At 39.7% G+C, this 109,564-nt stretch overlaps 1 protein-coding gene across 3 annotated transcripts; it reads left to right on the top strand.

The window, feature by feature from the left end:
- Nucleotides 1–3,025: 3,025 nt before the first annotated feature.
- Nucleotides 3,026–96,234, top strand: LOC124155320 (RNA/RNP complex-1-interacting phosphatase). Of its 3 annotated transcripts, XM_046529035.1 has the most exons (11): nt 3,037–3,273; nt 3,349–3,424; nt 13,404–13,435; nt 13,514–13,601; nt 27,198–27,277; nt 48,625–48,671; nt 62,423–62,483; nt 66,363–66,409; nt 87,725–87,846; nt 91,006–91,079; nt 95,572–96,234. In XM_046529035.1, exons 1-11 carry the CDS (start codon nt 3,245–3,247, stop codon nt 95,828–95,830), a joined length of 915 nt encoding a protein of 304 aa, XP_046384991.1. In that variant the 5' UTR covers nt 3,037–3,244; the 3' UTR covers nt 95,831–96,234. The 3 variants fall into 3 exon arrangements, with proteins under 3 accessions (XP_046384993.1, XP_046384992.1, XP_046384991.1); XM_046529037.1 differs by lacking the exons at nt 27,198–27,277; nt 62,423–62,483 and having other exon boundaries at nt 3,026–3,273; XM_046529036.1 differs by lacking the exons at nt 48,625–48,671; nt 62,423–62,483 and having other exon boundaries at nt 3,031–3,273.
- The last annotated feature ends 13,330 nt before the right edge of the window (nt 96,235–109,564 follow it).

Genomic DNA, 109,564 nt, shown 5'->3' with positions numbered 1-109,564 from the left:
TTGATTCTGAAAATTATTCACTTGGGTGTTTTAAAATCATCATTGCCTTATATGCCAGTCCATTTCAAATTAATTGGTGATAATTGAAGTATTCCTACAAATAGGCCTAACACAGATAATGGGTATTTATGCATTCACAATAAGGGATCCAGTTCCTTTCATTAAATTTCCTGCATTATAATATGGCATGATGTAAGTAACCGATAAATGGAGATGTTGCTCCAGATGTTCATGAACTTTACCTAGATTGTTTCCATTAGTGTGGGATCAGAAACATAGCATTCCAAAAAATTTGGTGACAATGCCACTCTTCTATTTATATTGCAAACTTTTACCAATTTACAGCTCCCCACCCCCTGTAATTAAATGATTCATATTCGCTATATCATGAAACCCATTCTACATCCACAGCTCAAGTCTCTTGTAACTACTCTCATCCCATATGCTATGTAAACCCACTCAGAAGCATATTAATAACATGCTTGTGAGCACAAGCTCTTAATCAATTTGAAATGTGTTGGTAACTGATACCACCTCCAGAACTATGGTTGCATTTCGTTATTCTTTATAGTTACTAAATAATTACAGGTAAGCTCAAAGGAAATAAAGTAAGAGAGTATCATTTCTAAGTCATTCCTATTTTATTTAATAGTAATTTGCAAGCATAATTTTTTCCAGATTATCAGTTATGTCGATACATATATGGAATCAATCAGCCATGCATAGGGAAATGAAAGGTTCTTGGGAGATTGGATATCAGTGTTTGTTGATTGGAATAATTTTGGGAAAATAATCATCTGGTACATAATTTAGCATACATTATATGATATTAATAATATATTGGAAGAAATGACCTTCATTTTTTAAAGGTAAGCTCCTCGCATCGAAAAGAAAGAATAATATTTACATCATATATGTATGCTTATGCACCGAATATATTAAAAACAGTGTAATGAATGATAGGAGGATTAGGTAACCCACACCACCACTGACCCCTGACTGGAATACTATGTGGCAGGCCAAGTACCCCTGAAACTTATTAAACTGAAGCCCATGTGCGGGTTATGAAGTCTATTGAGAGGTGCATGGGGGTTCTTAACTCTAGGTTCAGATGATTGCTGAGACATTGAGTGCTGGAGTGTACACCAATAAAATCAGGATTGATAGTGAATTCTTGTGTTGTACTTCATAATATGTGTGTAGGGGCTGGTTTTCCCTTCCCAGATGAGGCTGATTATTATGGAGATCCCAGCTCTTGCAGAGTCCCTAATTAATGGAAGAGGCATATTAAAGAAGGCCAGAACTATTAGACAAGCGATTATTAACAGGTTAACTAATGCATTGGTAAATTACATATAGATACACTAACATTGCTTTTGTTGGTGGTCAAACTACGGTTTTCCGCCTTAAAATTAATCATGGGATCCTTCATAGAAGGTATACCCGGTATTTGCCACCAACCTCATCAGAATGGTCTAAAATGAGAAAAGAAATATTACGAATAGGTCATGTTTCATCCATTATTTTTTTATGCCTTTTTCTGTTACTTGCATGAGACATATAATTTCTTCCACTAGGTAGAAATTTCCCTTACTGTTTGGGTCTCTTAACCTTCTTGATTGTGAGGTACTTCAGGGTAAAAGTAGAAGACTCATCACTATAGTCATTGTGAACATTGAAGTCAGGGCTGCAACGTAATGATAGGCAGTCCGTTGTAAATAGATTCTTATTTTTATCTATTTTGAGGGGTTTAGTTCTTCACCTTATTTTCCGTCTTCTTAGCACCCTGTTACCAGCTCTTATCCCGTAAAGTTATCCTTTCTTATCTACAGTCTTCCAATAATTAAGCAAACTATTCTTAGGACATCGCTGGCTGTTGATAATAATTTTCAAAACATTTTACCACACTCATGAGGACCGTTTACATTACTATTTTCATTGCCTATAACTAATTATCTGGCATATTCTGTGAGAAACGATGTGACGAAACTGACTACATCAATTTAAACACTTGTATTATCATTAAAATAGGTCCATCAAAGCAAAGGCATAAGCAAATCTGGCATGAGCGAAGGCATAATAACGCCAAATTCCTCTCATTTACAAGTTTTTATCCCAATTACTCACTGTAATCTTTGGTTTCAATCGCATACACATTTCCAAAGCACTCACCTTCAACATTAATATAGACGTTGAGCTCTCACTTATATTTAAAAGTGTACAACATACTTTTCATTAATCAATGTTATAATCAAGAACCCTATATATGTAGGGTTCTTGGTTATAATTCACAATAACATTGCACTTACCAGCCGAATCTCGCTCAATTTTTGTTTGTCGAGGACAATTGCATGCCGATTTTCTCTGATTGGCTCGCAGTGACGTATTGCAGGAAAACTTCGGGTATCTTCGTCTTCCCCCACTACCGCGGAGGGGAAGGCACGAAAATGTTTTCGTGAAGCCTACTGAATAGCAAATTACGCGTCTTCGAATGTTTACGCGGCGTAACCACGTAAACGGAATCTTTCGTCTTCGCGACCGCGTAAAGAGTACTGAATAGCCCTGCTGATTGGAGATTGGCCTCGAGAAAATAGAACCCGTTAATCTAGATTGGCCAAGAAATTGTGCCCAATATTGTGAAACGGAGATTGGGCTAGAAATTGGTGTGTGTCAGTGGGTCCACAATCCAATATCCAATGGATTGGCCAATAAATTGGCAAGTGTCATACGGGCTTAAGACTGAGCTTCTTTACATGAATTTCTTAATTAACGATAATATTTTGAGGCCATTTGAATGTTACTTTAATCATCTTCGCGTTGATATGATAAGGATATCATCGACTAGATCAATGCATATTTGTGATAAGCGATAAGCCGCTATAAGCGATGTACCACAATGGAGATTGTAGTTGAAACGAGCGGCAGCAAGCAGCAGCAGATGTCAAGAAGATGTGTCCGATATCAGCGCTACCATGTTGCATGTTAGAAAACTATTGAAAGGCGCCGGTTCTTTCATCAGGAACGTCATATCCTGCGAATGAAAGGGAGATCCAAGCTAAAATCTCTATGCTAAAAATCATTGCGCAGGTGGTTTGCCTCACGTCAGTTGTTTTGATTTAAAGGGGCCAAGAGGCCAAAGTGTAATCGTGCAATTTTTAGTCATTTTGTAAGTGTTCCCGTAAGGATCAAATGTCATCATGAATTACTCAAGTTTTTAAAGAATCTCCTTTTACCTCAGTTAAGAATGGGGGGTCAAAAAGGTGTTCCCGATCGGTGAGTAATTACTTAAACTATGGTGGGAAAGGATGAATTTTCGTTCTTATCAATATGGATTCTTTTTCCCTACAGATGGCTGGATTACTCTCCAATTGGGAAGAAAATACCTGGGACCGTCATAATATGTTTCAAAGTGCCTTTGAAAGAGGTATTTTTGTTGTATCTTCGTATGGGGCAAGGTTTTGCCAATCTAATCCCAATCCTGCCTTGTGGTCACATTCTCCATGTCATGGAATCCCTACGAACATAGATATCAAGGGTTTTCTGGAAGTCTCCGTTTAGAGATAGAAGAGGTTTGGTAGATATCAATACAGGTCGCTTCATTGTTCATCATATGATTTCTGGAGTTGCTGGAGAATTTTAATAAGCATTGACTAGGGTTTCGAGCCCTGTGAGAATCCTCTAATTATCCGCTGAAATCACACTGGGAAATCTATACATTTGATCCCTAATTCTACAATCATATGAAAAGGTTAAAGGTATTACAGAATCTCTGGGTGTTTCGCAACGGTCGAATCGGTGAGGAAATGTACGAGGGTCTTGAATACCTCCGTATAAGTTGTTTGTCTTCCATAGAAAATCCTTCACCCTGAATGAGGTGCTTTGTGCATTGGCAAAAAAGAATTTAACGTAAATATTACGATGGTGAAAGATACATTTTTTTTCAAAATAATTCGTTTCCTAGCATTCATGTGCAAAATATTTTGGGAGAATGTCAATGCAATGATACCGTCAGAAATGTGGAATAAAGATGCATTTAGTCTCGTAGGAGCGTAAAAGTTTCCTTCAGTGTCATCCACAGATTTTTAAGTGGTTCAAAAAATGAAGCATTCTGATGCGCAATTTTTTTTTAGTGGAAATAATTATCCAAGCATGTATGAATTTCATTCTATCACATTCAAGTGTCATATGTGAAAAGCTGCTTGTGTCACTGTAAGGGACAAAGGATTTAGAGCACTGGGAAAACCTCCAAGCCTTAAAGATTAATTAATAAGGAATAGAACTTGATCCTTGGTTAAAAACCATATGGCAGAAATACACGTAGGATACATCTCTGAGACTTCTCAAATGTCACATGTGATGTCACAGAGATATTCTTAAGACATCTATGAGACTTCTCCAAGATGTCAACTTGTCAAAAAAATGGTCTCTGAGATGTCTTATGCTTTCTCTGCATGTTTCTGCATAGAGGAAACTTTGTGGCAGCAGTTAGCATTACCCTAAAATCTGATGCCATAGGTGAGGTGTGGGTATATTTTGGCATGATAGACTTGTCTTGAAATTAGCAGTGGCAGATTTGTAAATTTAGACAAAGATTTACTTTCACATTCATTAAGATGGAATTGGAATTCAAGAAGATCTCTGAGGCATCTGTCTCTTGAGGCAAATTTAGAAATGCATCCGAGGAGGGGATCGAGTGCACAACTACCAACTCTCAGAATAAAAACAAACTTTGTACTGCTTTAATCCAACGGGAGCTTTCCACAAATCACCCCTCCCCCCCCCCCCACGTACATGGGGTTATATAACAAATAGAGTAAACAAAAAATTCAGTTAAACATTCACAGGTCTAATATATGTATTCCCATAGATAAATGAGTTTTCTTCAAGAAAGAGTGGTAGCCTGGTTGTAATGGTGTTCAACTCCTCTATCTTTGCCAGCCTTGGTAGTGGTGGGGTAATGTCCTCGCCTACCAAACAAGAGGTCGCAGGTTTGAGTCCTGCCCGGGTAGGTTTCTTCGGTTAAGGGCATGGCTGTTTGTGAATGTGTACATGTTAAATTTGTTGAAAACCCCAGTATAAAATGGCCAATGAGAGCTGTATCCGGTGATATGAGAATAAAATAAAAAATAAATGAAGTAAAATCTAGAGGTCTCAGGTTCAATTCTTGTGTGTTGCACTTTTATTTCATAATTTTTTTCCATCTTTGATTCTACAAAAGCCTGCTAATCATCATTATTTCCTTGATTTTCACTGAAAATTTTATTTTTCTGCATGGAAATCTTTTTCTGCAGTGCATCTGCATTTTCCCATTTTTTTCATGCGGAAGCCTAGTTTCAATTACGTTATTTCCATATCGCATAGCAAAGCATTTTTAAATATAACATGTACTTGGTTCCCATTTATGTTGCAATGTGGACTCATATTCTTACAATTCAAGCCTGATTTTTGGATTTGGATTGCTTAATTAGTTGAAGTTTCAGCACTGTATGGATTTGAATTTTGGAAAATGGCAACCACAAAGCAATATGTTTTTCACGTAAGAATTGTTCTCTTCCTGGGAGGAGTAAAAGAGCACTTTACCTACAAGATGCTTCTGCGTAGCTTCTAGTTGCAGATGCTTTGTAAACAGTTGAGCGACCCCTTGCTGCAAAATTGGATGACTGCCCGGAACTCCGAAAGAAGGCGTACGTTTCCCTCCCTAGCAGTGTTAGTTGCAGTCTTTTCAATCGTGCTCAGATTTTTAAGTTTTTAGCTTCCAGGGTAGGTAGTTCCAGTGTGTTCCATAATTGGAGTCGTACATTTGCAACTAGTAATATATGTACATTTCCTCAAGTAATTATACTTCATATAACTAATAACTTCAGGCTTTACTTTGTGAAACCTCTCCATATTGGAATTAAGGAAATAAAACTTTGTAAGGTTCACTGATTGTTTAATTAAGGGCACGACCCGGGTTTCGTAACTTAGTTACATCGTCAGGTGACTAAACCTGCATGCATCATACATTTATACCCAAAGTACACAAGTGACTGTGAGGACATCTGTCGGAAAGGAAAAGGACTAGTTGGGAGGCGGGGGTGAGGGTTAAACACGGACTGAAATAGGGAAAAGGGGGGGAAGGGAGGAGAGGGGAGAAGGAGGAGAGGGTCCCCAGTGACCCATGTCCTTCCACAGCTGGACTCAACGACCTTCCACAGACTATTGTCATTTAGAAAACTCAATGTACCCCGCTAACCCTCTCTTCTTCCCCAACACCGCCACCTTCTATAGCTCTCGTCTCCTCATCCACTTTAACCCCGCCCTCCCCTGGCTGGTAAAAAACCCTCGTCCCAAACCAAGGCTGCCCCTTCTCCCCTCTCCTCCCTTCCCCCCCTTTTCCCTATTTCAGTCCGTGTTTAACCCTCACCCCCCGCCTCCCAACTAGTCCTTTTCCTTTCCGACAGATGTCCTCACAGTCACTTGTGTACTTTGGGTATAAATGTATGATGCATGCAGGTTTAGTCACCTGACGATGTAACTAAGTTATGAAACCCGGGTCGTGCCCTTAATTAAACAATCAGTGAACCTTACAAAGTTTTATTTCCTTAATTCCAATTATACTTCAGGTACAGTCATGTAATTAAAATTTAGACTGTGAACATAGGTTTTCGAAGCCATTAGCAACGATAAAATTTAGACTATCCAAACATGTGTATTGCAAAAATACTTGGTTTTGCAACATGGAAATAACGTAATTGAAACTAGGCTTCGTGTGAAAAAAATGGGAAAACACTGCTGCATTGCCGATAAAGATTCCCACGCAGAAAAATGAAATTTTCAGTGGAAACCAAGGAAATAATGATGAATAGCAGGTCTTGTAAAATGAAAAGAAGCAAATTATGAAAAAAAGTGCGACACACAAGAATTGAACCTGAGACCTCTAGATAGGAGTTGAACACTATTACTACAGGGCTACCACTCTTTCTTGAAGAAAGCTCATTTATCTATGGGAATGCATATATTAGACCTGTGAATGTTTAACTGAATTTTTTGTTTACTCTATTTGTTATATAACCCCATGTACATGGGGGGGGGGGGTGATTTGTGGAAAGCTCCCGTTGGATTACAGCAGTACAAAGTTTGTTTTTTATTCTGAGAGTTGGTTGTTGTGCACTCCCTTAGCATGTTAGTTCATGGCCTTCTTATATAGATATGGAGGGTCTGTCCACCCTACTTTTCTCAATAATTATTCTAAATTTGTAATGCATAACAACCTTTTGAAAATAATAATTCCATATTAAATGTCAAGATATTAGTAATCACAACTCCAGAATCTCTCCAAAAAATATTCATGGAAGTAGTTGACGGCCTTTAAATATGTAAAGAATTATTTTCTGAATATCTCATGATTACCTATCTGGGACATTTGTGATTTTCAAGATATTCAAGACTATGGTGATGTGTGTCCGAGACATTCATTGCTATGTGGATTGAAGGATAGTTCTTGTCATAACTGCCAGTGGATCTATGCTCGAAATTTTAGCCCTGTGTGACTTGCGTGCGAGTCACGTGGTATGGAGCTGAGCACTCTGTCCATTTGGTCCAGGACCGATCTCCTTGCAAGCGAATGCAACGATCCCATTTCTTTCTCTGTGTCATCATCTATTGACTAGGTACCTTGACATAAAGATAAGATATTGGTTAATAAACATGAGGTTTGCCACCATATTTTGACTTTCTCTTATTTTTGTCATCACTTTCACTCGCTTGGAATAAGATTTATTTCACTCTATCATCATTTATTTACTCCCTTGACATATACAGTGGAACCTCGATAAAACGACACCCCACGGTGCACCAATAAACACTCGCTACAGCGAATTGTCGCTTTACCGGAGGTGGTGCAATAATAGCCAATATACCTCATATTACTCCTTTATTTTTATTTTCTCGCTTGGACGTGTTTGGTGTTTTTTTGGCCATGGTGTGTTCCATCACATGCTTTCTGTTCATGCAATTCATGGACGTACGGGTATGCTGACGACTGCTTTTTGCCACCTGAGGAACAAAAGAAGATCAAGCATTCGCGAATGCTAATGCCACAATATTTTCACCAAAATTTACTACTTCTTTATCGAACGACTGTTTACCACATAAATTTGAGACTGAGCACTCCATTAATTTCATTTCTAAGAGATTGCTAGCGATTACAGAGATTAAGGAGTCTTGGTGTAAGTTTTTCCGGCGGTGAAACCCTCGCTATGGCGAGAGCCAACACCAAAAGGGCCTTGTAAAAATGAAATTTTTAACATGCTTATTATAGGATCAATTGATGGTGCATCGGCTATCTCTTGTAATAGCGGGGGTCTCGCTATAGCCCGTACTCGCTTTAACGTGGTTCCACTGTATATCTATAAAAGATATATTTGATTAAATATGAGTTTTGCCGCTATGTTATCACTTTATCTCACTCTCAATATGCAACTATTATTTCTCTCAATCATCATTTGGCGTTTCTCTCGGTATCATTTTTTCTCATCTCGGTTTCTTTCATTTGTAATAGGCAACTATATTTCATTTTATCGTCAGCCATTGATTCCCTTGATGATAAAAGAAGATATTTGTTAATAAGTATGAGGTTTGCCACTATATCATCATTTTCTCTCACTTGGAATGCGCAAATTATACATATGTATTTCACCCAATCACAATTTCTTTACTTCCTCGTCATTACACTTCTTTTAATTACACCCAGCTCCATATTTTTATAACAATTTCGTAACTTGTTCCTCTAATATGACATTTACATTTGCTTTTGAATCCTACGTTCACGTTCCATGCTATGTGATTTTCGTCTGCTTCGGTGCCAATGGCATAACCTTCCGTTGATAACATTTAGACGGAACTTACTTAATGATAACTATATTACCAAATCATGAATAAATAGCAATATACGGAACCAATATATAAAAAAAAGAAACTACTATCTCAAGGATAGTTTCAATAATTCATTCCAGCAACAACAATCTCCATCACATACAAACTATATTGTGATGTTGTAATATTGTTTCCTTCGATTCTGTAGGTACAGCATTACTACCACACACTATATAAGCATTGTTAACAACTTATCCAATATTGATTACATATCTTAATCTAGCAATAAGTCGTAATTTCCTCAAATAAAAAGATTAAAAACGACAACACCAAACTGTGCCAATGAGTCTTCACTTGTTTTTACTCTTCTTTCATTGGTGGAGACATGTTAGATGACTTTAACTTCGGATATATTCGGATTTTCCCTGTTTGGAAAGGAGGGGGAACCGTACCGACTGGTTTGAAACCAACGACCTTACAGAATCTCTGATAGTGCCGTCGTCGGTACGGAATGATGTCCAGTCGGTGGGCTTGCAAGGGAAACCGATCGGTGCGGTACCGACGAAATACAGAATACGGCCCCAGCAGAGAATGGGTTTATATAATAAAAGTAACTCTCCTACCTTCGTAAATACCCTTGCAAGCATTCGTTCATGGGCTCAGACAGCACCGCTGCAATTGAAAATGCATCTTGCTACCGCATTTCAAAAGAATGCAAATGACATCACAAAGATCCTCACACTTATTGACGCTGGTACTGGTGCTCACAAATTTTGTTTCAAGCAATGCTGAATTTACTTCACCATACTAACCAAATACTTTACTGGACTTAAAATTAGGTTTCTTAATTATAAGACCACTGAGTATGTGCGTACGTGTGTTCTAATGGAAGAAAGGGGCAAATAAACAGAATGATTGCTCGAACCAAGGAAACATTTAATGAATTATTCATCATAAAACTACATACATTTCATTTCAACGCGGGTAAATCTTCATTCCTTTAGTGGTATATCACAAACTCGCTGCGCTCTGCACGCTCGTTAAGGGGCTGCGCCCCTTAAAAACCCCAGGTACGGCTTCGCCGCCTACATTTGTGGTTGTTCGAAGAATTTTAGTTCGAATAATCTCACCTCAGCTAGAGGCTGGCTTCGCCGGCCAGGGGGTAGGGAAGCACCCCACTCATTCCTCGGAACGGCATCGCTGTTCCTCGTTGAGAGGCAGCTTTGCCGCCCAGGGGTTGAGTGTGCCCCCCCGGGGCTACCCTGCTTAATACTCAGAATGGCGAACCAATCTCCGCTTGACTCTGGGTACCACTCGACATCATAGCTTGCTTCATTGTTGAGCGCTCGGATAAGTCGAGCGGTTTCGAGTATGGACCCCCAGGGCTGCAATTGAAAACCAGATATAAGATGGCTAATCGTTAGCTATTTCTTTGGGCAATCTTAGCTATTTATTGGGCAATGAATGATATTGGTCAGTCCAGATTCAGTTCAAGGAAGGAAACAAGTGCTGTGGCTGCAGTTAGCATTACCCCTAATATGGTGCCATAGGTGAGGTGTGGGTATATTTTGGCATAATGGATCGTCTTGAAATTAGCAATGGCAGATTTGTAAATTTAGACAAAGATTTATGTACATTCATTTTCATTAAGATGGAATTCGAATGCCAAGGGCTCTATCCATGATTTCAGCTCCTATCGACCCATTTCACTTATAAATCAGTTTGGCAAGGTTTTTGAATTAACTTTTTATAGAAGACTGACCTCTTATTTAGAGTCAAACAACTTCCTATCACCTTTTCAATATGGCTTCCGTAAGTACAGATCTACCAGTCATGCTATTGCCCAGGTAGTCGACAAAATTTTAACAGCACTAGACAGCAAAACGGAAGTACTTGGCATATTTTATGACTTCTCCAAGGCTTTCGACAGTGTCAACCACCGTATCTTGCTGAATAAGTTACCCTCTTTTGGCATAAGAGGTATTCCCTATCACTGGGTAGAATCATACCTCTCCAATAGGTCTCAAATTGTCTCAGTGGTGTCGAATGGTCATAAGTTCAATTCTCTTCCGAAATTTCTGACCCAAGGTGTTCCTCAAGGATCTATTCTTGGCCCAATTCTATTTTTATTATACATAAATGACCTCACCAACTTTGTATCCTCTGCAACTGGTATTCATCCAGTATTATATGCTGATGATGCCAATTTTATTATAACGTCCTCAACTGTCAAAGGGTTACATACAGCAGCCAACTTTGTCTCCGATCAGGTTCTTACTTGGTGTAAATTTAATTGTCTTAATCTCAATGTCACAAAATCCCAACTTATTTACTTCTCTAATTTCAACAAAACCCCTAGTTTGCTTAATGTTGACCTAAATGGAACATGTATTCCACAGGTTGACGGCACCATGTTTCTGGGAATGAATATCGATGCGCATCTTTCCTGGGAAAAACTTGTCTCTGACCTAGCTGGTCATCTTAGCTCTAAGTGTTTCCTAATCAGATCAATTAGATCCACTGTATCCATTGATGTTCTTCTAATTATTTACTATGGGGAATTCTACCCCCATTTACTATACACCATTCTACACTGGGGCTCTTCACCCCATGCAGTGACCATTTTTAAAATCCAAAAAAGAGCTATACGTTTGATTGCAAACAAACCATGTAGAACCCCATGTCGCCCTTTGTTTAAATGTCTCCGCGTGCTACCCATTCCCTGTGTCTACATACTTTCTGTTTTATTATATGCCAAGTCAAACTTTAAGGACTTAGCGCTAAACTCCGATATTCATAACCAGGGTACTAGGCAGCAGGGAGACTTGCATATCCCATTTGTACGTACCAAGAAAGCTATCTGTGGCTTTAAAACAATGACTCTAAGGCTTTATAACAAGCTTCCGAAGAACCTAAAAGCTCCCATGAGTTTGTCGACCTTCAAAACTAAGTGTAAAAACTTTTTATTATCCAATTGTTTCTACTCAGTTGATGAATATTTATCTTTGTAACTGCCTTTGTATTTAAACTGCCATTTTGTATATAACTTGATTTTGTATTCATGACGTGCCATATACAATGTATGTACAATACTTGTCGTCTGGCAAATTAATAAATTATTATTATTATTATTCGAATGCCAAGGCTAACCAAATTTCAATATCATAAAAGTGCTTTTGTCATTTTCAAATTTATTTCTTTAACCTTCTGATAGGCAGATATACGAAAAGACATTATCAAGTCAAAGCATGGCTCATAGCTGCAACTTGCAACGTTAATGCACTGATATCAGTGTAGTCTAACACTTAAATGATGTCTTACGTGTAGTATATACACCGAAAGATCTAAGGTTTACCCGTTGAATAGACTGGAGGAGGAGTTCTCAGGTTTCCAGCCGGGTCCAAGGGTTTTTCACCACCGATGCCGTTGAATGCCATCGTCTTCAGGGTGAATGAATGCACCCTGCAGACGATGGCAGACTTAGCCTTTGAAACGTCATCAGTGCTGAAAAACCCAAGGAGCAGGCTGGAAACTCTTCCTCCAGTGCATACAATATAGAAACCTTTTCACCCCTTCGTACAGCTCCAAACCGATCCAGCTAGGTGTGATTTAACGTGCTCTTTAAGTAATTATGTTTCACTAAATGTATTCAAGCATCGAGTATTAAGCATCGTAGATGCATCAAGTGAAAATGCCAAAAAGAAATATTCTGCCTGTCAAAAATATATACCTTTAAAATTGTGATGAGTTTGGGCACAATGAGTTTCTCTGATCCAAACTTTAACAACTTCCCTTGGGGACGGCCGGAGTCAAACTAAGCGAGAAGGCTGCATAAAGCGTTTACAAACAAACAGCTACTATGAATGAGCGTCAAGGGTCTATGCCACCTAATAGTGCAAAGAAATGGAAAAGTACTGCCTGTCAGATCCATAGCACCCAACTGATGATAGTTAATTGATAGCTTTTTTTAAAATGGATTTTTTTTAGCAAAGAATGAAACTTTTTATCATCTTTGATTGTTTTGATTGAATCGGGTAGCTAATTGAAATACTGAATTACAGTAATCTATCCATTGTCTTTCAAAAGTGATTGTTTGTGGAGTATACTATTAAAATTATTAGGATGTTTGGTAAGGTATGTGCTGCAATTTAGATGAGGAGAGCATAAATGAAGGTTACCTATACATATTTAACCAGCACAGTTGTATTTAGCATGTAATTGCATGCAATAGTTAGTAATCTATTGTGGATGAAATACTTATGCCAGATTCGTATGATTTCAACTAACCAAAGACCCTTATTGCTCTTTCCTGGATCCTCAACACTAACTCTCTCTCTTAATATACAATTGGTGGCTGTGTCTTATAGATGACACCATAGTACAGTGAGCTTTGCATGTATTTCAGTGACGAACCCATTGTCTGTCAAGAGAAATGTTTGTTTGTAACATAGCTGAAACTGGCACATTCACAGCATGTGTTATGCCATCTGTATCAATTACTTTTTTGTCTACTAATCAGTCTAATGTTTTTCTTTCTTATTTTTTAGGAAATTTCGCGTAATGTGCCTGAGTCTGATAGGTTAGTTACATGATACATTGTGTGTGGCTCTTGTTAAATATTTTATTTATTACTATATTCTATTGTTTTTTTTTCTAGGTTTACGCCTTCAATGCTGATTCATAAAGTTCCAAATCTTGCTGGTGTGATAGATGTCACAAATACTACACGTTATTACAGCAAGCAGGTAAGTGTAAGTTAAGTTAGTATCTTGGGCATTTGGTTTAAATTTTGTTGCAAACTATTTGTATCATCATCATTATCACTGGTCAACACTTCTAGTATTGGTGTGACACAGCTCTCAACTCAACTGTCATATCAGTTAATCTTTTCAGACTTATATATTTCTTCTCTTTTACATGATTCTTTACCTTGAGATGTGTCCGCTGATATTAAAAAGACTGGCCTATAAACAGATTTATTGCTTAGATATCAGAACAGCACACAGTGGGCTAGAATTGAAAAAAGCTACATATTCTCAAATAAATTGTGCATAGCTTTCCAGATTATTTCTTTCCTGTGTTTTCACGTTAACAGTATATGTTAGGTGAGGTCAAAGTTGAACAAATTTTTGCGAAAAAAGGACCACCCTTGATTTTTTTTCTGAAAATTGCCCACTTTATCCTCTTGCAGTGGTTTCAAGAATAGTTTTATTGACAAAACTGTTATACCATCTTAATTGACACTTCTTTTTCTTCCATTTGAAGGGTTTTCAAAGATTTTGTTTCATCAATAACCATAGATATATAACAAAATGGCGGAGCCTGTATTCAGCCCATTTTTTTTACATAAACGTAGAGAAAAAGTAGATATTACCACAGACTTCCGCCAAGTGACTGATACCACGTCGTTCTATGAAGCTTCTACATTGTGGATCTAAAGTAAAACCTTGCACGAACGTGCAACCCTGATTTTTAAATTGTTTTTTTGAGCGTGCTGTCGACTCCGGTTCTGGTCGGCAGTGGCGGAGAGTACAGCGACGCGGCAAGCATGTGGATCTCATTAACTTTTATATGTGGATAATAGATTAAGTAGTGGTAGAAAATAATCACCAGAAAGTAAAATCAATGAATATTGCTACGAATGACTCTTATTATGCAATCGCTGGGCACTGCAAGAGGTGCACTGTTGAAATGTTTCTTTCTTTGCGTGCATTCCATATACTACTACGAAGAATGGACTTACCTAAATCGTGTATTTGAAGTAGGGAAACGGACTCTTTTATTAAGAAAAAAAATCTATTTCTAGGCAAGTCTGCCCCACGGGTGGAATATTTCCTGTTTACATATGGCTGCAAATATACAGGTAGTGCTTCTAGAATGGAGAATATGCACATTTTTTGGAAATACATAAATAGGGGAAATGGAGGATGACAAATCTTGCACTACAAAAAAAAAACGAGATGGCTGGGAAACGCTTCATTCCTGAGATAAAAAATCTCGAAGTTTTCGAAATGGCACAAAAAACTGTGTTTGAAAGGAGGCGTGGTGATTTAGGGTGGGTGTGGCATCAGCTGTGCCTTTGGGAGGGCTCTGAGGCAGTGGCTGCCACCATTACGGCCACTTCCTCGGGGACAGCATCAACGTGTAAAAGACTGGACTTTGCTGCAACTACACACTGAAAGGGAAGTATCTTAACGATGCTTTTATCTGCGCTGCTTTAACTTCTACAATAGGATGTTCTACTTCGTTGAATGTTGGCACTACAGTAGAAATAATGCATTGTACGTTATTTCCACAATAATGTATGTATATACAATTTACATAAATGGCATTCAATGCTACCACGTCAGTCTCCCTTGGGAGGTTGTGCCGTAGATAAAACAAGGCATACAAGGCATGAAGTAAGGGCCTTTTGGTCATGGGAAAAAGTACACTCATATGAAACACATTTCATTGGCACTTTTAGTCAGCTATAAACGTACTTCACTTCCCTGCATAATCGTTGTTCACTTGTAAGCATTTTTCGTTCTGTTTCGTTCAGCCTCTTTTACCCCTTCTGCATAGGAGTTTGCTGCCTGAGGGTTGAACCAACTGACAAGGGCGAATTAGAATTCCTCCTCAGTTTCAAAACGTTGTCCACTGAGCCACTGTTTCAAGTGCACGGAGAGGAAGTAGTCGTCAGGTGTAACGTCAGGACTACGATGGGTGGTCAAAGAGTTCCCTGCAAAAATTTTTAATTCTCTTAATTGAATTCTTTGAATTATTTTTGGTTTTGACAGCAGTGAGAGGACGTGCGTTATTGTGTAGTCGAGTCATGCCAGATGACAGTTTCCCTCTTTGTTTGTTTTGAATCGCACGTCTCAGTTTGTTTAGTATTTTGCAGTACACATAAGCTGTAATTATTTTCCCACGTTCCATAAAATCCACTGAAAGAATACCATTTATAGCCCAAAAAATAGTAGCCATCAATTTTTAACTTGTGAATAGAGTTTGCTTAAATTTTTTTGGTTTTAGTGAAAATGAGTGTCGCCACAGCATCTATTGCTTTTTTGTTTCTGGATTAATGTAGGATATCCACCTCTTGTCCCTGGTAACTATGCGAGAAAACAAATCATCTCCATCTTGTTGGTAACGGTCCAAAAACTTGTCCAATGGGCATTATTTGACAGTGGTGTGTCCAAATAGAGGAAATTGTTCAGCCAGGCTATTAATCATCAATTGACGATCACATTGTGGTTTTTGTTCGACTTATGAAACAATTTCATTGGTTAGAATTAGAGATGGGTCGAATAGCAGATTTCTCGAATTCGAATATTAAATCATTGCTCATTATTCGAATACCTCGAATTTCGAATACCTCGAATACTAAATGATGAATGCTGGATTGACTCGGTTGCCTATGCAGCAGGCAACACAAGATTTTGGGGAGTAATTTTGATTTCCTTTAAATGATTCCAACAGGAATTTAGCTGATTAATGAATATTTTAATTTTACGGAAACAATTGGGCATATAATTAATTCAACTAATATCGCTTTGCCCCCACTCCTGCTGCCAAGTGCTAGCTGACAATCTGAGGCATTTTGCAAAATACAAGCTCTTTCCCACCGGATTTTCTTCAATTATTTTCAGTCCATCTTTCGGAGTTCTCACGAGATAAGAAGATGAATTGGAATTCCTATCAGGGAGAAACCAAATATTCTGAGAAAATATCCCTTCGTCTGTGACTGTAACAATAAAGATTTAGAGCACCACTCATAAATTGTAACTTGATATATGTTTTCGGAAAAAAATACCTCATCAACTTCAGAGAAGCTCTGCTGCTCATATCGAGTTTCGCCAGAATGCTAAGTCTCCGTCGTATTTTGACATTTATTTCTTTGCATAAAATGTTTAAATAAACTCAGAAATACATCGTGTTAGGCCTTATTCTTTTTGAAATTACGCGCACATTACTAATATTTCAATTCAATAAAGGTGTAAGATCAATTGACGAAAGTCATTCTTAAACACCTTTTGTGCTAATAGATGACTCATGCAGCGGTTGACCTCCACAGAAATGGGGAACTTCGAAGCTGGTAGGAAAAAAAAGGTCAGTGGGGGAGAAAAGGATGGGGCCCGAAAGACGTTTCTATTGTTCTCGTGTAACTTGGTATTTTTTCGAAGCTAAGGTCTTCGTAATATGATCCCTGCGCTAGCTGTGACCTTTTTTTTTATTTCGAAGAAGAGGAAAGCCTCAGAGGGGGGGCTAGCGCTGAATGGAGAGTGATACCGGATCTTGGGAAATGCGCTAATGTAAGTATCCCACGTTACTCACACAGCTGTTGACCTCCAGAAATGGGGAACTTCGAAGCAGGTAGCCAGAAAAAGGTCAGTGGGTGAGAAAAGGGGGGAGGGCGTGAAACACGTTTTTATTGTTCTCGTAACTCGATATTTTTTTCGAAGCAGGGGTCTTCGTAATGCGATCCCTGCGCGATCTGGGACCTTTTGTTTGATTTCGGAGAAGAGGAAAGCGTCAGAGTGGGTGAGGCAAGTGCTGAATGGAGGGGGATAGCGGATCGTGGGAAATGCCCTAAGGTTGCTATCCCACGGCACTGAGGTTCTCCTGGTGGGGGGAATAGGGGATTTTCGGATTTTTTCACCCGACCATTTTCGGTTCCCCTCGTCGAACTCTTTTCACCGCTAAAATCCACGAATTTGATGTAATTCGTCAACTTGCGTAAAACGGCGCTGCGAGCACTAAATGACTACATATCTCTACAATTTTCCGAGTCAACTACCAACGACGTACGTGCGACAGTGTATGACGCGAAATTCAAAGTATTCGAGGTATTCGAGGCGGTACTTTTCGCATAACTATTCGAAACCTCGAATATCGAATACTTTCTAATATTCGAGGTATTCGAGTATTCGCGGATACTATTCGCACATCTCTAGTTAGAATACTCGGCCTGCCACTTTGCTCTTCATCATGGACATTTCCTCATCCATTTTTAAAATCACAGCACCATTGTCTAAACTTTAACATATAATAATAAAATCCAGAAATCAATCTATACAGAAATATGTACATAATTGAATATATTTCCGGATCGATCGGCACTCCCTCTGTCAGTCTTGATATCCCGTCACGCTTGATCTCAAGGAGACATCTTACTAAGATGCTAAAGTTGCACTCCAGACAAAGAGGATTGATAAAATCAAATACACAAAAAAAAATTCTGGAAGTATTCTTTTCTATCTTCTTGAGATTCAAATATGCATCTCATTCCTCAATTTCGTTCACTTTATATAAGCAAGGGTTACGACATTTTCACCTGGGGGTTGTGTTTGAATCGCTCGTAATAATCTTACCCACCCACCATCACGAGCGTGGTCACAAAGGGCAATTGGTGTGTTTGAAACTTTTCATATTGGAGGCTTCGTAATGAGATGGATTACGAGTATTGGATGTGGCAACGTTGTAATTTCCTTCATTTATTTACGAATTCCTCAGTAGCGCGGCTTAAATTAAAGTAAACAAAGATGTAAACATGAAGAAACAGCTGAGCAGAAATATATGCTTCTACAATTCATTGAAGGTACCCTTTATAAAATGAAATGTATTGCAATATTTACATTTATTTCAGTATTAATAAATCATTAAACATTAGTTATTAATATTCACGTTACATTAGCCTCTTATTCTTCCATATCTGATCCATATTTTTCCGTAAATGATCGTTTTCTTGTATAGTCATTATTTTTTACCGAGTGATTAGCTTAAATGAGACGTAAAAATAACTACTTACTCAAAAATAGAAAAAGATGTTGCATTATATATGTTGCTGATAAACTATGTTTTCATAAATTGCCATTTAAGAATCTCATGACACTTGGTGTGATTAATAAATTTTCCCTCGGCATTGGCAAGATTTGAAATCTGCCACTAAATTAGCATGTTACAATCGTGAGGGCACCCAGACTGGGGTGGAGCCCCTAAATTTATGGAGCTTAATCATATTAAAAAACGTGTGATAGCACTGATAGGGAAGAATGGTACACACAGGCATGAAGACTTGCAGAAATCACTAATCATTTTCGATATTGAGGTAATACTGACATAAGCGTGGTAGACCCCAAGTGGAGCTTAGTTGAGAATGTCACAAAATGGAATCATTCGTTATTTCAGCAACAGAATTCATCAGAAAGCCATGTGGATGAAGAAAAAAATAGCCAATCAGTGATCTTTCTTCCTTTGACCCGACCCCATCAAACCCAAAATCTCCTTCCATATCTCCCAAGAGTGTTTTAACTCTTATTCCCACTTCTAATCCACTTTCCACCTTTAGGTATTCAGACGCCCTCAATTTCTAATCCCCCCCTCAAGCGCTCTCACTTTCCCTTCCAGTCAAACTACCACACTGAGCGCCATTGTTTCAATTCACAGGACTAGGCTGAATACTCTGCAAAGTAAAAGTCTGGCATAATATCCCGAAAGGAAATGCTTACACAGCCTGTATGTGTGACTACATAGTATGTGCAGCTGAATGGCACAACTTATGTGGCCATTTATACATAGATTGGTATTCTGAAAAAAATGCACACCAGAATTTAACTGGAGTATTTTCATTGAAATAGTTCATCAACCAAACAACCCCTGAACAGCATCCTTTGGATTAGTATTTTAAATACATATTATGATTAAGTAGGGGGTGTTCAGAGGCCTCACCCAATTTAGAACCTGGGAGACTCTGCTCGAGTTGATCTGAAAAATTAAAAATACAGCAATAACAGAAAAAGAACATATCAAAACCTTTATTTAAAAAAATTGATCAGAAACCATAAAAATGAAAGCAACAGAAGATGAGTCAAAATAATCTTATCCTAAAATGTCTCCCATGCCTAAGCCTATTCATAGCTATTTGAGGATCTATTGCTACGGGGATATATTGCTATAAAACGTTTCAGATATGCATGGTTTCCATTATTATAATCATGGATATATTGTAATTATATTCTATTTCGGAAGACCAGTTAGGTAAGTCAATGTCAGAGGGTCTTAAAGCTACTCATGGACACTAAAATATCATTCAGAAGGTAATGGGTTACAATGTAAATTTCTAAAAAGTAATTGAAACTAGTTGCTTCAAAATAAAATATTATGATATCACATGAACTCACGACTTGCATATTAATAAAATGATATGTCTTACAATTGAAATAATCCCTTTCGTTTAACACTACATGAGTTTTTTGGAGATGCCACCATGGCAATGTGAGTTCCATCTATTACTCTGATTTTCATAGGGAATACATACATCTCATATAACCAGTAAAAAACCAACCACTTAGTGGATGACGCATACATACTTGCCTAAGAAATATAGCATTCAGTTTACTGTGTTCACTATTCACGGATGTTCATAAATTTTTAAAGCAATTAGTCCACTTGAAGAAAAATAGATAGAAAAATAGAAACTTGAAGAAAAATAGATGAACGTATCTTAAAATAGCAAAATACAGTGACGGAAGACATTGCCACTTTTATATGAGTTATTTAGGATGAATGGTATAACATTTTAATTGCACTTATCGAGTGAGAGTAAATAATCACTCCAGCAAGGCACAATTTGCTTCTCAACAACCAGCAGTTCTCCACGTATCCCTCTCAACAGAAATGAACTTGAGAAAACAACGAGTGAATGTATTTACATTGTACGTGCTTTGCATATGGCAGTATTTGGTTTGGGGGCATTCAAATACGTTTTCAATTCAAATACGTTTTCAATTCAAATACGTTCAATGGTGTCAGGCTCAACTTTGTGGAAGTTGAAGTTCACAAATGAAAAAACGACTTCGTTTTCTTCCACTAATTGATTTTCACGGTACGACATGTTTCGACCTTGAGCGGTCATTTACGAGTACAAAAATTTGTCAAAAGTTGGGTAAATTTATACCAGGAAGGGACTTGGGGAGGTTGGAGGGGGAAGAGGGTGTTAGGAGGGGGGGGAGTAATGGGTGGCGATTATGGTGAGGGATGGGAAAACCACTGCGAGGACAGAGGCAGGGATCTCCTCCAGCCAAAAAATACCGATTAGTGTCATTTGACGTAGTGAATCTGTTCACTAGTATCCCAGCATTAGAAGCAGTGAATGTTGCCGAGAAAGTTCTAAGAGATACTGGTACGAACACAAATATTACAATGGATTTTATTTCTCTGCTGAAAGTGTGTGTTGAACAAAACTATTTCAAATTTAATGGTGATTATTATAAACAAAGTGAAGGCTTGGCGATGGGCTCCCCCCTATCTCCCCTTTTGGCCGATCTGTTTATGGACAACTTGGAACAAAACTTGCTTAATTGTGGCTCTGTGTGCACCAACATTTATTGCTGGTTCCGATATGTGGATGATGTGTTTGCCATTTGGACTGGCACGGATAGACAATTGGACAATTTCCTAACAATTCTAAATTCACGACACAAAAACGTGAAATTCACTTGCGAAAAGGAAAAAGACGGAAAACTAAACTTCCTTGATGTGACAGTGTATAAAAAGAACGACAATTTCGAATTTGAAATTTTCCGTAAAGCCACCGCAACCGACCAGGTCATCCCCTCTGACTCCCGACATCACATTTCTCAAAAACTGTCCGTATTTCACTACCTTCTCAACAGGTTATTGAATATCCCCCTATCCAAGGACGCTTACAGCAAAGAGCTTGAAACAATTAAAACAATAGCCATCTCAAACGGGTACAATGTGAACTCAATTGAAAAGATGCTCCTCAAGAAACGTTCCGTCAAAGCTCAACAGTTACTCTTCAATCCAGGGAAAGTGAACAGTGAAAAATTGTGATGGTGTAAATTACCTTATTATGGCTTGATTTCGGAAAAAATAGGAAACCTCTTTCCGAAAGATAAATATAGAGTGGCTTTTTATAACAGTGATAACCTTAAAAAATTCTTAGTGAACACTAAAGACAAAGTACAGCCTCTCGAAAGAAGTGGTATCTACAAATTAAAATGCAACGACTGTGAAGCGGCTTATGTGGGACAGACCGGACGCGCATTCGAGAGCAGAATTAAAGAACATGAAAGATGTTACCGGTACTGCAATATTTCACAGTCCCACTTCGCAAAACACCTTTGGGAAGAAAAACATGTAAGCAACTTCATACCGGAGATTCTTCACTTCGAGAACCAAGGAAAAAAGATGGACAAGAAAGAAGAGCTTGAAATAAGGAAGAATATGGGAAAATGTCCCTTACTCAACGATATCCTATTTGAAAGGTTTTCCCCCCTCCTAAAAGTATCTCTAAACTACACTGAAGGACTTAAAAACCCTAACCTCCCACTCAACCCCACACCTACTGATTACCCACATCCACGCTAATCCTTTGCTAATGACACTTGCATATAGTCATCAACACTGTCCTCGCAGTGGTTTTCCCATCCCTCACCATAACCGCCACCCATTACTCCCCCCCCCCTCCTAACACCCTCTCCACCCTCCAACCTCCCCAAGTCCCTTCCTGGTATAAATTTACCCGACTTTTGACAAATTTTTGTTCTCGTAAATGACCGCTCAAGGTCGAAACATGTCGTACCGTGAAAATAAATTAGTGGAAGAAAACGAAGTCATTTTTTCATTTGTCACCAATTCAAAATTAATGTTATGATGCCAGCCACGTGCTTTTTGAATTTCCTCATTCTCCTTCTCTACACGAAACATGATCTCGTTTGATGATTTCTTAAAACTTTCGCACTCCAACTTAGCAGAATAATGTCCTTAATTTATCAAGATATTGCAAGTTGGAACAGCGGTTACAAAGTGAGACTTCTTCGTGCTTCACATCTTATTTAACGTTGGATCACAACCAGAAATCGGTGTAAAATTTCTATGAATAAAAACAATAAATATGGCAAGCTGTAAGTAATGTAAACAAAGCTTCCGTGAGTCCGTGAAGCTTCGGAGATGTATGGCATCAATCAGATTTTGGGTTCAGCATTCATTGAGGCGAAAAAGGCTTTTGATTTCCTTTTCACTCAGTTCAAAGGCGTCTCCTCTTCTCCTGAAATCACGCTGTGCTCTCTCCGCTATTAAATCCTCGTCTTCAAAATTCTCATGTGCGTACTTTAACATCATGAAGTCCGCCATGTTGTTTACTAGGTATCCATCGTAGTCAATCCTTAGCAGTCATCTTGGCTGATAGCTGCCGAGTCAGATAATCACGAAGGGTTTTTCCGAGTGTAATTTTTACGAGTGATTCAATCACACCAAAATTCCGAATCGCTCGTAATTGTACCACGTGACTCCTTGGTTACGTGCTCGGAATAATCACGAGCGATTCAAACTGAACCCCACTGGATTCCACTAGGCATCTTTAGGCCAAAGTGCCGCTATTAGCTGAATTCTGAATCTCCTTTGCACCATGGTTTCTGACAGAAAAATCATTTGCACGTTTTCTTATTTACATGTGCAAAAATTTATGTTTTTTGATATTCCAGGAAATTTGTTTCATTTTTACATTAATGTGTTTACACTGTTCCCCCCAAATACATGGGTGAATGTAATCAGAAAATTTGCAAAACGTGCTCACAAGTGTAAAGAAATACATCCCTTGCGATCGAATTTGTAGTGCTTCATATAAATGCTGTATTTTTTTATTATTTTTACTCTTAATTATGTTTTTAACCAAGAAAATGACTACAAATATCTTGTTTTGAAATGCTGCTTGTGTTTTAAAACACAGGACATAATATATGACATTTTTATTCTGCAATAAAATTTTTTTAGGTGTAATCAAAATTTTTAGCTGTGTTAAGTTTTTTCTAACACTATACCTAGCCGTAAAACATATTCAGAACACTTCTACACTCGTTAGGTAAAAATATGAAGGGAAAACGAACGAAAGAGTGCAAGAAAAATGCGAATGGTCAATTGACCTCTGGCTGTCGTTATAGGTATGCAGCTTACCCCAGTCATTTAGTGTTAAAATACTTTAACAAAATAAAACAAGTAGATGAGCTGTACAAAGTTTTTCTTTAATCAAAATTAGTCATTACTAGGAACATGCAAAAGTCGCAAATGCGATAACGCAAATTCGGGGTTTTCCCGCAAATACGCGAATTTCGTGTTAATAGCGATTTTCTCCAATTCATGGGTGATTTTCACCAACTCAGACACAAATTTCATCAGCTCAGACGCAATTGTTTTCTTCTGCTCATGCTTCTCCCACGAAATTGTTTTTCAGGGATTATATTTAAGCCGTAATTTTTTCACGGCATTGGCCGCTTTCCGACGTGACGAAATTCCACGGGCCGCTGTTCACGGCACAGCACCGTGAACTCCAAAGAGATGTCTCGTTTATAAGCTGCCTGAATTTCACCGTGCCGCACCGTGAACGGCGGCTGGTGGAAAGTCGTCTGAAAGTAGCCTTAAGGTAGGACTTAATGTATTTCACGTCATAGATAGTGCACCCCCAGGCTGGATTGAAATGGGTGCCTTGCTGACCGTCGCCAATGCTGTGCCGTCAACTGCGCCATTCGACTCGTTTGAGACATCCATTGAGATCGATGGTTATTGGAAAGCACGGTGCCATGCCGTTGACAACTGCTGGAGTTATGCCGGCTCTGAAAGTGGCAAAAAGCGGCAGTGCGTCACCTATGCCATGAAATATAATTACTGCTACGTAGAGGTAGCTTTCAGCCAAAACGACTTATCACCGGCTGCCGTTCCCGGCACAGCGCAGCCTAAAAAGTGGCCAAAATGCCATGGTAATCTGATGGTTGACTCACTCAAATTACTGGAGGGTTCAAACTATCCTAATGCACATACATTCTATGAAGATTTAACCCTTCCGCTATTAACGACGAAAATATGCGGCAGGACAGGAGATGAAAGCCAAAAAGTTTTGTCTGATATTTTCCTACTCAGGCAAACGAATGCCAAAAATACACGTTTCCTTGCTCTCCTCCTTTTATGACATTCATGGGTCTGCAAAGCCTTAGTTTCCGGACCCAACACAGTGGAACACGGGCCGTACCGCCGAAATCCAGGGGCAGATACCCGTACCTCTCATCTTATATTACCCCTCTTTGTTTAAGGGACCGCAGTTATACAATTGTTCATTCAGTTAGTTTGCGAAATAAATATATGCTTCTTTCTCAAAAAAAATAAACTAAGAATTGAATTCTTTGTCTTTTTTGCAGCATTTACAAAATTTAAATGAAATTCTACCATAAATATTAACATATATCTCAATTTCGGTATAAAAATCACCATGGACATTGTTAATGCATTAAATCCATTAATGCTGAGAATAGAGCTTTGTTGAAAATTCTGTCGTTGGGGCGACGGTTGCCTTCCTTGCCTCATTTCCTCTAGATTCCATTCCCTGCAAAGTCAGCGGTAACTCCTTTTCTTTCGGTCCCCACCACCCAGCCCCTTCGGCGACAGGAAGTGCTTGCATGGCCACGCAAGGTAAGACATCTTCCTTAAGAACGTGATCATGCTATGCACCCGAGAGAATAACGGAAACGCTGAGCAGAGGAGAGAGTGCGCTGGGCAGTCGGCGTGTGCACACGAATGAAGCAAGAATAAAGTGTGATTGTTGTCGACATGAGTTCTTTCCTTTTTCTGTGCGATTTTCCCGATCATTGCCCATCCCCCGGTGACGACGACGAGAGGGTCTTGTCCACCTACAATTCTCAGAATAAAACGAGGAATTCAATTGGAAGGCTGCAACTTACGTGCAAGCAACAATCATCCATATAACTAATTCGTATAAACAAAGCATGAGTTGACAGGGAACCAGTGCCACTGGTAGGGTTATAAACCGCAAAAGGAGGGAGACCAACTACCCTTGGAGTCCAAGATAATGCGAAGTCCCCACTAGGAAGGATTGAAAAAGGTTGGTGTTGAGAGTGTGTGATTATCCGCAATACCATTCTTAACAAATGTCCAGCATAAATGCTCCATACAGAGGGGACTGAAGAGTCTCATAAAACTCAGTCCTCAATTCATGCTCAAGAGAGAACTCCACCGTTTTGAAAGGGTTAAGGAAGTTAGAAATGAGCCTTGAGAATATTTATAAGAGTTCTTTTTTCTATAAAACCACTTATTACATTTGCGAAACATGACAAGCTCTAAAGCAGTTGCTGTAAAGTCAATACCAGTGCAGACGGCTTAAAAGGCATCAACCAAACTTAGTTCTCTTATGGCAGAAGACCTAAGCAGAAAATTAGGTACTTGAAAAGATCTCAGTTTTTGATCCCCTAGAAGTTCTGACTACAGACGTGAACCCTGACTTGAAGACAAAAAATTCATGGCCTGAAATCAATGGAGACAAGAAGTTGATGTTGGGGTATTACTTGGAGCATTACAGAAACTACTACAAAAGCAAAATTCCTGGGGTTCAGTGGATATAATTAAAGCAATCAAGGAGCTCAAACTGTCTGAGACATCGTTTGCATCTAAGTGCCTTTAAGCAATTTGGATCTCCTCAGCAAACATGCACTCAGAAAGATTTCTTGCCTGCTAAAGCACTGTGTAAACAGATGAGAGAACATATCTAAAAGAAGACAATTTGGTGAAAATAGCAATATTTCATTTGAAATTACAGACATTTAAAAGTAATTTCTCTATCTAAGCTGGGATATATGGATACGCGAAGGATAAAATATATAAAATAGGTGAAGTTCAGTCAATACTCCATGTGTTCATATTATTGCTTAAATTATTCCCGGCCCATAATATCCTAAATTTAGGGCAATGGGTGGGCCACTGTAATCATGGTTGTTAATCAACATAAAATATTTTGCCGTTAAAATAACACTGATTTCAGGGAAAAATCATCGCTTTTGTAAAAATATATCACCACTTTTGGCTATAAAATAACCCCAACTTTTGCATATCCCTAGTCATTACAATAGTTCATGTAACCCTTGGCCAAAATTAATTCCTTTTAGAGTTCATAAGGAATAGCACCCCATTAAGATGAATTTATAAATCCTACAAATGAATGTGGCATTCTTTGAGTGATTTCCCCCCCCCCAGAAATTTTCCTATAGACGCCATTTGAACTCACTGCAGGGCTTTCCTGCCAAGGATCTTTCATGCTAAGGATTTTCTGAGACTCTTAAGTCTCAGATTCCTAATGCCTCCGTTCCTGCCTCCAGTTCCCCACTTCCATTCCCTACCAAACCAAGCAGTCAAGAGTTTGAAAGCAGTCCTGCGGATGAATACATTCGTTTTTGGAAATCATCTGTGGTAGAGGGTTGGTGCTGAGGTGTAGATGGCAGTTGTGTCAAGGCTAACGTTGAAAACTGAAGTGTCTCTTCATTTTTATTTCACCACAGGTGTTTGTGGACAAGGGAATTCTTCATGAGAAAATCCTTTGTCCTGGCCATGTGGTGCCTCCAGCCAGAGTCGTTCAATCGTAAGTATGTTTGTGCTTCCAAAATGCCTTCAACTGTATGTCATTTCTAAAGGTTTATAGCACTTTCATTTTAATTTTATAGTGCTCACAATTTCTGTTTATAGTCTTAATTTTTAGTATCCATTTTTTTATTTATTTTCATAACATGTCATTAGTAGATGGTAACAAAATGTGGTGAAACACGTCAGTTATTTGACAAAATATGGAATACGTTAAACTCTAGACCTATGACCTGGGTGAGCCTCATACCTATAATGTAACGCAATTCACTGCAATTCTCCTTTTCATTCATTTGCTGCACTCGTTCATTTGTTTTCCCTCCATATTTTTAACCGACAAGTGTAGAAGTGTTCTGATTATGTTTTACAGTTAGATGTGGAGTCAGGAAAAAATTGAACTTTGCAAAAAAATTAGAGATGGGTCGAATAGTAGATTTCTCGAATTCGAATATTAAATCATTGCTCGAATATTCGAATACCTCGAATTTTGAATACCTCGAATTTTGAATACCTCGAATACTAAATGATGAATGCTGGTATATTTGACTCGGTTGCCTATGCAGCAGGCAACACAAGATTTTGGGGAGTAATTTTGATTTCCTTTAAATGATTCGAACAGGAATTTAGCTGATTAATGGATATTTTAATTTTATGGAAACAATTGGGCATATAATTAATTCAACTAACATCGCTTTACCCTCACTCCTGCTGCCAAGTGCTAGCTGACAATCTGAGGCATTTTGCAAAATACAAGCTCTTTTCCTCCGGATTTTCTTCAATTATTTTGTTAGTTATTATTATTAGTCCATCTTTGGGAGTTCTCACGAGATAAGAAGATGAATTGGAATTGCTATCAGGGAGAAACCAAATATTCTGAGAAAATATCCCTTTGTCTGGGACTGTAACAAATAAAGATAAGATTTATAGCACCACTCATAAATTGTGACTTGATATATGTTTTCGGAAAAAAATACGGCATCAACTCCCGAGAAGCTCTGCTGCTCATATCGAGTTTCGCCAGAATGCTAAGTCTCCGTCGTATTTTGACTTTTATTTCTTTGCGTAAAATGCTTAAATAAACTCAGAAATACGTCGTGTTTGGTCTTATTCTTTTTGAAATTACGCGCACATTACTAATATTTCAATTCAATAAAGGTGTAACATCAATTGACGAAAGTCATTATTAGACACCTTTTGTGCTAATAGATGAATCATGCAGCGGTTGACCTCCACAGAAATGGGGAACTTCGAAGCTGGTAGGAAAAAAAAGGTCAGTGGGGGAGAAAAGGGTGGGGCCCGAAAGACGTTTCTATTGTTCTCGTGTAACTTGGTATTTTTTCGAAGCTAAGGTCTTCGTAATATGATCCCTGCGCTAGCTGTGACCTTTTTTTTTATTTCGAAGAGGAGGAAAGCCTCAGAGGGGGGGCTAGCGCTGAATGGAGAGTGATACCGGATCTTGGGAAATGCGCTAATGTAAGTATCCCACGTTACTCACACAGCTGTTGACCTCCAGAAATGGGGAACTTCGAAGCAGGTAGCCAGAAAAAGGTCAGTGGGTGAGAAAAGGGGGGAGGGCGTGAAACACGTTTTTATTGTTCTCGTAACTCGATATTTTTTTCGAAGCAGGGGTCTTCGTAATGCGATCCCTGCGCGATCTGGAGGGCAAGTCTGTAACTCTGTTCTCTCCCGAAAATGGGAGAAAGGAGATTCGTGAAGCGCCTGCGCGAGAGTTGTCGCCCGCCCCAAGTCTCTAGGGCGCCCCGCCGGAGAAAGGAGACTATTTGTCGCCTGGGAGAGTACTAAGTCTCTCGACCCAAGTCCGTAAGCCCCCTCAAGCGCCTTTGGCGCCCCAGACGGGCGCTTCAGTTACGTCCCCCTCAAGAGCCCGACGTATCTCTTTCTCCCATGGAGAAAGTGCGTATCTCGACAGTGTTTTGTTGTATTTTCTCAATATGGCGCGTTTTCTTTCAAACCATAGAATATTATTGCTCGTATACGAGGTGCATTTAAGAGAAGTGGGGCAATTAACACCAGTGAGAAATTGTTGCGGGATATTAATAAACCGTTTGAGGCGAGGGAGGAAGATTTCCGGCCGCATTAGCGGAGAAGGTTGTCCTATCCGTCCTTCGATGGTCCGATTCTCTTCCTGCTGAAAATCCATCACCCTCAATAGCAGACAAAAACACCGCAATCCTATGAAATAACAATTATCTGTAGCTCTGAATTCTTTTCGTGTAAGTAGCGGGGTTTAGAAAGCTAATACTAATTCAGAGAGCGCAAGAAAAGCACTTTAAATAATGGAAAATAACTTCTAAACAGTTACCTATGAAAAGCAACAGATAGTTAATGAAACACAAGACATGCCCTTATTGTTAAAAGAACTTATTCCACGACAATGTAATAGAGTTTCACCATTTCATTGGTTTCACGAATACGACTGCTCAGCATAACCGTGTGCACACAACATGAGATCGCGAATCGGTTCCGCTGTCAACACATACAGAAGCTATAAATGTACTTCAATAATAAATGAATATCCACAAACTAAGTACTAGCACACACCGTAAATATAAAGTGAGACTTAGGCAAATAAAATATTAAAAAACTGGAAATCACTTCCACTCTTTTATTCATCACGAACAACTTACAATCACTAAGCTCGTTATGATAAAAACAACTATTAATTCACTGATTTAAAGCCAGAAATTAGCCCACGAAAGAGGCACAGGTGACTTTTCTCACTATTATTCGTTAATATACTAGAAAAAGAAACTTCACACACAGCTTTGATCTTGATAGCTTGATCGTGAAATGTCAATGTACCTATACGATGAACAACGGAGGTGAACACGCCACTGACAATGTTTACATTGCTGTCAGACATTAATCGATATGGTAATAACACTGCTTACAATTCAATCACGATGGAGCACTGATAATTACAACTCTTAGCCGATATTTTTGTACATTGCAACCACTGGCACTGTGATTATCAGCAGAAGATTTACGGGAGTTGTCACATTGACAATAACACAATTTTGGCACAAAAGATGTTTGCACAAATCTGCAAGCAGCGAGCAAAAGCTGTATTCACATTAGAAATATACTCTTAATTTTCAACTTTGGTGAGGTTGTAATTGATACGAAATGAAGAATTTACATGGTGACAAGCAAAATATACCGGCACTTGGATTTAGCCTAGCAGCCGCTTGCAAGCGAGGAATCACTGCGCGCAATCAAAAAAGTAGTCCCGACTTTAGTAAGTCATAATGAGGTTATTATGCATTTAATTTAGAAAATATTTGCATGGATGAGTTTGACATAAAATTAAAAACATTTTTAAATTGCATACGGTTAATTTTTCGATAAATCAAGCTCCAATATCAGATTCGCCTTAGAAATTTTTCATACTACCCATCGGAGCGAGTTTTCTCCCATCCGAACGGGAGAAACAGTTCTCTCTACCGAGTTACGGACTTGGGTGGGGAGACAATTTTGGGCGACAACTCTCTCTCCCAAACGAGGCGCCCCAAGTTACCGACTTGCCCTCCTGGGACCTTTTGTTTGATTTCGGAGAAGAGGAAAGCGTCAGAGTGGGTGAGGCAAGTGCTGAATGGAGGGGGATAGCGGATCGTGGGAAATGCCCTAAGGTTGCTATCCCACGGCACTGAGGTTCTCCTGGTGGGGGGAATAGGGGATTTTCGGATTTTTTCACCCGACCATTTTCGGTTCCCCTCGTCGAACTCTTTTCACCGCTAAAATCCACGAATTTGATGTAATTCGTCAACTTGCGTAAAACGGCGCTGCGAGCACTAAATGACTACATATCTCTACAATTTTCCGAGTCAACTACCAACGACGTACGTGCGACAGTGTATGACGCGAAATTCAAAGTATTCGAGGTATTCGAGGCGGTACTTTTCGCATAACTATTCGAAACCTCGAATATCGAATACTTTCTAATATTCGAGGTATTCGAGTATTCGCGGATACTATTCGCACATCTCTAAAAAAAAAATGTTTATTACACCTAAAAAAATTTAATTGTAAAATAAAATTGTGTCTCGCTTGCATAGTCAAAAAATAATGCGTCATGTGTTTTGAATCACAAATAGCATTTCAAAACACATTTTTTGCTGTAGAGTTTTTTGTTAAAAACATATATCAGAGAAAAAAGAATAAAAAAAGACATCACAAAAATGAAGCACTACAAATTCAGTCTCAAGATATGTATTTCTTTACTCTATTAGCACATTTTCAAATTTTCTGATTGTATTAATGGCATTCACACGTGTATTTGGGAGACACACATCAGTGTTAAAATTGAATAATTTTCCTTGAACATCGAAAAACAAAAAAAATGTAGGATTTTTCTGGGTAAGAAACTGTGGTGCAAAAAAGATGCAAAATGCCGATATCGGAGCTTCTGAAGATGCCTAGTGGAATCCAAGTGAAACTTTTCCCCCTACGACAAAAAATGTGGTGAAAACCTGCAAGAATCAATGAATCAATAATACCACGGCAGACTACGAGACGACAAAAGAGACGGTGCTTAGATAAAGTGAGCAAAATTGTGGAATGAGATGCATGTATGAATCTCTAGGAGATATAAAAGAACGCTTTTGGAATGTGTCGTTATGTAATTCATTTTGTCGTTCCTCTGAGTTTGTGATTAAACTTTATCGTCTTTTTGGTGAGATGTCTCCTAGAAACCAAGCGGGGCAGGACAATGAGACAGAGGGAGTGCCGATCAATCTAGAAATATATTCAAACACGTTCAATGAGCGTATTGTAGAAAATATCTATGGAACGTGGGGAACAGAGGAATATTGAAGGAAACCGTCTGAAGGAGCGACGATCACGGGAAAGTGAGACTGTGTGAAAGTGAACAAGTTGAGGGGGAGATGGTTGAAAATGTCCGTGATCTTTTACATGACACTGGTAACGGTCACCAGAAATACCTCTGAGCATCAGACTGCATCAATTTCAGGGAAGAAAAAACAGTACTCACCTTCGTGCCTCAATCGATGAAAATTTCAACTGCTGTAATCTATGAAAAATGTTTATGCTTTGTGGAGAAGGGGGGGGGGGAGGTGTGGCGGCCCCAGGCTTGGTTGGCACCAGCTACGCATGAATGCAGCAATGACTTTCAGCTAAATGGATGTTCATCATGCCCATACAACGCTTGGTAGGCTTAGTAGCGACTCTTCACAACTCAACATACCTTGGTTTTGCCTGTGTCTCTCCTTCAAATAAACTATGAAGTAACAAATAAAAACTGTTTAAAGATATGAGAGTCAAACTTGAGTAGTATTCGTGTGTGGTAAGATGCACACTCTGATATTTGACGAAATTGACTCCAAGGATCGGCAAAGAGATCTAAATTAGAGTATAAAATACAAAAACAGTCAATTGACTGCTCACAGTCATTCTACGTAGTTTTGTCCCCCAAAAAAAACTTCATTTACAGGTTATTTGTTCAAAAATATTGAAAGTCAAAAAATCTCAGCATTATTGATTGGAAAATAATGAAATGGTGCACGAAAGAAAAATGAGAATGCTCAATTGACCACCCCTGGTCATTCTAGTGTTAAATAAATATGGGGTGGAGAAATAATAAATTAAGGAATTAGGTAAATAGTAAATACAGTAAAGCCTCTATGTAGTGAACCTCTTTACATCGTAAACCTCCATACTTCGTACCAGCCCTCTGGTCCCATCAGATTTACATGTAAATTTGTAGGCAAACCTCTATATAGTGAACCTCTTTATCTCGTAAAACCTCCATATATCGTACCAACAAGACAGCCCCGAGACGGCCTAACTACCTCCGCAAATCGTACCGAGACAACTAAAGACCATTAATGCAGCCGCGATTACCTACATGGAATGACAATTTCAGCGATAAATGTTTCACGCTTATTTTTTTGTTATACACCTTTAATAATTTTCACGTTAACCATTAGATAGGGCATCCAACTATCCTAATCATATTAAGTGCCAGTAAATGAAGACAGAATGAGAGATCATTTTCTCTCGAATCATGGTCATGGTCACGCGATAGCACTCGCTTTCTTTTACTGATGGCTTTATTTTCTTGTAAGTGCCTACATACTATGTTCATTTAATAAAATAGGCAACCAGCGCAGCCTATAATCACTTGCTGACGGAAATATTTTAACTAACTTCACTCCCATCCATGGAGACAGAATTACTCGACCGCTTTGCTACTTCCGCTTCTAAAATGAAAATATTTTATGAATTTTCTGCGACTTGAAATAAATCAAATACAGTTTCGCAATTATTTTATTCCCATATTTCCCGGTGTAGCACTTTCTTACTACCGCCTTGGTAATTTTTTCGATGCTTTCGTGAACGATTATAGTTAAAAATTTATTGCGCTTAGCGACAGTCATTGTCTTGTACATACAGTCTTGCCTGCGTATTTATGCCGCGAAATCCGGCTCTTCCATCGGTAGTCCGGGTATCGGAATTGGTTCTATTAATACTGAACGAACATCAATCCATGCGCGACAGTGTTAGGTTAAGGAGACAGCTAATAAGCTGATACGCGGTAGGGCATTGAAATTTTTTACCATCACCACCGCATTCTGAAGTAGTTCGCCCAGCATTCTCACGGGGAAATCATGTCCTTTCGCAGACCTAGCGTTTCTATGTACCCTCGACTGAGTTTTTCTTCGGAACGCTACGTGAATTGTATTTTGGAGAGAGGGAATTCAACAAAATTTTCAAAATTACGCTCAATTTTTTGTCTATTTTTTGCAGTAGTCACGTGTTTATTTATTCTTTTATAATCTTAAACAAGTCACATGTTATAATAATTATAAATCAATTCTCTAAAAAATATAATAAGGAGTATTTTCAATTATTTGCCATAAAATATTAAAAAATATGAAAATTACTTAATTAATCATAGGGCTGATGATGAATTCGAGAAATATAAGAAGGCGACTGCTTGATGTTACCGCATAATTAGCAATTTTCCTAGCCATCAACAAGGACAGGCAGAAGGCAGTGACCTTTGGAATACCATCATTCACCCTCACATCTATTTTAACCCTCGGCCTCCACCTGCTCAATACTTACGTGAACTCCACCTGGGGTCTTTTTTGACCCCATGCCGTAAATTTATAAGCAAATACGTATTTCTCAGGATATTTTGAATTATACACTTTTAAACCATAATAAAGACATAAATAAGTAATTTAATTGCTTTATCAAGTAATATTAACATCTTGAACTGCAATAACATTTATCCTAGAAAACTCAACAAATTATAGTTCATCCAGAAAATTTCTCCTATAATTTTTCCGTTACAGTCCAAGGCAAATACAAATATTTTTATAAAATTATGTATTGAAATAGTAACTAATCTATCTTGCAATACTTCACATTTTCTGCAGGATATAATGATATTTGCATGATCATTACAAACATAGACTCCACATTTTTCACCTCCGATTCATTTTCCTACCGGATTATCTCGGACAAAATGAACAGCGTCCACGCTTTTTTCTACGTAGTTGCAAATCCCTTCTATGCTGCAGTGGAATAAATGTTCAAATCCTGCAGAGGTAACTGCTTCCCTAATTACTTGCATTCGTGTCCGAGGATTTTTCAATCGTCTTCTTATCTCTGGTTCTACTAGCTCCTTTTCTAGTTCAATAAGAAATTTTCTCCTTGCTCCCTTTCCTGTTTCCCCGTTGAACCTCTTTGAATTAAAAACAAAAGAAACTCTTGCTGTAATATCAATAAAATAAAAATAGAGCAAGAGGTCATATTCTTGTCCTACGCTTTACTGAGTAATGTATTGCCTTTAGATCTAGTGTCGACGCCGGATTTTGTATGATAATAAAATAAAATTACTTTTTTATGTTTACCGCGACTAATATCAAATGACTGGCGTTGAGTTTAATGTAGACTAACTGCTTTTCTTGGGTTTGGGATACATGAAACCATTAGCGTATTCTTTGCATAAGAAAAATACTTGAATGCTCTTCTCAATGCTTGGCGGGTAATATCACCCTCGGAATTCCTTATGATACGCGATTTGATCTTATGTTAGTGTACCTATAAGTGTTAATTTCCTTTTTAGGAGTTCCTGACCCAGTTCATTGCTTGTGAAGAAATTATCCGTAGTTGTATTGCTTCTACTGCCATGCAAGTGGCAAACCAAATCTAGCACTATGCGTTTTCCTTGATTCACTTCCCGGGATTCTTCAATTTTTCCAGTGTATATTTGTGCATTTACAATATACTGAGTTTCAAGTCAACGGCTGCCCATATCTACTTTTATTCCATATTCCTCAGCTTTGATGGCATGCGCACTTTGAATATAAATCTACCTCTAAATTTGCACAAATGCTCATCAACTGTAATATTTGAGGATCGTTTATACGATAAAATGCAGGCCTCCGTAAACATTTCAAACACAGTTCTTATTGCCTTCACTTTATTTTTTTATATCTCTTGCCTAGCCAACGAGTCTCATTGTCAAATCGGAGACACCCAATAATATCTTGAAACCGGTGACAAGACGTTGTAGCTCTAAATATTGGTAAGCCATAGTCTGCAGACCAAAACTCTGGTAGCGGCTTTCCTCGTCCTTTCTAAACACCAGGCATAATCAGAAGACTACGGAAAGAATTTAGCTCGATTATATTCAGATCCACCCATTTAGATAGCTGAAAGTAACATATTTATATTTTTATTAATTTTTTGGATATCACTTGAAAAATATCAATGAAATATAATGGCAAAATATCAATCAAAATGAAAATATATACATATTTACTACAACGTTTTGAAGGTACAATTTTTTACTAATCCCACAAAATCGCTTGCGATATGGACCATGCACCTACGGAGCTGAAACGAAAATAAGGCCTGTCCTCCTTGACATGAGAGTTGTGTGAAAGACAGCGGTAGATAGTTTGAAAATGAGGAGGAAGGGGAAATCCTGCGACAAAGGAAAGGTGATGAATCACCGTCACAGTTGAGGCAAATTGTCCCATAGAGTATTTTCTTTTCCTTCTCTCAATGCACCCACTGATGACATAGGGTTATGATGCTCGAAGAGGCCAAATAGTGCCTTAGACATAGGCGTTAAATGCTTTCAGCATAGGCGTTACATGTTGTTATTATTTCATGAGTGTAAATGATAAGTCTTTGACATAGAATAATATGAGAATAATACATCAACATGATACCCTCCGAGAGAACTCAGGCAGGCGGTGGCTATTTTCACTCAATCTTCACTGGGCCCACGTTAAAATATCTGTGATACTTTATATTCAAAACATAGCTCCAAACGGAGGAAAAGATATTGGATAGTACACACATCTTCGGCAGGAAAGACGGGAACCAGGTACCCAACTCATGGAAAATAGTACACGTTGAGTAAATCATACTCACCCCCTGCCTAAAACCTTAGAGGTGGCTAGAAGTTTATCATGTAGATTTAGATGTTGAACAGAATGCTCCAACAAAATACGGAAAAAAATTATAGGGAAAAAAGGAAAACACGAGGAAGGATTGACCAATGAGATGAGCCCAGTCTTGAACGAATGATACAAAAGACGTTCTCTACCACCACTCTGCACTTCAGTGACCTAAAGATGCTAGCTGCAATTCCGGCGAAACTGTTGTATAAAGAAAGACACACGCGGTGTAAAACCCGGAAACTTTGCATCTGAATCTTCATCCCACCATGAAAACCTACATAAAGATTATCTACCTTTCAACACGTTTTATCAATTATATTTCCATAGATATACGGTTCAAAATTTAATACCTACACAGTCTCCACCTGGGGTCAAATTTGACCCCACCCAGGAAAAAAATTCCCATCCATGAATAACTCAAAATTTTAATTTAAAATTTTTATGAATTTAAAGGCAAAACATGCGGGGAGGCATATCTGTAACATGGAAAGATTATCTGAATTGAGTCAAAAATTGCAGGCATTTTATCAACCCTGGGGTCAAAAAAGACCCCAGGTGGAGTCGGAGGGTTAAACAACCGAGGTAAAATAGAAGAAACTGTATATCTAGGCTGCACAAATAAAAAAACTCAGGCAGTTAAATACAAGGATGAAGAAATTATGTTTAGAAATATAAAACTATTGTTCTTTCCTGCTAACACTATTAGTAAATTACAACCCTTAGACCAGGGAATTATTTCTTAGGTCAAACTGCATTAACAAAAACAGCTAGTGATTTATTTATTGTGAAAATGACATTAAAAAGTGCTAAAAAGTGAAAACATTATTTTGAAAGAGTTGGAAAAAATTTTTAAGCAAACCCACTAACTAATATATTTTCTAAAAAGGCCTCTTGAACAATTTACTTTTCCCTTTGTGTAATCATTAAATTGTAAATATAAGTTCACTTATGCATACGTATATGTTTAAATATATTAATATAATGGTTTAAAAGACAGTAGTGCACTTCATTTCCAAAGGATATGAAAAAATGGTGCCTACCACTAAAACCTCTCTAAGGTGAACCTCCATACATCAAATTGCCCAAATTTTGGTCCCCTCCATTACGATGTGAAGAGGTTTTACTGTAATTAAATATGACATTAGTTGCCTGAATATCATTAACACTAGTTTAACATCAACGTAGAACAAGTGTCAACACTTTCTTCCTTTTACCGGTTGCATATGTCAGATGCAACTACATTGTACTCGCTGAAAAACTCTTCTGCAATCATGTCCAGCAGGTGTTGCTCGGATTTTGTGGAGTACAGCATTTCCAAACTCAGTATTTTCTTGGTAGATAGCAAGAAATATTTGCCTAAAATCACAGAAGCCACTAGGGTTTTCTCTCAAGTACCTCTCTAGTAACTGCCGATGAAAATGTATGTAGTGTTATACTATGAAGGGGAGAATCCGTTGCTGCGAGGGGGGAGGGGGGGTCCGGACTCACCACTCCTTGAAATATAAAAACAAAAATGACTTTGCTTCTTCGTATAATGAAACAAAGTCGAGGTGGGCGAATAGTATCCGGGAATACTATAAAGTATTTGATATTCGAGATGTCGAATAATTATGCTAAAGGTACGATCTCAAATACCTTGAATACTTTGAATTTCATGCCATACACTGTCGCACGCATGTTGGTAGTTGACTCGGAAAAATGTAGAGAACTCTAAGTCGTTAAGTGCATGCAGCACCGTTTTAGGCAAGTTGTCGAACTACATAAAATTCGCGGGTTAGAGCGGTGAGAAGAGTTCGACGTGGGGAACCGAAAATGATCGGGTGAAAAAATACGAAAATCCCCAGTTTCCCCCACGAGGAGAACCTCTGTGATGTAGGAAAGTAACTAAGTACAGTAAACTCTCGATTATACGAAGCAGGATTTTACAAAGTTTTCGATTATACGAAGTGATATTGCGGTCCCGGCGAAAAGCCTGTGCTAAATACATGGTGCTATTCGATTATATGAAGTTCCCAGGAGCGAAAGGCATTCGTTTACACGAACTATGGCGAAATATTTGTCAATAAAACTAGTTATGCGGCGTAAGTAGCTAAAAAAATCAGCACTTCTGACTGTGGTCCATCAAAAGTGTGAAATCGTAAATGATAGTGAAATTTTGGAGAGGAAGGGTTCGCCTAAAACCTCACGGTGGGAAATTAGGGGAAGTAGGAGTTCAGTAAAAATATCGCGACTGACATAATGCCCCTATTTATGTGTCTATTCATAAACATTGCATCAACAATACTTCGTAGTTTAACATGTCAGGGAGGTCGCGCGGGGTATTTTGTACACTCCTAATTAACCCTTTGCACTGCTGTGAACGTACCTGATACATTTGCAAGGCAGGCTGCTGTGAACGTACTTCGAAGACTACTTTTCGCCGAAGCACTTCGAAGGGTCCCTAATCCGGTGTCCTTTCCTCGACGAGCTCACCCCCCGCCAGCCCCTCTCTTCGGCCCTCCGAGCGGGGGGCCTCCCTCCCCAAAAGTGACCGCTCTGACTGCATTTTGAAAATCTATCAATCAATGCCATCATCAAAAAATGATTGTTTGCATCGCACTCCTGCCAATCAGGCATTCAAGTACATCTCTGAACCATGTTTCTGCAATGAGAAATAAAGATTTTGTTAACTTTGCCAAAATGGCCAAGTAAATAAAATTGTTATTTTTCATCGCAGAAATACGGTTCAGAGACGTACTTGATTTCCTCCACTACAATCGGAAATTGCTGGTAATCGGACGGATTTCCTTTCATAGCGCATCATGAGGATGTTCTCGTGGTTGGTTATCGATACAACTAGCCTACTAGAAATTCTACTGCTACAATATCACGGCTATGGCTGATTCGTTACGTTATACCTTCAGAAAGCTGCAGCGGATGAAATCACGGAGGAGATTAGAGGATTTAAAGATGATTTTGAAAAATACTTAGAAAAAGCAGGAGCACAGAGTGCAACATCAAACGATTATATTGCCCTAGACGATGATCTCCAGGCTTGCGACAATGCGACGCCGGTACCTATGTCGGAAGAAGCAGTGGCCGGGACTAGTCATGATAGCAGTGACGACGAAGATGAAAGTGAGGAAGTAATTTCACCTAATAAAAAAGAAGTATACACTGCCCTCCAAACATTAAGATATTTTGATCTGGCTAACGATTTGGACCCCCAATTTAATTCCCATTTATGCAAGTTAGAAACCATGTTGGAAGCGGCGATGGAGAAGGGCAAAAAGGCAAAAACAACAGATTTTTTTTGGGCAATATCTTTTCGTGTATCTATTAGCCTCCCTGAATAAACAACTTAAACATCTTAAGCATTAGGCTCTATTTACCACCAACTTATTTTCCAGGCTACTCGTAATGAAGACGCACTTCTAACTCAAACCATGAACTTTCTTCTCGCGCACCTCCCCGTTCTCCCATGCCGAGAGATCTTTCTTTCCAAAGTCTTTGTTTACTCCCTCCTGCGACCTTTTGCTGATCATGCTGACATCCACCTTACGTATCCCAAACCCCTCCTTCCCCAGCATTTCCCATTCACTCCCTCCCTAAGGTGACGGAGCTTGAGAGCGTCATAAAAAAATACGGCCCCCAAACGTAGACTGAGGCAGAGCCAAAGGCCCTTTCCCCACCCTTCTTTCTCCTGCCCCCTTCATCACTCGTTGTGCTGACCACACTTCTTTCCTCAGGCAATCCCCATCCCACTCTTATTCACCCCACCCACTGGGAACTTTCTCCAAACTGGGGCTGTATTCTGTAACTCCAAACCGATCGGTGCGGCACCAATTCGTCGGGTGCGACGTCACACCGACTCCCGGATTCTGTACGAACCCAATCGGTGCGGCACCGACATGAGGACGGGAGATCGTCAGTAGCCGTACCGACAGCAAAAAGGTGTCGGTACGGCCACCGACTAGTAGGTTTCATGAACTCCCCGGTGCGCATTGTACGTTTTATTTTGTTTTTACCTCATCACCAAGTAAATAATGAGGTTTGCTGCAATGTTATCTTTTTCTGCCCCTTCGAATACGCCTCTATAATTCACTGTGTCATCAGCTATATTGATTACCTTGACAAGAATATAAGATATTGGTTAATAAACATGAGGTTTGCTAACATATAATGACTTTCTCTCATTTATGTTACCACTTTCACTCGCTTGTAATAGGCTTTATTTCTCTCTGTCATTATTTATTTGCTCCTTTGACATAAAAAATATATTTTTGATTAAATATGAGTTTTGCCACAATGTTATCACTTTATCTCACTCTGAATAGGCAACTATTATTTCACTCAATCATCATTTGGCGTTTCTCTCGGCATAGAAATAAGATCTTTTTATTTGAGTATGTAGTTTGCCACGACGGTATCAGTTTCTTTAATTTATAATAAGCAACTATATTTTATTTTATTTTCAGCCATTGATTCCCTTGATGATAAAAGAAGATATTTGTTAATAAGTATGAGGTTTGCCGCTATATCATCATTTTCTCTCACTTGGAATGCGCAAATTATACATATGTATTTCACCCAATCACAATTTCTTTACTTTCTCGTCATTACACTTCTTTTAATTACACCCAGCTCCATATTTTTATAACAATTTCGTAACTTGTTCCTCTAATATGACATTTACATTTGCTTTTGAATCCTACGTTCACGTTCCATGCTATGTGATTTTCGTCTGCTTCGGTGCCAATGGCATAACCTTCCGTTGATAACATTTAGACGGAACTTACTTAATGATAACTATATTACCAAATCATGAATAAATAGCAATATACGGAACCAATATATAAAAAAAAGAAACTACTATCTCAAGGATAGTTTCAATAATTCATTCCAGCAACAACAATCTCCATCACATACAAACTATATTGTGATGTTGTAATATTGTTTCCTTCGATTCTGTAGGTACAGCATTACTACCACACACTATATAAGCATTGTTAACAACTTATCCAATATTGATTACATATCTTAATCTAGCAATAAGTCGTAATTTCCTCAAATAAAAAGATTAAAAACGACAACACCAAACTGTGCCAATGAGTCTTCACTTGTTTTTACCCTTCTTTCATTGGCGGAGACATGTTAGATGACTTCTAACTTCGGATATATTCGGATTTTCCCTGTTTGAGAAGGTGGGGGAACCATACCGACTGGTTTGATACCGACGACCATACTGAATCGCTGAATTTGCCGTTGTCGGTATGGAAACCGTCGTCGGTACGGAATGATGTTCTGTCGGTGGGCTGGGAAGGGAAACCGACCGGTGCGGTACCAACGAAATACAGAATACGGCCCCTGTGGAGAAGGGCATGGTTGATCTTTACCGGCAACGGTGGTAAGTTTTTAACCGGAGAGAGGCTGGAGAAGTATCTTCCTCTATCGGGGAAACGGTGCCGTGCTTATAATTGTTTCTCTTCTTCTCTGCTGACTTTTCAATTTAAATTATTTTCTTTGCTCTTTCCACACTATTTACGACTATGGCGCGCCTATTTTTTAGTGCTAAAACTAAGAAAATCTTTTCTCTATTTCAATGATCCTTTGCGTAACTTTCAATACGGCGGAGAAAGGGACACGAAAACTAAGTGAGGTGAAGGTACAGGCTTTTGCATGTCATTTTTGGGAATTCATGCAAGTGAACCAATACTTAACCCAGGTTGAGAAATTATGAAACGTCTCTTGTAGGAAAACAATCAATAAGTCCAATGAAGAATATGGTCCTGATGAAGAATAAAGTCTTTCTTAGCAATGTCTGCTAAGATGACGGAGCACAGTATCCGGACGGAGAACTCAAACAGAATTTACTTCAAATATTCGCCAGAAGATAATAATATCCTACGTAATTTATGATCGTAACTGAATCTCAATGAAAATAACTAATGGAGAAGATAGCACATTCAACTGAAAATACGGAGTAACTCGAAATATTAACTTATGAAGGCTATTTTGGAAATGGGTTGAGGCCCTTGTTTTTCTTTTTTTCTCATCACTGAGCGATAGAGGGCGGCATAAATGGCGGTTAGGCTCTTAAAGAATGGTTAGGCCGGCTGGCGCTAAAATTCTGTGGGTGTTGGAAACAAATATCTATCTTACGCATACTTAATAGATGCTATTCGCTCCTAACCACAAATTTATTACATTAAATTCTTGTAATAAACTTTGCAATTCATTATTTGATTACGTTTTCTAAACTGGTCGGGAATTTCTTAAGCGATCGTTGATGTTGAAGTATGTACAAGAAATGGGAATTTTATGGTGGTATAGTTATTTAACTATCGTTCACAGCATAAATCGATTACAGAAAGCCTTTTCTGAGAATTCTACCATGAATAACTACCTAAAACACTTAAATAAGGCCACCAAAGACAGAAAACGGCGGAGGAAACAAAAACGAACATTTTTTTGTGACTTATGAAAAAGGTTTGAAATTACTAAACTTGATTTTACAAAGTGCCAATTTTCTGGTCCCACTGACTTCGTATAATCGAGAGTTTACTGTAGCACAATTCGCAAAATCCACTACCCCCTCCATCCATCAGCCCTCGGCCACTTCTCGGATGCTTTCCTCTTCTCCGAAATCAAACAAAAGGCCCCAGCTCACGCAGGGTTGTTAATACGAAGACCATAAATCAAAAGCTTCAAAAGAAAAATATCAAGTTACATGAGAATAATAGAATCGTGTTTCACCCTTCCCTCTTTCTCCCCCACTGACCTTTTTCTGCCTACCTGCTTCGATGTTCCCAATGTCTGGAAGTCAACTGCCGCATGAGTCATCTATTAGCTCAATAGATGTCTATCAATGACTTTCTGCAATTGATATTATACCTTTATTTGATTGAAATCTTAGTAATGTGCGCGTTATTTGAAATAAAAAGACCAAACACAACGCGTTTTTGACTTTATTAAAGCATTTTACGCTGGAAATAAATGTCAAAATACGACAGAGACTTAGCATTCTGGCGAAACTCGATATCCTCGCCGCTGAGCTTCTTGGAAGTTGATGTGGTATTTTTTTCTGAAAACATGTGTCAAGTTACAATTTATTAGTTATGCTATAAATCTGTATTGTCACAGTCACAGGCGAAGGGATATTTTCGCAGGATTCAGGCATCCCCCGAGTTACGTAAGAGATGCGTTCCGGCAGACTATGCGTAAGTCGAAATTTACGTAAGTCGAACCTTTGCGTTGGCGCTTCAGAGATTGCTGTATAACAAGTTGTATCGTAAAGAAATGAGCGCAACCACATACACCACCACATCCATCGCTAAAACTGCAAATTTTCACGTTGATTGCTGACTTGGGATTTATAAGCGATTTTTCTACAGAAATTAATGAAATTTCCTTCGAGGAATGACAAAAATGGGTCACTTTGTTATTTTTAGCACGTAAAAAACTCTATAACTATTCGATATTTTTTCTACCATAGGTTGTACGTGCGAATATCTACTTCTTCATGCTCGCATTCGAAAATTAACGTAATCATTTGAAATACGGTTATCGCTTACGTAAGTACGGATTTACGTAAGTCGAGACATACGTAACTCGAGGGATGCCTGTTTTTGGTTTCTCCCTGTTAGCAATTCGAATTCATCTTCTTATCTCGTGAGAACTCCAAAGATGGACTTAAAATAATTGAAGAAGAAGAAGAAAATCCGGTGGAGAAGCACGTGTATTTTGTAAAATGCCTCAGATTGTCCGCTAGCATTTGACAGCAGGAGTGAGGGTAGAGCAAGCTACCTGTTGAAAATAAGAAGTTGGATGAAGCCGAGGATCAAATGGGCGTGCCGCTGAAATGGCGTTTGGTAGATAAGAATGTATACATCAGACAGAAATCCATAGTAGTAGTGTAAATGCGAAAACGGTATGGAATCATTTTTTCGTGAGTTGGTGTGTCCCCTTAGGATATTTGAAAAAGATGTTAGTTGAATCAAATTTATGCCCAAATTGTTTCCATAAAATTAAAATATTCCATTAATCAGCTAAATTCTGGTTTGAATCCTTTAAAGGATATCTCAATTACTCGCCAAAATCCTGGGTTTCCTGCTGCATAGGCAACCTAGTCAAGCATTCCCGCATTCATCGTTTTTTTTTTCGTCCATCCCCTTGAAAAACGATAGATCAAGGTTCCACTGTATACCTTTTTATTTATACATTCATTGACTGAAATAGAAGAAGAAACGTATGTTTTATATGCTTTGTGCAATTCTAGTATTCAAAATTCGAGGTATTCAAATATTCAAGCAATGATTTACTATTCGAATTCGATATTCGAGTTTGAGAAATCGGCTATTCGACCCATCTCTAAAACAAAGTATCGTATGCGGTGAGCTTATTAGGAAGCACCAGGTTGGTAAGATGATGAGTCGGACATCTGGTTCAACAGCAGGCAATTCACAAAGCACAGGTGGATTGTTTTTCTCAGACACACAGCACAAGACTATGTGGGAAAAGGCTGCCGGATTTCGCATTAACTGCACCTTTCCATGATGACCACGTCCCAGGCCAAGATATGTCAAAGGGCGTGGGGTATTAGAGGCATACCTGAGTGCAGAGACCAGTCCCACGCTGTAGGGTTGCAAAGAATAAGGGGTGTCATATATTAGATCCACACCTGAACGTGACATGGCATCCAGCTCTACTGTCACCCTGAGAGTGAAACCGAACTGACACGAGAACGGCACTCATCACACTACTTCCCTCCAAAAGTGAATCGCTGAATGCATTTTATATTCAGGAACTACATTTTATATTCAGCAATCCAATTATATCCAATTGCAAATCAGCTAACAAAATTTAAAGATAAAAATCAGTGATAAATAAAACTATTATGTTGCTAGTGTAGGTCGCCAAGACCCTCTCTTCGTTGTCGCCCGGGGATTGATTGATCGGGAAAATCGCACAAAAAAGGAAAGAACTCATGGGGGCAGCAATCACATATGTATTAATCTTCCTTCATTCGTGCACACACGCCGACTGCCCAGCGTACTCTCCGCCCTCTCTCGTCAGCTCTTTTTCCGCTCTTAGGTCAAGTGCATCTCATTCACAGGTTGGGTGGTTGGGAACAAGAGGAATTGCTGACATTAGAGAGGAAAGACAAAGTGAGACAAGGAATATGGCAGGCGCCTCTTACACTACCCACAATATACTCCGATCAAAAAATGCATGGTTATTGTATAAGCACGTGTAAGAGATGCACCCCTATTTTGAGCATCAGAGCTAAAGAAAAACATTTTGTGGCATTTATTTTAATCCTTTAGTGCAATGTTGCAGAGTAGTGCCTGGTTGTTCGACAGTTATCAAAATTTCTTCTTTCAATACTAAAAATTTGTGGCATTTTTTCAGCTAAATTTACACAATACGTATGGTGCTCGGAGATGAGTAGGTAGGTATTCACTTGTTGTCTTAACCTTATGATGCTTACTAGGGACGGTCGGATCGGATACCTCGTATCCAAATATCCACTGATAATGCCCTTCACCTTATACTTGGGATCCAAATTCGTTGAAGAAATAGAATCTGGATCTGAAATTTTCAATCAATGCTTTTGTGATTGTAAGGTCCCATTAGAATGAGTAGAAAGAGTTCTGGTCCTCTCTCCGCATACGCCATTGCTCTACGTTGCTTGTCCTCCTCACGAAAAATGTTGTCCAAAAGCTCCTGTAGGAGTGCAATAAGATTGCAGCCATGGATAATTTTAAGGCAAAACATGACGGGCACATAGCGTGAATCTTACCAAGAGATTAAACAACAATCAGGGGAATATCAGCCCCATAGAATAATAACCACATCGTAGATTTCACAGAACCACACTCGTCCCTCCATCAGCCAATGCTTCTGCCGTTTTTTTTTTCCTTTCCGAGACCCCACAGACCATAAATCACTTGCCTCAAAGGAAAATATCAAGTTACGTGGAAACAATGGAAACTTCAGGCAACTTAAACTGCATATATATCACATTGCTGCACCTTCGCCCCTTCGCTTTGAAGGCAATGACGTCACATACAAGATCGGACGTGTTCTTCCCTTGCTCCTTCGCTCGTAGCTTCGTTGCGTGAAAGATGCGGAGGGAGTGCACTCCTTCCCCTCTACCTCTCCCTCAGCGCCCGTCACTTATGAACATTTCGATTTCTTCTACCCACCATTATACTCTAATCCCAACCATGTACACACGCGTTTGAATTTTTAAAACCTCAGGTTTTGTTACCAATATAATTTTCAGTTGCAACAATCCTCATAATAGTGACTGAAGATGAATTTTGAGAAATCAGGTCCTCAGCGTAATGGAAATAACTCAGCAAGACAGATGTTGACTATTAACCAGGTGTTGTCCTTCATAACTATGCATTTCCATGTTTACCTCTGAGGTACTTACCGACGTGATGACGCGATGTTTACGAGTAAGACACCCAAACAGGAGCATTGTAAAAATATGTCACTAAGGGAGAAACTCCCCTGCCTGCCGCTTGTTTTCACCTAGGATTACAGATGACCGACTCACGATGAAAACCGAACTCAGTTCCGATTCGACTTACAACCCGTAAAGGGGAGGGGAGGGGGGGAAGATAAGAAGTTTGTGCGAGAGACACAGCCCCATTTTCAGCTGCAATTTCTGGGGAAAAAGATGTGCCTCTTACACGTGCTTGTATGGTAATTTACATTTAAATTTTTTAAATAATTTTCTGCAAATTTATCATAAATCCTAATTGGGTGATTTCTCCTCAATTGTACAAGAGGTTGACCCTTGACAGTGGTTTTAATCTCCTGTGTGGGTGTGTATAATCACTTCAAACTAAATGCCCCAAAATAGGTCTTTTTTTGCATACTTACCTGAATAATATGCCTCGAATCATGTAATATCTCTCCACATGTGTTATGAGTGTGTGGACATGTGGTTAACATGACATATGTTGGGTTCGTTTTTGAAGCTGAGAAGCTGCACAAGACATTTAATGCTGCTAAAATAGATTTTATTCCTTTACATATGATTTTTAAATTTTAACATTTAGAAAGTTGTAAATGAACCCTTGTCTAATACCCTAACTTAAAATTATTTATTTTTTATTTTAATAAAGAGATGCATGTACAGCAGTACTGCCAATTTAAAGTGCACAACAAATATTAAATAATTAAAGAATAATTATTTGTTACAAATTTAAATAGAATAAAAAAGAAAACAAACATTTATCCGGCTATTTTGTCATTTATGCGATAAATATGTTAATGCCCGATAAAAGAATATAGCCAGCATAAAAGATCCTGAAGTGAAAGTCCAGTTGCAAGGGATGGAGGAGGTGGGTGGGTGGAAGGTGAGATGGAATGCATCCGTCTGGAAAGAGAGAGAGCGTGCGTGCAAGGAGGGCTCTGGAGGCCACATGCATGCATGCCTCCTCCTTCGCCAGCTGTTCACGGTAATAAAGAAGTCAATGTTGATCAACCTTTTTGCATATAGATATTGATGGCATGAGAAACTCGAGACAATTGTGTCAGCCGCCCCTCTCTCCCTTACAAAGGCCGTTGTGGTTTGTTGCATTGGCAGTGACCAATTCCTTCTTTCAGTGGGCGATTCTCCCTGAACTGAGTCAGTGGGTAGCGTTCTCTCATTTTAAGCCTATTAGAAATGGCTGATAGGAGAAGAAATCATTATCATGGGTAAACTTATCTTCCCATTTCATCTTACAATTATGTATCTTAACAAATTGCAATTTTGAGTGAGCCTGTCTCGTCTGTTCCCCGATTGTCTTTGCCTGCCTCTCTCTCTCTCTCTCTCTCTGCTGCTTCTGACCACCACCATCTACGTACGTATGCTCACACTCTGCACCTCTCTGTTTCTTTGCAGCTTCCAGAGGACCATGCAAAGGATGTCCCATGCTGCAACTACCGGAGGTACTAAGAAATTATTCTGTATTTTCTGTATCTGTAGTGTAGAATTACAGATTAAGGATCTTCTACTGTCTCTTTATTTCACTTGTCGATAATGATGCAATGACAAGGATTTTTTGGGGAATCATACATATTCATATAATTTTAGACATGCTATAGTCAGTGCATGTCACTCTTATACATGGAATAAGTAGAGGCAAAGATTATCGGTGAATAAAAACTGTGAATTTCGTCATAAAAATTTGTCAATTTCGGTTTAAAATTCCATCATAAAATTTCAATTTCGTCACAAAAAATAGTTTCGTCATAAAAATTCACTCGTCATAAATATTCCTTTTTTATCCCCAAAATAATAATTTTAACAATAAAAATGCTTATTACCATATTAAATATATTTTTAATGGTAAAAACCTTGATAAAGAAGGGTCAAAGCAAATGCTAAAGGAATAAGTTAAGATACACATACCATAAACACACTTTGCTATGTATGTACATACATATTTCAACCTCATAACGGTAGAGAAATGTTGTACAGATGGGGAATATTTTTGGTCTGAATTTCACTGTCTCATTGGCCTGCATGATGTAAAAAACGTATACTTTTCACGTAACACATAAATAACAAAAGTATTTAAGGTCTTACACAAAAATATAATATCAACACTCGCAAATATGTATTTATATACTAATAGGTTGCTTCTATCTATAAAAGTTTTTTTTTTTGGGATATGCCATTTGCATTATTCACTATCTGGAATTTAAAATTAGCTGAATCCTTCTTTTACTGGAATTGAGATCCATTGGTCAAACTTGACTTTAATTCTGCATTTTTTTTAAGTTCAGTGGTTCTTTTATTTATATTTCCATACATGGAAAAACCTCTTTCTGCATCTACATTTGCCACAGGTATCCACAGGGTTTTCACACTATTTTCTACAAAATGGGGAAAATCATTTTAAAGGGCAAGAATTAGTGGGAGTACAGGCGGTCCTCGACTTTCATACACTCGACGTTCATACAATTTGCACTTTCGTACGTTCAACATTGACACCTTTTACTTGACTTTCGTACGCTAAATTCGGACTTTCGGACGTTGGTCTGTAACTTTTTTTGAATTCCCGCGATGTTTATTGCACATCCCAACATTCAATTGTTTCAAATGGCAGTATATGCGAACAATGCGAACGTATATAATGAAGGGAATTGTTGGTAGTTGAATCTAATCTGGGTGATTTATTTGGGAGAGAGATTGCCTGCTATAGGCTCCTTTATCAAGAGAAGAAGAAGGCCTTCATTGAAGATATTTTTCAAAAGAAGTTGACTAGACATCATCAAGTAGCTTTCAATAAAACTAGTAAGATCTTCTTTCTAATTGTGTTTTTTTGTTTGAGTGCTGTTTAATTCATGTACACCTTCAGCAACGATATTGCACGAAATATCACCCGAATTCCATTTGTCTTTTGTCTTTTTTGAATAACATGCGAAATATACGCGTTCACGAATGTCACCTGCCAAATGTCGAATTTTGGTGTACAAATTAAAAGGTATCTAGAGTGCGGGTTCAACAACTACATTTTGTTATGCTTCTTGATATGTCTTTTTATTTATAGTGGACGTAATAAGTGGAATATCAACTTAAACGCCTAGAGGAAGTTTCACTCGATAGCCAACGGAGTTCTTGTTTTTAAAACTTTTATTTGCATTTTCTGCGTATTTTCGAAAAAAATTAGATGATTTGAGGAGTTTTAATAACATATTATTAAAATTAAGTAAATTGAAATGAATTCCTTGGAAAAAAAGAGGTTTTAGTACGTATATTCCGCTCTTTAGGAACGTAACCCTTAAATAGTATGGAAGTCCATGGTTCGACTTTCGTACATTCGACTTTCGTACAAGTTTTCGGGAACGCATTGTGTACGAAAGTCGGGGACCGCCTGTACTGAAAATTCTTTTCCTTCTTCCTGAACTCATCTATCAGAATCCTTCAAAGCAGAATAGCCAAAAAGTTCTTGAGTTTCTGTTAATGATAATATGAGGACATTAGCTACAATTGTTCTTAAGTCCTTCACATCAGTTGTCAATATACACCTTGTGTTGAATAATCTTTCCATGGCTGTAATAATGTTCCTCCCTGGGTCAATGTTTGCAAGGAATGAGAACTTCATATTAGTCTTTACACCTATTTGCTTAAGGACCTCACACATGGAAAGTTGCACAGATATTTTGAGACTATTAAAAGAAGATTCATTTTCTTTTCCAAACTGTGCATTGCTGACTAGGGTAAGGGAATTCAATAAATTAAGGTTGAGTCGGTTCTTAAATTTTTTTGGTTATCGATAGATACTGGTCTGGTTCTCCCCCACCGGTTCTCAATACATACTCAGTTCCAAGGATGAAATCTAATTATCTGAATTAATGGCAAATTTAAATGAACAACCACAAGAAGTGAATGAAAAAAAATTCACGAAAGATGTTAATCAGCAGGAAAGCTCTGTAAAAAAATGACTCCATAATTTTATTTGCCAAGTAAAAAAGTTAAATAACATGTTGTTAAGAATGCATAATCGACCAATATGTCTCATTACATCAGGCAGCCACGGGTTCTTTCACCAGGTTTTTTGTTGTAACTTGTATGTCAGATCAAAATACACTCTGTGATGTAGCTAGCTTAAATTGTTGCTTTAATTGACAACTTATTTGCATGCTTCTTTGTCACAGTTCTTCTAACCTCAAGAGTAAACTGCTCAACACGCCGGTACAGCGACACTGGATAAACTGAGCAGCCATGAATTAACACAAAATTGTAATGCGGTGTTGCATTTTGTAGGATAACCACCCTTTTCCATGCCTTGCATAGGTTTATCAAGTTACGAATAGGCTCTCGAAACGCATTTTGCTCGTATGTCGAAGAATTACTGTATATATACATGAATCAATCTTAAGACCACTCTCAGACGAAACGATTTTCCACGGGCGCCGTCCACGGCACGGCACACGGCGTTGCAGAGAGTCGTCTCGTCAGAAAGCCACCTGGATTTCACGTGAACGGCAACCAGCGAAAATCGTTTCGTCTGAAAGCGGCCTCAATGTGGCGTAGTGTATATTGCGTTCAACGGACCGCACCCCCCGTAGACGGCGCATCGCCGGGCCGGATTGAAATGGGCGCCGTGCCGTCAACAGCACGATTCGACTCGTTTGAAGACATCCATAGAGACCTATAGTCAATTGAGCGAACGTCACCATGATGTGGACGGTGGCAGACGAAAAGTCAGCTCGTTTGAAAGCGGCCTATGTGGCCGCGGCCATGGAAGAAGGAGTTTATATCCTCCTCCTTCTTCCATGCCCACGGCTACAGAATATTACAATGTTGGCGATAGCAACAAACTGATGAACCCTTTAATGCGCGAGTTAGCAAGCAACTCTCAAAAGAAAAAAACATGGTCGCCATGCAATGGGAAAGTAATATATGCATTTTTTTTACTTTTTTCACTTTTTGGCCATGAATACGCTGCAGACCATTTCGGCTTTGGGTGCCAAATTCAAATCCTCGCCACAGTTCCGAGCCGTTTGCAAAGCACCGTCTACATGCGATTGGTTCTTAATAGCGGTTTTTAAATAGACTTTAAGTGATGGGGTGTTTATTAACGGTAATGGTAGAAAATATCGCGCCAAGTTCGCAGAAAAAGTGCTTAAACGTGAAATTTCGCGGAACCAAGTGAATTTCGCGTTATAATTCGTGTTTCGCGGTTCATGAAAATTCGGTGTCCCTGGGAATAAGTTGTTTTTAATTCATCGAGACCACTGAAAAATGATTAAAAATTGAATCAAGTTCACAGTAATATTCTTCATGGGAATGCTTTTAAGTTAATGTATAGTGTAACCTCGATCAAATGAGGCCACACGAGGTGCTCAAATAAACACTCGCTATAGCGAATTGTCGCTTTACCGGAGGTGGAGCAAATAATAGCCAATATTGCAAACACTTATACAGAAACAGGAGTGGTGCGGTGACATAAATTTATATCCGATAAACGTAAGCATATATCCAGAAGAAAGGCGATGTTTTTTTGCATCACTAAATTTCCTTACTTAAGCAACAACCATCCATTCAAACAATTCATAAGCGCCGTACTGAGTAAAAATCGTGCAAAGAATTGCTTTGTCAATCATTATGCCAATGCACAAATGACGAAGACATTTTTCTATGTACTTAATTAGTGCAATTACGTATCATTCTGTTATTTTCGTATTTTCCCCTGAAAATTCAATGAATAACTGATAAAACTGTATCGCGGTTATTTAATGCCTCAAATGCTTCCATTGGTGTATGTTTATTGTTCCTGTACGTTAAGCGGCAGTTAAGTGAAATAACTTATCGCATTTGTTTCTGCAGACAAAAATGGCGGAAGGTTGTATAACGATCCTGCCTCGGAAGACTTTTTCTATCATATAATGTAATACCTTCATTATCTACGCTAAAAATTTTGCTAAGCAACCAAAGTGGTGTGATTAAAATTGCTGTTGTTAAAAAAAGTTCCTAAAGAGTGTTCCGCGAGCGACGTATTTGAAATAATAAACTGAGTTCACTACGGCACTGCAATATAAACGATTTGTATTAAAATTGGTAGTATAAGAAAAGATATGTACGTGATATTATTTCACGAAAAAATATAACGCAGATGTTATGATGGTGTCACTAAGTAAAACACAAACAAGATGCAAGAAACAGCAACAAATACAGTGGAACCCCGATTTATCGTTCCCGCATTCATCGTTTTTCCGCATTCATCGTTCGCCGCTCCTGGTCCCAAATTAAGTGCCATAAGGACAATGTAATTTTTTCCCGCATGTATCGTTCCCCGAAGTATCGTTTCCCGCATTTATCGTTTGAAGATCGCGGTCCCGTCGTATAATTTTCCCGCATTTATCGTTCGACGAAAATGAGACGAAGTGTTTACAATGTGTTATTTATGGCTAATAACGACAGACACATAGTTTGAATCTTCCCCAGGAGATTGAAATACGATAGGGAGAAGCTGAGTGTCGTGGGATAGTCACATTATCGCATTTCCCAAGATCCGGTATCCCCTCCATTCAGCACTCGCCTCTCCCCGTCTGAAGCTTTCCTCTTCTCCGAAACAAAAAAAAAAGGTCCCAGCTCGAGTAGGGATCGTATTACGAAGACTTAAGCTGCGAAAGAAAATATCAAGTTACTCGAGAACCAAAGAAACCTTTTTCACGCTTCCCCCTTTCTCGACGGCTGACTTTTTTGTAGCTGACTCGCTTCAAGTATCCCCACCTCTGGATGTCGCAACTGCTGCATGAATCACCTATTAGCCCAAAAGGTGTGTAAAAATGAATTTCGGCAATTGGTATTATACTTCTATTATATTGAGATATTAGTGATGTGCACGTAATTCAAAAAAGAATGATACCAAACACGACGTATTTCTAACGTTATTTAACCATTTTAAGCAAGAAAATAGTTGGTATAATAAGATGGTGATTTCTGTCGAATATCGATATCCTCGCAGCTGATAGTGAGCTTCACGGCAGTTGAAGCGGATTTTTTTTTTCGAAAACAGGGCGTCTGGTTACAATTTATGAGTTATGCTACAAGTCTCACCTGTCTGAGGTGCTAACGAAGTGATGTCTTCTCAGGATATTTTGTTTCTCCCTACTAGCAATCTGAATTCATCTGCTGATCTAGAGCTGCGCTACTTATTGTTAGAAAGGAGTGGGTAAGTTGCCTTCTCTACAGGATAAAAAATTTAATTGCGCTGTCATATGGTCATGCTTCACCCTCTGCAGTAAGCTCTGCTTACGCCGTACGCGATAGCATTAGTGCTGAACTTCACCTCTGTGGCGAGTCAAACAGGAAGTGCAACGCACCGACGCTGATCAGCGCGGGCAACCAGGCGAGCCCGATCAACGCGGCGAGGCTGCCGCATCAAACCCAAAGCAGTATAGCCAGCGTATATAAGACCAGCGGAGAAGCCACCGCGAGGGCAGAAATATAAGAGAAGGTGCTAGCAGAACGCTGTGCGAGAGAGAACTGTGAACCTCAAGTGTAACCGATTTTTGTACATAATAAAAATCGTACATTGGAGGAGTATTGTTTGCTTGCAACATAGCCTGGTAGCCGACCACTACATTGGTGACCCCGACGTGATGCCGGACCCTGGGACTGCTATTGGAGCCGAATCAGCCCCCGCAGGAAGCATGCTGGACCGAGTCGCCGTTCGAGTCCCACCTTTTTGGCCTGAAAAACCAGCCCTGTGGTTTGCGCAACTGGAGGGACAATTCCGACTGCACGGGATCACGCAAGACGACACGAAATTCTGGTATGTTGTCTCACACCTAGAGAATAGATACGCCCTAGAAGTGGAGGACATCATTACCGATCCGCCCTCCGAGGGAAAGTACGATAGGGTAAAATCTGAACTCATTCGAAGACTTTCGGCCTCGCAAGAGCAAAGAATCCGACAATTGTTAGAGCGCGAGGAGATGGGGGACCGGACACCTTCACAATTTTTGAGGCAATTACGGACCACTGCCGGCCCTGCAGTGCCAAATACTTTTTTAAAGACCCTCTGGTTAGGTCGCTTACCAGCATCCATGCAAGCAATACTGGCAACCCAAGGTGACGAAGAACTTGAAAAGATAGCTCTGTTGGCAGACAAGGTACATGAGGTCACCCCTAAGCACCATATCGCTAGCCTACAAGACGGGCCCCGTATCGCAACGCTTGAGAAGAAAATTGACGACCTGGCGAAGCAACTGGCAGCCCTGACGACCGACACCAGGAAGCCACGCCGAAGCAGATCGCGTTCTCTTTCCCGAAGACGAGACCCGGAGGAGAGGAACAAGGGCCTCTGTTGGTACCACTGGCGTTTTGGTCCGAAGGCTAGGAAATGCTCATCTCCTTGTTCGTATTCTCAGGAAAACGACCAGGGCCCTCGTTTATAGCGGCTAGCGAGCACAGCCCCATTAAAGGCCGCCTCTTCATGACCGACGCAAGAACAAAGGAACAATTCTTGATTGACACAGGTGCCGATCTCTGCGTCTATCCGCGGAGGCGCATTAAGGGTCCCCGTTTTAAGACTTCGTACGAGCTAAGTGCGGCCAATGGGTCACGGATTGCAACTTACGGTTTTGTGACGCTTAACTTAGATTTTGGCCTTAGGCGCGTTTTTGTGTGGAATTTTGTTATTGCAGACGTCGACAGACCTATAATCGGAGCAGACTTCTTAAGTTTTTACGGTCTAATCGTCGACATTAAAAATAGGCGACTTTTGGATAACATTACCTCTCTTTCTACTCCCGGTCACCCGGCACAAGGCACGGTGGGGCAGATAAAAGTAGTAACGGGCAACTCTATGTACCACCGATTATTGAGGGAGCTTCCGGAAATTACTCGACCGATAGGAGTTTTTTCGGCACCCAAGCACACCACGGAGCATTATATAAGGACAACGCCAGGCCCACCCGTGTGCTCCAAGCCTAGACGACTAGCACCCGACCGTTTGAAAGCAGCCAAAAAGGAGTTCGAAGCAATGATAAAGATGGGAGTCGCACGCCCATCGCAAAGCAACTGGAGTTCGCCCTTGCATATGGTGCCAAAGAGAGGGGTGGAATGGCGGCCATGTGGAGATTATAGAGCCCTCAACGCCAGGACTATTCCGGACCGCTACCCAGTCCCGCACATAGAGGACGTAGCCAACTCCCTTTTTGGAAAGGCAGTATTCTCAAAAATTGACTTGGTACGTGCCTACAATCAAATTCCGGTCGCTCAAGAGGACATCGCGAAGACAGCAATAACAACCCCATTTGGCTAGTACGAGTTTCCTTTCATGGGTTTTGGTTTAAGGAATGCTGCACAAACCTTCCAGCGCTTTATGGACGAAACAATCCGCGGTTTGAACTTCTGCTACGTCTACATCGATGATATTTTGGTAGCATCCGATTCGGAGCAGCAGCATGAAGAACACCTGAGGGAATTGTTCGAGCGATTGAAGAAGGAAGGCATTCTGATTAACCCCGCCAAATGTATTTTCGGAAAGCCTGCTATTAATTTTTTAGGCTATGCCATTTCCAAGGAAGGCATCCAGCCAATGGAAGACAAAGTAAAAGCGCTATCATCTTTTCCGTTGCCTGGAACAGCGAAGCAACTTCGGCGATTCTTGGGGATGATCAATTTTTATCGCCGATTTATTCCAAACGCAGCAGCCATCCAAGCGCCAATGACTGAGCTACTGAAAAGGCCAAATTTAAAAGGGCAGGCACCAATTGAGTGGACTACGGAAGCACAGCAGGCATTTGATGCATGCAAGACCAGTCTGACTCGGGCAGCGTTGCTGGCGCATCCCGACCCCGAAGCTATTTTAGCGATTGTGACGGATGCATCTGATTGTACCCTCGGCGCCGCCCTACAGCAGCGGAACTCCAACGGATGGCAGCCACTTGCTTTCTTTTCGAAGAAAATGAGCCCGGCGCAGAGAAAGTACAGCGCTTACGACAGAGAATTGCTCGCAGTCTACGAATCCGTAAAATATTTTCGTCACATGGTCGAGGGGCGTCATTTCGTTATTTTTACGGATCATAAACCTCTCATTTTTGCTTTCCGCCAGAACACTGATAAAGTTACTCCGCGACAATTTCGTCATTTGGATTTTATCAGCCAGTTCACCACCGACATACGTCACGTGACAGGAAAGGAGAACGTGGTGGCAGATCCTTTGTCCAGAATCGACGAGGTGTCTGCAGCAATAGATTATCAAGCGCTCTCCCGATCCCAGGCGGAAGACCAAGAGCTACAACAATTACTAGCGTCCAAAACTTCGCTCCAGCTGAAGCGAGTTCAGATTCCAGATTGCGATGAGAGCATTTTCTGCGACATTTCCACGCAGACTGCTCGACCCTACGTCACAGAAGAATTCCGCCGCCAAGCTTTCAACACCGTCCACGGCCTCGCACATCCAGGTATCAAGTCAACAACGAAGCTTGTTACGCAGCGATTTGTGTGGCCAGGAGTCAAGAGAGATTGCAGAGTATGGGCGCGGAGTTGCATCGCCTGTCAGCGTTCAAAAATTACGAGGCACGTGAATTCACCTCTAGGCGAATTTAAGTTGCCTTCTTCGCGATTTGAGCATATTCACATAGATCTCATTGGCCCCCTGCCGGTTTCCCGTGGTTTTCGCTACTGTTTAACTTGCATAGATCGTTTTTCCAGATGGCCCGATGCTTTTCCTATTGAAGACATCAAAGCAGACACAGTGACCATGGCATTTTTCGGCGGTTAGATTTCCAGGTTCGATATGCCTTTGAGAGTCACAACGGACCGGGGAAGTCAATTCGAGTCATGCCTTTTCAAATCTTTAACCCGTCTGACAGGAACTCAGCACCTCAGAACAACGGCGTTTCATCCCGCAGCTAATGGACTCGTCGAGCGACTGCACCGCCAGTTGAAAGCAGCAATTAAGTGCCATGCGGATCAATGGTGGGTGGAGTCACTTCCAGCGGTTCTCCTGGGAATGCGTGCGGCGTGGAAGGACGACATCGGTGGAACGGCGGCTGAACTGGTCTACGGCGAGACCTTGCGCCTACCTGGCGAATTCCTATCACCGCAGCCGCAGACCGTCGAAACCTCCACGTTCGTCGACATCCTCAGACGGCAAATGCAGAAATTGAGGTCAATGAAATTGATACGACATGGGGAAAGGCAAACCTTCGTTTTTAAAGACTTGGTCCGAGTGTTTTCGTGAGAAGCGGCTCGGCGAAGGGCATACAAGAGCCACCGTACGATGGGCCTTTTAAAGTTATAAGGAGATACCCTAAGTATTTCATAGTCCGCTGTAAGGGGAAGGATAGCTCGATCAGCATCGAACGGTTGAAGCCGGCATATGTTTTCGCCGACGACGCGGACCCCAAGACGTCACCTTCAGCGGGCGAAGGTAGCAAGGGCAGCAAGGACGATCGTATACAAAGGCAACCAGAGACAACAACACGTTACGGGAGAAGAGTCCACTTCCCTGACCGCTATCAAGTCCATTAAACTACTTTTTTATTTTTTTATTTACGAGTGGTTCCGTACTTTCCAGGGTGGGTTGACTTAAAACCGGCGAGTGTTTTCCGTGTGGGTTAAATAGAGTCCGGTTTCATTTTTATTAGTTTTATTCTTTTTCGTCTTCGGACCATGGCCATTCCGAAGACAAGTGAGAACTTTAAAAGATAGACTGAAAATAATTGAAGACGAAGAAAATCCGGGCTAGAAATGCGTGAATATTACAGCACGCCTCAGTATGTCCGCTAGTACATGACGGCAGGGGTGGGGGTAGAGCGAGATCCTTGATGAAAACAAGAAGTGGGATGAAGCCGAGGATCAGGTGGGCGTGCCGCTGACGATTAACGCCACATTGCCTCAATCATATTAAAAATTTAATTGCTAGAAAGGAACATTTCAAATAAAAAAACTATTTTTGGCCTTCTTGATACATCCTATAGCCAATCACTGCGACGGCGAAATCAGTTGTTTGAGGCATAACACGCACATTTCTCTCGTAAATACGTGTACTTGAAATGGCATTTGATGGATAAGAAATTTTACGTCGAACAGAAATGCATGATAGCAGTAAAAATTCCGAGTGGAGTGAAACGTTTTTTTTAGCAAGGCTTCAGGATATTTGAAAGAGATATAATCCGAATCAACAATATGACCTAAGTGTTTCCATAAAGTAATAATATTCCTGTAATCAGCTGAAATCTTTTTTGAATCCATTAATGAATGTCATAATTTGCAAAAATCCAGCGTTTCCTGGGACATAGGCAACCCGGACAAACAATCCCGCATTGATCGTTTTCCCGCATTCATCGTTTTTTTCATCCATCCCCCTGAAAAACGATAAATCGAGGTTCCACTGTATAACTCACATGGGTAATATTTGAGGCAAAGAAACGGAAAGGCATACGCATCTAATGGACCCCAAGGCCAAAAAAAACTTACGTGTATGAATTTATTGATTTAAAATTCTCAATAATGACTGAGAAACATGAAAAAGGAATGCAGAATTTTTTTAAATTAAATAAACAAAAAGCACAGCATCAGCTCTTCACATATGCCCTCTGTGGCGGCGCCGAATGCATACAACGTGGTGCCAAACTAGAGTTAGTTGTTGCGTGAGTTATTCCAGCGTCCACCAGGGGATGCTAGGCCGCCCGGGTGACGGAAGAGAGCACCGGTACGACGTCGACCACTGATGCGAATAGTTCAACATTGTGAATGGTGCATTGTGATCGTGACTATTACTTGTAACTGCAACGGAGAATAAATGCATCTATCCGGACAATTCACGCTGAGTATCATTGTATCGTACATCCTACACCATCGCTAAGGCACACTACCTACCTCTAGAAGCATCATTGCAAGAAATACCTCGTACTGCAAGGGTTTTGTCAGGGATTAGGTTGTTAAAGAGTTCCATTTTGTCTATGTTATAACACGCGGGGAATACCTCTTAAGATACTTAGGATCAGAGTTCTTTCTTCCATGACTTCAGGTTTACACCGCAGGCATCACCAGCAATTATGACGGGAGGTAACCCTTCGGTGCTTTGAATCAGTATAACCAACCTTCCGAACTCTTGAAGTTCTCGATTTGCAATCTATCCCTGAAATACTCCGCTTTAGGCTTAGGCATATCCCCTTTCTCAGGAGTTCCCACAGATTGAAGTGGGAAAAACCACCCAAACAAAGCTCCTTCTTACTCTTCATGGTCAGCATTCCATGGGCGCTTTTGTTTTTTATTGCGAAGGTCAAATAGGAAGATAAATTAATCATGCCACTCTCATATTATTCTATTATTTTTATTTTCTTGCTTCGAGGTGTTTGGTGTTTTTTGGCCATTGTGTCTACCATCAAATGCTTTCTATTTAAGCAACTCATGGATGTGCGGGTATGCTGCCGACTGCTTTCTGCCGCCCGAGGAACAAAAGAAGATCAAACATTCGGGAATGTTGATGCCACAATATTTTCACCAAAATGAACTACTTATTTATCGAACGACAGATTACTGCATGAATTTGAGACTGAGCACTCCATGTTAATTTCATTTCTAACAGATCGCAAGAAATTAGAGAGATTAGGAACTCTTGGTGAAGGTTTTCCGGAGATGGAAACCCTCGCGTTGGTGAGTGCCGACACCAAGAGGGCCTCGTAAAAACAAATTTTTTTTACATGCTTATTATAGGGTCAATTAACGGTGCCTTGGCTGCCTCTCATAATGGTGGGGGTCTTGCAATAGCCCATACTCACTTTAACGAGTTTCCACTGTATATCATAATTTTCTTTAAATGCAATCCACTCATTGCTTTATTTAACTTCCCAATTTTTTTTAGCTCTTTCCTGAAAATTGTTATGAAACTTTTTTAGTGGGATAAGAGCATTTAATAAATGAATTTTTTGTCGCACATAGCACTAGTGGCATAGCAAGGGGGTGGGGTCTAGAATTCCTCCCTCCCAACTTTGAAAACTCAATTACTTTGCTTCTTCATTAAAGAAAACAAAATGTTGAAAGTTCATTATTTTACAAAAGATTTCTTTGAAAAATGAAGTTGTTTCGATTATAAAAAGTGTTAAAATTATTTTAAAACCCTCCGTTTTCTAACCTTTTTAATTCCCCCCCCCCCCTTTAACCCCACCCCTCTTATCCTGGAACAACTACTACCTGTCGTTTTTTGCCTAAAAATTTTCCTCAGCTGTAATTCTGTTTCATAACCCTTACGAGAGCTTTTGAACAAAATGGTTCATGAGTAGGACAAGCATCGCAGTGTGTATGAAGAGAGAATCAGGACCCTTGCCACTCCCTCTTGCTGCATTCACTGTAACATTTATTCTAAATATGTATTGGGTCCAGATTCCATTTCTTCAGTGAATTTTGATCTGGTTTCATTATCTGGTGAAGGGCATAAGCTGTGGATATTTAGATCTGACAGTGAGGTATCTCATCCGACCATCCCTAATTTAATCACAATATTATGATCAACGTCGATATCTGCCCCTGGTGGTTTTCGTAGTCCTTTATCAGGTTCCTAAACCTCTGCTTTACCATAATATATTATCTTGTTATAATCTTGTACACATGAGATTCTAAAACATTGTGTTAGCAACCACTAATTTCTGCTCTCTGCACAATTCCAGGAGTCTTTCTTTCTCCTCTTTCATTTTGATATTCTAATCCACATTTTCCAGTTATTCACCATCACCCATGATAGTGTGTTCCAATCACCTAAAACAATAAAGTTTTCTTATTCTTCGTAGTGTGTCACTGAAATGTAAGCCTGTACCACTACAGTAGCTACCTCGTTAAGGATATCCTACGTACATGTACAGATGTGCGTAAGGGCATTTACAGATGTGTTGGCATTTTTTTTATCGTGATACATCAATCTCTTTAAGAATTTCATTATTCTTGCCTTTGGAATATTTTTGTACCGTATTTGTCTGAATATAGTCCCCCCCTTTTTTTCCTAAAATGCCAATGGTAAAAGTAAAGAGGGGACTATATTCAGAAACATTTTTATAATTTTTCCCAAAACTGAAGCCTCGAAATTGGGGTGGGGGATTATATTCGGAGAAATACGGTAATTTCATGCTGAGGGAGGAGAAAATAGCCCAAAACAGATGTTGGGGAGCAGGATAATGAAATACCTATTTAAATTGGTGGTGTCCCGCTGATTGCTTAATTTCTTTAATTGCAGGCAAATTGGTTGGCGTTCACTGCACACACGGAATCAACAGGACGGGATACTTAGTATGCAGGTGAGACGAGTAATATGCTGTCTAGAGCCATTTGAGAGGATACGTACACACTCCACTCTCCCACTTTTCAAATCTCTTTCTGGAAAGGAATGCATGTACACATATGAATTTTTTGTGTTACTGCGAAAACCGAATCGTCCAAAATGTTGGTGGACTTGCTACACTGAAACTGTTATTCCTTTGAATGGGCTGTGAGGGCTTTGTGGAGCTATAGTGCTCGCTGCAGAGTTTCTGTGCACGAGAGACTTTCCCCAAGCCTAGTTGCCCTTGGTAGAGTACCGTATAGGCACGTGTAAGAGGCAAACCCCTATTTTGAGCGTCGGATCTAAAGGAAAAAACTTTTCGGCATTTTTTAAATACTATCCCGCGGTGTTGCAGACTTATGCCAGGACTTTTGACAGTTAACAAATTGGCCTCTTTCAACTCTAAAAATTTACGTGGCATTTTTTCAGCTAAATTTAAACAAAATGTATGGTGCTTGGAGATAAGTAGGTATTCACTTGTTGTCTCAACCTTATGATGCTTACTAGGTATGGAAAGATCGGATACTTCGGATCCAAATATCCACGGATAATGCCCTTCACCTTATACTTCGGATCCAAATTCGTTGAAGAAATAGAATCTGAATCCAAAATTTAAAATCAATGCTTTCGTGAATGCAACGTCCCATTAGAATGAGTAGAAATAGTTCCGTTCCTCTCTCCGCATACGCCATTGCTTTACAATGCTTGTCCTACTCACGAAAAATTTTGTTTAATGGCTCTTGTAGGAGTATTGCAATAGAATTTCAGCCGTGGAAAATTTTAAAGCAAAACACGACTGGCACATATCGTGAATCTTCCCAAGAGAGGACAACAATTGGGGGAATCTCAGCGCCGTAAGATAATAACCACGGCATAGATTTCACAAAATCACCCCCGGCCCCCAATCAGCCCATGCCTCTGTTGTTTTTTTTTCCTTTCCGAGACCCCACAGGCCATAAATCACTTGCCTCAAAGGAAAATATCAAGTTACGCGGGAACAATGGAAACGTGTTTCATCCCAACCCCGTCTCACCAACTGACCTTATTAGGTCTCCCAGTTTCAATTCTCTCAGTTTCTGGAGCCCAAATGCTAGGTGAGTCACCTACGGAGCCCGAAGATATCTCGATAGCTTTCAATAATTGTATGATACGCACGAGGTTCAAAAAAAGAAAGAGATCTAATGCGACGCATATCTGACAGAATTTAAGTTTTATAAGCTCTATTAGTTTGACACAAAGAATTATAGTTACAACAAGGCTACTAATATGCAAAATAGTCCAAACAGCACAATTTCGGAAGAAACAAGCGTAGCATGAGCACATTCAAACAAGGCAAGAGGGACTGGAATCTTCAGGCAACTTAAACTGCATATATTTATATCATATTGCTGCACCTTAGCCCCTTCGCTTTGAAGGCAACGACGTCACATGCAAGATCGGACCTGTTCTTCCCTTTCTCCTTCGCCCATAGCCTCATTGTGTGTAAGACGCGGAGGGAGCGCGCTCCTTCCCCTCCACCTCTCCTTCAGCACTCTTCACTTGCAAGAATTTCCGATTTCTACTATCCGCTGGAAAATCAAAAGCTCTCTACACCAAACTTTTTTGATCCTTCCTAGTGGGGATTTTGCATTATCTTGGGCTCCGAGGGTAGTTGGTCTCCCTCCTTTCATTACCAGTGGCAATGGTTCCCTACCAGTGGCTAACCCTACCAGTGGCATTGGCTCGCTGTCAACTCATGCTTTGTTTACTTGAGTTAGCTCTATGGATAATTGTTGCTTGCAGGTAAATTGCAGACTTCAATTGAATTCCTCGTTTTATTCTGAGAATTTTCAAATTTTGAACGAAGCTCTATTGCTGGTAATAACAAATTTAATGCATTAACAATTTCCATGTTGATTTTTTATACTGAAATCAAGCTATATGCCAATATTTATGGTAGATTTACATTTAAAACTTGTAAATGCTGCACAAAATACAAAGAATTTCATTCTTAGTTTATATTTTTTGAGAAGGAAGCAAATACTTATTTCGAAAACTAACTGAATAAACAATTGTATGACTGCGGTTCCTTGCCATAAAGAGGGGTAATATGAGACGAGGGGTCTACGCTCATGCTCCCGGGTTTTTGGCAGTACGGCCTGTGTTCCACTGTGTTGGGAAGACTATGCGAACCCATGAATGTCATATGTCATAAAAGGAGGAGAGCAAGGAAACATGTATTTTTCACATTCGTCTGCCTGCGTACAAAAATCTCAGACGAAATTTTTCGGCTTTCTCCTCCTGGGTCAAAAAATGTCCTGCCGCATATTTTTGTCGTTAGTAGCGAAAGGTTAACTCTCTATGGAAGGTGTGTGCAAATCAAGCGTTAGACAATTGGTTAACAAACCGCTCGACAACAATGGCGAGTTTTTTTTGGTGTCATATCCTCATTGTTGCGTGAAAATGTCCGAGTTTGTGCCAGGTGACCGTCATTTGCCGGGAGTTTTTATTTTCTTCTTTCATTTGAAGAAAACAGAGGCTGAAGTGTATCAAGAGCTCCAAAAAGTTTACGGAGATGGTGCTCAAAGTAAAACAACATGCTGTTATTGCTTCCGTCGCTTCAAAGACGGTCATTCTAATGCTAGCGTGAAGGAAGACCAAAAATCTTCCAAGACGCTGAATTTGGAGGCATTGCTCGATGAAGATCAGTACCAAACGCAAGGAGAGCTTGCGTATGCATTGCCCACCAATCCATTTCCTAGCGATTGGATGCGTTGGAATTTATGCAAAAGCAAAGAACTTGGATTCCTTATGATTGTACAGCGTGACAACGCTCGACCCCACGTTGCCAAACTCGTTAAAACCTACCTGTAAACGCTCAAATGGGAAGTCCTGCCCCTCCCGCTGTATTCCCCAGGTATTATGCCGTCCGATTATTACTTTTTATTCTCTATGGATCATGGTCTGGCTGATCTGCAAATGTGCTCATACGAAGGAAGACACCAAAAAGTGGAATGATTCGTGGGTAGCCTCATAAAATGAACACTTTTACCGTTATGGTATCTGCCTCTGTCACATTGACAGGGAAAAGTTGTAGCTAGTGATGGAAAATACTTTGAATGATTCATTCATGACCATTTTTTCAATATAAAGTTGTATTTTCGTTCAAAAAACAGCGGAAACTTAGTTGCGCACCTAATACGTTCATTATGAATATATCGGATCAGTTACCAGTTTCTTTCGTTATTAATGCTTCATCCTCTCCAGGAATATTTTTAATGCGCTGAATTAGAGCCGCTTAAAATTTTGTACTAATGATGAAAACATTACTCCGTGTTTTCTTGCTGATGAATCATTTACGATCATCAATTTCTATTGCGCAGTACTGCTATTTTACCAGAGTTTGTTGAAAATTAGCTGAGAAAGTATCAAAACATCGGGATTATCGGAACAATTTAGCTTAAATATACTCCTTGAAAAAGAATTTCGTGGGAGAAGCATGAGCAGAAGAAAAAATGATGAAAATCGCGCCTGAGTTGGTGAAAATCATCCTATTGGAGAAAATTGCGATTAACTCTAAATTCGTGTATTTGTGGGAAAACCCCAGAATTCACATTAAAATTTGCGTTATTGCATTTGCAACTTTTGCATGTCCCTACTAATAAGTACATATATGTTTATTGGTAATTAATGATTTAAAAAAATTATTTAAATGCTTGGTGTCTGCCCAATGGATTGATTGGTATTTAGCAAATTTAGCTTCAGGAATGGCTCAAGGTGAGAGTTGCTTGAAGGCATTGCCGATAAAACCGCAGATGCAGTGCAAATCCCTTTCATCATTCAGTGTCATTGATTGTCCCCTTGTGGTTATTTTCAGGTACTTGATTGAGTGCTGTGGTTTCCATCCGGATGATGCCATCAGACGTGAGTACACACACACGCACACCTCTGTTGCAATGACCCCACGCACAGTGCCCTGGTGTTCGTTCATAAGTACATATGCACTAGTGTCAAACTGTCATGCATCATTAGAATTGTTCTTGCATTTGATAAACTCCTTTATTGTGTGCCTTTATGCAATTGTTAATGTTGAAAGCAAATACGTATGTATGTGCATGATAGCGAGAATTGAGCTTCAGCGTGGGAGTGCAGTGTGGTGGCGGCACACGCTACCACGCACCATCGCTACTTGGCATTTAAATTAATGAGTGCACTCCACATTTCCACTTTGAATGTCTGTCATTCTTAGTCCTTATTTCCATACATGTTCATCCTAGCTGCTATTCATCTGCTATTCATCTGCTATTCATCTGCTGTTCATTCTGCTTACTTTGCCACATTTTATTTAGTTCGCTCTCTTGTTTGCTTGGGTTTGTCCTTCCTGGCAAAATGTCCTTTGCTACCGTAAGTCTCTCTCTCTCTCTCTCGAGGTCCACTGCAGGAGTGGAGCGAAAGTCAAAAGGAAGAATTCACAAGTCAGAGCAATCGTCATGCTTGATTCTCTCTTCATTAGCATACCCACTCCGAGTGACTAATGTGCCATCATCTCCCAGTCATTAGCGCTTCAGTTATTGGCTCAGGTGCATCCAGGGCAAGATCACATGTCTTACCGCACGTGGGGTCGTACAAGTGCTTCGTGTGGCCGACAGGGTTGGGTGTTGGGGAACGTGGGAAGTGAAAGAAAGGGAAGGATAAAATGCCGACTTTGAGTGAGGAAGGAAATGAGGGGAGAAATACAACAGCTGCTGCCCCTTACATCCACTCCCCCCAAAAATTTAAAATTTAAAGACATGGAAATTTTAAACACAATTAGATCAAACAAGTGAGTTCTTTAAACATTAACAAAGAAAATAAAATTCAGAACCAAACACAAGAGAAAAATGAAAGCAAGACAATATTTTGTCCTTTTTGTCATCACTGTTAAATCAAACCCATCCAGACGTATCAAGAAATTATGGATCATGTCTTATCATTGTCATTTTTAGTCCTAACCTATATTACACTGTTACACTCTATCAAAATCACAAAAAATCAAAGAACACAAACATAATTATAATAACAGACTAGATGCATTTTTTTCTGCCATGATCGATGGTTACCCTCGCTTGACCCCAGTGGATTTAATTGATTAGCACAACTACCACCCATATAAATATATCATAGAAAAAAGTTATTCACTACCCTATAATGCAAAGCTCTCCTACTTCAGAGCACACCTATATAAATAAGCATTATTATGTATCCTCACTATCGTTTGCTCCATCATCTTTCTCCTGATAAATCACTACACGCACGTTCCGAGCATCGGTGGTCCTATAGAGCGTTCCACATTTAGTTGACAGTACGGGCCTTATGGATAACAGTGTTGCCAAGCTTCCGCTCCGCCGGCAGGCATCCTAACAGCATATGCAACCACACGTAATATGGCGCCAAAACGGTTTAGTTCAAAAAGGAGTTAGGGATCGCACAAAAGACAGCGTAAATTAAGGAATTTTTTAGCGTATATTACAATACCTTTGCTGCAGTATAAAAGGAAAAGTCTTTTGTTATTTCATGTACGTACTTATTCAATGCACAAACTGAATAATGAATAATCTGTAATGTAAAAAATAACAATAAATTGAAGGATAATAAAAATTATAGCCGCTCCTGAATGAGACAAAATTTCTACTCCTTCCATATTATGCAATATTTTTTGGCTCTAGCTAGTATTACATGAAAGGCGATGTTGTATAACACATCATCAATCTTTAATTTTTCAAAATTTTCCCGTACTTGGTTTATTGTAAATTAAAGATCTCTTTTCAAGCTGACATCTTCAAAGCTAATTTCCTTAATGTTCTCTTTCCTTCACCTTGTAGTAGGCAAGGATTCCAATTTCCTTGAGTAATAAGAGGCATTATCTACCACTATAATTGATCCTTCGGGTAAGTTTGCAAGAAGTGAGTGCTCAAACCATCTCTCGTAACACTCGCCACCCACTTCTTCATGCTCATCCATTGAGTTCTTTTTGTACAGAAACACATGCGATTCTCCTTTTATGAACCCATTTTCCGTTCCTCCGTTTGTAATTGCAAATCGTCCTCCTTGGGAAGTGGGGGCCAAGCCCAGTATTTAGTCCAGCAAGGAAAGCTTGACGCGGATTTTCTAATTGTTTGTTTCGCAAACTAATGTTCACTATTTGTCCAACATTAATCCAACTTTCGCCTGTAAATACACTCGTCCTGTGTTCGCGACGATATTTTTTTAGCTACCTTAGATATTTAATTGTCCCACCAACTAATAATATCATCCCTTTCGATAAGGATGATTCTTTTCCCCCTGCGTTCGTACACGAAGCCTATGTCCAAAATAAGACGATATAGTGTTGTCCTTTTGTAATCTGGGAGAATACTATCCATATTCACCGGGTTTCAAATGGATTTTAAAGTCGGAGGAATAATTTTCACGAAGGATTCATTTACCTTCCTTCTAAATCCCGATCTCACCAAACCGTCGAAAATCACTGCCTTCGAATTTTTGTAAGGCTGTCTTATTTCTTTAGTTTTTGAAGGAGTTACCAATGGACCACGGGAGCTTTCCTTTCTCACTCCGTGAATAGTGAACTCCTAGCATCCAGTAGCCTTCGAAGCTTCTCGGCAGGCCTCACTAATGCTGAGAGATTTCCTTATGTACGAGAAGACTTTGAGCACCAATCGTCTTTCGCGGCTTATGAGCTTCTCACCTTTTCTCCTCTTCTTTGTATCGGACATATTGATTGGGCGTGTTACAGCAAAGATAAGTGTAAAACACACTTCACAATTCTCAAGTTCAATACACTACACAACATTTGTTCACTCCAAAAAAATGCAATGACAAACTGAACGCCTTCGTAAATTCTTCCCTCGGCCTCTTCGGCCTGGGTCGCTTTTGGGGCAGTTTTTATGGTACCCTATGAAAGGAACTCAGATAAAACCCAATCCCCCTTTTGTAAATGCGTGCACTGGATGGGGTAGTGTTTGGTACAGATTATGAGATATTCTCTTTCTTGGTTTCCGTGATGGGACCTAAACACCAAAGGCGAAAGAGTCTTACTTCCAAGCCGCTTGCTTACTTTCGTGTATCAATGTATTCAGATAAAAACACTGCTGTTACGACGTATGAGTAGGTATTCTCTGTTTAGGATATCAAACGAATACATAAATATATTTCATAGTATGCATTGACAAAAAGCTCCTTTTCCGCCCGAGAATTTTCCCTCTGCGCGCAAGAAAAAGCAAGAAGCCCGCCCAGCGGCACCGTAATATTTTTCCTTAACACTTTCAATGCTGACCATGTAAAACTCAAAATCGACCCCCAGTGCGGCTGTCGTTTTTTAATGCAAAACGCATACATGGCGGCCAAAAGAGCTGGGAAAAATAATGAAAAAATTTTCTTGGCCCTAATTTGTTAGCTATGAATTTTTTTATTCATGACGTGATATCACGTCACCCGCACAGCGGGATATTAACGTAATGCGGGTTGCATACTGTCGGATTTTTCCCCACGCCACCGTTTTCTTTCAATTTTTTTTCTGCGCTATGTATCCAAAAAAATACGAGGAAAATGAATTTGTTATGCTCTATTGGTATCGCCATTGGTATTTTGCTACTGCCATAGGGAAATTTTTGGCTTAGATGGATGTAATGCAAGTTATAAGTACAAGGAATCGCCGTGAACAGCTGTTTGATTGTGATGGTAATTCTGCACAAGATATTTCGGCGTATTCCTTGTACTAGTAATCCTAAGTATCGGGGTAGGGTTCGATAATATTGAATAATTTCTACATTTTCTTCTGAAGCCACTATTCTCTTCACAAATTCCTTCACTCGTTTCATGTTTTCAGCTCCAATTCCTTTCTTCCCATACGACCACCCGTAAGCATCAGATATTTAACAAAAATGGTTTTCACATACCATTATGTATTCCCTTCTCTGCAGGTGCTTGAGATGGGTGGCACTCTGCTTTCGAGATTATTTTCCGACGGTGTATTAGGGTGTTTCTTGACGTGCACCACTCCTGCTGGCTGTTCTAAGGTTGGAGGGGGGTACGGAGATGAAGCGAGGGGTGATAGTAAGATTTAGTCGGTCCACTTGTGAGAACTAGGAATAACCTTTTTGGAAGTGCTATCGGCACATCAAAAAGATGGGGAAGGTATGGGGAAATATTTTGCTGATACGTGTCCTTTTAGGGTTATTGGGGTATAGGCTCCGTCGCCGAAATAAAAATGGATGTGGAAACAGAAATAATCAACCTATAACTTCCTCATTACTATCTTCTGAACTCAAGCCAATAACATATTTTTCAATGTGATGTTACCGAGTTAGAAATTAATGCATAAAAACTGGAACTAATAGTATTTGCAAGCAAACATCTTACAAGTAATCTTCATTTAGGCCACGTATCGCGGTTCTTACTAAGAATATTCTGCGAAAATCTGAAAATGATTTAAATTTTTACCGCAATAATATTTTTTCATTTGGTGCATAATAATATCAATTCGAGTAAACCATTCAATAATACGTATTGCTAGGAATAGATTTGCAGCATCCTTATTACTTACCCGATTACCGAAAGCAACGATACGTTTTCTTTCTAATTACACGAGGGAAAGAGTATTTCCATCGCGCTAGGAAATCTCTAGTTACTTCTTATTTATGTAAGAGCCCTAGACTATTGAAAAAAGGAGCACATAACATGAAAAAAATATTTTATTTACCCAAAACAAATTCAATACAATCGAAATGATGACCATTTTTAAATTATATATTAATACCACTACGTACAGTCATGTATGTTTTACCTGTGTAGGAAATACCTCTCTCACAAATTTTATAACAATATAACAACCTACAATACTATTGCAATATAACAAAGCAACTAAACAAGGCAACCTATAATACTATTGCAATATATGATACAAAAATATATAATACTATTTATGCCTTCTTATGAAAGAAAGAAAAAAGCTCGGGACAGAGTAGAGGAGACCTAGCAGCCAATGTAGATATCTGCGGTCTCTTTCCTACGCCCAAGAGTGCTTGCACCGCAATAGTGCAATACTTGCAGCATCGATTTTTCTTTCTGCCACCTTCCTCTTGGATGAGTTCAGGGAAGTGAGATTGATTTATTGATGGTAAAAGTGGCTTGGGATAAGGAATGTGGGATGGAAGAATAAAGGATCTAATGACAGAAAGGCGGAATTTATAAGGGAAATCTTTCCGGCGGGTTCACGATAAATGAAAAAGCGTGCATAGCTTTCGGGAAGGAATTATTAGGGAATCAATGGAGGAGTGAAATGAATCTAAAAGGGACGGAATTTTTTAGAGGAAATACTAAGGCTCTGAATCGTTTGGGCCGGTATTCGCTGAAAAATGTAGGGCTTGAAGAATGCTAAAGAATCCATCACGACTCATGTATATCCGTAAACAAAGCAGGTCAAACAAGATAGCAATGCTCCATAAGTCGGATATATTGGTTATAGGAATACTTACCTTGTGAAATATTAGGCCTATGACGGTAAAACTCTTCATAGGTCAATTGTTTCCAATTCCTAACCTATTCTTTCGAAGATTATGAGAAAGTATGTCTGTATACGAAAGAGGGTGCCTGGGAAAAGGAGACGCAAAAAACACTTGGGTCCTTGGAAGGGGGTGGAATGGTGAGAGCTGGGTTTTCTATGAAAGTGATATTTTGAGGGGTCACTGAACTAAGGGTCCACCGCAAAGGACGGACGGTATTGTTAGAGGGTTCAGGAAAGAATAGGACAAAGGGGATGGGCCAGTGATTGACATAAAGGGATCTGGCGTAGAAGGAGGCAACGCAGTACCTGACTGTGAGGGTTCAACCTCCTCCCCACCCTCCTCCTCTCTAATTTCTAGCTCGGAGTCTTCAGAGAATGCCTGATCCCGCTCTCTTCCAGGAGCTCCCCCTTCTTCGTGTACATTCTTCTAGAGAAGGCAGAGAGCTAAGAAGGAAATTTTTGTGCCCTTGCGGAGGTTTCCTCCCTCGACGTCGATGGCTGCAGGTCCTGATGGAAGGTCGAAGACTACTGATCATCTACAAAAGCTGATGAATAGAGAATTTCACCTCTTTCAGGCGGCATTGACTACCGGCCAGCTGAAACATTTTCCGTTTTACTTCTAGCTTCCGTACCATCTGCAATAAATACATTGTATTTTTTTTAAATTCCGATAAATAACAGGATCAAAGTAAACACTCTCGGTGAAATAGGCCAAAGCAGAAATGCTACAAACAGCTTTACTAATGTAAAACTATGTTTAGGAACTAAATATTCACAATGGCGAGACAAAGAATTGAACGCACCCATAAGCCATTGATTTCACGGTTATCGAGAAAATAAAAGCATTTTTATAAAGTAACTCCTAAGCACTTTTTCGCCAATCCATGGGATAATGTGCAAACAGTTATTTGCAATTATAATAAGAATGTTTATAAGTGCATAATATACATATATCAACAAGAAATATTATAAATAACTTACACTTTTTCCGTAAATAACTTCCTTCACTCTCGTAATATTGCCGCTTGTCGATCCCCTCACTGCTTAGGAGTTGCACTGACAAACAAAGGAAGGGTGCAAAAGTTAGAGATATGTTACGTTGCATAAAAAAATGTAATGGCATTTTCAAATTTACATTAAAGTTTAACTAATCACAGTACTGCATGTATTAATTGAATAAAACTTATTAACATCAGACAATAAAGGTTCGAAAAATGAAAGGCTCGCAAGAAGAAAAAAGGAAGGATGGAAAAAATCTATATTCTCGCTAAACATTATTAAAACAATAAAAAATTAATAAACACACATAAGTAAGTTCCAGTTAGTAAATACTTTTGATTTGTAAAATAAAACTCAAATAAAATTTGTCATACTCACGCATTAATAGAAATAAATAAAAATAATAGCATAAAAAACAGGGGAGAAAATGAATGGAAATTGGCTTACCTTAAGATAAAAGAAAAAATTTCTCCCGATCCTCCCAGGAAAGGTTGCTTGAAACGGCGTCCACAAATGCGCTCCTAGATCCCTGCTGAGCAACTTAGGGGGGTAAAATGTCATAAAAGAACTGAACCGAGGTCTTACGGAGGGCCGGAACCCTCGGGGTACACATGACGTGATATCACGTCATCAGCACCAGGGGATAGCGCACCATGACGTGATATCACGTCATGCCGCACTCAAGGTGTTAAGATAAAAACCTTGTAACTCGCTTCAGAATTGATGTAAGTTAATGATTTTTTCACCAAAAATAACCTTGCAGTTTTTTTCACATTTGGTACGCAGCATATAGGGACCTACGATGTAAGAAACGTAAGTTAGTAAGCGACTACTTTTTACCTTGCAAAAATCAAAATTTTCTTGTCCTAGAGGGTGTTACGTCGGCATAACAACATTAAAACTCAATATTTGTACAATTGGTGAAGACCTTCAAGCAGAAAATTGTGTGAAGAATTTTTTGCAAAAAAATTCAATTCAATATAGACAACGGTCAGGCAAAAATTGCGAGAAGAAGATAAAGTAAAAAAATACACGTTTCTGACAGAAATTTACGGAAATGTTTTTTATAGCTTTTATTATAATTTTTATCGGAAAACTATTGGCGCCAATGAATGCAGCAGCTTTTTCTACATTAGAATAAACTTTTTAATCAGTGCATAACGCAACTTTAATTTTCGTGCTGTTGTTGACAACACCGCGCTCCTGGCCTTATGGAGATAAACATGGGAAACGATTCTCCATAAGAGCCCATACTGTCAACTAAATGTGGAACGCTCAATAGTACATACAAGTGGACTTTTCACTCAACCCATGGCACTTCTCCTTAATCCAAGTAAGTTTCCAATACATATATCAACCCCAAACTGCTATTAACTGTGCCCGTAGGCCAACAGGGAACGATATATGATAGGTATTTCCCGTGGATGAATTTCCTTGTGCCTGCTCAATCAAATCACCCAAAACAACAGTCATTGGCCCCTTCGTAACTTTCGCATCAATTTCCCTTTTTAGCAGACTTAAGCTGTTCATGTCCATGTTTCTCTAGGTTTCCCTTTCTTTCCCAAAAATTTCAATTTGAGGGGAAACAAACTCCATTAGAGTTTGCGACACTTCCGATCTCCCCTGCCAGATTGCTATCATTTTAAAATTCTCATTTTAAAGTGACATTGCAGTGGCTAACATTAGCCAGTAAATCACTTCCCTCCAATCTCAGCAACCTTGGCCCGACTTCTAATATTCCGTCATGACACTAAAACACACGGTGGAGAGTGTAGAAGGAGCAGTAAACATCCATACAATCGGCAGCCGGATACATATATATGTATACAATCATAATAACAGATAGAAATTGAAACAGAGTGACAGAAACATAAATACAGGATGATGACATAGTGTGGCATGGAGATGGAATGAAGGCCGAAAACACATGGAAAAATTTCACCTGAACTGGGAATTGAACCACGGAGTCGAATCTGCTTTGTGGGCGGATGCTGAGAGCAGTGAGCAATCCAGGCGAATCTTATCTAGAGTGTTTTCGGCGGGGGTTTACCCCGAACGCTTAGTTTCCAGTTGTTGGGATCAGCGTTACGCAATACGCATGTGCTACGTTTATCGTACTGTTTGTGTGATTGTGACCATCTTTATTTCCATTTCTTCTTCTGTGTGCATTGAATTCTTCCTTCGTGGTGGGACCTACGCCCAGAGCCATCTCTTGGTCAACTCATAGGGCTAGATCTTGGGGGAATTGGTTCCATAAACCCCCGCCGAAAACACTGGAGATAAGACACACCTCACCTTCCACCTTTTCCAATAACTCACGCCATCATCTAACTATGTAACTCCCACTCTTTTCTCTTCATTCTTCATTCACCCCTGTACGGAACCTGAATTAAGGGTCATAATATCTACATTTGCCGGCACAAACTTCTCAGGCCCTGATGAAATCCCAGGGAAAATATTATTTTCTTATACCTACATAGAAGAACCTCTCTTATTTCATATTAATGAATCCCTCAGGCAAGGCATTTTCCCATGTTCTCTCAAACATTAAAAAATCATCCCTCTATATAAAAATAAGGGATGCTAATATAACTTAAATAATTATGTATAGACCAATTGCACTTCAAAATGTTCTTTCGAAAGTTTAAAAAAAAAAATTTTCTGTAAACAATTAACGTCATTCTTAGAAAAATTTGCCCAAATGTCTTCTAATCAGCATGGGTTTAAAAAATACCATTCCACTTCTACTGCCATACTTCAAGCCACTGACTTCTTATTGTCTTCTCTTGACCACAAACAAGTAACAATGGGAATCTTCTATGACTTTTTGAAGACATTTGATTATCTTAATCACTCATGCCTTCCCAACAAAATTAATAAACTGGGCGTGAGAGGTATAGCTAACAAATAAATGGCTTCACTCCTACCAATGGAACACAAGCTGCATCACTCTCCGTCAAGGGTAATAGATATTGCTCGGAGAGTAGTACCACTTCTGTTGGTGTACCTCAAGGGTATTGATTATATATTATATATCATTATATTTGAAAGAAAATAAATTCCCCAAGGCCGTACTCTTTGATGGGCGGATGGGAGTGAGAGGTGATAATGCTAATACGGGGAGTGATGGACAAGATAAGACACTAACTGAAAATACAAACTTGAAACTAACACACGCACAAGCACTCACTCACTCACTCAACACGCTACCGACAGTGACCCACTCACACAATAGAAAAAGACAAATGATAAAATAAATAAAACACGCTCACACACACGCACCTCGCGGGCTTGCTCCAAGGAACAAAAGGCCGCGTAGGACACACGCACTCACTCACTCAGGTTTGTGAAGCTCTCGCTTACGACAGTGACCCACTCACACAAAAGAAAAAGAAAAATGATATACATAATAAATAAAACACGCTCTCACTCACGCACCTCCCGGGTTTGCTCCAAGGAACAACTAGCCACGTAGGACACACGCACTCACTTGATGATCATTCTCCTTTGAGGAGGCCTGCTTGGCAGGAGAAACACCTGGTGTCAGGAGATACTTCTTGGGCACTTTTACCCTTCTACCCTCCCAATTCCCGTGTGTGTGGCGGTCACTGTCGTAAGCGAGAGCTTCACAAACCTGAGTGAGTGAGTGCGTGTGTTAGTTTCAAGTTTGTATTTTCAGTTATTGTCTTATCTTGTCCATCACTCCCTGTATTAGCATTATCACCTCTCACTCCCATCGGCCCATCAAAGAGTACGGCCTTGGAGAATTAATTTTCTTTCAACTGTTTAACGGCCGTAGTTCGTTCAATCGCTTATAATATCATTATATATTGGGCCCAGTTCTTTTTCTAATCTACATAAATGATTTTCCTGCATCCTTTTCCAATATTCCTAATGTTGAAGTCATAATATACGCTGATGACACAAACATCTTACTTTCTGCCCTATCACAAAATGACCTTATCTTGAGTTCTAAATCTGCAAATGAAATCATTCTTCACTGGTGCGTTGATAATGAACTGAAATTAAACACTGAAAAGTCACATATTGTCCAATTTGTTTGGTAAAGTCATCTGGAAAGTATTTTAATTAAAATTGATAAAAAGTCCAATGAGAATGTTACTTCAACTAAATTTCTAGTTTCATATATAAGTGGTAATATGTCCTGGGTTAAGAATATTGAATCTTTAGCCAATAAACTTGGCTAAGGAACAACCTTCTATTTGCTACCTTTTATGCCACCTCCGAAACTCTGTAAATGTAGATATCTTACTTACTATATACCGTGGTGCTTTTTATGCCCTGATGTCGTATAACATAATTTTTGGGGCTCATCATCTCACGCATCCAAAATATTTACATTACAAAAAAGGCAATTAGAATTCTCTTAGAATTCCGTTAACCATTTGAAAATTCCATGAGAGCCATTGGTGTTTATAAATAAAAGGTAGTTGAAGTATTCCTGCTCTGTGCTAGGATTACTACTCTGTGAATGAATATCTGACAGCCTAGTGCTTCTTTTTATTTATATTTTATTTTTGAAAATATGTTATACATATGTGAATTTAATATATACTTGTACATAACATTTCATCTATATGTTTGTAATTTACTAATTTGTATGAATATCCTCTCCATTTTTTTGACGTGTCTTATATCTTCTTGTAGATTTGTAAGAGGCACATCTTTTTCCCCAGAAATTGCAGCTGAAAATGGGGCTGTGTCTCTCGCACAAACTTCTTATCTTCCCCCCCTCCCCTCCCCTTTACGGGTTGTAAGTCGAATCGGAACTGAGTTCGGTTTTCATCGTGAGTCGGTCATCTGTAATCCTAGGTGAAAACAAGCGGCAGGCAGGGGAGTTTCTCCCTTAGTGACATATTTTTACAATGCTCCTGTTTGCATGTCTTACTCGTAAACATCGCGTCATCACGTCGGTAAGTACCTCAGAGGTAAACATGGAAATGCATAGTTATGAAGGACAACACCTGGTTAATAGTCAACATCTGTCTTGCTGAGTTATTTCCATTACGCTGAGGACCTGATTTCTCAAAATTCATCTTCAGTCACTATTATGAGGATTGTTGCAACTGAAAATTATATTGGTAACAAAACCTGAGGTTTTAAAAATTCAAACGAGTGTGTACACTGGTGGACTAAATGGTTGATAGTAGAAATCGGAAATGCTTTTAGAGCTTTCACGGTGAAACAAAACTCAGTACTATTCCACAAACTTTTATTTTAACAGTATTAGTTTTTGACGTTTACACCGTCATTATCAAGACTAACAGTGCAATAGCGTACAACGTCCATCCTTATATACCCAACAATAGTGTGAGGGAAGGAGGGGGGAACAATAGTGTAAGGGAAGGAGGGGGGGGGAACTAAAAGAGGAGGAGAGGGGGATTGGGCATTGTTGGTTGAATTGGAGGGTCAAAACACAAAGTATAAAAGCTGGGGGGGAGGGGGCAGGCAGATAGAGAGTCAGTTGGTAACGAGGTTAATGGGAAGTGGAGGAGGAAGGATTGTCAAGGAAGAAGTCAGATTTTAAAACAGTAGATAAAAAAATTAGAAAATTTTAATACAGTCATATCATTGAAAATTTTGGTATCATGTGCAAGAGTGCATTTGGTGATTTCAAAAATTTCTCAAATATCCAGTATTTCTATGACAAAAGTGTAAAACTATTGAAACTCTTCTAAAGATCATTAGCGATCTTTATCTAACAGTAGTGACATTTTGTGTTTTGCCTTCCTGCCATTTGCATTTGACATTGAATTGGGTTTCTTCTTGTTCTGTCATCACGCAGAGATTACATCGTCATAAAAAAATCCGTTCCTGGAAAGTATGCAGTTAAATTTTCCCAGATAATTGCCGCATGTGCCGTGGCCGCTGGGTCGGAAGAGAGTAGGTAGCTGCCACTGACCAAAATGTCGTCGGCGCCCATGTCTGTGTCGGCACTCGTGGCATGGCTGTAGTGGTTTTGGGTGGGTACCTGCGCGCAGCAGCAGGCCAGTCGACATCGAGTGAACCGGGACACAGAATGACGCAGTGGAGTGTGGGATGGAGTGTGGGATGGATCAATGCCAATGGGGGAATTTTTTAAAAAAACAGCAGAGGGTTTCAGTCTAATTTAAACACTTTTCACAATCGAAAAAAACTTCATTTTTCAAATAAATCCTTGGTAAATTAATGATTTTTCAACATTTTTTTTGCCTTTCGTGATGAAGCAGGGTGCCTAATTGTCTTTTTCTATTTCTGTGGGAGAAGGGGTCCTCCTCTCGCTACACCACCGGACGATGGGCCTTCGATTGCTTCATAGATGGTTACATACATGCATTTTCATCAGAGGCTAATAGAGTGGTTGAGAGAGAGAGAGAGAGAGAACCCCGTTAGCTTCCGCGATGTTAGGCGAATATTTCATCTTGCCATCGGCCTGGAAAAAACTTTGGAGTTTGGAAATGCTGCACTCCACACAATCTGGGCACCAGTTAACCCATTTCCGTCCAGAAAACTTTTTGCTTGCGATTTTGAATACATTTTATTATTTTAATCCTATGGCCACCTTAAGAACACCTACAAAGTATTTTGGTGATATACCTTACCGTTTTTGAGAAAAGACCCGTAGTCATATGGCTACACTGGGCGGTTATGGGGTCAAAATTTTGTGGGTACCTGCTGTTGGTGCTCATGTTGGAGGAAAACTATATAGACTATTCAAATATAGGTTTGGATTTAAAGGTAATCATAATCTCGAAAGCCTTTAAGAAGTTTTAATTTTTCTTGTAAACCATAACTCAAAATGTTATAAAAACTACAAAAAAATTGATTTGAAAATTATAAATAGCATGAGCTGTGAAAGCATATTTGATGTTGAGGATTACATTTTTGAGTGATAGTCCTTGAAACACATGCAAAGTCCACGAAGGGCATTTCAAACATGATGTTTGAACTTGGCTGCTGCAGTAATCACCGGCACATCTTAACCTCCTGTTGTCAGCGTTTTGAGTAACAAAATGATCCACACCATCAAAGCGGAGAAGATTGTGTGCAGAACTGCTGACCACTAAACTACGACCAAGTCCTATAGTCTTATAGCGCACAAGATAAGTCTGCACAATGGTATGAAGAAATTCAATTTTTGATTCATCACGACCAGCTTTGCGGCTCAAAATCCAGGATTTATGAATACTTGCTTCAATCAGCCAAGAAAAGAATGACCACCGCCATTTATTAGCATGGATGCTGATTCTGTACGTGGCGATGTCTTGGTCCATTAAGTCTGTGCCCTCCATCCCTTCGTTGTACTTTCGTATCAGGTGTGATTGTTTGACCTTGATCCTTTTTTTTCAAAAGTCTTCAATATCAAGTCACCTCTTTCAAGGGTTCTACACCGTATGATGTTGATGCCATCGTGACCATGCTATTGTCTTTCCAGCGTGCAATGAATGTTTTGTTTATTTCGTCAAAGCTGTAGTTATAACATCCCCTTTCTTCCTTTTTCATGTCATTTACAGCACGAATACAGCAATCGTGTAGAATTCTGTTTTTTCTAATACATAGTTCCAATGCTGCCATATCCGCGGACCTTCATGTCAATCAAAAGTTTTATCCCCGTAAAAAGGTTGTCAAAAAGTATTTGGTGTGGCAACTCCTTCCTCTCATCAGGTCAATTGTCAAGCATGACTGGTAAAGGTGCTGCCGCTTTCCCTTGGAGCTCTTCTTCATATCTCTCGTCACAGGTCGGACCCCTCCCATGGTATGGTTTGACGGATACAAGGTATCCAGTTTGTGTGTTCTGGCACCAGAGTTCATACCCAAAGGCAATGGGTTTTCCCCTTATAAATTGTTTGCAAGCATGGCATCCAAAGTTTTTACCATGCTCTCATCATAGTCCAAACACTTCTGGAATGTAGTTCGCCATGGATCGCTGTTGGAGTTTTTTAATTAGTGGTCAAACTTTCTAGAGCTTATCACTATCTGTGATAGGGGAAGCAGAATTGTCGGCGCAGTGCAGAAATCTGCTTATTTCCAAAAATGTATTGTAACGCCATTTGTACCCCTCTAACAACTACCAATGCTAAATCTCAGAACCCAAAAGACGAGGGTAGTACCGCGTTACATAAATTTGCTCGCGACTAGCTAACAGTGGAGAAATCATTTAATTAAAACTAAAAGAACCACGAGGATTCGTCCGGGACACCTCACGCAAGGGATCAATAAACCAAAAAAAAAGAGAATCATTTCTATGAAACAAATCGTACCACAACTTGGGCATTTATTTGACAATTGCACCTTTTGGGTTTTCTACAAAATGACAATTCCATTAAACAAAATAAGATTTTCCCTGATCCACACTAACGACTCCAATCCACTGACCCCCCAAAACATCACAAATACCCCTGCACTCGACGAACCTCACACACATGAATAAATAAATTAGAGACAAATGTTCACTGAATAGTCCCAAATATGGGTGCCCCCAAAATTACAACAATAAATTGATCTTTCCCCTTAAACCAAAATGAAACCAATAGCCACATACCTTACGCTAACACACACACAATCATACAACCCACATACTCCGAAGTCCATGCTTCAGCACTGAGAATTAATTCAAGTCAGGAGAGTTCAAGTTAGGTGCGTCCAGCGGGAAGGTTGCAGGCCGAGAGAGCGGTCTCCTTCGCCACGCTGACTACCTAGCACCCACAGTGTTGCCGTTTTTCCCAACACCGCGTAGCAGACGACACAATTTGTTGTCTGTTCGGCCCGCGGGCGCTCTTCTCCATACGCGCGGGTCTTTAAACTGGCATCGCAGTTGGACCGCTGGCCGCCCGTCGACCAAGTTACTCCGCCGTGGTCAGCCGCGGAAGTAAAGTGGCGATCTTCTTCAAGACTGCCCTCAGAGAGGACCAATCTCTTCGCTGCAGTCCTGCGGCATGCCTGTAAACTTCCAATTCATCTCCCTCTCCTCTCAACATTCATGCTCCACAAACACATAAAAGAAAACAAAGAAAACACATTAACACACATCACACACGTAACGTAAGTGGCTATCTGGCCTCAATGCTCCCCCCTTTTGGGACACGCGAGACGATACTGAAGAACAAAAGAAGCAAAGTTAGTGGATTGAAGTCCCAAAAAGAACATACATATACATAGTTTCATTAATAATCTCTTTACATTATTTCAATACATAATATATACATATATTGTGACGGGTGGTCACGATATTTTTTCTTTTCATCCCATGTCAGCGCGCCTCACGCGGCTACGATCTTCCCCGTGGAAGATTACGTGGATCGGGCGAAGTGACTCTGACCTTCATGTAGTATAAGACGGTAAAATACCATGGTTTTAGTTCCCATTCAATTGTACCCATAGGATGTAAGGCGATCACGCCACTTGTGCAGTGACGTGATTGGCTAAAATTCAAAGTGAGTGACGTGTGTCAGCTTTCCGTAACGGAAAAATCGGGAATAGCGAGGTTACGTGGTAGGAGGAGAAGTGGGGATGAAGGCAGTTGGTGAACGGACACGGTACTGGTCTGTTGGTGGAGAGGGAGACAAGCCTGTCTCGAGGTACCAGCAGAGAGAGAGCACATAATTGGGAGCTGGCAGTCAATGCTCAGCTGTGAGAGGGAAGGAGACCCAAGAAAGGCAACGGCTGTGATTGCAGAGGTGTGTGACGGAGAGCGACCGGGGGAAGTGGAGCAGTTTCTGATTCCGGAGCACGGATAAAGGTGCTGGCCCAGGCGTTTGAGAAGGCGACATTTGTGCCGAAAGTGAGGCCGTCGCTGCGCTTGTGGGCCGTTTTCATCCGGAGCAGCCAAAAAGCTCCCCGAATCGCTGGCGACGGAGTCGTCGGGAACCACAGACTGCCATGCCCATAAGTATCAATCTCCCGTAATTATTCCCGTATTATCACATTCCCAAGTGCTTCAAGCAGTACCAAGAGGGTAAAGATTACCACTCTAAAGTCCGTCTACTTCATCCAAATACCGGTGATTCATGTAAAGACCAATCAAGTCACTTTCGCAAGAGTTCATGCGAGACTGCAAAAAGTCAATAACTGCACCGAGTTTTTAAATAGTTAATTGAACAGAAAAGGACTATTGATTGCACGTCTTACGCCCGTAAATAAGGGCAATTTAATGTATCATAATTTCCCGTCTTTCCAGGAGGCAGACGAGGAACATGTAATGGCTTTTCAATTCTTATTTCTTTGTGTCATCAAGGGTATTTCATCTTTTTTGCTTGTGTTCATTCATCCATCATTAGTCTGTAGATTAGGCTTAGTATTGTTCAAGGGTGATTTTTCATCAGTGCGTTGATGGTTTTTCGTTGTTTTCGCCAAAGTCTCAATAATAAATGGTGATTTTTGTGCATAATGTAAAAGGTCAGTGTTCATTCGTCGGATCCTCAAACCCTTGTCCGTGCGTGAGTCAAACAACCAGTGTCCGCATTGTCATATTGTCCACCCGTATTAACAATTATTTAATCCTGGGAGTTTGGAACGTCCTTGCTTCTACCGGCAAAGCTAGTTCGTGGGCCGCGGTTTTGGGTGGCGCCCTAATAAACGATCTAAGATCGTATTCTTCTGCAATATTTTTCCCAAAATCACATTCTACCGAAACCAGATTTCGGAGTGGCGAGCTGTCGGGGAAGGAAAGAAGGAGGGGGTAACACTCGGGGGCGTGAGGGCTGAGACGGGTCGACGGGCTGGCAGGGAAACGGGCCTGTTTCGTCACAATATATATTTTTTTTTTATACATTAACTTCTCCCACCTGCTCTTCGACTTCCAACCTTCCCGGACGCACTTTACGCATTACAGTATTTCTCCTCATTGCATTGCTGACAAAGATGTTGTGCACATCCAGAGCTTCTTCCCAAAAAGTTATTTTTTCCAGGAGCTGTACGTAACCTGAGAGATTATCTACAAAGCCACTGGCATCTTCATTACCAGAGTCTTCATCAGAAGTTGTGTTTATTTCTGGAGTTTTAATGTAAATGCCGTGTATTTCAGCAGTCTCTGCATCATCCTCCAATATCTCTAAAATATCTCTCACCGTCAGATTCCTGCAGAAAAAAGTGAATTAAGTAGACTTGTTTTCAAGACTAATGAAGTCGTTTCATTATATTTACCCAATACAAACTGTACACATATCGAATAGCGGAGACTTAAAGCTCTCAATTAATTCAAATACATATGCCAAATCTAGGCTGGAACCATAAAAAAACCGAGATGCCGAAGAGCATTGAAACGAAAAAATATATATGTATTTATAAATTACAAATGATAGAAATGGTATAAAAAGCATCAAATATGGTCAGTCCAATCGTAAAAATTATTTTGGTGTTATATTCAGAATGACCCCAGATCCTCCCAGAATAGCCATATGGCTACAGCGACAATTATTAATCTATAAAAGTCTTATTATCCAAGAATTAAAGAAAGTGAAGTAGCTGCATGACGTATAGGTTCATAAGAAAGAATGACAACTAATTTCAACAAAATAATTTGATCATAAGGAAAATATAATATCCACTATATATCACCGGCCGCTGGCCTCCATTTTGCTCTTTGGTCACGACCATCTCTCTTTCCGCTTGTCGGTATCACCACTAACTGCCTTCCAAAGCAAAATAAAACGCAAAATAGATGAGCATAACCCTAAACGACAATGTGTCAACAATTTCACTGCAATTGAGTCGGTAGCTAATCCCTAACATTGTCGTGCACTCACTCAGCGTGGCGGGGTGTAGTCATATGGCGGTGTAAGTACGGTGGGCAGTATAGGGTTAAGCATCGTGGATAAAGACATTAATTGATTAATGATCGCTTATTTTATTATTGTTCCACCCCATAATTATTTAAACTATTCTGTATTTTTTCAACTGTGTAACTGTGATTCACCACACTTTGTCATCATGTACAAATGATACATTATGAAAATAAAGAAAAAATAGATGCTATAAACTGTAATTGAAAGTGATATAATGTTAAAGTGAAAGTGCTATTTTCATGGATCTCTAATAATAAGGTTGAGACTACAAGTGAATACCTACTTACCTCTGAGCGCCATGCGTATCGTGTAAATTTAGCTGAAAAATGCAGCGTAAATTTTTAGTAGTAAATTTTTAGTTGAAAGTGAAAATTTTGATAACTGTCGAAAGTCCAGGCATACGTCTGCAATTCTGTGTGATAAGATAAAAGAAAACTGCCGCAAAATTTTTTTTTTAAGCTCCGATGCTCAACATAGTGGTGTGTCCCTTGTACACAATTATATGTTGTATAAGTGACCTTTCTTATCTTGCCTCAAGCGTCTGTATGTAGGGGTCATCCTCTACCATCTCCAACCCTGTGGATGCACTCACAAGGGGAGACCACAAAACTTGCTCCCCCTTTTTCAATGCCGTATTTTTTATGGCCTTCGGAATGGTGAACACATCCCTGGACCAGTAGTGGTTCCTAACTCTTGGTTAACTTTGTGGTATTCCATTATTTCCTGGATATAGACAGTTACTTATACCACTTATTTTATAAGAGCGCGACCCGGGTTTCAATGAGTAATCATCATCATCAGGCGCTAATTATTTTTTAAAATTCATCAAGTAACTAGGTAACAATAAGATAATCAAATTATAATTAGCGCCTGATGATGATGATGATTACTCATTGAAACCCGGGTCGCGCTCTTATAAAATAAGTGGTATAAGTAACTGTCTATATCCAGGAAGTAGTGGTTCCGTTGAATGGACCTTAGTTTGGCTGTAATTAATTAATTTTCATGCGGTACTTTTAACAAGCCGCGTATATTTCCATGATATCACACTATTCAAAAGGCGGGTCGTGTGGGGTAGTGGTTAGCGTTTACGACTCCCACCCGGGGGACCAGGGCTCGAGGCTTCATTACGGCTGTAAATTTTGTTGTCTTCTTTGTGATCATACAGCGTCAACTTTTTCATTAGTTTTAATTGCGACAAGCATATATAGACATGAGACTATTTTTTTATCATTATAATGGCATTTAGGTAATCACACGAGACCATTCTAGCCCGGAATGTACGTACGATAATGAAATCCTTGGTTTTCGAAAATTAACGTATTTTATACGCCACCACGCCCGGTCCATGGTCATCAACTTTTATTTCATTCTATTAGTTAATGGAAATTATATTTCGGAATGGTTCTTTTAGCACATACGTACTGTGTAAGTAAACTCTCTTTGAAGTAAAGTGAATTACAAGTGTTCGAGAAATATGGCATTTTATAATTGTTTTGTGTTCTTATTAATTATGTCTGTACGCATGTTGTTGATCGCCGCGAGCCTTTAATGGCCTGTGCTCTCGCAAGAATGGTTTCCATTTTTAATGTGTAATTTGATTAGTATTAGCAATGAAAAATTAACATTTTGGTGCACACCAACCCTTGCTAGTGTAGGCGTCGTATCTACGTGTTTGAAATGACACTGCTTAATTACCTAAACGCCATTATAATGATAAAAAAAATAGTCTCATGTCTATATGCTTGTCGCAATTAAAACTAATGAAAAAGTTGACGCTGTATGATCACATTGAAGACAACAAAATTTACAGCCGTAATGAAGCCTCGAACCCTGGTCCCCCGGGTGGGAGCCGTAAACGCTAACCACTACAATGTACTTTGCCTGTCTATGTTGCGAGTTTTCAAAGTTCGAGGTATTGTAGCTAATTTTTTTAGATCAGCAAGAGGAACCCGTCACACGTGGCGTATAAATTACACCGCGCGACCGGCCGTGTACTACCTGTGTACCTTTAAATCTGTATTACCTATAAATGTACAACATTTTACTAATTTCTACAAATAAAGATTTAATTTTTTAAAAATTGAGTGTTATCATATATGCATATATCACGGGCAAAGTACGCAATTCGCCCGGTTGTGTAGAAATAACAGTCGTGCCCGCTAGAGGGTTAAAAGCAACAATTACACCAAATGTGTTTTGTACTCGCTGCTCCCCAAAATCTTCCGTAGCCCTTCCAATATAATAACAAGATATGCACCAACAAATGTCATTTCTTCGAAAAAAGCCGCTGTTTTAGCCCCCCGTTAACCTTTCGGTGTGTTTTTGAGGAGAGTAGAAAGTGGAGCCTTCACTTATCCGCGTTGAAAATGACACTGCTTATATACCTAAATGCCATTATGATAAAAAAATAGTCTCACATCTATGCTTGTCGCAATTAAAACTAATGAAAAAGTTGATGCTGTATGATCACAATGAAGACAAAAAAATTTACAATTATTGCGGAGCCTCGAACCCTGGTCCCCCGGGTGGAAGCCGTATACGCTAACCACTACCCCACCCGACCCACCTGTTTATAGGTGTGATATTATGGAACTATATGCGGCTTGTGAAAAGTACCGCATGAAAATTAATTAATTACAGCCAAACTAAGGCCCATTCAACGGAACCACTACTATGGATGTTCAGGGATGTGTTCACCATTCTATAAAAAATACGGCATTGAAAAAGGCGGAGCAACTTTCGTGGTCTCTCCTTGTAAGTGTTTCAATTAAAAATACAAATCTTGGATGAACACACCACTGCCAATTATACATACGTATGTATTGAGCTGGGGTGTCGAGGACAAAGAAAGCTTCATAGATTGGTTTCTGTTGTAAGCCTTTGCATTTGCTGAACTGTTGGTATGGTTTTTAGTGTTTGCTGAAGGCCGTGGGCACAGCATTGAGAGAGACAACTACCTGAGCGACCTGCGCCGGCTCCAGCCCTCACCTCCGCCACCATCTCGCCATCACGCTCCCGTGCTGCCCTCTGCCAAGGTGTGTCTCCTCCTTGAAATGACCTCTTTTGACCTAACCTTGAAGACACGAACGGGTGGGTAATCCATTATGGCCATGCTCATTGAGTGGCTGCATTAAGCATTCGTTTGCTGTAAAGATCCCTCCCATAATTTTAGCTCCTTTGTTTGATATATTCACTGGCATGGCAATGGCTGCATGTTTGCTGGATGTGAATATAGAGAGTGATTTCTTATATCGTTAATATGAGTATAAACATGCAGTAGTCTCGAAATTATCCGATTGGTAGAGGCAAAGATTATCGGTGAATAAAAACTGTGAATTTCGTCATAAAAATCTGTCAATTTCGGTTTAAAATTTCGTCATATAATTTCAATTTCGTCACAAAAAATACAGTTTCGTCATAAAAATTCACTCGTCATACATATTCCTTTTTTTATCCCCAGAACAATAATTTTAACAATAAAAAGGCTTATTACCATATTAAATATATTTTTAATGGTAAAAACCTTGATAAAGAAGGGTGAAAGCAAATTCTAAAGAAATTAGTTAAGCATTTGTTAGATATACATACCATAAACACTCTTTGCTATGTATGTACATATTTCAACCCCATAACGGTAGAGAAATGTGGGAGTTGTACAGACAGGGAATATTTTTGATTGGTCTAAATTTCACTGTCTCATTGGCCTGCATGATGTAAAAAACGTATAGTTTTCACGTAACACATTGATAACAAAAGTCTTTAAGGTTTTACACAAAAATATAATATCAACACTCGCAAATATGTATGTATTTATCTATTAATAAGTTGCTTCTGTCTATACAAGTTTTTTTTGGAATATGCCATCTGAAATTATTCACACTATGGAATTTAAAATTGGCTGAATCCTTCTTTTACTGGAATTGAGATCCATTGGTCAAACTTGACTTTAATTCTGCATTTTTTTTTTTGAAGTTCAGTGGTTCTTTTATTTATATTTCCACACATAGAAATATCTCTTTCTGCATCTACATTTTCCACAGGTATCTACAGGGTTTTCACTCTATTTTCTACAAAATGGGGAAAATCATTTTAAAGGCAAGAATTAGTGGAAGTACTGAAAATTCCTTTCCTTCTTCCTGAACTGATCTAACAGAATCCTTCAAAGCAAAATAGCCAAGAAGTTCTTGAGTTTCTGTTAATGATAACATGAGGACATAAGCTACAAATGTGCTTAAGTCCTTTACATCAGTTGTCTATATACACCTTGTGAATAATCTTCCCATGGCTGTAATAATGTTCCTCCCTGGGTCACTGTATACAAGGAATGACAACTTCATATTAGTCTTTATTTGCTTCAGGACCTCATACATGGAAAGTTGCACAGATATTTTGAGGATATTAAGAGAAGATTCATTTTCTTTTCCAAACTGTGCATTGCTGACTACGATAAAGGAATTCAATAAATTGAGGTTGAGTTGGTTCTTAAATTTTTTCAGTTACCAGTCTGGTTCTCCCTCACCGGTTCTCAATACTCAGTTCCAAGGATGAACTCTAATTATCTGAATTAATGGCAAATTTAAATGAACAACCACAAGAAGTGAATGAAAATAATTTCATGAAAGATGTTAATCAGCAGGAAAGCTCTGTAAAAAAAATGACTCCATAATTTTATTTGCCAAGTACAAAAGTTAAATAATACGTTGTTAAGAATGCATTATCGACCAATATGTCTCATTACATCAGGCAGCCAAGGGTTCTTTCACCAGGTTTTTTGTTTTAACTTGTAAGTCAGATCAAAATACATTCTGTGATGCAGCTAGCTTAAACTGTTGCTTTAATTGACAACTTATTTGCATGCTTCACTGTCACAGTTCTTATAACCTCAACAATAAACTGCTCAACACGCCGGTACAGCGACACTGGGTAAACTGAGCGGCCATGAATTAACGCAAAATTGCAATGCGGTGTTGCATTCTGCAGGATAACCATCCTTTTCCACCCCTTGCATAGGTTTATCAAATTACGAATCGGCTCTCAAAACGCATTTTGCTCGTATGTCGAAGAATTACAGTATATATGCATGAATCAATCTTAAGACCACTCTCAGACGAAACTATTTTCCACGGGCGCCGTCCACGGAACGGCACACGGCGTTGCAGAGAGTCGTCTCGTCAGAAAATCGCCTGAATTTCACGTGAACGGCGGCCGGCGAAAATCGTTTCATCTGAAAGCGGCCTCAATGTAGCGTAGTCTATATTGCGTTCAACGGTCCGCACCCCCCGTAGACGGCGCATCGCCGGACCGGATTGAAATGGGCACCGTGCCGTCAACGGCGCGATTCGACTCGTTTGAAGACGTCCATAGAGACCTATAGTCAATTGAGCGAACGTCACCGTGATGTGGACGGTAGCAGACGAAAAGTCAGCTCGTTTGAAAGCGGCCTATGTGGCCGTGGCCATGGAAGAAGGAGTTTATATCCTCCTCCTTCTTCCATGCCCGCGGCACAGAATGTTACAATGTTGGCGAGAGCGACCAACTGACGAACCCTTAAACACGCGAGTTAGCTAGCAACTCTCAAAAGGAAAAAACATGGGCGCCATACAATCGGAAAGTAATACGTATATGCGATTTTTTTACTTTGTTTCAGTTTTTGGCCATGAATACGCTGCAGACCATTTCCGCTTTGGGCGCCAAATTCAAATCATCGCCACAGCCGGTTGCAAAGCACCGTCTACATGCGGTCGGTTATTAATAGCGGTTTTTAAATAGACCTTGAAGTGACGGGGTGTTTTTTTATCAGTAATGGTAGAAAATATCGCGCCAAATTTGCAGAAAAAGGGCTTAGTCGCGAAATTTCGCGGAACCAAGTGAATTTCGCGCAGCCTTGGAAATTTCGCGTTATAATTCGCGGTTTGTGAAAATTCGGTGCCTCTACGGATTGGAGAAGTGATCTGATAGTTGGGGATAAGGGTGAGTTGCATTGTGGTGGAATGACCCTTATGTATTGCAATTGAATTGAATTTGAATCACCTATCAGATGTGTCCTGTGACTATTTGCTTTTGCGAGTACGTGCGTAGTTGGGCAGATGAGATGAGAAATGAGCAGAGCAAGGGGATGGGGCTGGGCGAGGAAGGTGTTGGAGGACATCTGGTGGACTCGGACTGAATCATTTGCTCCTCGTCTTGCATTGCAGGAGCGTGGTGCGTGGGCAGCAGGAGGCAAGCAGAGGAGCAGAGAGGCAAGAAGCGGCCGAGACGACGCAAGCAGGTGAGTGCCTGCGCAGACCTTTGTGCACTCTTCACTGTGTGACATGGCTTTGTTTTCCTCTCTCTCTCCTTCCTCTTCAATCCCTCAATCCTGCCCATGAACTCCATTGGCCCAACCCCACTAACCCCACTAGCCCTTGCCACTTAACATTCACTGCTTTTCCAATGCACCTGCATATTGCAGGAGGATGGAGATCCCCTCGCCTTGTCACCACTCTTCAAGTACATTTATGTTTGATCCTTCACTTTCCCCCACCCTTGCCTCGTGGTAACGTCGCTATCTCTAATGTGTAAATTATTTTTTGAAAGTAAAAATATATGTATCTCCTTCTATAGAAAGTTGTTTGTTGTCCCCAATGTCAATGGCGTGAATAGTTGAGATTGAGTAGCGAGGGAGTCGAAATCACTAAGAGTTGACGCTTGCAAAGAAGTTTTTATAAAAGTAGTTGTAAATCAGATTTGGTTGAGTCAAAGGCTTTAGTTAATATCCATAATTAGCGTTTAAATTAGAAGTAACATTGTCTGTTATAGATTTTAAATTTGACAAGATTCTGGTGGTGAGGATGTGATAGTAGGCATTGAATGGGGAACTTGCATGAATTTTTTTTATTCCACAGGCGGACAGAAAATTATTTTCTGAATTCAACAAAGTAAACCGCATGTATATCTGGGTTTTCCTTTGCGAGATATTCAATGATAAATATAACCAATTTTAAAGCGCGGGAAAAACTCCCTCACCCCCAAGCCACTGCCTACGAAGCCTTGATGACGTTAAAGGTGCCTAAACATCACAGGAAGCTATTGTTGTGATTGCTTGTAGTAGTTGCCAGCAGTTGTGAGAGCTTCATTTGTAGACGTGTTGGTTATTTTCTATTTAAAGATAAATATCCGACGATAGAGGCTCAGAAGCCCTCATATTTTGTATTATTTATAATATGATGTAATATCTGAGTAAGGACATAATATAAAACTGGAGCAGTTAAACCAAAAATTTTATAATACCTAAATAACATCGTTGTAGGAGTCTGAGCCACAGCCTTTGGAATGGGATACGTTAATTGTAAGTTGATGTTATCGACGGCATATCATTCATTAAGGTATGTAATTAGAAAGATTTTTATGTTTACTAATGTCCACTTAGCTTTAATATACAATAACTTCATCAGTTTATTCGTAGGTACCGGAGAATTCGTCGTTTAGGACTGCCTGTGCTTGTATTATGAGGTGAATTCCAGAATGCAACTTTTGCTCGCTGATTGGAGACATCTAGGAACATTTTTGTGCCAAAATAGTGTTATTTTCAACGTGACATCTCCCGTTAAGCTACTGTTAATAATCACAGTGCCAGTGGTTGTAATGCACAAAGTTTGACAAGGTTGAAAAATATCGGCCAAGAGTTATCAGAGCTCCATCGTGATTGAATTGTAAAAAGTGCTACTACGCTATCGATAAATGTCTAACAGTAGTGTAAAAATTGTCAGTGGCGTGTTCACCTCCGTTGTTCACCATAGATATGACATTTCACGATCAAACTAACAAGATCAAAACTATGTGTGAAGTTTGTTATTCTATTATTTCAACAAATAGTACTGAGAAAAGTCACCTGTGTCACTTGCATGGGCTAATTCAAGGCTTTAAATCAGTGAATAAATAGTTGTTTACATCATAACTAGCTCTGTAAATGTAAGTTGTACGAGATGAATATAAGAATGGTAGTGACTTGCAGTTTTTGATAGTTGTATTTGCCTATTTCCCACTACATATATTTTTATGGTATAAGCTAGTATATTGTCTATTGATTTACCTATATTATTGAAATAGGTTGTAGCTTGTGTGTGTGTGTTGGCAGCGGAACCGATTCGCGATCTCACATGTGGATTGCATGCAGACTCTTTTGCTGTGAATTCGTACTGTAGGATGGCTAGGACTACCATAAGATTACGCTCATTATCCTCCAGTATTACAAGTTTCTTTTACATCTCGATTTGCCGCCGACGTATAGTAATAATTAGTCATAACAAATTCTATGAGGGTCGTGCCTTTTGGTGTCCTAAAAAAAGGCTGGTGTCCCAACACCCTCTGCCTCATGCCTTTTAGGCGGCTTTAGGTTTATATGTAGATGTAGATGAATTTCAGGTGTACTATTCGAATGAGCAGCAATGTTATCATCCATTTTTCTGATAACTAAAACATATGAAGTGAAACGCTTGTCCTTCATCATCCTGATATCGCATTATTTATATCCCAAGTAATAATCGATGCACAATAGCAATAGGAAAACTTGCCCAAGAGTAACAGAACAGAATAAAGCGACGATGAGCGGCTAAATACTCCCTCAAAACAAATTTAACAGCATGCACTCAGCTTGTTGCTCAGCTCAGTTGTTTAGGCACCTATGACGTCACGCCTGGCCTCGGCAACGCTCGGGTGTCTTCGCGCAGTGGTCGGCTCAGAGAATTTTTTCTCGGATTTTAATGTCAATTTTTTTATTTCTTTTGATGATGAATGGAGAAACTTTAGCTATTTTTGTGAGCTACTGTATCCATTTTACTTATTCAAAATAGTTTTTCAAAGTTCAAAAAGTTCTCCATTATTGGAGTTAAGAATTTAAGATCGCGATGAGTTGTCATGAAGTAGTTACAATTTTCTAGTCATTCCCATACAACGACTATCACTTTAGCTTCAACTTAAAAATTTCACTTCACTTGGAATATGCCCACTGCATTGCATACGTTCAGCCGTTGTTCATTGTCATTCCCTCTCCTTGGGTAAGTCCTGCTCCTCCTGCCACCATTGCCATCGCCACCCACCTAATTGGACAAAATTGAGCACTTACAGTCATACTTTGTCTTATGATTTTATGAGAATACATGGTAAAGGTGGTGACAGGTGTTTTTTTTTAGTTTTTGTTTCTCGTTCAGAAGGAATCTTTGGCAGTGATATAACGAGTGCTTGAAGAGGAGTGAAGTGCAGTGAAGGATGGTTCTGCCCACTGAAGGATGGTGGAAGTGGAGGCAGCTCACTTTGCTCTTTGCACTTGAGGGAGAGAATACCTATGTTGTCAAAGACATTCAACATCATGCATAGTGTGTGGTTGCGTCATGAAAATGACAATATTATGTAGTTAGCCTAGTAATTTTGGCGTTTATATGGGTCAAGACAAAAACAATGATAACATGCTGGTACATATTATAGACCATATATTACAAAAAAGATGAAGATTAGGGTTCAAAGAAGACCTCATACATATTTAGCAAATGAACATTTTAAGTCCAGGGTGAAAATATGTAACCTTCCATTGGATATGAAGGCTTTCCTTGCAATTAGGGGTCATGGATTTTGTCCTCAAGTGTCTGTTCTTTTTTTCTAGTATGAATGTAGTTAGGGATTAAAAATGCGACAGATAAAATGGCTTGTGTAATGTCTCAGTCGCATTGGTGCACCAGCACTACTGCTTCCAGTGTGAAGGCATTTCAATCTCTTTCATCCAGCGTTTGTGCAAAAAGATATCTCAACTAGCAACATGAATGCCTGGAACTCAAATTCATTTTTTAACGTGTTCAGTTGCCATTGTGCATTGGGTGAACTATTTAGTCTTATAAAGAGCATTGAAAATGAGCAAAACCTAATAATGGTGACAATTTATGTTGCTATCTGGCTTTAAAGAGTGCTATAGCAGTCAATATAACACAAAAATGAATAGTTACAGTATGCATTCAGATCATCTGGTCAGCTTCAGGCATAATTTGGCAATGTATAACCCTGATTTTTTTCATCATTGAAAATAGATTGGTTATTAACTACTGGAATATCAACCTCCAGGTGCAAAATTATGTTTTGACTGCTAAAAGTTATGAATATCTGGACATTTTTCACAGTTTTGGCTCTGGGCCATCAGCCCATCATCATCTCATGTGTAGGCTAAATGCTATGTGAGGAATAAGTGCTGACAGAATTAGCTACTTTCTTTGATGCAACTCCCGGCTTGCCATTTGTGCAGTTCAGAACAGTAAAACTTAGCTAGCTTACCTGTGTCGTCCAGTCAGTTGGCATCACCAATATTAGTTGTATGCATTTGCACATATCCCTGAGCAGGGTCTATTCCGTTCAGAGCAGATGGAAAGCAGAAGTCAAACACCACCTCTTGGAATCAATTTTTTCTGTTTTCAACGAAGATGTGTCAGTTCCCTGCTCAGGGTTTTATTTCCAAATGACTGTCTCCACAGATGATGACATTTTTAATTTAGTAGTTGGAACTCTAAGTGTAATTTTAGGTTTATGTATATCCTCTTTGGAAATGGTGATGCAAGCCTGTTATTTCAACCTCGTTTTCTCTCGAATGTGGTGCATTTTTCCTGACTTGGCATAAACTGAATCTCTGCATCCCTCTAGTTGATTCTCAAATTGGCTCAATGTAGTAAAGTGACAGCCTCTGTCTGTCTGTTGTGTCGCTGCCCTTCACTCTTGCTCGCTTGCTGTTGTCTCTTTGGCAGGCGGAGGTTGGCTGGTGCCTATGGCCCCCCACCACCACGGCACCTGCACACGTGGACGAGAGGGGAAATGCGTGGCGGAGGAAATGCCTGGCAGCCGCCGCACCATGGCGAGCCAGAGCGTTGGTGGAGCGGGGAGCGAGGAGGAGGAGGGTGGAGGGGGGGGCAGCAGTACTGTTGGCGTGAGGGTGGGGGGAGCACGTGGGGGGGAGAGAGGGATTGGGAGGAGAGGGCTCGTTGGAACCCCTATCACCATCACTGATTCTGCCCCAATGCTTGCGCTCAAAGGAAGAACCTACTCTCTCTCCCTCTCCCTCTCTCTCTCTCTCTTTCCATACATTTTGTATCTGTCACGGATGGAGGGGGGATGACTCCATCAATATCTTCACCACGTCAAACATTATTATTCTTCCCTTAATAATCATTCAACTGTGTTTGATGTTGAAACTGTTTTATGTACATTGTGTTTTTTTCTCTGTACATGCGGGGCGGCAATCATTGAATGCTCTTTGCTGCCCAATTCCTGCTTCTCTTGTGAGTTGCAGTGCTGTGGAAGCCCTTGACTGCATTTGCTGACACTGGCGAGAATGAACAGAAAATTAACGATTCGATATGCAAAGGGAAAAAATTGACCGATTTTCCTAATTAAATAATATTGAAAAGTTTTGTCGTGTGTGGATTTCAGAAATTTACCTTTACTCCAGCAACATGTAGGTTTTACCTTAAAATTTTTAGTGCAGCTTTAATTTCTGTGGTACATATTAGTACTTGATCTGCAGAATACATATATGAGGATTCAATAATGAAATTTCATGACATGACGTCAAAAAAAGTACAAAAAAAACAGTAAAAAAACAAATGTGTACTGATTTCGATGTTACTTGGTGGAATGAAATAATATTCATTGTTGGACAAAGAAAATGAATTCCTGTTACGCAAATAATTTAATGCGGTGTACTAGTTTCAACAGCTCAGCATCATTATCAATACCAGCAGCTGTAATAGTACATTAAATACTACACCTCTCATTACAGCTGTAGTACTACATTAATTACCACACTTCACACAAGTGGACAGCATTATATTATTTGTGGGAAAGTACCTTGTTTTCTTTGTTCTAATACTAGCAAAAAATCACTTTTTGTTTTTTGTATAAAACTCATGAAAAATCAACTTTTGAGAAAAAAGTGTTTCATTTGAAAATTATGGAACATAGAAAGTTTTAGAGGACCATTTTTTTCTCCTGATTTATTATTCAAGAGCAAAAACTAATTCAAATTTGGTTATCTTTTAATATTTCTGGAGAAATCCAAATTTTCCTCTCTAAAGCTCTTTTGAAATTTGTTATCGAATGCTTCAAGACACTGACAATCTCATAGTCCTCTCTTTATGCCTTATTTGGAACAAGTATTTATGTAAAGAAAAATGAACTTTAATGCAATTGCTTAAAGTAAAAAGCTTAAAATGGAGTCTAACATTGAAAAAATTGATTCAAAGGGACCAGGACTTAATGTCCCATCTGCTGGACAGAGTGGTGCACTGGAAGTGCCCTCCACATTACACTCAAGTGGGGATAGGGCCATCTCTGATAGGTTTCTACCACTGCCAGGACTTGAACCCTGGCCCACAGGGTGTAAAGCCTTTGTGATGTATTAGCAAAATTTTGCTCCCTGTTAATGGGGTTAATTTGGATTACTATCCTCAGATATTTCATTTCTTCAATCCCCAATCTTTGTTTGTTCGCAGGTGGTTAAACGGATTTCCTGAAAACTGCTTTTAATGAGAATATTTTCGAAAATTAGCTTCTCTGCGAGCATTTAGTATCACCATTCCGAAATTTCTCCTGGGTAACAGAAGTAATCTTAGCGCCAGAAATGCTAGCAATTCTACCATGTTATTCAACCATGGGAAACATTGTTCAGGAATGCAACGTTGTTTTTCTCAAGGTAACACGTCATCTGTGGTGTTGCTTGTGAGTAAATAAGATTATTAGGCTTCATTTTCTTGCCCCCAAATGAGTAATTGAATCCAGGAAACATATATCTGATACGACTGAAAAGGATTTCATCCTCAGATATCTCATTTCTTCAATCTCCAAACTTCGTTTGTCTGCAGGTGGTTAAACAGATTTCCTGATAACTGCTTTTAATGAGATTATTTTCGAAAATTAGCTTCTCTGTGAGCATTTAGTATTACCAATCCGAAATTTCTCCTGGGTAACAGAAGTAATCTTAGTGCCAGAAATGCTAGCAATTCAACCATGGGAAACATTGCTCAGGAATGCAATGTTGTTTCTCTTTAGGTAACACGTCATCTGTGGTGTTTCTTGTGAGTAAATAAGATTATTAGGCTTCATTTTCTTGCCTCCAAATGAGTAATTGAATCCGGGAAACATATATCTGACGCGATTGAAAAGGATTTCATGCTCTTTTACTGTAAAACCTCATATATGAGGCTTTTTCTGGTTCCGGTCCTGACTTAAAGCAGAACTATGCAAAATTGTATGACTAAGCGTTCCAAAAATAATGAGCAAGCGTTATCCTGAAAACTATACTTCTCCTCAATACCAACTCTTGATTTTGCACATTTTGATTTTACCCAGTGCCCATATTTCGGTCCCTCCAACTGCGTAAAATCGAAGTTTTACTGTATAAGGTTCGAACATATTCCTATCTGTCGTGATCAAAAAAAAGCAGAACCACTCATTGCATGCAGAAACAGAATATGAACTGATAGTGCCGCAATAAGGATTAAGAGGGGTCAATGCTTTTCCCCACTCCCCCTTGGTATCAGAAAGAAGACATTCATCATATGAGGGACACACTGACCAATGATAATCACCATAAGTTGTCTTCCTCAACCACTGTCACTCATTTATTTTGCAATCCACGAGCTGATGTGATATCGTGAATCTTTGCAATTGCAAATGTATCAACCGGATGTTGCTCTGGCCCTACACCTCTCCTGCCAGGCACTGAACTCCTTCCACAACACCACACCTGGCTATGAGTCACCATCGCAGTGGACTCTAAACTTGCTGTTATCTCTACTCTCGTGGGGGCATTTCCCTTTCTGTCAACTTCCTTTTCCCCCAACCTCTGACTGATCGTGGGGAGACTCTACTGGCTGGACAGGTCGGCTGTTGAGTGGGGGGGATCGGAAAAATTGATTTCTTTCGAATCCATGTGGCCCAATGAAAAAAAGTTGTGGGACTGATCAAAAATAAGGCCTAAAAATTTGAGACCTCTAGGTGAACCCCTGATCCTCGCTCAAATTCAATTTATGGGGGGAGGGTCAAAAATCAAAAAATATAATGTTTTATGGCCATTCCTTATACAGTGGAACCCCGATTTATCGTTCCCGCATTCATCGTTTTCCCGCATTCATCGTTCGCCGCTCCTGGTCCCATATTAAGTTCCATAAAGACAATGTAATTTTTTCCCGCATCTATCGTTCCCCGAAGTATCGTTTTCCCGCATTTATCGTTTGAAGATCGCGGTCCCGTCGAATAATTTTTCCGCATTCATCGTTTGATAAAAATGAGACGAAGTGTTTACAACGTGTTATTTATGGCTAATCACAACAGACACATAGTTTTAATCTTCCCCAGGAGATTGAAATGCGATAGGGAGAAACTGAGTGCCGTGGGATAGTCACATTATCGCATTTCCCAAGATCCGGTATCCTCCTCCATTCAGCACTCGCCTCCCCCCGGTTGAAGCTTTCTTCTTCTCCGAAATAAAAAAAGGTCCCAGCTCGAGCAGGGATCGTATTACGACGACCTTAGCTTCGAAAGAAAATATCAAGTTACTCGAGAACAAAAGAAACCTTTTTCACGCCTCCCCTTGTCTCGACCGCTGACTTTTTTTTAGCCGACTCGCTTCAAAGGTGGAGGTCAACTGCTGCATGAATCACCAATTAGTCCAAAAGGTATCTAAAAATGAATTTCGGCAATTGGTATTATACTTTTATTATATTGAGATATTAGTGATGTGCACGTAATTCAGTAAAGATTGATACCAAACACGACGTATTTCTAACGTTATTTAAGAATTTTAAACAAGGAAATAGTTGGAATAATACGATGGTGATTTCTGGCGAATAACGATATCCTCGCAGCTGATAGTGAGCTTCACGGCAGTTGATGCGATTTTTTTTTCGAAAACAGGTCGTCTGGTTACAATTTACGATTTATGGTACAAGTTTCACTTGTCTGAGTTGCTAACGAAGCGATGTCTTCTCAGGATACCCAGCAAGGAAAAACTGATTTCCATCAGATTTGACACTGATTTCCAACAGGTTTGACGCACTGATTTCCTTTTCCTTTGAATCTGTTTTGAAAATTGAAACAGCTGGAAATCAGTAGGAGGACAGTGGGAAATCAGTTGTGAAGGTCCAACATGGCGGCTGTTTTCCTACTCATTTCCATGAATGTGGTTTGACTCTGGTTTCCACTGTTCAACAGATTTGAATCCGGTTTCCCCGTTTAAGCTATTTCGAATCTGTTTTCCACCTTCATACCTATCTGAATCTTGTTTGCGACTCGATTCTCACCTCCTATGACCTGCTGATGCATAAGTTAACTTCGGATACATAAATTAACTGCTGATACCCGAGGCGGAAATAATTATTTCCGCCAATTCCAAGTTTCGCAGAGCTGCACTCAACCAACGTTTCTAACTTCACATGCTACATCTCTATCATCAATCTGGATGTAGACTCAGCTGAAAAAAGTTGACAAAATACAGCCTAACAAAATGAACTTCATGTAAGTCTCCCACCACAACAAAATAATGTGATTTATTGTGGATTCCACGTGGGTAAATTGTAGGATTACCGTGATATTGCAAGTAAAACACACCACTCTTGCTCGGCTGTTTTAATGACCAACTCAGAGAACAGATCACATGGCATGGAACGGCATAGAACCGAAATACACTCGAAGACAAAAGAAGGTCAACAAATTGGAACGATTACCTACACTCAATGATGGCGCCAATTTCAACACTATCCCTTAATCATGACAATTTGTTATCAGTACACATTAACAAACACCCATAGCACAAATACAATTAACATGGTTTTTAAATGCAAGTGCTTTTGTCAACACATCAGCAATCATTTCTTGCGTAGATTTATGACACAATGTCACTTTCCCATTTTGACATAGTTCCCTCACATAATGATACCTAACATCAATATGCTTAGTTCTAGCATGATAACCATTATTTTCAGTCAGTTTCAATGCACTCATATTATCATTGTACAGTAAAACTTCGATTTTACGCACTTTGATTTTGCATCAAGTCTCGTTTTTACGCAGCGACACTCAAGTCCGGCCGGAAAGCATAGGGAATTCCAATGGTGAAACTTCGATTTTACATCTTTTCTTGATTTTACGCAGTTTTTTCGATTTTGCGCAGCATAACCCCAGCCCCAAAGAGGCCGCTAATCTTGATTTTACGCAGTTGTCTTTCGACACGTTTTGAAAATCCCGACTGGAGCAATATGAAGTTAGGTTATTTATTCGTGTACATGAGTTACAAAAATGAATACAAGAACGGTTGAAATGACGTCGCGCTGTTGATCGTGAAACTAAAAACATCGCGAATCTAATTATTGCTTCCCCCTACGACCTCTCAGTAATATTTCAGGCTCCTTCACGAACGCGAATATCGCTCTTGGTTAAAATTTGCCGTAGAAGGATATCGAAACCTAAAATATACGGCAATCGCCGTGTATGCGTGATTAAGACAAATGATCACCAGAGATATTAACATTACCACCTTTCGTTTATTATTCGACTTATTGATCGACGCTTTTTATAACATATATATTGTAATTACAGTAGATGGTCGTTAATCCGGAATTATGAACTATGGAATATCTATCCCTAACGGAAGGTTTTCTAGAATTTTGCGAACGTTATGTTTTCCTTCGCCCCAGCGAAATATGACGGCGAAATTAGCCGTTAAAAATCCTTCCGTGCCAACATTTTGGCTTCCAAGGTGATCCAAAAAAGATAGTCGTACTTCTAGTATGGACGTAAGTCGATGGTGATTCAACACGATGGTAAAAGCATATGTTGTCTCATTCCGCGGGCTAACCCCATATCTGCGGGACGAATGGAGGCGAGGGAAAGTTGATTGCGCAGCGCGCTTATTAGAGCTGATTCAACTTGTATCTCATTCAGTGTCGGCCCTAGCAGGTGCGGGGCTAGGGGCGAACCTTCAGTGCGGGGCCAATATTAAACTCTATACCCCATCTACAAACTCGAGCATTTTGAATCCCTACCACTCTCTGGCTAAGTATGTGTTCATTTTTCATAATTTTATTTTTTGTCTATCACGGACTTAACAATACAGTAATAGTTGAAATTGCGTTTTCAAAACTATCGTATATTTTAATTTTTTTTCACGAACGCGGGGCTCCCCAAAGCGCGGGGCTCGGGGCGGTCGCCCCGCCCTAAGGCCGGCTCTGATCTCATTTTCAGTGGGTTTAAATGAAACATGGTTGGAACTTCAATAGCTATTAGCTTAACTCCGCTAGGTGGCAAGCGTTTATTTTTAACGGAACGGGAGTTAATGCCCTCGGGGAATAACTCGCGTCGTCAATCGTCATGCAATCATTGAAGTCAAATCAAGACGTGGGTGATAAGGCTGTCCCTTTAAACTCAGAATGGCTTAGTACCATTAAATCGAAATACAAAAAGTGTCCGGTGTCGTTATCAGACAAGGGGAAGCAAAATATTACGTTAAGATGAGTCACACGGCTTGTGAGCCGAAGGTCCCGGCGAATTTTGAATTTGCGAAAGAATGCCGACAGAGAAGCTACACCCGGTAGATTCTATCTATTTATGCTAAATTTTCATGGGAAAATGGTTTTTTAATACGTAAAAATTATAAAGAAGGAAGATTGTTCCGGACTATTAATAATTTTTGCGCGGTTATTTAAATAGCTCACTTTAAAAAAGTGATCTAAACACCGGAAAAATCTGATTTTCCGAATATCCCGGGTCCTATGTGCTCCGTATTATTCTTGGTATGCTATTTGGAAGGAGGATACTGATAGCTGGGGTCATTAGTGCCATGAAGTAAGGGCTGGGGGGATAGGAACCCTATATTGGCATTAGCCAGGTTGTAATGATAGGCCTTAAAGGGCTTAACGTCCCATCTGCTGGACAGAGTGGTGCACTGGAAGTGTCCTCCACATTACTCTCAAGTAGGGATAGGGCCATCTCTGATAACAATTTCTCCATGTTTCCGGTGCAACCGCGTAGGTTTGTTGGTGATGACAACAGTTTCGCTGGCACTGTTGCCAGCGTCTTCAGGTCGAAGATGAAGATGCCATCTCTGATAAGTTTCTACTACTGCCAGGACTTGAACGCAGGCCCACAGGGTGTAAAGCCTTTGTGATGTATTAGAAAAATTTTGCTCCCTGTTAATGGGATTAATTTGGATTACTATCCTCAGATATTTCATTTCTTCAATCCCCAATCTTTGTTTGTTCGCAGGTGGTTAAACGGATTTCCTGAAAACTGCTTTTAATGAGAATATTTTCGAAAATTAGCTTCTCTGCGAGCATTTAGTATCACCATTCCGAAATTTCTCCTGGGTAACAGAAGTAATCTTAGCGCCAGAAATGCTAGCAATTCTACCATGTTATTCAACCATGGGAAACATTGTTCAGGAATGCAACGTTGTTTTTCTCAAGGTAACACGTCATCTGTGGTGTTGCTTGTGAGTAAATAAGATTATTAGGCTTCATTTTCTTGCCCCCAAATGAGTAATTGAATCCAGGAAACATATATCTGATACGACTGAAAAGGATTTCATGCTCTTTTACCGTAAAGGCACACATATGAGACTTTTTCTGGATCCGGTTCTGGTTCAAATCAGAACTATACAAGTGTATGACTAAGGGTTCTAAAAATAATGAGCAAGAGTTATCCTGAAAACTATACTTCTCCTCAATACCAACTCTTGATTTTACACACTTTGATTTTACACAGTGCCCATATTTCGGTCCCTCCAACTGCGTAAAATCAAAGTTTTACTGTACATAATCACACTACCTGGCCTATCATACAATTCAAAAAGAAATCCTTTCAAGAACATAGCTTCCTTACAGGCATGGGTTATACTGACGTATTCTGCTTCAGTACTAGACAATGCAGTGATTTCTTGCTTCCTACTTTCCCAACTAATGGATCCACCAGATGACAGGAAAACATATCCTGACACTGATTTTCTTTGATCAAGATCATTTGCGAAAGAAGCATCACAATATCCTACTATCCAACTACCTTCAGTCTCAGAATATACAATACCATAATCCATTGTGCCTCTCAAATATTTAAACACTCTCATTACTGCGTTCCAATGTTCCTTTCCATAGCACTCATTGAATTGACTCAGATAATTTACTACAAATGCTATATCAGGCCTCGTACATACTGACAAATATAGCAACCCACCTATGGCTTTTTGGTACGGAAATTCTTTGGCACACTCTTTAGCTTTGGTCAAAACTAATCCCGCTTCCATGGGAGTCTTACAGCTAACACAGTCCAACATTCCAAACTTAGCCAATAAGTTTTCACAGTAAGCTCTTTGGTCTAACTTTATACTACCATCAACTCTCGTTACTTTCATGCTCAAACATTCAGACACATCACCTAAATCTTTGACAGAAAAATTCTTTGACAATTCAAACTTCAACTTGCTCACTTGTTTCACATCATTAAAGAAAATAAAGAAATCATCCACATATAGTGCTACAATTACAATCATATTTCCCTTCCTATAGATGTACACGCATGGCTCATATTTTGACTGAATAAACCCAACGTTACACAGAACATCATGCACTTTCTCATACCAACATTTGCTTGCTTGCTTTAACCCATATACAGCTCTCTTGAGCCAACACACTTTACCATCTCCCAATGAAAAACCCTCAGGCTGAGTCATGTAAAGCTCTTCCTTCAACTCTCCATTAAGAAATGCTGTGGAAATATCAGCATGGTGAATTTGCAGATCTAGTTTTACAGCCAATGAGAAGAACAACCTTAAAGTACTATATCTCACAACAGGAGCATAAGTTTCTTTATAGTCAATCCCATATTTTTGAGAACACCCAACAGCTACTAGCCTAGCTTTGTACTTAACAATTTCTCCATGGCAATCACGTTTGATCTTAAAAACCCACTTACATCTGACAATAGTTTTCCCACTTGGTTTATCAACAAGCTCCCATACATTATTCTGTACATAAGATTCATATTCCTCTACCATAGCTTGTTTCCAATGTTCAGCATCTCTCCCAGATAAAGCCTCTTTTACAGTCACTGGCTCCACATGATCATCAAAAATAGCATCATCATACAGAGAAGCAGCATACAACACAAAATCAGGATATTCTTTCTGCTTTCTATCCCTCAAGGGATACCTCCTATTAGCATTATTCTCTGGGTTTGGACAATCATTACCTAGATTTTCTCCCTCAAAGTCACCATGTGCATCATCATCATGCATAACAACCTCATCGTTATTAACAGGCACAGTTTCAACATCATTGTCTGCAATTAAATCATGAACAGGACAATAAACAATATCAGCCAAATCAGTAGCAGATTTAGAGCACATTGTAAATTTACGCTCATCAAATTTTACACTATGATGAACAGATACCTTATGAGGATTAGCAGGATCAATCATTCGATATCCTTTACTTTCAGAGTCATAACCAACAAAAAACATACCCTTACTCCGAGCAGATAACTTGTCACCTCTAACTTGTTTTGGTACATGTACGTAGGCATCACAACCAAAAACTTTTAGATTGGCATACTGCACGGGTTTACCAGTATACAGCTCTTCAGGAATTGCATTGTCAACTCCACTGTGAGGCAATTTATTCTGCACATAAACAGCTGTGTTTACAGCTTCAGCCCACAGTTTCTTGGAACACTTTGCATTGAACATCATACTTCTACTCGCATTAAAAGTATTTCTGTTTTGCCTCTCAGCAATACCATTTTGCTCAGGTGTATACCGTACAGTTCTCTGTTGGACTATTCCCTTTGATTTGAAAAAAATACTCAACTCTTTATTCACAAACTCACCTCCATTATCAGACCTAAACACCTTGAGAGCTTTGCCTAGCTGTGTCTCATTTTCGATTACATACTCCTTCAGTTTAGCTGTAGTCTGAGATTTGTTTTTCAAAAAATACACAGTCACAAATCTAGAGTAATCATCAACAATTGTTAATACATACTTGGCACCTCCATAGCTCTCTGGCAACGGTCCAGACAAATCAGCATGAACCAAATCTAGTGGCTCAGAAGCTCTTGGTGAAATGGAGCGAGGAAAGCTTTGTCTGCACTGCTTCCCCATTGCACATCCAATACATACCTCTGTATTCACATCATGAAATTGAATATCTGGAGAATGACTGCTCAATAACTTTAATTTCTGGCTCCCTGCATGTGCCAGCCTTTTATGCCACAAGTCATAATCCTCCACACGCCCCACCAATGCAGTCTTTGCAGCTGGTTTGCCATCCAAGTGATACAAACCATTCACTCGACTTCCAGTACCCAGCACTGATCCTTTCACCTCACAGTCATCTGCATCTAAAAAATGACAACCTCGAGAAGTAAACAGTACATTAATACCTTGATCAGTACACTGACTAACAGACAACAAAGTAGCACTCAAACCTGGAACATGTAAAACATTACTCATTTTATTTATGGCATTAGGGCTATCTTTTAGGGCAGGGAGCTCGTCGAGGACGACCAACGGGCATCCGACAACCACGAAATCGATGTTGACTGCATTTTTCGACCGTCGTGGAATAGTCCATAAGGAGTTTGTACCTCCTGGACATACTGTAAATGCAAGATTTTACATGGAAGGCTGCGAAATCGGATCACACGCTTGCGACAAGACCTGGTGGGGAATTGGAAGCTCCACCACGACAATGCACCGTGCCATGGCGCGTGGATTGTGAGGGATCTCCTGGCCAAATTTGGCATTTCCACGTTGCCTCACCCTCCCCTACAGCCCTGATGTGGCACCACTGGACTTCTTCCTGTTCCCCGGGATCAAGAGGCAGCTCAAGGAGCATCGTTTCAACACGGTGGAAGCGGTCCAAGCGGCGATGACGAGGGCGCTGAACAGCATTCCGGAGGAAGACCTTCACGACCTGGAAGACTCGCTACAAGAAGTGTGTGGATGCCCAAGGGGCCTATTTTGAAGAGTATTGAGTCGATGCATCAAAATGTTCAATAAATCAATTTTTTTTAAATCAGTCCTACTACCTTTGGATACCACCCTGTATATTCCCATAGATAGCCTTAGAAAACCTCATTTATAAATGTTTATAGTTTAAAATATCTTTAACAATAGTAGGCACGCATTCAAAGACTTATATTCACATTTAAAAAAATTCTTACGTGCTTTTGAAATTCCCTCCTGTTGTGCTAACATCTGCTATCTCAGAGGTTCGTAAATCATTGCCGGAAGTTGACGATTTTTCAAAGCAGTCTATAAGCAATTAATGTGCCACCCAAGCCCTTTTGTCGCTCATTGAAATGACAGGCAAATGCTACTTTGAATGCCATTTCGTAGCTAGCGGAGTTTATGAATGATAAATCATTTTAATTTGCAGTCCTCCGAGGCATTAGCAGCTACGTGAAACAGTCTTTAAATGCCTTGAAACCTGACCCAGGTTTTCCATCCCTGAAAAAGAATGAACGAGATTGCATTCTTTTCCAAAACAATATCGTCTTGTCAATGCTAAATACTAGTTGAGGGGGAAGGAGCCACTTTCAGTCACAGCTTGGAGTTCATCAGAAAATGTTGTGGTGACTGCGCTTTCAACATTTGCATATTCTCCGGATATCGTCACACTGAAAATACCTGCTTGCCATTTCAAATTCTGGAACCAACAGGAACTTTCAATAAATATCTCGGAGCGATTACCACGATTTTGTATTTTTGTATAGATTCACAATGAACTTTCCGTATGTCTTGACCGCTTGGTTGAAGATGGTGTGGCTGAGGTCACTGATATTTTAACTTCGTCTTTATTCAGAATAAGGCATTATGACTTCAATCTTCCAAGCAATACCGATGACCTTGAAGACTTTAGCGCAGACCCTCTACCTGGAAGTCAATCACCCGATAACCTATGACGGTAATTTTTGTCTCAAACTGTATTGCTTAAAAAAAACTCATTTCCACTAGCTCCACTCTTAATTGATGATCTAAATTAACTATTGTCGTTCTGTTAAGCAGACGAGACAATTAACTTCGGTAGGCCGGCTATCTGGACCCAATGAAGAGTACAGTAGACTCTTGTTATTACGGAGCGAATCATTGGTCCCAACGAAAATGCCTATCCAAGCTATAGTAAAAGAAACGTTATTACGAAATTTTTGTTTTTACAAAATTACGAACCTCAATCCCCGGCCCGGCAGTAACGCATTTAGATGGATATACACTACGCTATCATCATTGATCTACGTTTAAGTTCTCTCCTTGTACTGTGTCCGAGAGCAACAATTTTGGTTCTTTCTCCATTAGGAGATACTTCAATGTGCACTCAACATCATATAATAAGCTGCATTGCTGTGGAATTGTGGTGACCCACCCATAAATGCTCGTGAATTACATGCAGTCACATTCCTCTTCCTACGCACATTAGATTTACCAACTTTCTGAGATTTGAGCATTGGTAGAATTCAAGCGCGCCCAAAATTTCAAATTTGGTGCCTTTGGAATTTGCCAATGCGACACAATGTGGCGTGGAGGAAGGAACTCGCACTTTGGGCATAATCGGAACAAAGTATCATTTAATCTGGTGTGCAGTCAGGAACTGTTCAGCGTTTCACCAATTCTTTCGTCCCACCCACGGCGATTTTTTTCAGCTCCGGCTATGCTGCAAGCTAGATCAGTTCGTCACAATCGTGAGTGAATGCAAGATTGTGATGCAGTGTTGCATTCTATTGCAGGATAACCACTCTCCTCGATGCCTTGTATGTATGGGTTTATCAACTTACGAGCATGGTCTCAGAACGCATCTTCCTCATACATCGAGGACTTGCGCAGAATTTAATCACTTATGTAATCACTTGACTTTGAAGATTACAAGTGCGGGAGATCGAAGAGAAAAGAAATTTTGACTAACAAGGAGACATCGCCAAAGTGATGTTCGGGATCTGCATGCGGATGTTATTAATTGAAACTATATAGGTAAGGTAGAAAAAGTGTCACGGCTTTCTTCCACATAGGCTCGGGTTCGAGAGAAATTCGCTTGTAAAGATTTCGCGCAGCATGACATCCCTTGAGTAATCGCTATCTCTTAACTACGGCCGCGTTTTTCTCTCCTCTAATTTTTGAAATCACTGTTACATTTTATCCCCATTCGTTTTATTTAGTTACTTTGCGATTTTTTTAAATTTAACATGAATTTATGGAGTTTAAACGAAACTCCGAATTGTGCCTTACCACGGCGATTACTCAAGGGATGTCATGTTGCGCGAAGTCTTTACAAGCGAATATCTATCGAACCTGGGCCTATGTGGAAGAAAGCCATGACACATTTTCTACCTTACCTATATAGTTTCAGAAAATAACATCCGTATCCAGATCCTGAACATCACTTTGGCGATGTCTCCTTGTTAGTATGTTTTTTTTTCTTTCGATGATTCCTAAAAGAAACATTCATACAAACTCCGTTATTACGAACCTCTGCTTTTTCGGTCCCATGAACTTGGTAATAACGAGGGTCTACTCTTTAACTGCTTTTGGCCCTTGCACAGCAATGGATTTCGATTGATATATGTACAAACGAAAAAAAATACTAGAGGCAAGCAATACTATTAATTTGCATAAAATGATAGCAATTTTGCGTGTACTTAGTGCAAGTTCACGTTTTATCATGAGGGCGTTAAAGTTTTTTGATTAGGCTACACTGCATTGCA

The sequence above is a fragment of the Ischnura elegans genome, chromosome 3, assembly GCF_921293095.1.
Source record: "Ischnura elegans chromosome 3, ioIscEleg1.1, whole genome shotgun sequence".
Lineage (NCBI taxonomy): Eukaryota > Metazoa > Arthropoda > Insecta > Odonata > Coenagrionidae > Ischnura > Ischnura elegans.
This window is presented reverse-complemented; position numbering and strand designations above follow the sequence as displayed.

Bases quoted from the DNA above. Each gene is read 5' to 3' on its own strand.
- LOC124155320 (XM_046529035.1), top strand. From the start codon at position 3,245: ATGGGGGGTCAAAAAGGTGTTCCCGATCG. The intron at 3,425-13,403 runs GTATTTTTGTTG...CTTATTTTTTAG, and splicing joins TCAAAGTGCCTTTGAAAGAG to GAAATTTCGCGTAATGTGCC. The intron at 13,436-13,513 runs GTTAGTTACATG...TTTTTTTTCTAG, and splicing joins AATGTGCCTGAGTCTGATAG to GTTTACGCCTTCAATGCTGA.